General features: G+C 47.0%; 4 protein-coding genes across 7 annotated transcripts; 3 read left to right on the top strand and 1 right to left on the bottom strand.

Moving 5' to 3' along the window:
* The first annotated feature begins 10,321 nt into the window (after positions 1–10,321).
* Positions 10,322–41,500, top strand: LOC122384753 (calcium-binding protein E63-1-like). Of its 2 annotated transcripts, XM_043372463.1 has the most exons (9): positions 10,413–10,534; positions 17,257–17,525; positions 24,316–24,367; positions 24,569–24,715; positions 25,629–25,665; positions 35,555–35,675; positions 36,388–36,499; positions 36,893–37,107; positions 40,678–41,500. In XM_043372463.1, exons 2-8 carry the CDS (start codon positions 17,430–17,432, stop codon positions 36,913–36,915), a joined length of 588 nt encoding a protein of 195 aa, XP_043228398.1. In that variant the 5' UTR covers positions 10,413–10,534; positions 17,257–17,429; the 3' UTR covers positions 36,916–37,107; positions 40,678–41,500. The 2 variants fall into 2 exon arrangements, with proteins under 2 accessions (XP_043228399.1, XP_043228398.1); XM_043372464.1 differs by lacking the exons at positions 35,555–35,675; positions 36,388–36,499; positions 36,893–37,107; positions 40,678–41,500 and adding exons at positions 26,499–26,610; positions 27,004–27,218; positions 29,598–30,420 and having other exon boundaries at positions 10,322–10,534; positions 25,629–25,786.
* A 6,368-nt stretch (positions 41,501–47,868) lies between these two features.
* On the top strand, positions 47,869–86,935 carry LOC122384752 (sodium-independent sulfate anion transporter-like). 2 transcript variants are annotated; one of them, XM_043372461.1, is made up of 14 exons: positions 47,869–48,066; positions 63,255–63,346; positions 63,702–63,881; positions 70,668–70,863; positions 71,143–71,246; positions 72,800–72,916; positions 74,344–74,521; positions 75,667–75,831; positions 77,209–77,370; positions 80,611–80,751; positions 81,793–81,941; positions 82,518–82,691; positions 84,283–84,439; positions 84,683–86,935. In XM_043372461.1, exons 1-14 carry the CDS (start codon positions 48,000–48,002, stop codon positions 84,724–84,726), a joined length of 1,926 nt encoding a protein of 641 aa, XP_043228396.1. In that variant the 5' UTR covers positions 47,869–47,999; the 3' UTR covers positions 84,727–86,935. The 2 variants fall into 2 exon arrangements, with proteins under 2 accessions (XP_043228396.1, XP_043228397.1); XM_043372462.1 differs by lacking the exon at positions 47,869–48,066 and adding an exon at positions 55,627–55,724.
* Positions 86,887–101,212, bottom strand: LOC122384751 (sodium-independent sulfate anion transporter-like). Its single transcript, XM_043372460.1, has 14 exons — positions 100,872–101,212; positions 98,492–98,533; positions 96,635–96,814; positions 96,166–96,358; positions 95,924–96,027; positions 95,535–95,654; positions 94,986–95,166; positions 94,484–94,708; positions 93,946–94,110; positions 93,431–93,571; positions 93,036–93,184; positions 91,483–92,052; positions 87,724–87,886; positions 86,887–87,333 (listed from the first exon to the last, which is right to left on the bottom strand). Exons 2-14 carry the CDS (start codon positions 98,513–98,515, stop codon positions 87,227–87,229), a joined length of 2,322 nt encoding a protein of 773 aa, XP_043228395.1. The 5' UTR covers positions 98,516–98,533; positions 100,872–101,212; the 3' UTR covers positions 86,887–87,226.
* Positions 101,213–103,564: 2,352 nt separating this feature from the next.
* On the top strand, positions 103,565–113,423 carry LOC122384747 (zinc finger protein 184-like). 2 transcript variants are annotated; one of them, XM_043372453.1, is made up of 2 exons: positions 103,565–104,118; positions 109,525–113,423. In XM_043372453.1, the coding sequence occupies exon 2, from the start codon at positions 109,605–109,607 to the stop codon at positions 112,623–112,625; it is 3,021 nt and encodes a 1,006-aa protein (XP_043228388.1). In that variant the 5' UTR covers positions 103,565–104,118; positions 109,525–109,604; the 3' UTR covers positions 112,626–113,423. The 2 variants fall into 2 exon arrangements, with proteins under 2 accessions (XP_043228388.1, XP_043228387.1); XM_043372452.1 differs by lacking the exon at positions 103,565–104,118 and adding an exon at positions 107,646–107,993.
* The last annotated feature ends 1,595 nt before the right edge of the window (positions 113,424–115,018 follow it).

Genomic DNA, 115,018 nt, shown 5'->3' with positions numbered 1-115,018 from the left:
ATGTCAATAGCAGACTAACAGTTTTTTAATCATATATTCCGTTTTTTTTTTTCAAAATTTTGAAAAAATGGGATTTTTGCGGCATTATATCTAAAAATTCACTTTTAGTTTTGGGGGTCAAAACCAAAATTTTCAAAAATCCGTGATAGCAGTTTATAGCCCTGTTAATCTTACACATTTTTTATTTTGAACATTTTCCTCCATCTTAAAGGGAGATTATGACCTTTTTCCACAAAATCTGAGTTAGGACCATTTTCTGACAAAACACAACAAGTTATAATGTAAATTAAAACCATTTTGCTCAATTCGGCACCTTGCCGCAAATATCTCAACTTGAAGTCACGTTAGCGGGGAGCGCTGAAAATGACCGTTGAATAAGTACTTACATCACTTTTTGGTACTTGCATGTAATTTTGTAAAATGAGCGTATTCATTACATTTGATCTTCATCACATCTAGTTAGTTAATGGTCGTTTTTTTTCCGTCTTTTTTTTCAACTTCTAGCCATTTATTTGATCATTTGACCACCATTAACCACGCAAAACAAACGCACACAAACATTACATACAAAATTACAACATAATATGACACACATAGCTTAACAGCTTTACTAACAGACCTTTTAACAAAAAACACAAAACACAAAACCAAACAAAGCAAAAAAGAAAAGAAAAAAATAAGCAAACGAACCCAAATAAAAGTGACGACATACGTAAGCAGAGTTAATGGTCGTCTATAGTGCCTTCAAAAGATATTCATGGTTTGGGGGTGGTTTATGTCTAAATTTACGCAACTATTTTTCCTGTTCATCATCTGTCGCCATATGCTGCTATTTTAGTAGCAACGACTCAATTTTGAATCGGTCCCGCCGACTGCACAATAAAAGAAGATAGATACAACACTTTTGCGGCATCACTGAAAAACTTATGCAGTACTGTTATCAAAATTCTCATAACACCGTTCGACAAACCTGAAGTCTTTTTGAAATAAATATGCTTGTATTTTTCGCTTCAGGCTCTGAGGCCAAAATAATGAATTTCGTAGTCGCAATCGCAAGATTTGGCTGCGTTTCTGGCGCATGCCGTTCATTTGTGGCGCAAAATAATGTTGGAAACAAAGAAGAATAGGCACTATGTACCCCCGAATTAGAATCTAATTAATTCTAAACCGAATTAACTCTAATTCAAATTAGAATCCTTACAACCAAGCAACGACAAGGCGATAACATACCTAAACAAAAACCCAAGCGTCGCTGTTTGAAACAAAAGCGCCATATACTGCGACTTTTTTATAGAGAAGGACAACGCATTTCGGTGGGTGTTACAAGTACTGCAAGTACTGCTTCTTTTTTGCAAAAATAAAAACCTTTTTCACACGTTATGCGCCAGGCGCGGCCATAGCGCGGGACGCGACGCCAGCGCCGCCTATCGGCAACGCCAGAGAACTAAGGTCGGTGAGAGCACGGATTTTGATGGGTGATAGCGCAGTGTGAAAAAATAGGAAAGTTACATGAAAATGTCGCTATACTACGGTATAGTTCACCATCTGAGCGACATATTTATGTATTGTTATCCATGGCGGATAAAAATTGGACCCGGGATCTGGCCATGGAAGAAAAAAATGTTGGTCAGTGTAAGCACGGATTTTCGTGGTAATGAGCACAGTGTGAGAAAATAGGGAAGTTACATAAAAATGTCGCTATACTACGTTGTAGTTCGCTATCTGAGCAACATATCTATGTATTTGTTATCCATGACGGATAAAAATTGGAACTGGGATCTGGCCATGGAAGAGAAAAATGTTGGTCAGCGTAAGCACGGATTTTCGTGGAAATGAGCACAGTATGAAAAAATAGGGTAGTTACATAAAAATGTCGCTATACTACGCTGTAGATTACCATCTGAGCAACATATTTATGCATTTTTTATCCATAGCGGATAAAAATTGGACCTGGGATCTGGCCATGGAAGAAAAAAAAAATATTGGTCAGAATATGCACGGATTTTCGTGGAAACTAGCACAGTATGAAAAAATAGGCAGCTTACATAAAAAAGTCGCTATACTACGCTGTAGCTCACTAACTGAGCAACACATCTCTGCACTTTTTATCCATAGGAGAGAAAAATTCGACCCGGGATCGGGACATGGAAGAAAAAAATATTTGCACCACCAAATGAAATTAAGATACATCACTCCCGTTATATTTGTATTGAGTCTTTCATGAAACAATTTCGCTATACTACGGCAAACAGCATGACGTCTCGCATATATTGAGACATATTTTGACAATGCAATGTAGGTATAATACAATTTGGAATGTTCATAAACATTTTATCTTCTCCTGCCAAATCCCGGTGCCAATTCTCCCCGAATATTGGTAAAAAATACGTCAGGGTAAACGCATATTACTGAATTTAATTGCATTATATCGCATTTTTCAGTTTATCGTTAAGTCTCCACACAGGGACGTTTTCATCTGAAGTTTGGCCGCCGGAGCCACCGCGAGGCCTAGTTGCACGAGTAGCCGATAGTCGGCGCCACCGTCGCACTCGGCCGCAGCCAGTATACTGCCAAAAATGGAGCTATTATGATATCGCTCGTTGGTAACTAAGTGTGGCGTGCTTCATAAATGATCGCCGCATAGAGAAACAACCGTTTAATGAAGAAAATGACTTATATTTTACTCATAATAACAATCTGAACCCCAATGTCCGCTTCTATATGGAGTTTGGCGCATAACGATACGAAAATGTGCTAGGAAATTTTCATATTTTATAGAAACTACAGTAGAAATAGTATAGATGTCGAGTAATTTTTATTTAAGAAAAAAGAAAGCTCATTATCTCCCTTTAAAAACTGTAGGCGTGATAGCTTTCCCGCAAAACCTTTTTTGGGATCGAGAATGGCAGAACATGACGTCACAGACGTCATTTGTGGCCAACCTATCATAGACTCTGGAAAATGGTCACGAGGTGTAAAATTGATGCCCGGAGGGATCCTGAAAGCTTGGCGGCGATATCTGCTATACTTTAGGATATATCGACTGAGAAGGAGAGGGTTTCGCTCCGAGGATTGACCTCGTGGCGTCAGGCGCGCGACCGCGGCGGCCGGGGCGAGGCCGGGGGCTCTTTCGCTCACTGGACGGCGCGCCGAGCGGTCGCGACCAGCATCCCACCCCCACCCCGACTGCCACCTGTGTATACTGTATATAATGTATAGCGCGATGCTGTAAATGTACGTTATACCATGCTTTATGAAGACTGTATCTGTATATGGTATGAATGCAGTCCCAGCGGGTACGCTCGTCTGCGTACGTTTCAGCGATTTCAGCGTCATCTGTCATTTGCTGAAAATGAATTCCTGTTTGGTCCATCATTTTGGGAAGGTATTCGCCAAGGCAAGAGTGTTGTATCTTCTGGGCGGGTCACCTCACAAAGGCTGACTTTGTGACTGACCATTGTGTTGCCTGACTAATACAATCGCTGAACACGCGCCAGCCTTTTCCTCGGGAGCGAGACGGCGGATAAACAACATTACAGTCGTCTCCCGGGCTCAATGGTAAACGACTAAAACCTTGGACGACTACACATGAATCGGCACGCTGCCGGCTCACCCCGCCCGCTGGCTACGGGTGGCCTTGACCGTTCAATGCCGATTGGCCAACGGCCGAGGTCGTGCGCTGGTCAGCACGCAGAGAGGACGGGACGCGGTACTGCACATTGTGAGTGACCTCTGACCTTTCCCCGTCCCCTGACCGCGTGCCGTGCCTCGCCGGCCCAGAAGAAAGAAACCGGTTCTAGCCTCTACACAGGCTGCCACTCTAACCCTCCCCTCCCCACTTTACCATGTGCGGAGTATGTACACGCTCGCGAGTAACTCAGTAGGCGGAACTATGGTCAAGCGTGCCCATTTTTGGGAACGCATTTTCGTTCCCATGTTTGGGAACGATAAACCCAAATATGGGAACGCCATGTAGGCATTGTTTAAAACAAGAAGAAGAACCGTGAAATGACGTCCAAAAAATACAAAACGATCGTGAACCGCCTGATATTTGTCTCAATATTGTTGGGAAAGAGTTTGATATTGTAAGGCCCATCGTAGCTTCAAATCGTTCCTCTATTTCTAAAGCAGTCCACCGCCCGGGCCGCGTGCCCAAATTTGGGAACGCTCTCGTACACTGGCGCTGCAAGCGTTCCTTATTATAGGAACGGCGTACCCAAAATTGGGAACGATTTCACCGACGCCTTTCACGGGCTCTTTTTATTAACAAGCATCACGTCCAACGCCGCAGGTTATTGTTAACGCAACAATCATAAGATGACCTTTCCGGCAAGACCGCCGCATGTTTCGCCGGGTCTTATGCGCTCTTATTCCCGTCGATCCCGCAGCGGGCACGCCCCCCCCCCCCCCCCCCCTCTGCAGGATTACGTAATTCACAACGCTCAGCGATGTTCAACAAGGTCTTCCATGCCTATATACACCGTCCGCGCCGAGGGTGGAGGCATGTAAAACACCTGTCTGTTTAACACTGATAGTTGATGAGCACAAGTAAGTATCCAAAAATGGGAACGCTGAAATGTTTCACTCTCAAAACACCTAGTCCCAATATAAATCTACTTTTTTCCTTTCTTAATGGGTGTAAGTGGCAAAAAGCCTGGTAGGATGGGCACGAGAAATGATCAAAATCAGCATAAAAATTATAAATAAGCCACACAGGGCGACCTGCATAAAAGAAATTCCCCCAAAACGATCGTGCTTAAAAATACCGAAGGCAAAAACCACGCTCATGACGCTCCTTAACCCTCGCCCATGTAGGGGGGGGGTTGGTGCAACCCCCCCTGAGGTTTTTCGGAAATAGTGCAAAAACGGCGGCGCGCAGCGCCGCCAAATTTTGGGTACCTTATGGGGCAAACCTTGCGCATCTTTTGATAAAAAAAATTTGACCGGGTCATGTCAGGTCACGGAGTTATGACGTCACAAAGGGAACAGCCTCCGGCCGGATTTTCACAAACTGAGTGCCAACGCCCGAGGTTTCCTGCCGGTGGTACGGACATCGGTTGATGGATCGTGATGAAACTTCCCATGCATGTTGGGGCAAATATTGGCTATCATATGGTATAAGAAACTTGACCGGGTCAGGTCAGGTCACGGAGCTATGACGTCACAAGAGGAACAGCGTCCGGTACTATTTTTGAAAAGCGCCCGAACCACTATTTTGCTAATTCTTGTCACCTCAATGGGAATATGCAGCAATATTAGCTTCTATAGGGAGCAAATGGACCTTATAAATCCAAAAATACAATCAGATTTCAAAAATTTAAATTTTGATTTTTCGAATTTCTGCCGCCGACTGTGACCTTGCCGACTTCCGGCGCTCCCAACGCGCCATTTTTAGAGCTAGGGAAACGAAATACATACCAAACGATAGAGAATTGATCAAGGAACACGATAGTGAAGGTTTCAAGTCGATATCTCCCACCGTTTTGCCGCAATCGCCGCGGAAAGTTGAAAAAAGTCTATTTTTCCGAAAATTTGACCTTTGACCGGTCAAAAGTAGGTCAAATGTTGACCTAGGACCAAAAACTATACCACCAATCGCGAGATCTCGGCGAGAGCAATCCGTTGGTCTTTTCCGCTAAGCTCTACGACGCTCCGTTTTCAAACGCCAAGGGGGGGGGGGTCGCACCAACCCCCCCCCTGCATGGGCGAAGGTGGCAGATCGCCGTTTACGGGCGAGGGTTAAAAGCAACGCTTAACAGCTAGTTTCCAAATAAAATATGTCTTTCAGGGTTGATAAAATACAGCTGGATAATTTTCAACCGCTTAAACTGAGTTTACAACAGTAGTTCGGTAAATTCACTCACGTTCCACGCGGTCGTCCGCCCCGACACCAAAAGTCAACAATATTACCTCGGGACCGTCCGCGTCTTCGCTTGCATTTGTCAGCATCTGGTGTCGATAGTATGAAAGTTCATAACCAGGCGAAAATTATTATACTTAACTTCAAACTAAAAAATGCTTCATTTTCCTTAAAATTGCATGTTAAATGTCGTATAACCCATATTTTCAACATTTTGTCATTTTTAAAAAATCATTAAAAATATCATTCCACGGTCAATTTCCTTGTTCCACGGTCAGATTAAAGATAACTTTATGGAGATTTAGTAGATACTTCAATCAGCGTGCACTTTTTTGAGACGTGATGCACTTTTGAGTTTTAGTGGGCGAACGGCCGAAAAATTGCCTTCCGTTGTCATAAATGGGAACGCCCGTTCCCATATTTGGGAACTCCGTTCCCAAAAATGGGAACGTTCCTATATTTGGGTACTCATGACCATAGTTCCGCCTACTGAACTGGGCGGAGCAAATGGTCACCGATACAGAGGCGGAACTGGTTAGTGGTTGCCCTCCCGCTCGCCGAGCGACCTACCGTTAAAACCCGCGAGACCTGTACGAGAGGTAAGATTGCTCCCATATATACAAATTGAATGGTTTCATGCAATACTGCTAGCATTCGATTCCAATAATAAAGTGTCGATTCGGTTGTCAATTAATGGGAGAGTCATTTTCTTTCTTTCACAGGACATTGATTGAGGAGCGAAAATACATAACCCTCGCCGGACCTATTGGTTTTCTACATACGCGCCGGCCGAGCGGGGGGGGGGGCGGGTACGACCCCCTCGCCGTTTCGCCCCTGGTGGAGCTAGCGCGTCGCGGAAAAACGGGCGTGTGCGCCGTTACGAGACGCAGAGATTGGTACCGGATTTTAAGGTCCTAGGTCAACCGGTGACCTCTGAGGTCAGGTCAAGTGCCCCAAGGTACAGTTCAGTTTTTGGTGAATAACTTAGCAAAAAACGGCCGCAGAGCCGCGATTTTCAGCATCGTGTTCGCCTTACTCAGGCGCGTCGAATGATATACTTTTTGTTTGGGTCAGGTCAACTTAAGGTGTTGACCTCAGGTCAAGGTCAGGTCAGCACCCCCAGGTCACGAAGTTGGTCGATCATGTCGCATATCATTCGATTCGGCAGGTCTTCCTGAGTCCATTGGTGGCTTTCCCGACTCGCTAGCTCAATTTGATCAAGAGTTATTGACGAAAAACTAATATGACCTTGATGACGTCATAAATGACGTCACGCAAGGTCAACATTGCAAAAGTGACGCATGTAACCTTACAAGGAGTGCATCAAACCACGATTCTGTGTGCTTGAAATAGTTGGAGATCGTTCCCGGCGCCAGAATAGCAGTTTTCATTTTTCCCCATTGACTTATAATGGTGAGGTCACGAAAATGACCCGACCTCATATGACCTTCAGGACAAATCCGAGATATACAAGTTGTGAGACTCATAATGGATACTAGATCCTGCAAGTTTCATTTTCTGTGATATCTCTGGCAGTGAGGGCGTTGCGATGTTGCGAGTGCGACATCTGAAGACAGTGCAGAGGTTCCCTTATGACGTCATAGGTCAGTGACCTGACCTGACCCAAAAATGCGGTTGGTGTCAACAGATCCGGCTTGAAGCAAAGGTCAGCTATGCCAAGTTTCAGCTCTCTATCGCCAGCGTGTTCGGAGCTATCGTGAAAAAAAAATCATGTGGGGGGGGGGGTCAGCACCCGCCCCCCCCCCTCGGCCGGTGAGGGTTAATTTTAAACCCACCCTGAAACTTCATGACCCTTACTCTAATAACCTTTGACCTGTGACCTACTTTTCGAGGCCATGTTTGGCCGGAATTGCGATTCGGCGTATGTCGGCTTACATAAGCCGCGCGCGCGTTTGCAGTCTTTTCGTGGTTTCAAGCATTCAAACATGTCGCGATATGATGTTGCTCCCATGCATTAGGGTGGGTGTCAAGGTCACCTGAAGGTCAAGTCAGGTCATTAACCTTTGATGACCTCGGTTCACGTTTTCGAGTTTTACATGTTTCTAGGCTAGGAGCTGAATTTGAATTTAGCAACCATTTGAATTTTGAACATTAACGAAGTAGTTTAATGCCTTCATAACATATTAGGAAACTGTCAGAGGCGGTTAACACCTACTAAGAATACCCGACAAAACCCCTAGGCCCTACTGGTTGACCTGACTTGACCTGAACCGACCTGGCCTGACCTAAATGCATGAAGACATCATCTGTGATCAAAACTAACGTGATAATCGTGATCAGCACTCCGAAAACCTCCTAGTAGCCACACTTAACGACGCTCCAACGGGTCCCGATTTTCCCGACTTTTGGGTCATTGGCCTGACCTGGAAGGTCAACCGATGCTCTAGGACCTTAAAATTGGGTACCTATTATCAGCTTTCGCTCGTCATGGGCAACACATTCGTTTTTTTTTTTCGCGAAGCTCTAGCTCGATCAGGGGCGAAACGGCAAGGGGTTCGATTGACATTAAAGTGATGTCGCTCGGCTCAGAAAGAGCGAAAACGAATAGCTACCAAATTTCATCGAAAAATATTCACCGGTTTTCAGGATATAAGATTTTTACTTTTGTTTACTTTTTGGGATCTCCGCTGTTCCTAACGACTTAATTTGAAAATGCGGCACTTGTTGCGCGGCAAAGCAGCATATACCACCGCGTGCTACCAAACGTTTTAGTAAAAGATTTAAAATCGTTTTAACTGCGCTGACGTAACATATTCAGAGGGGGCATTACAATGCATTGAACCCTCTGAATCAAAGTGCTGCAACTTTGAAATTAGATATTTTCGATTAGAAGCATTTCTCGATGTTGTGACTGAGTGCTCAAACCGGTAAGTGCAGGCCAGGGACCCTATTTTGGCTATCTCAACTCAAAACTTATGTTAAAGTGGGATGGTCACTTTCAGGAATTACTGTTAACGCCAGACCCCTTGAGACCCTAATTTTTCGCGATTATTTTTAAATGCGTGGAAGAATTTCAACCAAGCTCAGGACATGGCCGTTTCAAGACCTGCCGAAGCTTTTACAATTTAGATATTTTGTCGCCATTTCAATATTTCAGGCACTTCTCTTGACTGGTAATGTTAAATTTCGAGCAAGATTTTCACCCGGTGTGTAGAGGCTATCACTGGCAGTCAGTCTGTGATACGTTATGACGTCAAAGCTAAGCCCTGCCTCTGTGGTCTTGGGCTGCGGCGGTTTCGGGCCGGCGCGCGGTCACTCGCGCTGTAGCGGGGAGCGGGGACGGTCGAGCGGTGCCGAAAGCCGGCGGAGTTGTGCGTAGCGTCTTGTCTGACAGTGCCCAAAGAGCGACATGATGACTGAGGAGCCATAAATGCTCAATGTGCATTGTTTGTACAATGCTGATAGGTTCGCTGATATTTGCTTTATTTTCATAAGCTGCAAATGACGGGCAGATGGCATATACCTGACATAACGTTAGGAAATATTCACCTGTATTTAAAGCCTATGGCGTTGCAGATAATGTGATACTGGGATGTCGGATGTCATTAAGTAGTTGCTGATTTGTACATCGCTATGCAACCTTCGAATAACGCAATAATTGTTAATTGCCTTCGCTTCACACCATAAGGCTAGCTCGTATTTCAAACATATATCCTACATCGAAAATCGTATTTGTTAGGAATCTTTAACGTTTGTTCGAAGCATGTGTGAGTAGTAGGTTTAGGAGTGATGGTTCTCTTGATCCTTTATACGAGAGTCAACAAGAGCTTAACATTTACTTGACCGTCTGCTGTAATTTGAATTGATACATGGCACGTGAAGCGTCAGCGAAATTCATATTTCATAGTCCTTTACAGATGGCAGGGGTGTCGTGTGTACAGAGGTCGCTGATGGGCACGGGTCAATGCCGCAGTCGTGGGCGGAGCCTAATGTCATATGACGTATGAAAGCCTCTATCCAGGATGGAAAAACAGTTAACATTACGAGTCAATGACAAGTGCCACAAATATTTAAATGACAACAAAACGTATTTGAAGAAAAGGTTTCGGCAGGTCTTGAAACAACTATTTCCTAAACCACGCATTTAAAAATAATCGCGAAAAATTAGGGTCTCAACGGGTCTGGCGTTAACAGTAGGAAAGTCGTATCCTCACTTTTAACAGATTGGACCCTGACACCGAGCTCAATTTTCCGTGTTGCCATCTGATCCGACAAAGGTGTCACCGGCCTCTCCCTTAGATGTTCCTGTGTCCAACCCATATAATGAACCCGAGATCAATTGCAGGATGACGACACGGGCGTCCTGGACCCCACCCAGTGGCACTTTGACCTTCCAAACCGAATTCCGGGCGTCTCGTGACATGTCGCCAGCCTTCCGTTTTGTCGTCTCTTGTTTCCTTAGCGTTGTGCCCCACCCAGTAGGCTATCGCGTCTGAAGCTTGCTCTTCAGTATATTCTGAGGCGCACTGACAGACCCCCCAGAGGAGGGGGGTTGGCAGCGGCGTGCGGCGGCGCGGCGCCGGAGGGGGCTCGCCCCCCCCCCCTCCCGGAGCGGAGGGGGAAGACAGTCGTGCCAGTGTGCTGCTGGCTAGCAGACCGACTGGCCGACGCTCGTCGGAGACGATACACAGAGCTCGGCAAAACGGGAGACAGGTTAGTAACGTGAACGTGGATACCGTGCGGCACGTCTGTTATCCTGTTTTTATTCTATTTCGGATAGCTTCTGTTTGGTGTCTTGTGCATACATTGTAACACATTTCTTGTGATGCATAATGCGGTCAGATTTTGAAGTTGACCTTATCAGAGCAACTTATGTAGTTCAATATATGCGTCTCAACGAGAGATATGCGAGACAGGTAAAATCAACGTAATGAAAGCGTGGTGACAAAAGTTATTAGAGAAAACGTTTCCTGCAAAAACGTCGAACTTAAACATTTTGCCCTATAGGGGATAAACTGTTAACCCTAGGGCAAACCTGAGAACAACGTTCAGAAAAAGATTTGAAAGAGCTATCGAATGCGGTTTTCTGTGGCGCTGTAGTTTCATTCGTTCCCGAGGTATTCGTCTATTTGTGAACAGTTGTCAAAATCGGGAACATTTTTCGTGATAATTTTACTATTCGACCTGTAGTGACCCAAGTGACGATCGAAAAATGATTTCCCACCAGGACGCAGGCCAACAAATGCTGTTGCTTTATACTGTTCGGTGGCATTTACCAATACCAATTGCCTACATTTTATTTAAAACAGTAAAAAATGAGCGGGATTTTCAACAGTATGAAGTGGCCCTTATGTACCACAACAAAATTACTCCAAAGCCGTACGGGCGCTAGCAAGCAGCCAGCAATGCCGCGTGACCGATAGACCACCTGTGTGGCTCCACCGGCACCAGAACCACAGCAAAGCTCGCCAGGAGAACTTGTCACATGACCTGGCTAGTGGAATGATTTCACTCTGCATGGCAGCAGTATAAGAAGTGAGGATGAGGAAACAACTTCGATTTCCACCTGGCCTGCAGCCCACGTCGACTGTTTCGTCTTACCCTGGCTTTGTCAGCCAAGTGGGAGAGCACTGCAACGAAGAGGATGCCTTGCCTGATCCTGCAGACGCGCACAGTCTACCGCTCTGCCATTTAGACTGACCTTGCAGAAACGACCATCTGAACGACCTGCAATCCGCGAAGGGAAAGGGGCAAAAGAGAAGTAACCATTTGTTGATGTTCTCAGTTCTGCATGACCGCCCGCAAAATGCTACCAAACAGATCAACAGCTCTACATAGTCGAGGCGGTCTAAACAAGTCTGGCCTGTTCAGTATTTCCCATTAGGAGGTTAAGGAAGCAAGGAACGTGGAGCCTGAAGACCTGTCTGGGTATTTGACATTTAACGTGACCTAGACTACAAATGCATTCTGCTTGCAAGAAAGCAAGCATTCTTTGAAAGATCTTTCCAGACATCTAGGAGCTGCTCACTTTCGTTCGGGGCAATATTTATTCTCCAGTGAGGTGCGAATTAACAGCACTCTGACGTCACTACATGACCTAGCAATTGTCTTGAGATTCTTTACAGTCGTATTTCATCACAGAATCTGCCTCATTTCCTATATTTCAGAAATACATTCAATATTATATCAGCAATATTACAGCATCGAGCCAATATGGGTCGATTCACAGACCTCTGCCTAATGGGGTCTGTGGTCCGACGAAACTTTACTGAATGAGCTTTCGTTATTCTTTTGATAAACTATTACCGGTTCAAATGTTTTGTAGCGTTTCCTCCTGAGACAATCGACGAGAATTGACCTGATCCTGAACTTGGCTCTGCATGAGACTTGCTTTCCAACGCTGATCAAGTTCCCTCGGCAGGTATCTCTAATACGTCTTATGAACCAATGATATCAATTAAAAACCTGCTTCCTGAGTCAACCGCTCTCAGTTACCCTTCCTCACGGTATCCATTCCCAGAGCAGCTGCTGAAAAGGTCGATTAGCTGGGATTTAAATAAAGATTAACGATGCTTGGCCGATCCCGTGAGCCTGTGATCTTTTGAACGGGCGCCACATTCGCCGCCGAGTGCGGCGCGGAGGGGTGCGGCGCCGGCCCGGCCAGTTCCTGTCAAGAAGGAAGCACTGCCGTGTAAACAGCCCCTGTCTATTCCTGGTGCCTCGGCCTCCGATGCACAGTTGGCCGCGGCCGAAAATACCGCCTACCCGCACTGCGCCGGCTATTATTAATACGACCACAAATGCATGACCTTGGGGAACATCGAAGCATCTCCGTTGTCAGAAATGTGAAGCAAATTATCGGTAGGCATAGGCAGGTCTGGCCAAGTCTCCACAAGAGTTACATTGTTTTGCGCAACAAGACAGAAATAAGCAGTGACTTAACTGTACAAATAGGCATTGGTAGTTTGTCGAAGCGCTGCCAGAGGCTTTTTGGTAGACAAGGAGTGGCGGTGGGCCAAGAAGCTGGAAGGTCTTGGCAGCGGGAGCAGTTCACGCCGCATGATCAGAGACAGCCCCGGAGGTGACGCCCTCCCCCTTCACCAGTGCTCTTGACGCGCCGAAACGCCGCTCAGCATGATCGGGGGGGGGGGGTGTCTTGATTTGAATTTTGAATATTGCAAATGTAATGGCACTGCGAAACCCTGGCCTGGCTAATGTGGATGGGTATATGAAAAGGTTACCGAGTTCTAGACTTAAGCGACCAAATGATGCATTGACGTGACTAGCAGTGACACAAACATAAGTTGCGTCCGAGTTAATTAATTCTGGTCATTCGTGCGGACACCAACGCTGGTTTCAGTCAAGCAGGGCTGCGGAGTCGGAGTCGGAGTCGGAGTCGGAGTCGGTCGGAGTCGACAGTTGTGACCGGAGTCGGAGTCGGAGTCGGAGTCGATTTTAGAAACCCGAGCCGGAGTCGGAGTCGGAGTCACCGAAAATCTGTCGACTCCGCAGCCCTGCTAGGTCTGCGGAGTCGGAGTCGGGAGTTGGAGTCGGTCGGAGTCGACAATTCTGCCCGGAGTCGGAGTCGGAGTCGGAGCTGGTTTTTGAAAGCCGGAGTCGGAGTCGGAGTCGGAGTCGCCGAAAATCCATCGACTCCGCAGCCCTGCAGTCAAGTGAATCGATCTCTGAGTCTGAGGTACTACAACATTTGACTCGTGACCGATTCGTGTCCTCTTACAACAATGGAGACACAAGCGCTGCTGGCAAGGCCCTAGCTGCAAGGTGCTGGTTTTAGGAGAGAACCTCAGCTTGAGCGCCTTCACCCTGAACAGAGTAGAGCACCTGAACATCACCCTAGGGAGAGCCAAACTCAACTACCATTTCCCTGCCACTGGAATCACAGTCCGATGTGCTCGCTAGAGAGTGGTGACCCTCTTTAGCTCATCTGACATCCCAGTTCTGGCCACATGTCCACGGGTGATCCAGAAGCTCCGATCAAGTGTCCAGGACAATCCAACCACCATGGACCGAAAGCCCAAAACGATCCAGCACACAAATAGAAGGCAATGTCCGTTGGCAAAGGTTCAATTACGATGTAAATACGAGACAGACGGCTTCCAAGAGCACTGGTCGTTACAATGGCGATAAAGGCCCATAAGATGCTTACTGGTTTCCATTTGTTATCTCCCGCCTATGTACGTACGTAACGTCACCATGGCGACGCTGAGCTCCTAACGAGCTGTTTGGGGGTATACTGAGTCATTATTGAGTCACATTCCGGCTAAATCATTATCGTGTGCGGTCATTATAACAAATGCTTTGCTATTACGCGTAATTTAAAAAGACGACACTGGACGATGTGTATGCCGTATGGCACCCTATTCGAAAATGTTTTGCAAGGTCTATGGTTCTGCTTTGGCAGGGGGGGGGTTGTTTTTATCCACCCCTCAGGTTTTTCGGGAATATCTCCGAAACCGCTGAAGCTACGATGCTGAAATTTTCTGACTTTTCCTAAAACTAAATTGGGCACATTCCCTGAAAATTTCAAGTTCATAACTATACCAGGGGCGGCTCCAGAGCACTGGGAATTGGGGGGTCCTATTCGTGAAGCGAGTCATTTGGGCGAAGATCACGACGCTGCACCAGTTTTACGAACAGTGAATGAAAGGTATCATGTGATAACATATACAGTTATTGTGCATCCTCTTTTGACACGTTTTTGCTATAATAGGCGGATCCAGGCGTCCAAAAAGGGGGTTATGTTTTACCTCCCAACATAGGTGCCCTGACACCGCCTATGCATGACCAATACAATTGTAGTCGTTCTCTCATAAGAAAATTGTAACATAACAAGACCATTACCACCCTTCTTAGAAACAGTACCAACAAAAACCTTATTTACTATACTTTTTGTGTACCCCCATCTCAATGATCTGTATCCGCCTATGATTTTTTGAAAATGCATATTTTTAGGATCCATGTGAATTCCTGGTTCATTCTCTAGCGATCGGCAAAAGTTGCGTTAAGATTGGTTCAGAAACCTGGCCGTGATAAACAGTCTAAAATGTATCTGCAATTTGCCCGTTTTTGCCCCCCTCTACCCCCCCTATTGACATTTTTAATTTTTATTTTTTAGAAATGTAGATCACGTTGAGCGAAATCGAATGCCGTTTGAATTTTGAAAATCGGTCCGTTAGATCTCGAGATATCAAGGGGGGGTCGTAAACAGCCCCCCCCCCTGCCACTAATAGGGGTAGCCAGGAGCCTGCCACTAATAGGGTTAAGCTCTTCAGTCTTCACCTTTCCTTCCGAATTATTCCATAGAGTTCAACATACCTATCTTGTCTTGCCCTCCATCATGGTAAGCACTCTTGTCCATAACTCCATCCACTAACAATCGTAAGTGGCAGCCCTGGCTCCCCTCCATCGGGAATCGACGATAGCTCATATATGTCCAAAAATCATTTTAAAAACTCCGTTTTTCGGCAACTTGAGCGTGATAATGTCTAGAATCAAAGTTACAGCTTAATGAATCCAGATAGCTGATGACTCTTGATGCGATTGTTTCAAATAATTCAACATATCTTTTTATGGAACACAGAGGAATCATGTAGGACAAAATTCAGCTTTGTAGAGATATTCTGCCATAGTCTCCCCAAACCCACGAATATTCACACCGTTCGCTGGTGGGCCGAGCTCCCACCGCTACCTCGCGCCGTGAAACACCGGTCTATTTTCGGACGACGGCCAGTCAACAAACTGCGTGCGCGCCGAGCTGCACGGTCAACAGCTGAGGATAGGTGCCGGTCGCGCTGCCAGAGCGCGTGACTGCCACCGTGAGCGTGCTGCCAAATCAGACGCCGTAGCCAAGTTTGCCGCTGGTGTCAGCGGCACAACAAACGCACCAGACACGCAACTTGTGAGGAGCCTGGCACGTGAGAGGGGCAGTGGTAGGGGTCAGGTTAGATGATGAACATTGGACCTGCGCACATGGTGACCTCTTCTTCGCGCAATGTTTCACTAATCATGTAGTCTATTGATATTCAGAAATTGTCATCTTATAGTGCGATGATCTAATGTTCTGCATGACTATACTGAACTATTTTATTTAGCCTCCAGGCTGGCAGCCAACTTTTAACCCGCTCCCCGATGGGGTCTGCCGAGCAACGCAGTCTGATGGGGGGGGGCATTTTGGCCCCCCCCCCCCTAAGATCTCGAGAACCACGCAACATAGCGACAAGCAGTAAACGGTGTTGGATAGCCCCAACGGGGAACTACCTTGTGACCCAATTTCATTGACCTCGGTCAAACCGATGACGTCACAGGTCAGGTCAAAGGTCTAATTTTCACCGTTTACAGGCATTTCAAGAAATGCGTTGTAAAATCGAGTAAAATGCATTTCATTGAAAATCATCGATGGGGAAATGTTCTTCAAACACATATTTTGCTATTTGAGGTCACTGATACCAGGTCAGGTCACAGAGGTCAGGTCACTGGGGGGTCACAATATGAAAGTGTCGTGTGATACATGTTTTATGGTCCATTTTACATGACAAATGCGATAATGTGGGTCAGGCAGACTTTTGGGCCGGCCAAGGTCACGTTTTGGTCAAGGTCAGGTCAAGGTCAGGTCAAGGTCAGGTCAAGGTCAGGTCAAGGTCAGGTCAAATTAGGTCAAATTTCAAAGTTGATATTTTTGCATAAAATGGCATCGATTCGATGCAGCTCGTCACGAGGAGTTCAATGGTGGTCTCCGTTTTGCGCTACGAGGTCTAGAATTGCTAAAAATTGAGTTCAAAAATTTGACGTCATCAATTTTTAACAGTTTTTTTTTTGCTATAACTTGGCCAAAAAAAGGTATCGATCTAAAATTTGCTATGTATATCGAAGAGCGCAGAGACTATCACATATATTCCGTTTTTTCGAAATTCGAAAAAAATGGAAATTTTTTGAGTTTTTCTAAAAAAATCAATTTCTTGATTTTGGGGGTTAAAATCCCAAAATTTCGAAAATCCGAGATAGCAGTTTTGTAGCGCCGTCTTTCCTCTATACAACCACATAAAGAACTTTAAAATTGCTTGTTAACTGTAGAATTGGTGAGCGTTTCAAGATGTCATGTTTTTTGCTCATTTTTACTCGAACATCACCTCAGTTTGACCTCAATAACTCCTGACCTGAGGTGACCTGTGACTTGAAATTTTGTGTGAAAGTGTCAAATTAATGCCCGGTAAGGTACTAAAAATTTGGCGGCGCGCAGCGCCGCCGTTTTCTCGCTATTTAAGAAAAACCACAGGGGGGGGGGGGCAAAATGGCCCCCATCAGGGCGCGGGTTAAGTAAACCCAAGCAAGGGAGGGAAAATGTTGCAATTCCTACCACTATGCGGTGACCATGGTCGGACTTTTTTATGCTTATTTAGACCCTTATTCTTCCACAGATGTTCCACTTCTGCTAGGCGACTACAGTGCAACCTACAGGCAACCACAGAAGTGATAGTTGCCAGTGGATGTCACTTCAGTTTTCCGCCTGAGGGGGCGTGCGGCGAAGTGCCAGGCCCTGACGGCCTTCCCTTGGAAGTGAGCCCAAGGGGCGTCTGCAGACACCACAATTATGTCCGGTAGAAGGGTAAAGAAGGCGTACTCTGGAGAAAAGAAAGATCGGTCGCAGCGGCCTCTCAACGTGGGACCCAACAAACACCGCAACAAGGTAAGCAGGCCCCGCAACTACCAGAATGAATTGGTTAGACTGCAAGGCAGACAACTATGGCAGTGCAAATTAATGTACAGGGACCGCGGATTCCGGGGGGCAGGGTGTGCAATTGCACACCCTGAAAATCCTGAGGGTGTGCAAACACCTATTTTTGCACACCCACAGTTCGTTGTGGGGGCCCATGCGGCCCTGGCGCTTGAGTGTCCCAAGCCGATTCACGAGGGCCCCAGCGCGAGCCTGATGGTCCCGCACCGGTGCCTGAAGGCGTGAACAGGCTCTAGTGTTATCTCAGGGGTTATCTCAGAACCCCACCCACGCCATTTTTAGTGCTTCCACCGGCTCTTGAGGGCCCAGGCCGATGCCCGAGGGCCCCAAGTCGATGTCTAAAGGTCCCACGCCGGTGTCTGAGTACCTACATGGCTAGCTCAGGGATCCACGCCAGTTTCTGAGGGCCCTAACCGGCTCTTGAGGGCCCCTGCCCCCTGCCCTCCTTAACCTCCTCTTGGGGCCGATGCCTAAGGGTCCCGCATCAGCACCTGAAAGCCCCCACAGTTATCTCAGGGCCCCACCCCAGTTTCTGAAGGCCCTCACCGGCTCTTGAGGGGCCCTAGACCGATATCCAAGGACCTCTGGCCAATGCCCGGGGCGCAGGCCGATGCCCGAGGGCTCCAAGCCGTTACCCGAGGGCCTTACACAGCTATCTCAGGGTATAATGCCACTTTCCGAGGGCCCTACACTGAAAACTTTTTTACCATTTCCTGAAGGGTAAACCCGCCATAGCATGGTAGCTTGACACACAGACGTTTTTTACCACCTTCCAGATGGTAAATTTTACTCTTTCATGAAGAGTAAACTCGCCAGGGAGGGGTAATATGACACACAGACGTTTTTTACCATCTTCTGAATGGTAAACTCTTTTGATTTACTCTTGTCTAGAGTGTAGCATTTTTTGGGTTACACTCTTTGAAAGGGTAAATCTTAAACGGAACCCTTTTCTAGGGAGTAGCGCATCATCTACTCTGTGCTTTACCCTCCTACAGAGAGTGTATTCTTCTGGCCTACCCTTTGTCACATGGTAATGTTTACTCTTTTCTTTAGTGTAAACCCCCCAGAGGATGGTAACAGACTCACAGACGCTTGCTTCAGAAGCTTCACGAAGCTTCTGTTAACCGGAGCTCACCAACTAAAAAAACATGCTTCAAGAGCAACAATGTATATTTGGCTTCCGTACAAACAATACGAGGGGCACACCAGCAATGAACATTGTGAGACTCTCCACTTATGCATACGAATTTATACGAAGCGTTCAGCAATGCACAAGCGGTAAATAAACACCACGATACGAGTACAACTTGAATGCACTTTGAATGTGAATACAAGACATTCAGCGCCCTCATATTGGATAAGGCACAGCGCACAATATTTGAAGAGAGCGACGGCGTTCCTGGGTGGTCGCCCGTATGCGTGAGATAATGAGACTGGATCACTACAGTGCAAGGCTTTTTCAAAGTCACCAACAAAATGCATAAACTTGTAGCATCACAACAAAATTAATGTACGTACTCACAACCTAGGCCACGTGGCCGTGCACGGGGTCCTGTTAACCAGGTCAAATCAACACCACTCAGCGGCATGCAATGCTCTAGCACATCGGTACTTACAATAAAATGTCCACAGAGGCTCTATAGGCGATGAACAACACGCAAGCACAATCACCGACGGCCACGCCGCGCGGCACCGACACTGCTCACATCCGCTCTCGGAGACCAACGGCCGAAAACTGACAGATGCGCGCGGCCTTCAAACCGCAAACGGCCGATCTCGTTTCTGATTGGCTGAGTGATTCCATTTCAAATATCATCTTCACGAGGGTAAACAAGATCCACGCATGAAACGACTATCTGTACACGAGTCACGATACCCAAAAGGAAAGAGTTTTCGTGCAGTGGCGGCGGAAGCAGGGGGGCAAGGGGGGCAGCTGCACCCTAAAGCTATGGAAAGGGGCGCCTCGAAAATCTGTAGAGGAGGCAGGAAGTTAAGAGGTGCGGCAGCCATAAAACTGAGCAGTGCGAGGTAGAGTTCTGCACGGCTGCAATTTTCCACAGCCTAGCCGCCCCGCAGCCGTGGCTCCACAGCCACAGCCGCCCACAGCCGTGGCAAACTGTGGGCAGCCAGCCGTCAGCCGGCCGTGGATACTTTCAATGAAATGCAACCAAATAGTATATAATAAGTTGTTTTTAGTTAAAACATATAGCCAAAAGCACATTGCCATGGGCTATAGATTCTCAAGCTCATGAAGCATCATAGGTTAAGTGGTTGTGTATCTGGCTTTAGGCCAAAGACCTGAAGACTGATGCGCAACGCATGCCTACACAAGCCCTTGCAAGGGGTTAAGATGGGTAGGTAGGTACCTTATACATCAACAGAAAACATTAACAACGAACCAGAATAGAAGCACTAGCAGTGTAGACATCTAATGCCAAATCCTGAAGCATGGTTGTGGGACAGAACAACAGACCCTGATGCTTTTCATTATCAATGTTAGGTATGGAAAATGAAACTGAAGTTGATGGACTGTCAAACAGTGATTGTCTAGTCAAAACTCTTGCTTCTTTCTTACCTTGCATATTTTCTGGGGTGTGATATGCCAGGCTTGAAGCAGCATTCTGAGCAAGTCTCAAACTAATTTGATATGCAAGGCATCAAAACACTAGTGAGCATCCAAGAAAGAAAAACATTCATCTATTTTGATTTTTTCCAAATAATGATCTCCGCTCAAATCCCCAAGGACGTGCGAGCCACAATTGCCTCTTTCAATCAAAAATTTTACTTAAGTTTTTAATGACGTGAATAGCAAAGAAGTGGCAATAAATTGTTTTTTGTCACTATTAACAGCCATAAGAATTATAATTTATAAATGATAATGCTATACAATTAAAAATTTGCTCTCAAACAAAGTATAGGTATTAAATTTTAACATTTTTAGAAGCAGACGTCATTTTATTAGTAAAGTCAACAGCTCGCGTAAGAAATATTGTGTTCAGAGTTTACACCGTCATGTGAATCACGTGTTCAGGGTTTTCACCATCATGTGAATTAGCCGTAAGTAAGGTTCATGCTCACTTATAATCTAATTCTATTGGCTTCGTTGATCAGCATTTTCTGTTAGCGGTCACTCAAACACCAGTTAGAACATAAAGCGCCAGTTTTATATTATGTAATTGGACTTGCCGAAAATCCAGAAATACATCTAAGAGTTATTTTAGATAATATTTTATGAAGCCTTTACCTGCCTTTACCTAGGCGTGATTTCTTTTTCTATTACCTGAAAGAATTATTGAACGCTCGTCTTCAATAGCTGTAAGGTGCTCTCCTAATGACCAGGTGAGATTGGTTTGAGAGGGATGTGACAATGCAACATGTTGCATTTTCTGAAACTGTCAAGCTCTTGATGATGAAGGAACAATTGGTACCTATAATTAGTATTCTGTACCAGAGAGCAAACTCCCCTACAGCAAATTGTAAAACCATTACAGGTTTTCAAAGGCTTCACCACTTTCAGTGTTGCTGGGCATCCTTTGCATGATTTTTACAGGCTAGACTGCTTATCCGAATGTAAGATTAAGGATTTAAAATTTTATATTTGAGTACTTAAGATTGAGCTTGAAATCTCACAGCCGTGGCCACAGCCGTAGCCGTGTTCTTGGAGATATTTGCAGCCGCCCCGGCCCACAGCCGTGGGGCTGCAGCCAGCCGCGGCTGCAGCCGGCCGGTGCAGACCTCTAGTGCGAGGCGACACCGCAACTGATAAAGGCACTTGTGACACGAAGAGGGTGGCAATGACGTGGGAAAAGTATCTTTTGATATGCTGAAGAGTGGAGGGCATCCTTATCTGAAACAAAGGCAGATGCTGCCGACCCTGTCGAATATAATCTTGCCAGGCGATAAAGGCTAGGAGGGCGCAGCTACTCGAGAAGCGCGCCATGCGGAAGAGGGGCGCCTGCATGCGAAAGAGGGGCGCCTGTGTGTGGGACGAAAAAGAAACATTTATGGAGACGTCTTTGAAGGCGATAGCCTCCGAACGCCAACACGAACATATGAGGGCTTATAGCGTTGCAGGCTCCATGCGACAAAAAGGGGCGCCTGATGGCCGATATGCGCAGGGGCGCGGGAACTACTTTCCGACTGGGGGGGGGGGGGGGGCACACCATAATAGAGATCAACCTAGGGTACCCCCAAATCTAGTTTTCTCACCGGTTTTAGGCCACTTATTTTTCACCCCTCGGCTTTTTCAACAAAAAAAGAAAACATTTGCAAAAAAAGTGTGGTATTCCGTCTCAAAGCTGTGGGGGCACCGCCCCCACGGCCCCAGAGTTGGGGGGGGGCAAGCTGCCCCCCTGCCCCCCCGGCTCCCGCGCCTATGGATATGCGAGAGGAAATTAGTTTGTGTAACATTTATCGGGGGCGGTTTGCCGTTTACAACATATGAATGTTAAGGGAGGTCCGAGATTGGGGCCTGTAAAATTGCACTGTCCGTATGGGCGGTTACACCCCTAGTGCTAGGGCGTATTTTGCGTTTTTTTTTTACTGGGGAGATGATTATGACCAGGAATAGCACTCTGCAAACTTCTATGGGCGCCTGTATAGGGGCGAAACTGATTTTCCAGTGCAGGGACGGCCATCGGCATGGTAAGGGGCGCCCAGCGGGAAGGGGCGCTTCAATATCGTTTGCACCCCTATCCTAGAATACCTTCCGCCGCCACTGTTTTCGTGATGTTCTGGATCGCGAGAGTAATATTGATATTTACATGGTAATAATACTCTTCGCTGGCGAATAAGTTCATATCAACCACGTACCGTTACTATGCACATAATGGTAGCAAAGAGTTACCCTTTCAATATACTCTTATCTTGCTGGTTTGATGAAAATGAATCCTCCAGGAGGTAGTAAAAAAGTTTTGAGTGTAACTGGCTCTTGAAGGCCCCAGGCCGATTCCTGAGATACCTGAGATCCTGAACCTGTTTGTCAGTGAGTGAGTATGTGAGTTTGTCCAAGCTTTTTTGGACCTGGAGTCAAAATGGGTGGACCGATCGGGACGAAAGTGGGACCGTTTGATTCGTCTCCGGCGAGGTAAACTTTTGGTGCTGGCCTCGGTTCGCTCGGTGCTTCGTGGCACATGCTATTCCGCTTCAAAGTTTCGGTGACACGAAATTTTTTGTCAAGGCTACAGGTCAACCAGAGGTCACGGGCAAAGCCATACTGGCGGGACACATCGTTAACACCTTGAACCAGTTTCCAGTGGGGTCACCGTCTGCTAGGGGTGCAGGCTGCACGTGCTGGGGGCGGAAAACCGTTTTGACGTGAGGTCCTCTGGCTCAAAGAAATTTTAAGCTATCAACCTCAAAATCGGTTCAATGGTAGTCCCAGGCAAGGCCTCCAAAATAATGCACATTTGGTTGAGCTAAACTCTGTGGTGCATGAGCTATGCACGTGCAAGCCGATTGCACCCCTTCGTACGTTGCCACGCCTGCAGGGTAAACGGCAGCTCTAACTGGTTCAAAACTTGCAGGTCATAAGAAGAATACATTTGATCACGACATTCCGGCGAGATAATATCCGAGGGGTGCAAGCTGCGCGTGCGGGGGGCGGATAACGGTTTTGACGAGGGATCCTCTGATCCCGGGAAACGTCGATCTAGCGACACAAAAGTCGGTACACTGATAGAACTAGACACACGCTACATGATGTCATGAAAATGACTGCACTTAGGTGCCTGGGGCATGAACTATGCACGTGCAGTTAATTCATATCTTACTGTAGGTAGATATCCACACCAATCTCGCGTGCTTTCAAGCATTTTTGGGATGTTTCGGTTGGTTTCAGGTTCCTGGTTCAGTCCAAGCTCAGTCTGGGTTTCGGTGGTTTTGCCCGGTGTGTGCCCTCAGCACCGTTCCTCCAATTCTGGCCCAAGGCAACGCAAGAGCGCTGCCGGCATCTAGTTCTATGTAGGTACATGAGGTATTCCAGAGGCCGTTATGGGACCTTCAAAGACCGTGTGCGGTGCGCCGGTGACCCTTAGAATTGCCGGCGTTGGGTCTCAGGAGCTGGCGTGCGGCCTTTATGGGGCCCCAAAGCCAGCGTGTGGACCGTAGAGCAATGGGGAAGCTAAGGGGGGCCGGAGGCCAGACCCCCATAGGTCATAGGGGCCAAATCGATGGACCCAAACATCCCGCCGGCCGTGTTTTATTTTTAAACTAATTCATGTAATCCATGATAAAAAGAAGTGTGCCAACATCAACTGTGCAAAAGGTCTCTCTGAGGCCCGTAGGGGCCCTTGAAGGTCACTGTAACCCTTTAGGGGCCTGCTTGGTAAAATCGGAGATCGATTTGGATCACGTTGCATGCATGCATGTGCATTTACTCTGCTCATGCATCTCCTGACCGTAAGATGCTCGCTCAGTCATCTTACGACCGTCAATTTTGAAGGTTTTCCCGCCCCGCTTCCTTAGAACCGGCTTATTCCGGAGCAGTGGCGGCGCTGACTTTTTGGAAGGGGCCCGGCGTGAGATGGGGGGCCCAGTCGCCACATCTTGCACACCCTACGAGAATTTGAATCCGCGGTCCCTGATTAATGTATAAAATATAGGTACTCTGTAAACTGTAGCCTGAGCTATATCGCTATATCATCCAGAATGAGTTTGGGTGATGACTCTAAAAACTGGTCGTTAAGTGTCACTCAATCGCAGCTTTTTGCGCCATAATTGATCAAAACATATTTTGTTGCAGGAAGCTGTCGATCGGGAACCGACGCCAGCTGTCAGCGAAAAGGAACTTGAAGGTATGTACATGCAACTTGAAGATCCAGCGGAAGGAGCTTTTATTTTCATTTTTACCAAAATAAGTACCTACCAGCCTACGTAGATCGAAGAGAAACTCATATTGTAGCTACGAGCTACATTTGTTACACTAGCTTCGACTTTTAGCTCGTATTTTGTAGCAAATGTTCTTTTGTTGACATCCCTTCCCCGAATCGCCTCAGAGCTGAAGATGGTCTTTCGGCTGACGGATAAGAACGGAGACGGCAGCATCACGTCCACCGAGCTGAAGGAGATGCTGCACACCAAGCTGAGCATTGACGTCGACGACTCCCTGCTCACGGACCTGATGAACTCAGCTGGCGAACAGGGTACGTGAGTAGCGGATAAGTCGAATGCAGTGAGGGTCGTGTGCTGGGGAAGGTACTTTTGTACGTTTGTAGTGTCCTTGGTACACATTTAACAGGCTCGCATACATGTGGCCGGGGTCTTGGCTCCTATTTATCCGTTGGGACGGGCCCAACTCATCTGTTACGATTATTGTCAGAATAGGGGCTTTATTTACTTTGGTTGCCAATGATCTGTCAGCGAGGGTTACGAGGTATGTAGCAGACCAATTTGAAGTCAATAAATGAGTGGTGCGTAGTAACTATTTTACAGACGGTAGTCAAAACGTTGTGCAAAGATAATTTTTTGGCCGACTCAATTGTTTTATTTCGAAGGTTAAATGCACCGCAAACGTAAAACAGCATCCAATAAAAAGTTTTTTTTTTTAAATAATATTAATACTTTTGCAGAAGAATGATTAAAAAAAGTAATATTTGTCTGCATCAGAATAGTAATTATTAAACCAGCTTAGGTGTTGCAGTTGCACCGAGTTGACAATCCTGCAGATCATCGGGCGGGTGTTGTGTTTACCTTGGACTGTTCACCTGAAGAGAGTGGTTTGATGTCGCTGAACCGTGTTGACCCTTCCACCCAGGACCAGCGCTGACTTGCGCTGACCTTTCGCTGACCCTCACTCAACCTCACTGACCTTCATTATCCAGCTCTTTCCCTCATGGCGCTCTGTGATCCATTGCTGACCCTCTTTGACTATCTGGTTCCTGATCCATTGACCCAAGCTTGACCCTCGCTGACCTCGCTGGCCCATCACTGACCCTCACTCACCCTCCAGAGCCTCACTGACACTCATTGACCCACAACGACCCACACTGACCCTCCGTGGCTCTCATTGACCCACAACGACCCACACTGACCCCCCCCCTCCCCGTTTCCCCACAGCCGAAGGTCTCATCAGTGAGCAGCAGTTCATCACGTGGTTCCTCAAGATGCAGACGCTCTCCCCCTCGGAAGGGGGTGACAAGAGTTCTGACATCTCCACAGACCTGAGCGCTGCCTTCCGACTGTTCGACAAAGACGGCAACGGGTTCATCACCATAGTAAGGGACTCGCGGAATGTTAAGCATTGTCATGACGTGGGGACCAAGCAGGGATATTAGTCGTCAGTACATAATTCGAGAAACGAGAGTCGCCACTTAGGGTCTGAGCACTGAGGATCAGTAAAAGGGACCTAGATTGCGACACTCCCTTCTCATTTGGCGACTTTTAAATTATTGATATGTATCAGTCAGGCTACCGCTAGAGGAATATAAGTTTCACACATTCGGTGCATGCATAGGCGCGGGAGCCGGGGGGGCAGTGGGGGCAGCTTGCCCCCCCAACTCTGGGGCCGTGGGGGCGGTGCCCCCACAGTTTTGAGACGGAATACCACACTTTTTTTTGCAAATGTTTTCTTTTTTTGTTGAAAAAGCCGAGGGGTGAAAAATAAGTGGCCTAAAACCGGTGAGAAAACTAGATTTGGGGGTACCCTAGGTTAATCTCTATTATGGTGTGCCCCCCCAGTCGGAAAGTAGTTCCCGCGCCCCTGGGTGCATGTGCATTGTGCAGGACTTATTTCTTATGTTCACCGGGTGTCCGGGTTTTGATTTTATTGTCTATTAGATTGTTCACGGTATTTACCTTTATGACAGACTACGATATCTTAATTACCAGTCGTTTTAAGATGTCAACAGAAACACTCATGTCCGATAGCTCGTCAGACACCTCACCATCTGGCGATTATATGATTTCATTTGTTTCCGTGCTGACCAGGATGAGCTAAGGCGAGCTATGGAGCTGATTGACGAGCCACTGACTGAGGCCGAGCTCCGCTCTCTCATTCGCATGGCTGACGCCGACAACAACGGCAAAATTGACTATGAAGGTAAGGACAGCCGCCTCAGTAGTCTTTAAGCACAGGCGAACCAATCACAAGTCGGGATATATTTGCACGCATGAGGTGACTCCTTGTTCTGTCTGCTTGACTTTATTGTTATCTTCGTCGAATGTACCTACGGTCAAATTGGGCATAAGTTACACTCAAATTAAAACCTTTCTTTAAAGATAATGCGGAGTGAGGCAGGACTGTTTTGAGTGACAATGTGGCTGCCTAAACAGAGAAAGAGGTATTAAACCTAAAGCATTGAACTATCAGCCAGCTTTGCCCGCCAGCGTTGTGGGAGGAAATACCTATCTGAATCTGGGGTTATCCGCAACGTTCATTCACCCTGCATGCACATGTACGCGGTTTTGATAACCTGTTCTGTTCTCATTACAGAGTTCTTGAAGATGCTGCTTTGATGACACGTCTGCAATCGCAGCCTGTTGCTTTTCTGTGTCTGAATATCGACGTTAACTCCCACAAGTGTATAGCGTTCTCATCCATCGTGTCTTCTGCGTCACCTAGCGGTGTAGCTTAGAAGCTGTGGTTACGATTCTGTCCGCCAGAGGCGCTGTCCTCGGGCTGAGGAACGGCGGCGGATCGTACCGAAGGCCACGGATCACCTAACGGATCGGCAACTCTCCCCGCTTCCCATTGTTATCGGTGTACCCGCGGAGCGGGCTGCCATCTAGCGGCGCGGATATCTTCACTAAGGAGGGGAGCCGGCCGCCCGCCGCAACCAGTGTTAAAAGGCACGGGGAAACGGGTGTGAACGCAACACCCGTCCGTCGTTTACATCCTCAGGATGTTCAGATCAAGTTCAAATCCTTCTCCTCCACGCAGCAACTCTCGATCCGGACTGGACAGGCAACTTTATCTCATGCGGGCTGCTCCCTTGAAGCGCACCACTGCTCCCTAGGGAGCACACCCGTAGCCGGGTGCAGAGAGTGCTTGGGGGGCTGGTCGTCCTGTCCATTGGGACGGGCTCAGCCCCGGTGACTCTCTAGGGTGCCTGTCCATACCAATGTTTCCCCCAATTCCTATAATCCTTCCGGCTCTGCAATGGTCTCAATGGACCGAAAGGGCCTAACCCAACAAAACAAAAACAATCAAAGGTTGTGAACGGATTAAATTACAGAGTCTCTCTAACAGCTGGAATGTTACCATAACATGGAAATGTTACATACTTTATTCCCTAATCAGCTGGAGCATGCATAATGATACAAATGTTTCTAGTCATGCTTGAGTTGTATGAGCAAGAAGCACGTCCTCGCAACTTTAACGTCGTTTTTGGCCGTACACGAAGCCACCTTTCCTCATCCGTCTGCCCATAGTACGAGTTCATCCTCTGTTCCTATCTCGATGGTCACAGGCTACCAGTTGGAGTAGATAACATCGGAGCAAATCCAACGAGCTGGCCATTAACGTGACTATAGGTGGATCTCGGCCCCTGTTTCACGATACGACCCTCCCCGCCGCTACAAGGTATTGACACTTAGCCGGTTTCCATTAAGACGTTGGCAACATTGTGAAGTTTGCTTACGTTTCCATAGGAACGGAGGCACCCATACCTGATGATGCTAGGTACTGGGTAACAGCGTGCTGCTAAACAGTGCTCGTATAGCTTTGGCCCCGAGGCTGGTTTAGCCACGTGTTACATCAGACATCTCAAAATATCTGTGGCTTAGAGCCAGGTCAGGTCATTTTGCACCCTATATATTGCCGCATACTCAATACTCTCTCTCTCTATATGCATAATAATATGTGTAATACCAATAATAATTCAATAAGAGCAAATTGAAAGGCGTCTCATTTGGTCTGGGCGGGTCATCCTTAACACCCTCAAACATCGGGTTACATGTATGTAAACAGTGGAATAAAAACGTTCACCAGCAGTTTTTTACTATAACTTTTGATAGAGACGTGCTAGAGCGATGAAAACACGTCAGATGTGTTCAGCTCGACGATACGGATCGACTGATATGCAGAATGACCCTTTCCGGTCAGGTCATGACCTTCACCTGACGTAAGATTTTCAAAATGACCTTTCAAGGTCAACCTATAGTTCATTCGACGCGTCTCGACGAGAGGAACACGATGCTGGCAAAAGTAATGTCGTGGCTCGTTTGAGTCAAAAGATATTACCGAAAAAAACGTTTTTCGTAAACACGGCTATTTTTGGAGATTTTGCTCTCTGGACGCTAAACCGTTGACCTGAGGTTAAATCTGTGAATAAAACTCAGAAGGACCTGTGAAAGAGCTATCGAATGCGCTTTTCCGCGCCTCTGTAGTTCTGTTGGTTCCCAAGTTATGCGTCGGATGTTTCGAAAATTGTTGAAATAGACAAAATTTGCCTTTAATGACCTCTGGTGACCCGACCTTTGATCTGACCTAAAAAAATGACCGAAGTATTTCCGCCATTATTTTTACGCCCTTTGGAATGCCGCTTACCCCGTGTGGCTACGTAGCCCAGAAGCCGAGTTAGGAGGGGGCGGGGGTTTCATACACCCTCGGCCCGGCGCGGTTGGTACCGTGTACCGGCCCGGCGTGGGTTTATACTTTATGCAAGTAGGATATTTGTGAAAGTTATAGATTTAATTTAATCGGCAGATGAATATTTATCAAAAATGTACTCATGAAATATATGTAAGAGATGACAGCGATCGGAAAATTACCAATTTAGCGATGGACGCTAGGTCGCCCACGTGGGTATGAAAACAACGATTTTCATGACAAAGGATACGATCTCAAATACTTAACCTGTCTCTAACGATTCTTGCCATTCTCATTTATACCATAGGTATCTTCTGAGCTAGCTGAGAAACCATGTTCCGCAGAAAAATCACTTAATTAGCTCCGACACGACGCCCTCAACACGCACGAGGCCGGCCGCTTCCTTAGTGAAGATAGTTCACCTAAATGCCCACCAGGTGGCAGGGGAGACAGATCGCGGGGGGGAGTTGCCGATCCGTTATGTGATCCGTGCGAAGGCCATAGACGTCGCCACGAGGGAAATTAGAGAGTCAATGAGCCAACATTCAATCTAACATCTACACAGCATGCTTGGCAATGAAAGTTTATTTGGGAGAAATGTAGGCAAAACCAAATGGTGGATGCGTACATATAGGAGAAAAATTGAAGATGGTTGTGTGTCAGCTACCTACAATTGCGAACATCGAGATTCGAGAGCTATTAGATAATGACATACACAATCATTTGTTAAGTCCTATAGATTCATCCGAATTAATTGTAACCGAAAGGTTATCAGTATAGGCACACTCACTTTGAATATTATACGCTAAATATTAGATTGTCATCAGGCCTGAATGCCTACAAAAATAAGCAATGCATTCGGTAATGTCATTCGAAAGCATGCACAATTTTTCCTGTCGTAGCTTAATCGGCATTAATCAGTTTCATCTCAGTTTTTATTTCTTCCTGGGGATCGGGTCCTTGAAGAAAATTCAGAAAATTATTCATCGTTTCTATGTCGAGCCCAACTCCTTCATCTGTTGCTCCGGACATCTTCATGAAAAGAGTGGGACACGTACTACCCTGAACGTCTGTTTTCACTGACCTATTTACCAAAGACTGGCAGCGTCTATGTGCTCTGTGGTCGTACCTTCACCGGGATGCGGTAACAGTAACCTCGACGGATTTTTATACGAGTTCCGTAGAAGTCGTTCGAGTGAATGATGTGGGGGTGTCATCGTTGCATTGGTCAGTCTTTTTTGTTCTGTGCTGCATTCTTGTCTCTGTGCTGCGTGACTCATACCTGAGATATGACTGATATAAACAACGGTGAATCGATGAGCATGGCGTTTTCTCCTCAGCGGTATCCGCAATCCGCATAGATCCATTGCAGATGTATGGTGCTCAGCAGCGGTTCAAACAGGTAGCCAGCCGGTTATACTTACTATAACTCTGTTTCGTTTCAAGTTTGCAGCCGAATTGCCCTGCTGAAAGCAGTGCGTGATTTCTGTACATACAGCTCTTACATTTTGAGGCGCAAATTCTTGAGCGGAGGAGCGATCCTCCAAAGAAATTGCGACTGCAAGCTTGATATGGAACATACTTATAGTAGGTAGCCTCAAAATCGAGGTTGCCAAAGAAAGATCGAAGCAGGGACGCAAATGCGATTCCCGATCGTAAGAAATGACCACAAGGGCTTATTTTTCGTGGGATATTTCACCATAGCTAACAAAAACAAAAACAAATGCATAATCACGAAGATCGTCAACATCAGATGAATGTATTTCTAACGGAAGCCGTTCAAAATTAAAAGTGTAAACAACTAGACAAACAAGTATGGGACGAAGAAGGCCGACATTTTCGATTGCCTCTTCAGACAGAATGATCTGTCTAGGTCACGATCGTCTGACACCTAGGCGTATGTAGGTCAGCTTCCGATAGAACCGTCTGTAGTCAAGCCCGCGATCGTGTGGTATCAAACGCAAATATGTCTCTTTTCACGTGTCTACCTCCGTTCTCACGGATTTGCGATTCCAATCTAGCGTCAACAACACTTGACCGAGTAAATGTGACAATACCGGCGTCGATAGAACACGACACTGATTTTTAAGTTAAATAGCTGTATCTCTTGGCTACCTGGTGTACCGATGGACCTATTTGAATTTCGACGAAACGCTTGTGCTCTCTGCTCAGACATGAAAGTTCGAGTACTTTGTTCCATTTTCATTGAAGATTGAAGATCCCGACCCAGACATTCGATGCGTGAAACACATGTTACACTTGACACGTATGACGTGTTAGGCATGATGCATATGAGGTGCAACACATGACACATTAACCCTCGCCCTGGCAGGGGGGGTCGATGCGACCCCCCCCCTAAGGTTTTTCAAAGATAGCGTAAAAACGGAGGCGCGCAGCGCCGCCAAATTTGGCACAGCTTATGGGGCAACCTTTTTACATATGACCTGAAAATTTCAGGTCCCGGTGACCTTGGGTCAGGTCACCAGGTCAGAAAAACCGGTACAAGGTCATGGTCAAATTTCAATTTTCTTTTTGCACCTGTCCAACTCACAGTTTTGGACTGATTTCCTTCAAACTTTCAGGATGTGCTAAGTTCACCGAGTTGTATAACATATAGTTCGTTTTTTGAGGTCACTGACCTGAGGTCAGTTAGAGGTCATTGCGTCGTAATATGTTAAGCCTATGGGAAAATACTAAATTCGGAAAATACTGGAGATATCCGCTTCGTTCTATCACTTTTGTGCTTTGAAACCACAGTACTTAACCCTATTCCTGGCGGGCTCCGCCGGGACAAGAAACTGGCGGGGGGGGGGCCGATTCGCCCCCCCCCCCCTGAGATCTCGAGAACGAAGCAAGATAGCGACAAACGGTAAACGGCATCGGATACGCACGGTCAAGATCTACAATTTTTACTCAGGTCATTTTCCGGTCAGGTCAAAGATGACGTCACAGGGGTCAAAAAAGTCAAAATGGCGGCGCTAGATATGGAGAGAGTTTTTCTCGAATAACTTTCGAATTAGTCAAGATAGGAACAAACTAAGGGCATCATCGTGATCCTCTCGTCAATCCGCATCGAATGATATATATGTGGACCTCGCAAGGTCAAGGTCAAAGGTTGACCTCAGGTCACGTGACCTCGAGGTCATCATGTATATCATTCGATGCGTCTTGACGAGCTGAACACAATGAGACCATCCACGCGTCTGTATCTTGTTCCTGTACGGAGTTATTGGCCAAAAACCTTTGGTGACCTTTGATGACGTCACATGACCTCACAGCTGCCCAACAGCAAAACAGACCTCAAGGTAGTGAAGGTTGATCGTATATGAAGTCATGTATGGTATATGGGGCCATTCCGACCCGTTTTAGTGGTAAAAACAGGGAGTTGATTTTTCCCCCATTGACTTATAATGGGGAGGTCGCGAAACTGACCTGACCTTAGGTCACAGATATCAAAATTCCGAGATATACAAATTGCACATACTGGTACCCTTACTAAAGCCTGAAGAGAAGAAATTGATCGGTCAAAAACTCTAGCTCTGGCGTGATTGCAAACTTTTCTGAGGTAGGGTCACCAAACCGCCTCTGGTGACCTGACCTGAGGTCAGATCAACTCAAAATTTTCAGGCATGTTGCGTAGAAGTCTTTTAGGAAAAGTCAGAAAATTTGAGCTTCCTAGCTCAACGCGTTTGGGAGAAATAACCAAAAAACCTCAGGGGGGGGGGGGGCTCCTGAGGCCCCCCCCCGCCAGGAATAGGGTTAACAGCAGGTCACTTGGTGCTTCTTTGTTTGGTGTACTTATCCATGGGTCAGGTCAAATGAGGTCAACTGAGGTCAAATGACGTTTTTGCCAATAACCTGGCACATAATGACGCTAGAGCTTAAAAAATGGTATCATTGTGTTCCTGGTGATCAGCCAAATCGAATGATATGCAATATGATGCAATTTGGTTAACTTTAACTTAATTCATTAATTTAATTTTACTTAAAATTTAAGAAAAACTTGAGTGTTTCTAGGTGCCATAGGAGCCAATCGCGAGGGGGGTCGCATCGACCCCCCTGCCAGGCCGTGTTATGAAAAATGCCCTGCCAGGGCGAGGGTTAAAGAATTACGCATGACACGTGTGACGTGCTACTTTTGACACGCACGACGTTTTACGCATGACACGTGTGACGTGTTACGTATGACACGTATGACGTGTTACGTATGACACGTATGACATGTTACGCATACAGAGTTTTGCATTTAGCGATGTCTTATTCGCCATCACTGTGTCGAGTTCTGCCTCATCGGAAGCAAATCAAATCGTATTCCGGCTCCGGCGCAGTGAGGGAAAGGAAGTGACTCTTCATGGCCCTGTCGCTCGTGAATAAATCAATATATGTTGACCTCGCAAGGTCAAGGTCAAAGGTTGACCTCAGGTCACGTGACCTCGAGGTCATCATGTATATCATTCGATGCGTCTTGACGAGCTGAACACAATGAGACCATCCACGCGTCTGTATCTTGTTCCTGTACGGAGTTATTGGCCAAAAACCTTTGGTGACCTTTGATGACGTCACATGACCTCACAGCTGCCCAACAGCAAAACAGACCTCAAGGTAGTGAAGGTTGATCGTATATGAAGTCATGTATGGTATATGGGGCCATTCCGACCCGTTTTAGTGGTAAAAACAGGGAGTTGATTTTTCCCCCATTGACTTATAATGGGGAGGTCGCGAAACTGACCTGACCTTAGGTCACCGATATCAAAATTCCGAGATATACAAATTGCACATACTGGTACCCTTACTAAAGCCTGAAGAGAAGAAATTGATCGGTCAAAAACTCTAGCTCTGGCGTGATTGCAAACTTTTCTGAGGTAGGGTCACCAAACCGCCTCTGGTGACCTGACCTGAGGTCAGATCAACTCAAAATTTTCAGGCATGTTGCGTAGAAGTCTTTTAGGAAAAGTCAGAAAATTTGAGCTTCCTAGCTCAACGCGTTTGGGAGAAATAACCAAAAAACCTCAGGGGGGGGGGCTCCTGAGGCCCCCCCCGCCAGGAATAGGGTTAACAGCAGGTCACTTGGTGCTTCTTTGTTTGGTGTACTTATCCATGGGTCAGGTCAAATGAGGTCAACTGAGGTCAAATGACGTTTTTGCCAATAACCTGGCACATAATGACGCTAGAGCTTAAAAAATGGTATCATTGTGTTCCTGGTGATCAGCCAAATCGAATGATATGCAATATGATGCAATTTGGTTAACTTTAACTTAATTCATTAATTTAATTTTACTTAAAATTTAAGAAAAACTTGAGTGTTTCTAGGTGCCATAGGAGCCAATCGCGAGGGGGGTCGCATCGACCCCCCTGCCAGGCCGTGTTATGAAAAATGCCCTGCCAGGGCGAGGGTTAAAGAATTACGCATGACACGTGTGACGTGCTACTTTTGACACGCACGACGTTTTACGCATGACACGTGTGACGTGTTACGTATGACACGTATGACGTGTTACGTATGACACGTATGACATGTTACGCATACAGAGTTTTGCATTTAGCGATGTCTTATTCGCCATCACTGTGTCGAGTTCTGCCTCATCGGAAGCAAATCAAATCGTATTCCGGCTCCGGCGCAGTGAGGGAAAGGAAGTGACTCTTCATGGCCCTGTCGCTCGTGAATAAATCACCATTCGTCAGCCGGCGCATTAGGAGACCGACCGGAGGAACCAAAAACACGACACACAGGAAGGAAATGTAAATAACTCGACTCAGGCGCCTCCCGGTCAAATAACCCAAAACTAAGCCAAATAGACCGCTAATTGAAACAGCATACTGCATTGGATCGACTGCATTGTTTCCAAATTACCAATAGTTAGTTTTCAAGCCGACCAGGAAAAAATTATATTGAAAATATACTCTACAGTTTTCAATCAATTTTATTCTAAACACAACCGATTTCACAGATAAACAACATTTCAACGAGACATGGATCAGAGTTAAATTTTCTACGAAACTGCGACCTTTGCATTTCCAGAACTAGGATCATTACAAATTCACCATGAGTGATCATGTAAACACTTCCGAATACATCAGAACTCATCTCCGGAAAAAATCAGGAAGTTACAAGGTCCTTTTCACGGGCCAGCCGAGTAGGTTCCGGCGGAATATGTTATAAACAGGTTCCTTCTGTATCTCATCAACAAACAACCATGTCGCGTACTTCCTCAAGGCACGCGTATGACAAAATCAACTAGAAAAAGAGGACGAAGAAAGGGCAGAGATTCTACACATCCAGTATTACGAGATATACAAATTTGACCTCGAAAGCAGCGAAAACGTCCGTAAGCGACCTTTCGCTGCTCACGGAGCTGTTCAGCCTCCAGTGTGCTGCATATGAGCGTTGTTAACCCCATGATTTCGTTTTTTTGTAAACATCGAACAGCACAATGGTTCCACAATGGTTCACGTGGTTCCTCAAGATGCAGACGCTCTCCCCCTCGGAAGGGGGTGACAAGAGTTCTGACATCTCCACAGACCTGAGCGCTGCCTTCCGACTGTTCGACAAAGACGGCAACGGGTTCATCACCATAGTAAGGGACTCGCGGAATGTTAAGCATTGTCATGACGTGGGGACCAAGCAGGGATATTAGTCGTCAGTACATAATTCGAGAAACGAGAGTCGCCACTTAGGGTCTGAGCACTGAGGATCAGTAAAAGGGACCTAGATTGCGACACTCCCTTCTCATTTGGCGACTTTTAAATTATTGATATGTATCAGTCAGGCTACCGCTAGAGGAATATAAGTTTCACACATTCGGTGCATGCATAGGCGCGGGAGCCGGGGGGGCAGTGGGGGCAGCTTGCCCCCCCAACTCTGGGGCCGTGGGGGCGGTGCCCCCACAGTTTTGAGACGGAATACCACACTTTTTTTTGCAAATGTTTTCTTTTTTTGTTGAAAAAGCCGAGGGGTGAAAAATAAGTGGCCTAAAACCGGTGAGAAAACTAGATTTGGGGGTACCCTAGGTTAATCTCTATTATGGTGTGCCCCCCCAGTCGGAAAGTAGTTCCCGCGCCCCTGGGTGCATGTGCATTGTGCAGGACTTATTTCTTATGTTCACCGGGTGTCCGGGTTTTGATTTTATTGTCTATTAGATTGTTCACGGTATTTACCTTTATGACAGACTACGATATCTTAATTACCAGTCGTTTTAAGATGTCAACAGAAACACTCATGTCCGATAGCTCGTCAGACACCTCACCATCTGGCGATTATATGATTTCATTTGTTTCCGTGCTGACCAGGATGAGCTAAGGCGAGCTATGGAGCTGATTGACGAGCCACTGACTGAGGCCGAGCTCCGCTCTCTCATTCGCATGGCTGACGCCGACAACAACGGCAAAATTGACTATGAAGGTAAGGACAGCCGCCTCAGTAGTCTTTAAGCACAGGCGAACCAATCACAAGTCGGGATATATTTGCACGCATGAGGTGACTCCTTGTTCTGTCTGCTTGACTTTATTGTTATCTTCGTCGAATGTACCTACGGTCAAATTGGGCATAAGTTACACTCAAATTAAAACCTTTCTTTAAAGATAATGCGGAGTGAGGCAGGACTGTTTTGAGTGACAATGTGGCTGCCTAAACAGAGAAAGAGGTATTAAACCTAAAGCATTGAACTATCAGCCAGCTTTGCCCGCCAGCGTTGTGGGAGGAAATACCTATCTGAATCTGGGGTTATCCGCAACGTTCATTCACCCTGCATGCACATGTACGCGGTTTTGATAACCTGTTCTGTTCTCATTACAGAGTTCTTGAAGATGCTGCTTTGATGACACGTCTGCAATCGCAGCCTGTTGCTTTTCTGTGTCTGAATATCGACGTTAACTCCCACAAGTGTATAGCGTTCTCATCCATCGTGTCTTCTGCGTCACCTAGCGGTGTAGCTTAGAAGCTGTGGTTACGATTCTGTCCGCCAGAGGCGCTGTCCTCGGGCTGAGGAACGGCGGCGGATCGTACCGAAGGCCACGGATCACCTAACGGATCGGCAACTCTCCCCGCTTCCCATTGTTATCGGTGTACCCGCGGAGCGGGCTGCCATCTAGCGGCGCGGATATCTTCACTAAGGAGGGGAGCCGGCCGCCCGCCGCAACCAGTGTTAACCCGCGCCCTGGTGTGGGTCTGAGCCACCTTCGCCCTGGTGGGGGGGGGGCCAAAATGACCCCCCCCCGTCTAACTCGAAAACGAAGAGGGCTAGGAAGACGCGGAAAAAAGCAAACGAAAGCCCATAACAAGTACGTTCGAAAGTATTTCGGTCATTTTTTCGCTAAGGTCAATATTGAGGTCGCTAGAGGTCATCATAGGTCAAATTTCAGTGTTTTCGGTGTTGCCGGACATATTCCGCTGTAGCTCGGAAACTAGAAGAGCTAGAGAGCCGCGGAAAAAAGCAATCGATAGCTCTTTTCAAGCTCTTTCGCCAAGGTTCGTCAGATTTGACCTCAGCTCAACGGTTTGGCCTACAGAGGTCATGCAAGGTCAACTTGGCAAATTTCGTTGAAAATGTTTTTAACTATAGCATGCATTCACGAGAAAATAGAGAAACGATTCATGCACCATCGTGCTTGGCTCGTCGAGACGCGTCGAATGATATATAGTTTGACCTCGAAAGGTCATTTTGAAAATTTGACCTCAGGTCAAGGTCATGACCTTACCGAAATAGGTCATGCTGCATATCATTCGATCCGCATTGACGAGACAAACACGATAAACGTCGAATGGAGTCTCTATCTCTATTCAATAACAAGTAAGTGCAGAAAAACCGCTGGTGACCTCTGGTGACCAGGGAGATGACCTAGCGTGACCTCAGCGAGGTCACAAGCAAATGGTTTCACATGGGCTGTGATTTGCTGACCCAAGACACTTCAATAACGAAATATAGGAACAATCACGCCCGATTTAGCTGAAAAACAACTACTTTTCGATTCTCCCATTGACTTATAATGGGGAGCAGCGATGACCTGACCTGACCTTAGGTCACATTTATAAAAAATCCGAGATAGCCATTTTGTAGAGCTGGGTGACATCTTCAAGTACTGTAAATTTTACATCGATCGGATAAAAGCTGTGCCTTTGAGAGAGCTTTGAACTTTTTTAGAGGTGGTGTCAGTTTTGGTGACCTTGTGACCTGACCTGACCTGACCCGAACCCCCCAAAAAAGGACATGATGTAAAAATGTTGAATAAACAGCTATACAAAGTTTCAGGGCGCTAACTCAAGTGGTTTCTGAGTTATCGCTGAAAAACCACAGGGGGGGGGCCAAAATGGCCCCCCCCCCCCACCAGGGCGAAGGTTAAAAGGCACGGGGAAACGGGTGTGAACGCAACACCCGTCCGTCGTTTACATCCTCAGGATGTTCAGATCAAGTTCAAATCCTTCTCCTCCACGCAGCAACTCTCGATCCGGACTGGACAGGCAACTTTATCTCATGCGGGCTGCTCCCTTGAAGCGCACCACTGCTCCCTAGGGAGCACACCCGTAGCCGGGTGCAGAGAGTGCTTGGGGGGCTGGTCGTCCTGTCCATTGGGACGGGCTCAGCCCCGGTGACTCTCTAGGGTGCCTGTCCATACCAATGTTTCCCCCAATTCCTATAATCCTTCCGGCTCTGCAATGGTCTCAATGGACCGAAAGGGCCTAACCCAACAAAACAAAAACAATCAAAGGTTGTGAACGGATTAAATTACAGAGTCTCTCTAACAGCTGGAATGTTACCATAACATGGAAATGTTACATACTTTATTCCCTAATCAGCTGGAGCATGCATAATGATACAAATGTTTCTAGTCATGCTTGAGTTGTATGAGCAAGAAGCACGTCCTCGCAACTTTAACGTCGTTTTTGGCCGTACACGAAGCCACCTTTCCTCATCCGTCTGCCCATAGTACGAGTTCATCCTCTGTTCCTATCTCGATGGTCACAGGCTACCAGTTGGAGTAGATAACATCGGAGCAAATCCAACGAGCTGGCCATTAACGTGACTATAGGTGGATCTCGGCCCCTGTTTCACGATACGACCCTCCCCGCCGCTACAAGGTATTGACACTTAGCCGGTTTCCATTAAGACGTTGGCAACATTGTGAAGTTTGCTTACGTTTCCATAGGAACGGAGGCACCCATACCTGATGATGCTAGGTACTGGGTAACAGCGTGCTGCTAAACAGTGCTCGTATAGCTTTGGCCCCGAGGCTGGTTTAGCCACGTGTTACATCAGACATCTCAAAATATCTGTGGCTTAGAGCCAGGTCAGGTCATTTTGCACCCTATATATTGCCGCATACTCAATACTCTCTCTCTCTATATGCATAATAATATGTGTAATACCAATAATAATTCAATAAGAGCAAATTGAAAGGCGTCTCATTTGGTCTGGGCGGGTCATCCTTAACACCCTCAAACATCGGGTTACATGTATGTAAACAGTGGAATAAAAACGTTCACCAGCAGTTTTTTACTATAACTTTTGATAGAGACGTGCTAGAGCGATGAAAACACGTCAGATGTGTTCAGCTCGACGATACGGATCGACTGATATGCAGAATGACCCTTTCCGGTCAGGTCATGACCTTCACCTGACGTAAGATTTTCAAAATGACCTTTCAAGGTCAACCTATAGTTCATTCGACGCGTCTCGACGAGAGGAACACGATGCTGGCAAAAGTAATGTCGTGGCTCGTTTGAGTCAAAAGATATTACCGAAAAAAACGTTTTTCGTAAACACGGCTATTTTTGGAGATTTTGCTCTCTGGACGCTAAACCGTTGACCTGAGGTTAAATCTGTGAATAAAACTCAGAAGGACCTGTGAAAGAGCTATCGAATGCGCTTTTCCGCGCCTCTGTAGTTCTGTTGGTTCCCAAGTTATGCGTCGGATGTTTCGAAAATTGTTGAAATAGACAAAATTTGCCTTTAATGACCTCTGGTGACCCGACCTTTGATCTGACCTAAAAAAATGACCGAAGTATTTCCGCCATTATTTTTACGCCCTTTGGAATGCCGCTTACCCCGTGTGGCTACGTAGCCCAGAAGCCGAGTTAGGAGGGGGCGGGGGTTTCATACACCCTCGGCCCGGCGCGGTTGGTACCGTGTACCGGCCCGGCGTGGGTTTATACTTTATGCAAGTAGGATATTTGTGAAAGTTATAGATTTAATTTAATCGGCAGATGAATATTTATCAAAAATGTACTCATGAAATATATGTAAGAGATGACAGCGATCGGAAAATTACCAATTTAGCGATGGACGCTAGGTCGCCCACGTGGGTATGAAAACAACGATTTTCATGACAAAGGATACGATCTCAAATACTTAACCTGTCTCTAACGATTCTTGCCATTCTCATTTATACCATAGGTATCTTCTGAGCTAGCTGAGAAACCATGTTCCGCAGAAAAATCACTTAATTAGCTCCGACACGACGCCCTCAACACGCACGAGGCCGGCCGCTTCCTTAGTGAAGATAGTTCACCTAAATGCCCACCAGGTGGCAGGGGAGACAGATCGCGGGGGGGAGTTGCCGATCCGTTATGTGATCCGTGCGAAGGCCATAGACGTCGCCACGAGGGAAATTAGAGAGTCAATGAGCCAACATTCAATCTAACATCTACACAGCATGCTTGGCAATGAAAGTTTATTTGGGAGAAATGTAGGCAAAACCAAATGGTGGATGCGTACATATAGGAGAAAAATTGAAGATGGTTGTGTGTCAGCTACCTACAATTGCGAACATCGAGATTCGAGAGCTATTAGATAATGACATACACAATCATTTGTTAAGTCCTATAGATTCATCCGAATTAATTGTAACCGAAAGGTTATCAGTATAGGCACACTCACTTTGAATATTATACGCTAAATATTAGATTGTCATCAGGCCTGAATGCCTACAAAAATAAGCAATGCATTCGGTAATGTCATTCGAAAGCATGCACAATTTTTCCTGTCGTAGCTTAATCGGCATTAATCAGTTTCATCTCAGTTTTTATTTCTTCCTGGGGATCGGGTCCTTGAAGAAAATTCAGAAAATTATTCATCGTTTCTATGTCGAGCCCAACTCCTTCATCTGTTGCTCCGGACATCTTCATGAAAAGAGTGGGACACGTACTACCCTGAACGTCTGTTTTCACTGACCTATTTACCAAAGACTGGCAGCGTCTATGTGCTCTGTGGTCGTACCTTCACCGGGATGCGGTAACAGTAACCTCGACGGATTTTTATACGAGTTCCGTAGAAGTCGTTCGAGTGAATGATGTGGGGGTGTCATCGTTGCATTGGTCAGTCTTTTTTGTTCTGTGCTGCATTCTTGTCTCTGTGCTGCGTGACTCATACCTGAGATATGACTGATATAAACAACGGTGAATCGATGAGCATGGCGTTTTCTCCTCAGCGGTATCCGCAATCCGCATAGATCCATTGCAGATGTATGGTGCTCAGCAGCGGTTCAAACAGGTAGCCAGCCGGTTATACTTACTATAACTCTGTTTCGTTTCAAGTTTGCAGCCGAATTGCCCTGCTGAAAGCAGTGCGTGATTTCTGTACATACAGCTCTTACATTTTGAGGCGCAAATTCTTGAGCGGAGGAGCGATCCTCCAAAGAAATTGCGACTGCAAGCTTGATATGGAACATACTTATAGTAGGTAGCCTCAAAATCGAGGTTGCCAAAGAAAGATCGAAGCAGGGACGCAAATGCGATTCCCGATCGTAAGAAATGACCACAAGGGCTTATTTTTCGTGGGATATTTCACCATAGCTAACAAAAACAAAAACAAATGCATAATCACGAAGATCGTCAACATCAGATGAATGTATTTCTAACGGAAGCCGTTCAAAATTAAAAGTGTAAACAACTAGACAAACAAGTATGGGACGAAGAAGGCCGACATTTTCGATTGCCTCTTCAGACAGAATGATCTGTCTAGGTCACGATCGTCTGACACCTAGGCGTATGTAGGTCAGCTTCCGATAGAACCGTCTGTAGTCAAGCCCGCGATCGTGTGGTATCAAACGCAAATATGTCTCTTTTCACGTGTCTACCTCCGTTCTCACGGATTTGCGATTCCAATCTAGCGTCAACAACACTTGACCGAGTAAATGTGACAATACCGGCGTCGATAGAACACGACACTGATTTTTAAGTTAAATAGCTGTATCTCTTGGCTACCTGGTGTACCGATGGACCTATTTGAATTTCGACGAAACGCTTGTGCTCTCTGCTCAGACATGAAAGTTCGAGTACTTTGTTCCATTTTCATTGAAGATTGAAGATCCCGACCCAGACATTCGATGCGTGAAACACATGTTACACTTGACACGTATGACGTGTTAGGCATGATGCATATGAGGTGCAACACATGACACATTAACCCTCGCCCTGGCAGGGGGGGTCGATGCGACCCCCCCCCCCTAAGGTTTTTCAAAGATAGCGTAAAAACGGAGGCGCGCAGCGCCGCCAAATTTGGCACAGCTTATGGGGCAACCTTTTTACATATGACCTGAAAATTTCAGGTCCCGGTGACCTTGGGTCAGGTCACCAGGTCAGAAAAACCGGTACAAGGTCATGGTCAAATTTCAATTTTCTTTTTGCACCTGTCCAACTCACAGTTTTGGACTGATTTCCTTCAAACTTTCAGGATGTGCTAAGTTCACCGAGTTGTATAACATATAGTTCGTTTTTTGAGGTCACTGACCTGAGGTCAGTTAGAGGTCATTGCGTCGTAATATGTTAAGCCTATGGGAAAATACTAAATTCGGAAAATACTGGAGATATCCGCTTCGTTCTATCACTTTTGTGCTTTGAAACCACAGTACTTAACCCTATTCCTGGCGGGCTCCGCCGGGACAAGAAACTGGCGGGGGGGGGCGATTCGCCCCCCCCCCTGAGATCTCGAGAACGAAGCAAGATAGCGACAAACGGTAAACGGCATCGGATACGCACGGTCAAGATCTACAATTTTTACTCAGGTCATTTTCCGGTCAGGTCAAAGATGACGTCACAGGGGTCAAAAAAGTCAAAATGGCGGCGCTAGATATGGAGAGAGTTTTTCTCGAATAACTTTCGAATTAGTCAAGATAGGAACAAACTAAGGGCATCATCGTGATCCTCTCGTCAATCCGCATCGAATGATATATATGTGGACCTCGCAAGGTCAAGGTCAAAGGTTGACCTCAGGTCACGTGACCTCGAGGTCATCATGTATATCATTCGATGCGTCTTGACGAGCTGAACACAATGAGACCATCCACGCGTCTGTATCTTGTTCCTGTACGGAGTTATTGGCCAAAAACCTTTGGTGACCTTTGATGACGTCACATGACCTCACAGCTGCCCAACAGCAAAACAGACCTCAAGGTAGTGAAGGTTGATCGTATATGAAGTCATGTATGGTATATGGGGCCATTCCGACCCGTTTTAGTGGTAAAAACAGGGAGTTGATTTTTCCCCCATTGACTTATAATGGGGAGGTCGCGAAACTGACCTGACCTTAGGTCACAGATATCAAAATTCCGAGATATACAAATTGCACATACTGGTACCCTTACTAAAGCCTGAAGAGAAGAAATTGATCGGTCAAAAACTCTAGCTCTGGCGTGATTGCAAACTTTTCTGAGGTAGGGTCACCAAACCGCCTCTGGTGACCTGACCTGAGGTCAGATCAACTCAAAATTTTCAGGCATGTTGCGTAGAAGTCTTTTAGGAAAAGTCAGAAAATTTGAGCTTCCTAGCTCAACGCGTTTGGGAGAAATAACCAAAAAACCTCAGGGGGGGGGGGCTCCTGAGGCCCCCCCCCGCCAGGAATAGGGTTAACAGCAGGTCACTTGGTGCTTCTTTGTTTGGTGTACTTATCCATGGGTCAGGTCAAATGAGGTCAACTGAGGTCAAATGACGTTTTTGCCAATAACCTGGCACATAATGACGCTAGAGCTTAAAAAATGGTATCATTGTGTTCCTGGTGATCAGCCAAATCGAATGATATGCAATATGATGCAATTTGGTTAACTTTAACTTAATTCATTAATTTAATTTTACTTAAAATTTAAGAAAAACTTGAGTGTTTCTAGGTGCCATAGGAGCCAATCGCGAGGGGGGTCGCATCGACCCCCCTGCCAGGCCGTGTTATGAAAAATGCCCTGCCAGGGCGAGGGTTAAAGAATTACGCATGACACGTGTGACGTGCTACTTTTGACACGCACGACGTTTTACGCATGACACGTGTGACGTGTTACGTATGACACGTATGACGTGTTACGTATGACACGTATGACATGTTACGCATACAGAGTTTTGCATTTAGCGATGTCTTATTCGCCATCACTGTGTCGAGTTCTGCCTCATCGGAAGCAAATCAAATCGTATTCCGGCTCCGGCGCAGTGAGGGAAAGGAAGTGACTCTTCATGGCCCTGTCGCTCGTGAATAAATCAATATATGTTGACCTCGCAAGGTCAAGGTCAAAGGTTGACCTCAGGTCACGTGACCTCGAGGTCATCATGTATATCATTCGATGCGTCTTGACGAGCTGAACACAATGAGACCATCCACGCGTCTGTATCTTGTTCCTGTACGGAGTTATTGGCCAAAAACCTTTGGTGACCTTTGATGACGTCACATGACCTCACAGCTGCCCAACAGCAAAACAGACCTCAAGGTAGTGAAGGTTGATCGTATATGAAGTCATGTATGGTATATGGGGCCATTCCGACCCGTTTTAGTGGTAAAAACAGGGAGTTGATTTTTCCCCCATTGACTTATAATGGGGAGGTCGCGAAACTGACCTGACCTTAGGTCACCGATATCAAAATTCCGAGATATACAAATTGCACATACTGGTACCCTTACTAAAGCCTGAAGAGAAGAAATTGATCGGTCAAAAACTCTAGCTCTGGCGTGATTGCAAACTTTTCTGAGGTAGGGTCACCAAACCGCCTCTGGTGACCTGACCTGAGGTCAGATCAACTCAAAATTTTCAGGCATGTTGCGTAGAAGTCTTTTAGGAAAAGTCAGAAAATTTGAGCTTCCTAGCTCAACGCGTTTGGGAGAAATAACCAAAAAACCTCAGGGGGGGGGGGGCTCCTGAGGCCCCCCCCGCCAGGAATAGGGTTAACAGCAGGTCACTTGGTGCTTCTTTGTTTGGTGTACTTATCCATGGGTCAGGTCAAATGAGGTCAACTGAGGTCAAATGACGTTTTTGCCAATAACCTGGCACATAATGACGCTAGAGCTTAAAAAATGGTATCATTGTGTTCCTGGTGATCAGCCAAATCGAATGATATGCAATATGATGCAATTTGGTTAACTTTAACTTAATTCATTAATTTAATTTTACTTAAAATTTAAGAAAAACTTGAGTGTTTCTAGGTGCCATAGGAGCCAATCGCGAGGGGGGTCGCATCGACCCCCCTGCCAGGCCGTGTTATGAAAAATGCCCTGCCAGGGCGAGGGTTAAAGAATTACGCATGACACGTGTGACGTGCTACTTTTGACACGCACGACGTTTTACGCATGACACGTGTGACGTGTTACGTATGACACGTATGACGTGTTACGTATGACACGTATGACATGTTACGCATACAGAGTTTTGCATTTAGCGATGTCTTATTCGCCATCACTGTGTCGAGTTCTGCCTCATCGGAAGCAAATCAAATCGTATTCCGGCTCCGGCGCAGTGAGGGAAAGGAAGTGACTCTTCATGGCCCTGTCGCTCGTGAATAAATCACCATTCGTCAGCCGGCGCATTAGGAGACCGACCGGAGGAACCAAAAACACGACACACAGGAAGGAAATGTAAATAACTCGACTCAGGCGCCTCCCGGTCAAATAACCCAAAACTAAGCCAAATAGACCGCTAATTGAAACAGCATACTGCATTGGATCGACTGCATTGTTTCCAAATTACCAATAGTTAGTTTTCAAGCCGACCAGGAAAAAATTATATTGAAAATATACTCTACAGTTTTCAATCAATTTTATTCTAAACACAACCGATTTCACAGATAAACAACATTTCAACGAGACATGGATCAGAGTTAAATTTTCTACGAAACTGCGACCTTTGCATTTCCAGAACTAGGATCATTACAAATTCACCATGAGTGATCATGTAAACACTTCCGAATACATCAGAACTCATCTCCGGAAAAAATCAGGAAGTTACAAGGTCCTTTTCACGGGCCAGCCGAGTAGGTTCCGGCGGAATATGTTATAAACAGGTTCCTTCTGTATCTCATCAACAAACAACCATGTCGCGTACTTCCTCAAGGCACGCGTATGACAAAATCAACTAGAAAAAGAGGACGAAGAAAGGGCAGAGATTCTACACATCCAGTATTACGAGATATACAAATTTGACCTCGAAAGCAGCGAAAACGTCCGTAAGCGACCTTTCGCTGCTCACGGAGCTGTTCAGCCTCCAGTGTGCTGCATATGAGCGTTGTTAACCCCATGATTTCGTTTTTTTGTAAACATCGAACAGCACAATAACCGTGTTTACATAGGGTTCCCTTAATCTTCCCCTATTTGTCTCTTAAATGTCCCTTGTAAAGGAATCCTCTGTCTCCTTTACCTCGCTTCACTACAAATATGGCGCAACTAAGTCATTCTAGAAGCAGTTTGCAATTTTTACTTACCTTTAGGGCTCTCCCAAATAGCTTCCAGACTAGACACTGAGATGAAAGTGATAGCACATGAAAGCTCAAAGCAAGAAAAATCAGAAAACTATCTGGCATTTAACATACTTTAAACGGCTGAGCTATTATTCAAGTAGGTGTAATCACATCCACGGCAATATCAGTACACCGCACCTGTCGAATTTCTGCCTTGACTTTCGGCCGTTAATGCGTTAATGCCACTTAAAAATCCTCAGTCGGCGCACGTGCGCTTGTCGAGTCGGGGACCACCAGTCGGACGATTCGGAATTGCCGGCCAATCAGCACGCCGCTTTTGTGATGTGGTAGTTTGAGAACCACTGGATATGGTAGCGTAGCAGCTTTTGGAAAGGCGCTACGCTACCAAATCTTCCCCTATTTGTCGCTTAAAGAGGGAATTGAAGGGCAGGATAAAAATACTTCAAAATATGAATTGTTGAATTTCGAGTATTAAATAAGCCCAATTTATATTGTTTACAGCATAAACGATGCTTTGTATGCTTCTAACAACAATAGCGCCCATAGCAACGTTACACGCGATCGCTATGATGCTTAAAATTCGATCTGAAAATAGGGGAGAAATAGGGGAAGATTAAGGGAACCCTATGTAAACACGGCTAATGTTGTTCAATTTCAAATGGATTTAGGTGCGTTAGAAATAAGTGTGTTAGATTAAGTAGTTTTTTTTTGCGTTTTACCCAATGTCATCCACACAAGCAATGTTGCAAATAAGTTATAGAAAGTTCACAATTTTTATCGGCATGTTGCGTCTGCTATAAGATAAAATTAAACAACAACATTAGCAAGCAAGTTTAATTCGTCAGTAACAACTTCATACCAGTTCAAGTCAGCCAGAAGCCGGTATGTGCAATGTGCATGGTGATGGTCTACCTGTCGTGTGAGGATCCAATAAATTCCGCCCTCTTCTCCCATCGTCTCCGGCCTCTCTCGGCAGCGCCGGTCAACAGGTACACGAGAGCGCCGTGTGTGTATGTGTGTGTGTCTGTGACGTCATCCGCCGTCGAGAGATGACGTCACCGGTCGGCTGCCGAGTGACCCCGAATAAAACCACGGCGGTGCGGCAGCGCGCCGGCAGTGACAGCAGAAGACGGCACGTGAAGCACAGGGTGGCAGGGAGATCAGAGACAGCAGCCAACAGGCAGAGACAGCAGCACACAGCAGAGAGACATCAGAGACAGCAGCAGACAGCAGCAGCGACACCATGCCGCCTCAGAATCTGGCCAGCGTTAGCAGCGACGGGATCCCGGCCGACATCGAGATTCCTAAATGTAAGTCAACCGCGAGACGCGAACGTGTGTCACCGTGACCCCTCCCCTGTGTCACATGTCAAGTGTTAGGCCGGTTACCGACGCTACGTCGGTTACCGGATGATCACGAGAGCATTCGGTGGTCTGCAATATGCATGCATCGTTGTCGTAACGCTCATACAGTCAGGTACTGCAGGCACCCATGTAAATTGATACTACTGCCTTTGAGTTAGTTGATATTGGGAAGCGTTGCCTGTCTTAACCCGCGCACCGACGGGGGTCTGCGCCAACTTAGTACCGACGGGGGGGGGCGGATGACCGCCCCCCCCTGAGATCTCGAGAACGAAGCAAGATAGCGACAAGCGGTAAACGGCATCGGATACGCACGGACAAGGTCTACAATTTTTACTAAGGTCATTTTCAGGTCAGGTCAAAGATGACGTCACAGGGGTCGAAAAAGTCAAAATGGCGGCGCTAGATATGGAGAGGGTTTTTCTCGAATAACTTTCGAAGTAGTCAAGATAGGAACAAACTAAGGGCATCATCGTGATCCTCTCGTCAATCCGCATCGAATGATATATATGTTGACCTCGAAAGGTCAAGGTCAAAGGTTGACCTCAGGTCACGTGACCTCGAGGTCATCATGTATATCATTCGATGCGTCTTGACGAGCTGAACACAATGAGACCATCCGCGCGGCTGTGTCTTGTTCCTGTAAGGAGTTATTGGCAAAAAACCTTTGGTGACCTTTGATGACGTCACATGACCTTACAGCTGCCCAACAGCAAAACAGACCTCAAGGTAGTGAAGGTTGATCGTATGTGAAGTCATGTATGGTATATGGGGCCATTCCGACCCGTTTTAGTGGTAAAAACAGGGAGTTGATTTTTCCCCCATTGACTTATAATGGGGAGGTCGCGAAATTGACCTGACCTTAGGTCACCGACATCAAAATTCCGAGATATACAAATTGTAGCTACTAATGACCTAATAACATCCTGCGACTTTCAAAGGCCTCCGACATCTACTGTAGCTCTGGCACGGTGACAAAGTTGCAAAAAAGTGACTTGAGGTTGGGTCATTCAAAGTGACCTGGTGACCTGACCTTAAAAGTTAGGAGGTTCAAACTTGCACACCATGTGTAAAATTGATGAGAGAATAGTCATACCAAATTTCGCGGCGCTACGCGCCGCGGTTTTCCCGCTATCCGCGAAAAACCTCAGGGGGGGGGCGGATATCCGCCCCCCCCCGTCGGTGCGCGGGTTAAAATGTGAATATAACATTGTTTTTCACAATAAAGTGCAAATGAAGATTAATCATGCAAGAAAGAAGCCTAAATTAAATCACCTTTGGACCTCTTACAGTAGATCAATTTGACGGAAAACAACATTTTCTCAATAACTCAAAGTCCATGCATCGGTCGCATGAGTTCAAGGTGGCCATTAACGCAGATAACAAAGGTTGTTAGTGCAATAAGCAGCAGATAACAGCAGCAGTTCAGCCGGTAAGGATGGTGGCCCGTCTTGCACCGCTGAGCCGTCTTACCCCACCTTCCTCTATGTCTGGGATAAGAGCTTCGGGTGTAGGTACCTACATTGGTTTTCTAGCGACCATAAAAGAAACATTGACATGGTATGATATTATATGATATGAAGTGATATGAAGCAATTGCATGGCTGAGTTCACCGTAGATATTTTTTCTGCCCTTTGAATAGAGGGCAGCTTTGCAATGTTATATTCACATTTATGGTCGCTTTCGCTAAAGAGATTTTCTCTGTCCTCTAAATACAGCGCACAATCATTGTAACAGGTTACAGCTGTTATCGGTGGTACGGAAGGCACATATCTGACTTCTTTTTCGTACTGGACCTCCCTTTTATGCACTCACTTTCAGCTGCCTTTATTATTGGTCAAATATGTGACCAAGTTGTCTGGTCATTTATTTCTGTCAGCTACCAAAGAGTGATGATTTTCTATTTCGTAAATTAATGCACGCAGCTTCAACCGGCATTGCTAAAAGAACAACGCGTATACATGTGCTTCATCTGGCAATCCTGAAAACGATTATATTCTTTTAACTTTGATGCATATTTGAGCAAGAACGCACATTTACCTTTCCGCATCAAATGCGAAATAGATGCGTATTGCGCAATCAAGGACCACGACTTTTTTGCGACGCACCTTCACCGATTTTGGCGTTGTATGTTTGATCAGATATACGCCTCCTCTTATCGTGTCAGATTTGTTTGTCAAGCCATTGACCTCAAAGTGTGGGCTGATTCAGTGACCCACATGACCTCTTTTCTGTCAAGCTACTCTTTTCTATTCTTGCATGTAATTTTCGGAGCAAACATACACGTTATTTTCGCAATCTAGTAATTGTGTTGTGCAAGTGTTTGTAGAACTAACGTAGTTAACACTTTTCACACAGGAATTTTCGTGCATTAGCCGTGATACGCCGGGGCAGCCCAAAAACGCGAACGACTTCAATAATCACGATCTCACCTTATGTGCGGCGAGTAAGCAACTTTTTACGTGACTCACGGATCACTATTGGTCATGAAGTGAGCAGTTGGGACATGTTTCGTGAAGTGGTCGCCGGCTTAGCGCGCCAGTTTTTGCTCCCTCGCTTCTCCCCTGCGTCGTGCTTTACTGCTGTCTCGATATCGGTAGCAAGCGCCAGGCAAGTTTTTCTACAGTTTGCTTCTCACGAATCGATGACACTTCGGGGTACTCAAAGATATGAGCTTTGGGCGTGGTGGAGTTAAGAATGTGTATAAGAACCAGCAGAAAACAAAAATACGCAGGAATAGTTAGCCCAAGGAGTGTTTAACTGAACAACCAACATCTCCATAGTGGCTGCTGTTCATGGAACCGATAAGAATATATTCGAAATTTTATTCTTTTAAATCTGTGAGCACATAACCAGCAGCAGGTACACTCGGGGGCAGATTGATGTTCCACAACTCTTTATCCACCGGGTTCCTATGGTTCAGCATTGGCAGCAGCCGCCTGGTACCGGTAGACTGTGCCGCTTCACTTACTTGTCAAGCGGCACAGCCTACCCACCCGTATGACACCGGTCTGGGTCGGTGGCTGGAAGGTGATGTGGGCCGCCTGTGACGTCAGCGCAGCGGCGAGGGCCGAGCCCGGAGGCATGGCTCGGGTCGGCGCGGCGCGGCGGCTGACGAGGGCTAGGGAGTGAGGTGGGGTGGGAGCACGGACATCGCGCGGCTGGGCGAGTGTAGCTAACTTTCGCCTTTCAAGGCGCCAATTATTCTACCTAATAATTGTGCTAAAGCAGTTGTTAAAATGTCCTATCCCCAAGACAGCGCCTATCATCATACTTGCAATGCACATTACGACACACTTAAGCGTGGCAATGGGACAGCCGATAGAACTCATGTCACTCGTGCATCGAGGTGCGGAGCTATATTTTGTATAACATATTAGTATTAAGGCCTTGATTGAGCAGATTGGTGTCTATTGTTTCGCACGGCAATCATCCAGAGACGTGGGAACTGGGGGTTATGAGTAGTGCCGCAGCCAACGCCCCAATTTAAAGCGATTATTACTGTTGCTCTAATATGTGGTCGCAGCCCCCAATAGCAAACCGTTGCAACTAGGAGCCAAGAAGTCGGCCACTCAGGGGGGTTCGAACCGGGCTTCTCCCACCGGCCTATTCACGACACGAGCGTTCATCCACTGAGCTACCGAGGATGGTCCTCGCCTGCACAAAACAAAATGACATTCACCCGCTGAACGCCAATGACAATATTGTGACATTTGATCGCGTTTGACCGCGGCAGGTGGTCGCTGGTTTCGGCAGCTCAGTGGATACACGCTAGCGTCGTAGGGTGACCGGTTGGAGAAACCCGGTTCGAACCGTCCCAGGTGCGTGACTTATTTGTTCCTAGATGGAACGGTTTGCTATTGGTGGCTGCGACCACACATTAGAGGAACAGTAAGAGTTGCTTAAAGTTGGGACGCCGCGCTATCCAAAAACCCCAGTTCCCACGTCTCTGGACGATTGCTGTGCGAAATAATAGACATCAATGAGCTCAATCAAGGCCTTAATACTTATCTGTTAAAAAAAAATGTAGCTCCGCACCTCGATGCACGTGTGATATAAATTCTATCGGCTGTCCCAATGCCACGTTTAAGTGTGTCGTAATGTGCATGGCAAGTATGATGATAGGCGCTGTCTTGGGGATAGGACATTTTAACAACTGCTTTAGCACAATTGTTAGGTAGAATAATTGGCGCCTTGAGACGCGAAAGCTAACTACACTCGCTCAGCCGCGCGATGGTCCGTGCTCCCACCCCACCTCACTCCCCAGCCCTCGCCAGCCGCCGCGCCGCGCCGACCCGAGCCATGCCTCCGGGCTCGGCCCTCGCCGCTGCGCTGACGTCACAGGCGGCCCACATCGCCTTCCAGCCACCGACCCAGACCGGTGGCATACGGTGTGGGTAGGCTGTGCCGCTTGACAAGTAAGTGAAGCGGCACAGTCTACCGGTACCAGGCGGCTGCTGCCAATGCTGAGCCATAGGAACCCGGTGGATAAAGAGTTGTGGAACATCAATCTGCCCCCGAGTGTACCTACCATCTACGTACACATAACACCCATGTCTAAAAACTAGAAACATCAAAACATGTTACAAAATCAGAGCTTTTGTTCTGGTTTCTATCACCATAATGATGATTTTCATCATTTCACCAGTAGTAGAACGAAAATGTTATCTGTTCCAATGGCAGCATTTTCAGCTCTAAGCTCTGCAGAAATTTGTTATGTAAGCTAGAAGACAAACAGAACAAGAATCTGGCAACAGTAAGCCATGGAACAAGTTCGACAGGTGACTGTTTGATTGAGAGATGGCTGAAGACACAGAATGGTGAAACTTAGGGATCTTGCGGGAGTTTCGTGTTGGTTCCACGAACGGCGGAAAGACGAGAGTCACGCGGTTCACTATTTCTTTTGTCTGTATCCGGGCTGCAATGGGCGCATTGCATGTGACTCTGCAACAGCAAAGTACAGGAAGTAAACACGTATTTGTGGCTGTGTGTTTGCTTCGTGGGATTTTATCTCGTATCGTTTCATTTAAATCTTATTCTGAAAGCCGAAAATGTTAAGCTTAAAGTTGTTTTAGTGGTAAACAATCTACTTCAAAAGTTTAACCCCTAAGATAAGATGCTTGCACTTACAGTCATTTAATGTATACCTTCACGATCATCATATAAAAATATAATACAGTTACGTTTAATACCCGGGTAAAATACTGATAACATCCGACCCATCCTAAATAGTTTGTCTATTTTCTCACGACTCCCAGTCTGTTTCGCAAAGTAAACTATCACGTTCAAGTGTCTCTTCAGACGTTACATGATCAATTCTCCGAAACTTCTAGCAGATAGCTTGGTCGCACCTTATATGAAAGTTGTCGCACCTGTTAGTGGGAGCTTATATCAGACCTGGACTAGGATTCGCCCGAAGCGAATGGCACACGAATGCACACATATAATATGCATCGCTTTGTGCATGTAGTAACGCTGGACTGTAATCGCCACGCCCCGCGTGGATTGTCCATGAAGGTAATACAATACAATACAATACAATAGTATACATGTTGCATAAGTGGGGAACGGAAGTGTGCGTTGTGGGTAAGACCCATGAGGTATGTGTTAGCAATTTATAACGTATATAATTGATGTTTTCGAGTAGGAGAAGAAAATACTAATGAGGAAAAATCAGCGTTAAAACATGTCTGATCTTCCAAAACAAAGAATACGCACCCTTTGAGCATACAAATATTGAATCATAGAATTGATACGTGCTTTCCAGATTCACTACTTCTGTGCGCCAGTACACCATGCGCTCTAAATGCCGCCAACATCTCTTTGTCGTAGACTTAGAAACTGTGTCCGTGGGTCGAAACACTTAATTGCGTTTATCTTTAATGACAAACCCTCACAAGTTCGCTTCAACATGTCAAGGATACCTTAGCCATCTTAACATTCGCCTAAATAAATATGACACGCACTCAAAATGCGTACGAGGGTCTCCTCGTGTGTAACCTTGTCGGAAGTTACAATGCGACATCTAACACCAGAAGCGTTCAGCAAATATTCCTGACCCAGAATCGTGTTCCCACAGTGATGTGGAAAATTCGGGAGTATGTCGAGAGTTTGTCAGTTTAGCTGGCACATCTTAACCCGCACCAAATGGTTGGCTGACATTGGGACAGGTCTTTTCAATTACCGCGGAAAAGTGCTGAATGTGCGCGACTTCATATGATTTTAGATGTATCATTGTCATTCGGTTACGAGTCTGAATTTCATTGTAATATTCCAAAATTGCGTACCCCTTATCACTTCCTAGTTGTAGCATGATGCATAATTTGCGCATTTACAGTATTTTACGAACAAATCCCGTTCAAGTTTCAACTAAAGGCTGCTAGCAAACACAATCATTACGTTGTCCTAATTTTCAATCATTGGGTATGTAAACAGAAATGCGTACAAATGCAGATGTACTGTCCTTTTAATCTAGGAAAACAGCACTATTCCTGCATTGAAAACCTGAATAAGCATCTTTGAGACCAATCACAGCTTCTCTTGACGCGTAGGAGTCACGAAATGCGCGGAATTTACCTCAACAGCCGCTATTTCCTGCTAAACAAGCGTGCATAATTTCATTTTACACGTGCGTCTGCTCAACCCAGACCACCAATAGCAGCCGCGCCTCGCTCCCCTCAGCATGCTGCTGGCATGCGAGCAACTGTCTGGACCGCTCTGGGCAAGGTCAGTTCAGTGCAGCCACCGGGGTGGGGTCCGCCGTCTGGCCCCGGGGGTATCCTGTTGACGTTCCCTCCCTCCCCTGTCGGTGACTACCCCACAGCGGCGCGCGAGACTCGCCCGATCTCAGGGACGTGTTCAGGGGCGTCTGAATAGCTCACGTCATCGTCTCGGGCTTACAAATACCGAAATTAACTGGATGGATCTGTTGCAGGTGTCCTGGGTCGATGATCGTGATAAGTATCAGGTGTTGGGAGGTCATCTAGCGCTTCCTGTAGTCGTATGATAAACTGTAATCACATCACTTTAGTTTGCCTCACAGGCTACCAGCATACCTGGCGAGATAATTATTTGTTGTTACGTAGTTACTTTTTGGACTTCTATTTCTATCGTTTCTTTTTGTGAAAATGCTACAAAAGCGACTCTCCTTACATCGTCGGGCACTCGACTAAAACGTAACTGCATCTGAGCTTGCAACAAACCTTCCTAAATGCAACTTAATGATCACATGACTACCTCTAGACCATTCCCTAAACAGTTCCATATCTACTAGGAAAACATGGAGCAACAACTTACCATTTGACGTGTGAAGAGTGTACACAAGTGCCACGAGAAGCCACGAAAGACGTCAATCCTAGGGTGACAAGTGTCATCGCTATCTGTATCTCATCTCAATGACCCGCGACCCCACCCTGACCTCTCAAGGCCCGAAGGCACTCCTTCGAGAGTTCCTTATCACCTCCCCCCCCCCTCTCTCGTGGCGACGCGGGAGGGACGTCTTGCCTCTGCGGAGGCTCATTTGACGAGCATTGTCGGCGCCCTGCTCACCGCGGAACGACGGTGCTGCCCGCGACCTGTTGAACCGTCATGGGGCTGCTCAAGGACTGTGAGTTGGGCCCGTGCAACTGGGGATTGGAAAGAGTGAGGAGAGTGAATGAGTCAATAGGTATTTCCCCTTGACACTTGAAATGTCGTATGGAGCTCTTTTGGTCCCATTACCTTATCACTTATGCAGGAGAGTATTTCAGCGCCAAATGCGGCACTAAACATTCCCTCATATTTCAAATGATTTGCTTGTTTGTTGTTTTGTTGTGCTTGAATGCAAGCTCTTCCGGCCTGGCAAAAGCAACTACAGAACTATAGGCTGACAGAATTGGGTGTAGACATTTAATTGTGCGGACCCCGACGCGACGGTGCGCCTCGGCGGCAAAGACCATCCCGGTGTGGAACGGAAGCGTCCAAATAGGACAGTCCGCCCTGCCGCTCAACTCGTCACCACAGATAACATGATTCATTCATGAGAATCTCTATCTCCGGTTATTCATTCAAGATCATCATTCAATCATTCAAGATAATGCATTGGATTATTCATGATCTTGCCCTACGCAACTTTTGTCCGGTAGAGTTGACAGTCAAACCGGGCAAGGAAGTATGAGCGGGGGTGCGGATTCCTGGGAAAAGTAGAACGAATGACGTTTCAAAAACCTCTAATACTCGAGAGCTCAGTGGGCTTCTAGGGCAATAAGCTTGGCTATTATGACACGGCTCAATGTCGATTAATCAGCTTAATCAACTTTGATTTCAGATAATCGACTATGACCTTAGTTAATCAGCTTTGTAAGGTCCTGGCGATATGTGCGCTATCTGAACTAAATACGGTGCCAGGCTTTTGTTTGAATGATACCCTGCTTAGTATCTAAAAAAGCTCAAAGGTGAAGAATGGGCTCGCATTTTGATCGAATAGGATAAGTAAAAGTTTGAGGCGCTAATCAAAATTTAACAGCAATTCGTATTCGTTTCGGGCTACACTGAGGTAAAAATGGTTAAAAACCAAACATTTCGGCTTTATTGAGTAGCCTTGTTCACTGGTTTTGTTCACAAAACCAGTGAACAACAACCAGTGAACAAGGCTACTCAATAACGCCGAAATATTTGGTTTTTAACACTGTTTTACCTCAGTGTAGCCCGAAACGAATACGAATTATTATCATTTACCTGAGGAGGATCAGAAATGACACTTCGTCAATACCCAATATTTAACCCTATTAGTGGCAGGCTCCTGGCTACCCCTATTAGTGGCAGGGGGGCTGTTTACGACCCCCCTTGATATCTCGAGATCTAACGGGCCGATTTTCAAAATTCAAACATTCGATTTCAAGGCATTCGATTTCGCTCAACGTGATCTACATTTCTAAAAGATAAAAATTAAAAAAATGTCAATAGGGGGGTAGAGGGGGGTAAAAACGGGCAAATTGCAGATACATTTTAGACTGTTTATCACGGCCAGGTTTCTGAACCAATCTTAACGCAACTTTTGCCGATCGATAGAGAATGAACCAGGAATTCACATGGATCCTAAAAATATGCATTTTCAAAAATCATAGGCGGATACAGATCATTGAGATTGGGGGTACACAAAAAGTATAGTAAATAATGTTTTTGTTGGTACTGTTTCTAAAAAGGGTGGTAATGGTCTTGTTATGTTACAATTTTCTTATGAGAGAACGACTACAATTGTATTGGTCATGCATAGGCGGTGTCAGGGCACCTATGTTGGGAGGTAAAACATAACCCCCCTTTTTGGACGCCTGGATCCGCCTATTATAGCAAAAACGTGTCAAAAGAGGATGCACAATAACTTTGTATATGTTTTCACATGATACCTTTCATTCACTGTTCGTAAAACTGGTGCATACAGGTATAATACATCAGCATCGTGATCTTCGCCCAAATGACTCGCTTCACGAATAGGATCCCCCAATTCCCAGTGCTCTGGAGCCGCTCCTGGTAAAGTTATGAACTTGAAATTTTCAGGGAATGTGCCCAATTTAGTTTTAGGAAAAGTCAGAAAATTTCAGCATCGTAACTTCAGCGGTTTCGGAGATATTCCCGAAAAACCTGAGGGGTGGATGAAAACAACCCCCTGCCACTAATAGGGTTAACTTCAGGCTGAAAGCGTTGCTGAGTCCGTTGTTTAAGCGCGGGTGGTTGGTTTCTAAACTGCATCTCGTTTACTTGTCTTGTTTATCCTTTAAAACACCAAAATTAAAACAATATGAATATCTAAGTAAACCAAAAAATTAAAACTCCATGTCCGTGCAACCTGAATCTACATCAAACGCTCGTCTCATTATCTCCAAATCATTGTTTAGCTCGTAGACAACAACAAAGGCTGGTATACATGCATATGTGTATGTTGCGAATGTCCTTGATCGGTAAAGCATATCAACGCACACTTGGTGCGCTCCTGTTGTTGGTCTGAACTGAATCATACACCGATTACTAAGTTGTTGGATTACCTGGCACTTCAGTGGTCATTTTTAGGATCTTTATCAGCCTTAGCATGTCTGAATGACATCTGAAGTGTCCTGCTAATATGTTTGCAATGGCTTACCTGCGTTGACACAGAGCAGTGCGAATTTAATCCGCGATGGTTGAAAGCTGAAGAGCTTGAGCTGTGTCTTGTCAAAACTTGGTGAATGTAGGATCAATCATGATTGATTTACCACATTGTGAGGATGAGTTTTGTTAGTTGACAAATACTTCATGAGGTATTGTCCTACCTGCTTTGAAAAAATTGGTCATCGTCCATAGGCAGATATACGGACTTCAACCATCAAATTATCGGAGATGTGTGAGCATCTCCTGACCAAAGAATCAGGGGAACATTCAAAACAATGTGAAATCAATCGTGATTGAGCAATTCGATCAGGCAGCAACGCTGCCAGGAGAGCTAAAAGTCGAGAGGTGGGTGCGGTCGATTATCGAGATCTCGGACCAACGCTGCGCGCTAATGGCTTTACACATTCCCGAAAACACTAAAATCACTGTCTAGTACAATAGATCTATTGTGTCTTAAACGAGCGTTGCATGTGACCACTTATTGAGAGAATACATCGAATCTTTAGTGATGAGTGTGCATCGATTCTGTCAAGATATCCAATTATACGATGAAGTGAGTAAATATGCCAGACTATAGAAGACAATGGGTGGCTTATTTTCCTTCATAAGGTAGGTCTATTTTATCGGGAATTTGACATCGATATCGGGTCTATTATCACCTCAAGTACCTCACTAACCGTGGGAATATAGGTACAAGTATATCAGGTTACACAACAGTATTTAGGTTTCGATTAGTGCTAAACAAATATATCAACCGTTACACAAACAGTACATCTACAAATCAAACAACATCAGCCTTGACAAGACGATTCTCAAATCAGCAGCAAAATTACCATGCATACCTAATATTGAACCAATGAAATGTGTTTGTGTTCAATGTGCCTTCAAAGTGACATTTCCAAAGATGTCTTTTCATATAGCTCTATATCACAAGATAAACAAAATCACAAATGACAACTTTGCTCTGCAATGTTGCAAGAAACCTTTGTGTCAAAGGCTCGTCCAAGAGCCGCAATAACTCGTATTACCGCACCAACACCACGCCTTCTGTCTGATCAGGCGACCGACATACTCGATCTGCCTTCTCCTCCTGTGGCCGTCAGAGCCACTAACGAACATCTCACGTTTACTCACCCCTGCACTCAGTGCCGACCTTCCGTGCCGCACGGTTCTACCATCGCGTCACGGTTAAATGGGCTGCTGGCACGATCACATGACCCCTGCAGCCCCCTGACCTGAGGCGATCTAAGGCAGCGTTCTTTGATCACCGGGAATCCCAAAGAAAACAGCATGGTCATCGAACAATCATCTAAGTCGTTAAAGGAAGGAGCAAGCATTACTGCAGGTGAAACAGCGGCAAACCAGTCCAGAACCATGCCTTCCTATCTGTTGCCATATTTTTAAATATACTTGTTTTAAATGAGACTTGAAACTTCACTTCCTAAATGCTGAACAAAAAAGGTCCTCGCATCGAACCTTGAACAATGCCATTTCTGACTGACTATAAGTCAGTCTGACTGATAGTGACTAGTGACTGACTATAGTGACTACTGCACCAGCTAGGCGCATCCCGTGAATTTCCACCCCGGTCGGTCCAACTGACCTCGCAAAGCATGCTCTCGGTGCAGCTCCGGTCAGCTCTGTGAGTTTGGCTCGGTGCCAAGCTTTCCTGACAGCTCCTCTCCTGGCGCCCGGCTACCTACCACAGGGTGGGTCTGCAGCGCGCCGGTTTTCCCTCCGCACCGCACTGAACGGTGCACAGCCAGCACCCAAACAGTGGTCTCATTTGATGAATGTGCGATGATTATGTCCGATGACAGAGCGGCTTGGCTTAAAACGTTCATGCTCGGTGCTGCTTAAAACGTGTTACAGGATCAAAATGAAACAAGCAATGCTCGTCTCGCTCTCATTAAAAAAGAAATCCTTGCAACTTTCAGTCGCCACTGACCATCCTGATTGGGTAGGGAAAGACATCATACTGGCAACAGTCTCTTATCTTGCATGCAATCAGCAATCGATATAGGAAGATATAATGTCTGGCCACATCTTATCCAGACAGTTTTTGCGGCATTGCAGCACAAAAAGTGAGCCACACACACCCGATAGTAATGGTGAACGCTGCAGAGTTTTGATTGCACTTGGCAACAATGGAGACCGCTGTTTGTTTTCTGCCGCCTTCTAGAGTGCTTAGCTTTCCTATATCGATCATCTATTGAGTGCCGCCGAGTGCAAGCACGTGAATGACGATCCCACGATTTTGAGACACCACACGTGGTGGCATCCCGATAGGGACACCATTGGCAGATAGGTGTTGTAATAGGTGAGCCACCACAAACGAATTCGAAGATACGGGCTCAAGAGTCAACACTGTCCGACGGCATCTCTCTTGAATTTTCTCCGTCCTCTCGTTTTGTCAGTTGTCTGTTTTGTAAATTATTCCCTCTGACGTAATGTCGGTTTACTTTACATGATATAACTTTCTGGTTGAGACTTTATCTCTCAGCCATCTCCCCTCTGTTCCCTGTGGCTTCAGCCAATCTCCCTCCATCCCTCCCGCAGCATCGGGAATCCCGTCCATTTGGCCCGTGCCACGCTCCCGGCCACAGTCAGTTCTCGGAATGCAAATAGCCAATCCGCTACCTGGTTTTACTGTCTGTCTGCTGGTGCGGAGCTGTGCGGTCGGCTCTGATTGGGCGGGAAGGTTCGGTCGGGTCGTTCGGTACGGTTGCTTCGGTTGGTTCGGTCGGTTCGGTTGATTTGGTTCGTTCGGTCGGACCATGCAGACCGGTAGATAGTAGGGTGGTCGGCTGATGCTATGATGCATACTGTGTGAGCCACTGATCGACAATGACGGAGCAACTACAGTCAAAGTGGCTGACAGTCATGACGGTATAAAGGGGGTGGAAGGACAGAGCCAATTCGTCACTGACGTCGCGTTAAGGGGGAGCTTACAGCAACGGCACGTTACTGTAGGCAGACGGAACGGAAGGGCGGGACAGCCGTTATCCAACACGGCGGACGGGGAAGAGAGGGTTTCAAAAGAGAAGACGCGGATGAAGACGGGAAAGAAGAGTTACCGGACATTCATTTGCGATAAATATTCCGTCAGGTTGACAGATGCCACGCTGCTCTGACGCCGCCCGTATGTCGGGAGGTGAGAAGACGGCTTCTCTGTTGACACAACAAACAATTGTCAGGAGAGAACAACGAAGTGAGAAGCATACTTGATGCAACAGGGGTCAACAGATCCTCAAAGCGGCGAAGATGTTGCATGATAATTTGCCGGATGGTATTTTGTTTCAGGAAGAAGAGCTGCCCATTCATCTTCCTTGTGGAATGACATCTCCTACTGTGAGGCAGGCCGAAGTAGCATTGCTCAACGCTGCCGTGGCTGTATCAGTATTTTGTCACACCTCAGGTGGGCCGGGTACCTGTCCGCTATCGCATCGCTCGGAAAGATAATCCACAAACCTTGCAAGCTGTTTAAGAGCGGCTCCGGCATCATCGGACATTCTTGGATCAAATTCCGTGAATGCCCTTCGTGTGGAAGGGCGCGAAGGGCAGCCCGCTTGCGGCAATCGTATACAACATAGAGGCCACAATTAGCCCACAAAAACAGCCGCAAAGCCACGCACTCCACTGGAAAATACCCGCTTGCAAATCGCTGATTCAGCGCCAGTCAAGCCTAGACTGCATGACGTCGGGGCCTGCAAGAATAATAGCATCTAAGCGGCCCACAGATCTCACCGCGTGAACGCGAAATGGACGTCTTAGAAGCGGGCTACCGGCACTTTCGCGGAACGGTGTGAGTGATTGGACGGCGCCGCGCGGCGTGGCCGGGGGCCGGGCAGCGGTCAGCGCAGTAGCTGGTCATCAGAGAGGTCGAGCCACGGCCAGATCGCGTGGCTGTGGTGCAGGGCAGCCCACCGCTGCCACCAGGTCACCTGCACAGCCAGCCGGCGAAAGTAGTGTCATTCACCTTGCCGGAGCGGAGCGCGCGGAGGTCTCGCGGATCATCCCAGCTCGCCCTCATTCGGGCTTTTTTTTTCCTTATAAGAGTTTCACTATGGTGGTTTGTTTTGTCAATTTTTATTTGACGCGTCAGTCAATATGCATACAATATTTCAACACCAAGAACGAATGAAGCTATTTTCCACTGGATTTGATTTCGTGAGTCGATCAGCGACAAGAAGTGCGCTTATTGTTTTTAGTAACGAGCGACGTACCAAATACTGAATGTGGAGATAAACTAGGCGGGAATTCACCGAGACCCGGCCCTAGTTGCCAATAAATTGGTTTCAGAATATATGCCGTCTACTTAAATGTGCAGGTTTTCTGAATACAAAAGTTTCAACCACTCTTCAATCTATCCACTAAAGCAACTTTTGCACCGAAGGACACAAATACCTTTTCATCTAGCAGGTCGGTCAATCGCTTACACCTGGCCCAACTATGTAGTCATTACGTCTACATGGGCGACATCTTCAGAATCGCCGTACAGAAACCCGTCACAACCATCCTGTTATGAGTTTTATCGTCTCGGCGAGGCCCGGCGTGCCTTTGTTCTTATAACACGCAGGATCTTGGGTCCGGGAAAGTTCCTCAGGGAACGTGTCGATGCATACCGATAAATACAACAATGACGCTATATGGAATAGCTAACCGTGCCAATGAGCGTCAACTTCTTTAATTTGGTATTCATATTGACACTTGGCACGAGCTGAAAGCAGCATGTAACGCAATAATATGGAAGTTCCAGCATTGACAACATTTATGCATTATGTTAAATAAAAAAATTGGCTGGGCTTGGCACTGGGCAGTGGGCACTGGGTACTGGGATGTGCCCAGTCTTGTATCGATACACCCATTTCATGAGAAAAGGCCTGATGCTAAATAATTCTCTCGAGGAAAATGCGCATATTTTCGCACGTGATCTCACGTTGCCAGGCGCGACCTGACGTCCTTTCACACAAGTCAAATGAAACGCGACTGATCTAACTCTGTTTGTCCGCAGTTCCCGTGACTCCGTACCAGGATGAGGAAGATAGCAGTTCGGCGGGAGATTCCAACATCTCAGACTTCCAGAAGATCAAACTCTGGGCATCGGTAAGTGGATCAACTGATCAAGGAGCGTACACTGCGCTATCTGTGCGCAATTGTGCGCAATAATTTCCCTGCTTAGTGCTTATCCACCTATTAATTCGATTAGAAGTAAGATGGGATTACCATTTACGTGAAAGTAAAACAAGTGCATCCTGCTCTTATTGAATTTGCAATGATTGAAATCAAATACGCACAATACGTGTACACGTTTTCATTTTCCCGTGTCAAATGTCGTTTTTATGTTACACTTCGACGAAAACATGCGTGGAAGGAATTTCTACCAATCTACACCACCCATCAGTATTGCGTTACACACAACACGCACGCATCTGATTCACACCTGATCGCCGTCCCACAGGCGCGTGCCAGTGATGTGTTCACCAAGGACACGCTCTACAGCACGCTACCGATTCTGAGCTGGGCACCGCGCTACAACCGTCAGGACCTGGTGGGGGATGTGATTGCTGGACTGACCGTCGGACTGACCGTGATACCGCAGGCCATCGCCTACGCCACCCTGGCTGGACTGCCACCCAACGTGAGTGCTCGGGAAGGGGGGAAGGAAGGGTAAGATTTGTCCAACACAGACTTGATATGATTTGCTTATTTTGATCCAGGGGTTTGTAAATTGAGGATGCTGAGGCTGTTCACACATGTCATATTTCATGGATGTCTGTCGAACCTCATAGTAGATAATTATTTGTTAATATTCTGTTATTTGTTGTTCATATTAGAATTAATATTCCTTCGTCTCAAGTAATTATATTATACATCATCTTACACCACCTCATGCACGACATAGTAAATTAGCACGAGGAGTCGAATTATCATGCCTCAGTGAATTAAATCCACTGACACATGCACAAGTGGACGTTAATCGTCGAAGTTTAGCGCCTGTCCTTCAATATTTCCCCAAACACGACGCCGGGAAGCACCAGAGCATAAAATCGTCTCCAGTCTCCGACCAGATAACGGTGGCGGAGCTGACCGCCGGTTCCCAGGCTCTCCGTCTGTGGCTTTTTATCGCTGTCTGAAGGACCACGCCCCTATCCGTGGTCGCTAAGCCTCCGGCGCTGTTTGACGCCCTTCTGCACCGTCTTTCGGTGTGGCTTCGCACTGTCTCTTGGAGCCCTTCCGCACCACTTTCGGCGTCTTTTCACAGTCTTTTGGCGCCCTTTCGTACGCTTTCGGGGCCTATTCACACCGTCTCTGAGCACCTCTTCCGCACTGTCTTTCGGCGCCCTTCCACCGTCTCTTAGCGCCCTTCCACCGTCTCTTAGCGCCCTTCCGAACCGTCTCCAGTCGCCCTTCCGGACCGCCTCACGGGGCCCGGAAGTACCCGAGTCTCCTCGGGTCGTGAGCCGAGCCCATCCGTCGCTCGGATGTATCCGTCGTCTGAACTCGACCCCTCATCTGTTACCGAACCCTCTCGGGCCGCCGGCCACCCGCTGACACCACGCAGAGTGTCGGTGGCAAGGTCGCACGCGCATGCGGGCCGCTTCCGCTCGGAGAATGAAAAGGTGGAGCAATGATGCTACCCTGAGCACAACCCACTCGCCCGTGGTGAGAACAGCACACAGTCACGCCCATCAACGCTGATAGTGTTCACAGGGCGGTGAATAGTAACGGCTGCTTGACGACTTCTTTGTGCTCTGCCGCCCGGCTAAGGCACGGCACTGCCATAATCGGACCGAGTTCAAGGTAGTTTTTGTGCGGACGCCCTGGAATTGGTGTGAGTCGCCCGACGACCACAGGCTGCATGCTGATGCATCAGTCAGTTGTGTGCGTGCTGGAAGGCGATGAGAACACTTGGGGGCGTTCCACGGCGCTCGCAATGTTTTGTTTTGGCCCCGAGGTGGCCGACTGGACGCATTGAATACCTCCACACAGGTGAAGGTGTGGCCTGTCAGTCACTGTGGCTGACCCGGCGCCTCTAACTGGCGACCCCCGACCGACAACTGCCGACAGAGCCCGTCGGGGGCAATGCGCGGTGACGTAGGCACGCTAGCGTGAAGACGCTATTGTGTGCACAATGGAACAGTTTCAGAATGCGCTCGACGTCACGATGACGCAACTGGAAGTCGTTTGACGTGGGTGGCTCGAGGTGTCGAAACAATATGCGCTCGAGTGGAGTAGTCAAGATATCAGTTTTATTTTTGGAAACAGTGATAATGGCCAACAACCAAACCATACGATACGAGGGCGACTTAGCCAGGCTTAAATTCTTAGAGGGGGCTTAACTATAGGATCAGGGCATATATTTTGTACACTTAAACAATGTTCTTATCTAAACTTGACATTGTTTGACTGACCGGGCACGGTGACCACGTAACTACGGACTTCTTAAAACCTTCTTGCGCACAGAAAAACAAAAATATCTGGTATCTATTTGCTGAACACTACACATAGTTCTAAATGATTCGATTGACCTAACTAGTATTGGTTGGAATAATATCTCATTGTGTTTGCTTTCGTTTTAGTTCAAAACAGCACTAGTTTTTCCGATTAGTGTGCTCCTAGCAACGCATAGGCAAATCCGCAATCATCTACCCGGTCCCCGCTGATGTGGCCATGCGACTGGGTTTGAGTGCATCGTAAAGGTTAAATCGTAAAGGTTACTTGCATAACGCAAATGAGGACGCTTAGCCTAGAAATTCATGGTCGCCCATTCATATGCTATATGCGGCCTCATCCATCCAAATTGTCACGGAGCTGTGTCCACGTCCAGTCCTAGGACACCTAACCTTCCCATCAGACAGACGTCGACCAGCTGGGGTCCAGACCGCTGCCTTCACAGCAGGAGAGGATATGACGGTTACCTAGGGGAGAGTGGGGCAAAGCGGCCACCCTAACGCTTCTCACGATGCCAACGCTTGATTTTTAAACTTGGAAAGATTCTTTCTATACCAATGTGATCCCTATTAAGTTGCCTTTTATTTTAACTGCGTTTTATTTCCAAAGGCGTTCACATATGAAAGATATTGACAAAACTTTAAACCTATGCATATTGGCCACTTTGCCCCATACCCTGGGGCAAAGCGGCCACCGGCGTCTTCTCAAGTCCCGATATGAGAAACAAAATAGTTGCCTCGTGTACGATTAGGGTATTTGATGATGACAAAGTCAAGCGAGGATGGATGTTTACTTTATCATCTTCCACCTGTAGATAAACAAAGAAAGGATTTTCATGAAAATAAACATTTAATTGCATTATTTGGTAACTCATGCAAATGAAAAGTGGCCAAGATGAATGCATGACGAAACATTTGAATATAAATAATGTTTTTATCCAGATGGAAGGAACTTATAGCCAATTGGGGGGTGGCCACTTTGCCCCGGCCACTTTGCCCCGCGCATACCGTCCGAGACAAAAATATTCCAGCTTAGCTATAAGTGGGGTAAAAAACATTAAAATTGGTAGAATACATGTACGATAACCATGCAATGCATGGACAAGAACGCTTATAAAAATTCCAAACGGTTATGGAATAACATAACATTTAAAAATTGTAAACATAGTTGGTAACCTGGCAAGAAATGTTTTTCCGTGTTTCACAGAACAATGGTGATGGGCCTGAAACCCCGGTCTGGCTCATTCGAACGACCGTGAAAAGAAGTATAATTGGAAACCATAAATTGGAACTGACGCCAGCTATGAAGGGCTAAAACGATGGGTGGCCGCTTTGCCCCGGGTGGCCGCTTTGCCCCACTCTCCCCTACATATGTATCCCTATATGAATATTCTGACCACTTGAATTAAATAATGACTGCATGCATACGTGATGTGCTAAGACATGGCAAACGCTTATGAAGAGGTTTGTTTGCAGCCTTATTTATGTTTGTCATGTGCAATGTGCATAAAGCTAAATTTGACAAACCTAAATATAGCCTCACAAAAACGTGATGCTATGGGAACTGAGAGCTAGGTTTGATGGCAACGACCGCTACCTTCATCTTTTCCTTGGAACTTTTGAAGGTGCTGGTTTTCGGCCAAATTAATTTGCGTTTCCAATTCAAGTATATCTCCGAAAGGCATATTCTGTTTGATAGTGTCTGCCGTCTTCAGTTCAGTTCGGTGGTGTTTGGGTAACTCTGCAGGTTTACCAAGTAAGAGGACGTCTCGTGTTTCGCTGCGTCCTTTCGATCCCCGGCATCCGGAAGCGCCGCGCACCTGCGTGACCCCGCGTCCACCCCCGCTGTGCAGAGCCGGGTTCACTCCTGTCCCGGCGTCGCGGTCGATCCATTTCCCGTCTCTCGGGGCTGTCTGGGTCATGGTCACCGGTCGAGCTGATAGGACCCCGGCCACCCGATCCTACCGCTAGGCGGAGATGGATGCGGTGCGGCGCGCACCGGGCAGTCACTCTCACTCTCACTCACTCACTCACGCGCACTCACACGCACTCACTCGCACACGCACGTATACACCCGCTCTCCACAGGGGTAAGCATCAGTTGTGTGCACAAACCACTCTCAATTCACTCAGGGTCGTCAGCGAAGCAGCACATCCCAATAGAGCCGGCTGGGTTCCCGTGTTTATAGGAAGCACCACCCCAGCAGGTTTACATGACGAGCAGAGAGCGCGTGGGCTAGCCATGAGTAGGCCAGCAGGGGTGAGACCCTCGCCGTGAGGATGAATGAGGAATTAGCCAGTCATAGGATGAGAAGGGCGGATGAGTGCTTGTCGGAAGGTCGTTCTCTTCAGAGCTGGCTCTGGCAGTAGGACACGGAGCCACTGGAGGTCAACAGAACTTTGGGACTGTTTGGAGGATGACGGAGGTCAACAGACGCTTTTGTGAGAGGCTCGGGGTCCGGTGGAGGTCAGCGCGACGATGCGGTCTGATGGGCGGAAATGGAACGAGCTGAAGCGAGAGGCATGGAGAGCAGAGTGACAAAACAGCTTGGTTCTCTTATGGGGACGATTGATAAATAACGGCACTGAAGTAAGTCATCAAATGGAGATGTTTTCAGAGTGCAGTGATGCATTTTTGACAAATAAAACGAAGGGAAGCTGTAATTTCTGATCATTTTTTGCCTCAATGTAAGGTTTCTGTTAACCCTCGCATGTGTAGGGGGGGGGGGTCGGATGGACCCCCCCCCATGGTTTTTCGCGAATAACTCGCGTAAAAAGCGGCCGATCGCGACGAAACTTTCAGTACCCTCGCATTTATCAATTTTACACCTACCCTGAAAATTTCATGACCCTGACCCAAATGACCTTTGACCTGTGACCTCTTTTCCGAGACCATGTTTGGCCGGAATCGCGATTTCGCGTATGTCGGCTCGCACTAGCCGCGTGTTTGCAAGCTTTTCGTGGTTTCAAACGTTCAAACATGTGATTTGATGTTACTCCAGTGTGTGTCAAGGTCACCTGAAGGTCAGGTCAGGTCATTGACCTTTGGTGACCTCGGGTGACCTCGGTTCACTTTTTCGAGTTTTACATGTTTCTGGGCTAGTTTTTGGAGCTGAATTCGAATTTAACAACCATTTGAACATTTACGAAGTAGTTTTGGTGACTTCGTAACATGTTACGAAGCTGTCAGAGGCGGTTGACACGTACTACGAATACCCGTCACGACGCCTACTGGTTGACCTGACCTGACCTGACCCGAGCTGGTCTAAATGCTTCAAGACATCATCTGTGATCAAAACTAACACGATATTCGTGATCAGCACCCCGAAAAACCCCTTAGCAGCCACACTTTACGACTTTCTAACAGGTCCCGATTTTCCCGACTTTGGGTCATTGACCTGACCTGGAAGGTCAACCAATGACCTAGGACCTTAAAATTGGGTATCATCGGCTTCCTCTCGTCACGGGCAACACGCTCGTTTTTTCCGCGAAGCTCTAGCTCGATCAGGGGCCAAACGGCAAGGGGGGGTCCAACCGACCCCCCCCCCCCCCCTACACATTAGAAGCTGGCAAACGCCGCACACATGCGAGGGTTAAATGTTTATTCCGCAAATATACGGCAAAAAGTCATCAAAAGATGCTGGAACAGTTCAAAAAGTTCAGAGGCGAGAGACTTCCTGCTGACCTGCGGGCTCCCGGCGGACCGCCGCGATTGACATCTCTGGCGTATTCCCGAGGGTGCGGGCGGTGGCTGGAAGGGTAGAGGCGGGGGAGGATAGAGGTCGACCAGCAGCGGCGGGGGAGGGTAGAGGTCGGCCAGCAGCGGGGAGGGGGAGGGGTAGAGGTCACAGAAGATCAGCCGGCCGTTAAATCGGCGTCGGCTCGACTCGGTGTGAAGGCCGAGCATGCAACGGCGCCGTGAAAACAGATTGGCCCGCCCCTGCACCGGCACACAGGGTCGGGCGGTAGACGGCACGGAGACACGACATGGAGACAATGCACGGAGACGGGGCACGGAGACAAGAGACATGACACGGAGACACGGTATGAAAATGACGGCCCAAGTGTCGTAGGCAGTTTTAGGCCTTTATGGACAAACGTCTCTTTCCACACAATCCTGTGACTTTTTTTTGCTAGGAAGAATTGTGACGGATTAACATCGTATACGGATATTCTCGACATCGAGACATAGCGTAGCAACACTATACGGAGACATGGCACAGATGCAAACTGTACGGAGACATGGCACAGATACAAGACACGGATATACGTCACGGAGATGCAACACACCAACACACTACACTGTGGAATGGCAATCGGCACGAATACGAGTACACAAGGAAACACCGCTCACCCTAAGAGACACGACACGAATACACAACACGGTAACCTGCCACGAATTCACAACACGGTGGCACGCTACGAATACACAACACGATGACACGGTGAAGCCCCACAGCACAGACACAGCCAGTGTTCGCTCACAAATGAGCAGTGTCCAGATTCAGGCTGTCCAACCCGCAGCACGCACGTCGCACATGAGAACACAAGCGAGAGAAATCGCAAACAGCGCCGGAGACTGAGCACTCGGACCGTGACCGTACAGACAGCCGACGTCCAGTCGAGTGTCAACAGAAGCTCACTCACAATACGCCCACTGGGAGAGAAGACAGGGTATTCAGGAGGCTCTTCAGGAGTCGCGTGGCACATTCCACGCAGGGGCGGGACGAGGTCAGCCTGAGGAGAGGACTGGGGAGTGGGGACGGGAAGATTTGGTGATGTTATGACATTGGAACAATGGCATAATTTGGTATGAATTGAGCATGTTTATTGTTTATGCTATATATTAATCGATATGTGCCCCGTGCGTGAATCCACTTCCACACGTTATCTTTGTATGAAACCGTACCCCGCAGTTCAGCCATTAGTTGGTTTTTGAAGTCTTGGCCTGCTGACCTCTCCCTCCCCTTCCAGTACGGCCTGTACAGCTCCTTCGTGGGCTGCTTCGTCTACTGCATCTTCGGCTCGTCACGTGCTGTGACGATCGGCCCCACCGCCATCATGGCGATGATGACGAGCGAGTACGGCGAGGGAGGTAACCCCGACATCGCCACCCTGCTGGCTTTCTTCACTGGCATCATCATCCTGTTCGCAGGCATCTTCCAGCTCGGTGAGATTTCGATGACAAGATGGAAAGTTCACACTTCATAGCATTTCGCTTAGTTTAGTACCTTATTTGGGTATTGCTTTACAGATATTTACGATTGCTTTGTTATGGATTCTTCAACTGATGTACGTTTAATTACTTTCTTTCACAGTATCAGTTATAAATGTTGATAAGTGATATCAAAGTTATTTTTAATCAAATGAACTATAAATTGAATTGCTTCTCAATATTTTATACCAGAACGTATAAACTTGTTGACATTGCCGTGTCTTCCCCGGCCAGGTTTTCTGATTGACTTCATGTCGGGCCCTGTGATCGCCGGCTTCACCTCGGCGGCCGCCATCACCATCACCGTCTCCCAGCTGAAGGGCATCTTCGGCATCCAGGTGGGTCGGCCATTCCAGCCCCAATGTATCCCAGAACTTGGTAACTCTTATCTACAATGTTTGGTAACAATCCTATCTCATTGCGGCATTGCCCATTGCGTTTTATTGGAGCAGCGAACTACGACTGGCTTATGAAGGGATGATATAGAATCTTTCAGAGAAGATTTGCTTAGTAAAGCCAAAGCGACCATTAGATAGTGAATCACTGTATTTTCTTTCCAGTAACAACCCATAAACAAAACCACCGCATTCGATAGCAACTGCTGGGATCTCGGATAACCGTTCCAGCTGTTGCATAAAAGCAAATTTCTCGTAACTGTCCAGTTTATTATGGAGAACTTCGATGCATAGTACGGCAAATACTGAGCAAAGAGAATAGATTATGAACCCCGCTTTATACTGATATGCATTTCGGTAGCCTCTGCATGATCCTGGAAACTAGGAAAGACTCTAATGCGGTATCAAAATCACAAAATCATAGTTATTTTTATATTTACGATGAAAATGAGGCCTGCTGGTGATCGAACACTGAACCGAGATGACCATACAAGCCGATCCATAAAATAACCGTAAATTACCGCAACAAATACGTCATGTGCCGCTTGCGATCCGAGGCAAGAGCCTGGCCTTCTGACGTCATTAGGGGCTGTTACGTCACCAGAGGGTTATCGGACCTAATCGGATTCATTTGATGGGAGTTTGAATGTTGTTTGCCTGGTATGTAGCGGCCGGTCAGCAGCAAACCTGCAGCGAACAGCTGGCTGAAGAAGTGTGCCATAGCAACTACATGGTTGGTTTTTGTTGGTATGCCAGCTGGAAATTGGTATGCTCATGGTTCAGTGTTATTTGATCATAAATGGCTTCTGTGACGAGCCGCAAGAGATGTACTCATAAATGAGTATGTACGAATAAATGAGTTTAAATGTAACATAGCAACAACAGTCAGCAGATTGACCATTTTAATGTGATAAGAAGAGCGTCATTTTAGTATTACCGACCTGAACAATGAACATGTTCTTAAAAACGCAACAAGTTGGATTGATGACCATTTGGACAGTCCAGTGTCCTCTGTCCATGACGCAAAGCGCGGATATTTGAAACATTCCATCGTCTTTAAAAGACTCGCGTCATGTGACTTCAAGCAAGAGCTGGGAGTGCATCGAACGGAATGCTACTTGAACTCTTGTGTAACATAATGTAACCTTTGACAACACCTATCGGACAATGGCAATGACTGACGGGTGCTATTTGTACGCACATATCATTTTGAGAGCTCTGATAATCGTCACATGATAGCACAACAATACCTTGTGTCAGTGAGTGAGTGGCCTTGAGGCTGCATTTGCGCGATCAGTTTATTGTTTAGCAAATATCTTAAATCAAAACACAGGAACAGACAGAGAAGTTGGTTCAAAGCTGGTGACACGTTGCAACTTTGCTCGCATTTTAAGTTACTTTGACAACATTTTGACGCATCAAACATACGCTTACGCATATTTACGTTTTGTACACGGCACTAATCGACACCAAATGTCTACCCGGCTTACCAACAGGTGGATGATGATTCGTTTATCGGCACCATCGAGGAACTCATCTCTAAGATCTCAGAGACCAACATCGCCGACCTGATCATGGGCATCATCTGCGTGGCCATACTCATCTGCATGAGGGTAAGTGATACGTTTTATGTTGTGTTTTTTTTTTTCAAAATCGTTCATGAAAGTACGGGCTATCCCACTCTCCTCTCTAAGCAAGTCACGTTGGCACACAATCCTGGCAGAATCATGACAATGCACACTATGACACAACTGACATAGTGACCTAGTGCATATTCCTGACACCCATCACTACCACGGCTATTCAACAGGCAACACACAATGCACTACACACCCAATACCAAACAAACAACACGCCACCGATGCTGCCGCCGATCACTTGTTCTGACGACCGCTCCTGATTCCCGCAACATGATTGGTCGGTGGTGTGTCTCGGCTACCGGTGAGGCGGTCAGCGGTCGGATCTGCTGGGTCACTCTCCCAACTTGGCGAGTTCACATAGCGGAAATGTCAGCTCACGAGATACATACCTCTTCCCACAGTGTATATGGGTAGCGGTATAAATACCTCTCTCTATATGCCTCTGCCGCTACCCAGAATACTAGGACAGCCGAGAAGAAACGAAGCGAAATATCGACCCTCATAAATGCTAGTGAATAAGCTATAGAACGGACCAAACCGCTTATTTCAGCAGCTAACGTTCGATCCTTTTTCACTCACGCATTTATTGTTAACGTTCACCGGATTCACATATTATAACGGCGATAAGCAATCATTTTGATCGAAGATGGTTATTAGAAACTCTTTTGTCGAAGGAACAGGTGTCGCGGTGTCAGTTTGCATACAATCCCCACCACCTCCATTATGCAATGTAGCGGGGACGGTAGCGATGATACCAGCTTGCAATGCTACCAGCTGACCGGGGGCTATTCCATCAGCTGGCAGTCAGCCATTCGATTCTCAGCCACCTCCCTACATCCTCCCTACATTTCTCCTGGAGCCGGTTACGGCTGACCGCCCGTCCCAGCCTGTTCTCACATCCCTCTATCTTTGTCTGAGTCATCCCCCATCTTCCCAGTCATCTGCAGTTAGATGCAGGCTCTCCGAGGTACCGTTCGGTCACGGTTATGTCTGAGCGTGGCCCGGTACATCCGCGTTATGTAACTGTTCGTACTCTGATAACGAGATTGTTTTGATAACAGTTAGCCACAGACAGATGCAACAGTGCTGTTAACGCAAAATAGTTGTTTCAGCTTGGCTCGACTTGAAGACTACAAAACTTGAATAATCAGTGTGATATCAGCTTAATTGATGTTCCCAAGATGCGCTAGTCAACAATTTAAAGATAATAAAAACGTGTTCATTTAGTGTATGATAAACTCACAAAAAGTCCTTACCGGCTATTGTTAATACATGGAATACGACGGACCAACTCACACTCGTACATTTGAGCGGAAGCTTTGTCAAAGCCGTCACTCCACTCTAAACATTTTAGCAAATTGCGCAGTATCCTCCTAACCCCTCGTCTGTCATGTCGCTAGGAGATGCGTCGGATCCCGATTGTGAAGGACGGACAGGAGCCGACGCGCGGCCGTCGCTTCCTGGCCACGTTCGTCAGGTTCAGCTCCATCGCCAGGAACGCCATCCTCGTCATGATCGCCGGCCTTCTGGTGGGAATCCTGAGCTCGTGCGGCATCGACGACCTCTTCACACCCACTCGTGAGTGTTACGATTAAGAGAGTTCACGAAAGTCACGGAGGGCTCACGAAGCTAGTCACAGAGGGAGAATGAGGCCTGGTCACGAAGCACAGTCCGAGGGGTTACCGAAGACACACGGGATTCAGCCACAGAGCATGGTGAAGCCAGGTTATGGAGCAGGTTACACCGCGGTCACGGAACACGTTTTGGAGGAGGGCGTAGCCCGGTCAAGGAGTACGTAACACACCGGTCACGGGAGAAGATTAGGGAGGGTGCAAGGAGCAAGATCTATCAGAAGGTGATGCACTTGCTAGGCGCTATTGGTGAGAATAATCGAATAGGAAAAATAATTGCAAGAGATAAAATCATTGTGTTTTGCGTCCAAGTGCGACCACGCTAGTGACATGATGCCGTTTTCAAACTGATTATAAGTTATCAAAGGTCCGGTCAACAAATCATGATTCAAACATCATATGACCTGCTCCCGGTTGGCGAGGGATGATATCACAGTAATTACATCCCCTTTCGACATACATGGCTAGTATTTAAAGTGATGTGACTGTCTAGCAGACAGGCAAATCGCATGAGTCAGCGATGAAAACGGAACTCCTGTTCAGCAGAACGCCGGATTAAGGCACGTGCCCGTTTAGTCCCCGCGCGTAATTCATGTTTGCTATGGGCTAAGGCTACTTTTAGAGCCGGCGTAATCGGATTGGGTCTGGCACGAACGTGATCGGAGTATCTGAAGAAATTAATCAAGCTTTTGGGAGTTAGGTGCATTCCACCGAAGGCTTACAAGAGAATGCTTGTAGGCAGGCTCACTAAATTAAACCGGGTAGTCGCTTCACGGCATAAAATTCTCATAACAGGTCTATTTGTGGATATTCGGCGCGATGTGGTGTTATAAGTCGATGACAAGGCAAACGACAATGCTGTAAGAAAGCCCGAACGACGCGGACGACCCTGCATAGATGCATGCGACCCCTGAACTTCTGCTTGTTAGGAGGGTGTCATACTCGTATGGTCCGATTTGCCGCTACTGAAGGCATCCATTGAGCAAATATAAAATATGCGAATATGCAAATATCCCCCGATCGTATACTGTGGACTGTGACTGACATGACTTAGCGTCAACTGACCGAATACCTCGCCCTGCGTCTTCTCAGAGAGCGTCGATGCCGGTCTGCCGACTCCCCGGCCGCCTCCGTTCTCCACCAATGCGACGGGCATCCCTCTCGACTTCAGCGACATGACCTCTGAGATCGGCGCCGGCTTCGCCATCGTCCCGCTACTGGCCGTTATTGAGAACGTGGCCATCGCCAAGGCTTTCTGTGAGTGGACGTAACGTGGTGATGGAGGCTGGGCTTGGTTACTCGTCTGTAAGGGAAAATGTCACTGATCTGTGTGAGACGAGGATCCAAAACTGTTGCCTCAAACCACAACTTTTATTGGCAGTGGCGATGATAATTAGCCCCCACCCCCTTGGAAACAGGCTATTTTTGAACAGTGATTTTGAGCATATTTAACCCTCGCCGGACCTATTGGTTTTCTACATACGCGCCGGCCGAGGGGGGGGGGGGCGGGTACGACCCCCCCTCGCCGTTTCGCCCCTGGTGGAGCTAGCGCGTCGCGGAAAAAACGAGCGTGTGCGCCGTTACGAGACGCAGAGATTGGTACCCGATTTTAAGGTCCTAGGTCAACCGGTGACCTCTGAGAGGTCAGGTCAAGTGCCCCAGGGTACGGTTCAGTTTTTGGTGAATAACTTCGCAAAAAACGGCCGCAGAGCGCCGATTTTGGCAGCATCGTGTTCGTCTCGCTCAGGCGCGTCGAATGATATACTTTTTGTCCGGGTCAGGTCAACTTGGGGTGTTGACCTCAGGTCAAGGTCAGGTCAGCACCCCCAGGTCACGAAGTTGGTCGAAAGAGGTCATGTCGCATATCATTCGATTCGGCAGGCCTTCCTGAGTCCATTGGTGCCTTTCCCGACTCGCTAGCTCAATTTGATCAAGAGTTATTAACGAAAAACTAATTTGACCTTGATGACGTCATAAATGACGTCACGCAAGGTCAACATTGCAAAAGTGACGCATCTAACCTTGCAAGGAGTGCATCAAATCACGATTCTGTGTGCTTGAGATAGTTGGAGATCGTTCCCGGCGCCAGAATAGCAGTTTGAATTTTTCCCCATTGACTTATAATGGTGAGGTCACGAAAATGACCTGACCTCATATGACCTTTAGGAAAAATCCGAGATATACAAGTTGTGGGACTCATAATGGATACTAGATCCTGCAAGTTTCATTTCCCTGTGACATCTCCTCTGGCAGTGAGGGCGTTGCGAAGTTGCGACATCTGAAGACCGTGCAGAGGTTCACTTATGACGTCATAGGTCAGTGACCTGACCTGACCCAAAAATGCGGTTGGTGTCAAAAGATCCGGCTTGGATCAAAGGTCAGGTATGCCAAGTTTCAGCTCTCTATCGCCAGCGTGTTCGGAGCTATCGCGAAAAAAACCTATGGGGGGGGGCGGCCCCCCCCCCCCCCTCGGCCGGCGAGGGTTAAATTAAAAGCGACAATAAACAGCGCTAAGCCGTCAGGGTAATCGCTTTATATAATGCTCTAGTATCCACTGCCCATTTCACCTAGCGAAGCAAACTATCGCACAATGCAGAGCAAACGTTAACCTCTGACGATCGGCCTCGTTTTCAGCCGAGGGTAAGCGTCTGGACACCACCCAGGAGATGATCGCTCTCGGCCTGAGTAACATCTGCGGATCATTCTTCTCGGCCATGCCAGTGACGGGATCGTTCAGCAGGACGGCCGTCAACTACAGCTCCGGAGTCAGGACGCCGTTTGGAGGAGTGTTCACAGGTCAGTGAAACAGGAAGGGAGACAGGAAGTTACAGATCAGGGACCTATAGCAGATATAGATAAATAGCAGACAGACAACTTTAGCTCAGGAGTCAGGACTCCGTTTGGGGGAGTTTTCATAGGTCAGTGAGGCAGGTAAGCAGGTGAGAAAGCAGTCGGACAGTGAGGCAAACAGGCAGGCAGAGATTCAGATCAGTTTGCTACCTCACTTGTCAGTTACAAAGACTTTACTTTTGCCTGGGAATTCGAACTGCGGCTTATCAAAAGGAATATGTCGCCTAATGTTAAGCAAATTCATTTAAATACCACACAAGAGAAATAACTACTGAAAAATCGGCAAAGCAAAATTGCTCGCACCAAAGGGCTCGATGTTTCAACTGTTAACCGTAACGGCAGGTCTTTCCACTGCGGATAATAATCTCAGTTGGTCGTACCCTATACCGACTTACCCAACTTTGATTGGACAATGGAGTGTTTATATGCCTCATGTGACACAAAGCTTTGGTCAATAGGCTTTTGATGTTCAATCTCAACATCTGGAATGGAATGTGAATTGAGTACCTGGGTATATCGTCAAAACAATATACTTAAGACCTTGGCCGGGCTGCTGCATCAAGGCGACAGCCAAACATCTGAACAATCTCAGCTGGCCTCTGGATCGTTTATCGTTTTACCGGAAGCTTTTGAGACCTGACTCACCTGAGTAGGTAATGACTAATGAGCAATGCTCGCGTACCCAGCTTGGCGTGCTGGAACTATTCCTCCGAGCTATTGCTTGGCGACAGGCTGCATTAAAATGTGACACGGTGCGTAAAAAGTGTCAGGCCATTGACAACGACCGCCATTTTCGTGGACTTCCCAACACTTTGTTGCCTCGTCGCGATCGGTCTATTTCGTTGTTGTTTGGTTGATTTATGTAGTACTAAAAAACTTTATTTTAGAAAAGCCCAACAATTTACGATGGATTTCAGTATTCTTCTTCACACCGGATCCCAGTTTATGAAGGGATTTGGCTGGATGCCTTCTTCCCATATAAGTATAAAACCAGATCAATGCCATTCCAAGAAAACAAATAACTCGTGGTCTTATTTAGAATTACATAGGTATGTAACCTCTCGTCATCCTTCACTTCGTCCTATGGTAAGACCACATACAAACCACATGCAACATGGTTTGTGGCAAGTACTACGAATAGTGAATACGCATCTGAGCGTTACACGACTTCCTACTACATAGTAATTTGGAAAACGCTCGTGTCAAACAACTGTGGTAAGCCCACGGCACCACTGTCTCCGGCCCAGCCGTGCGGACCAAATCGCCACACCTGTGACCGTATGATTCAGCGGTCACACGCGTGGAGTTATCGGTCACTGGACCGCACCACGTGCTGACCACAGATAACCTTGTGCTGCCCCGCACGCGACAAACCGTTCCGGTCAACACTGCCGGAAGTCGAGAGGCAACGCGACGCTGCCATTATGTTAAACACACTGCGTGAGCACTTGGGAACACATTGCCGGCATTGCTTCCGGGTAGTAAATCAGTCAGCTCGGGTAATACATGAATTAGACGAGATTTGTAGGCGTTATCAAGTCACCAAACTATGTGATTCTGCCAAGGTAACGGTAAACGACCCACTAACCTCGCCTAAGAATGCAGTAACAAGAAAACATAAATAATGAGATGAAATTTACCTAAGATATTAGCCATTACTTATCATTAGAGGTCATCACTCGAGGTCATCACTCGACTGAAACGGCTATGATTGACACTATAAACTTTCTTTCATCTGCAATGGAAAATGGTCATGTCTCCACTTTGATAGCAGCCGACACATCTCGTGCCTTTGATAGTATAGAACATGTAACACTGTTAGATAAATTAGGTTGGTACGGTGTAGACAAACATTGGTTCGAGGACTGGCTGAGGAACAGGACTCAGAGCATTCAGGGTAGCCGCGCCGGGACACTGCCAGTGACGCACGGTGTAATACAGGGCTCACTAATCGGCCCAAAGCTGTATTTACTATTTACTAACGATCTGACGGCTCATTTACCTTTTGGCAAGCAGGTGACATACGCAGATGACGTACAGTTTTTAGATTGCGACTCAGTTGAAAATTTAGCATGTCTCAAAGAGCGCGTTGAAGGCACACTTGATGTGGCACTTCTTTGGTTTACGCAAAACCGGCTTAAAGTAAATCCAAGCAAAACTGAACTTTTGATAGTCAAACCAAAGAAGAAGAACTGTACTTCCTTTAGCATAAGATTTGGCGATGCAGATCTAAGTCCTTCACCATTTGCAAAAATCCTCGGTTTATTTGTTGACTCTGAATTATCATGGGAAAAACAAGTATCTCAGGTTGTTCGCCGCTGTTTCTTCGTTCTCGTTGGTCTCTCTAAGATAAGACACAGGTTGCCCTTTGAAACAAAAAAGTTACTGATCGAGGCACTCGTGTTTCCCCATCTGCATTACTGCTTAACGGTATGGGGCAGCTGTTCTGTTACTCTCCGCCAGCGAGTGCAAAAGGCTATAAATTTTGGAGCCCGTATAGTTACTGGCTTGTCCCGGCGTGAGCACGTCACTCCCGCCCTGGAGTCGTTGGGGTGGCGGCGTCTTGACGGTATGTTAGAGGAGAGGGACGCGGCCATGCTGCGCAGGCTGATGTCGTCCGGGGCGCCTCCGGCGTTGGCCGATCTAGTGCGCAGTCGCTCTGAGGTGTCAGTCAGGGCCACTCGCGGTGTGTGCGCTGGTCAATTGAAGCTCCCTAGAGTAAGGACCGAGCGTGGAAAACGTACTTTTCCGTACAGAGCCGTGTCTGTTTGGAATGCTGGGTGCATGAATCGTCTGTGACTCGTGTACACGTTTGATGAGCGCTATTTTAGGACATATTTTTAGATAGTTTATGTGTTCGTCTTTTTTACAACTTGTATTGACGAGAGGGCAGAAAAGCCATGTTTTATGGAGCTCTTAATAAACCTGACTATGACTATGACTATGACTATGACTATGACATTAAGTGTAATCAAAGCACACTGCAAAACAATAGATTCATTTATTACTTGAATATGATTTATAATGGAACACCGGCACTTTTCTTAATTTCGCCTTATCGTACAACAGACATGCCCGAATCGTTGGTTTGAAATATTGTGTTTCGCATGCCAATCTTGACATGAAGGACCCTGTGTCTGATCCTTTTGCCAGGACCCGTGTCTGACCGTTTTGTCTTTCCCGCAGGACTTCTGGTGATCTGCGCTCTGCAGTTCCTGACACCCTACTTCAGCTACATTCCCAAGGCTGCCCTGTCTGCCATCATCATCGCCGCTGTCATCTACATGATTGAGCTCAGCGTGGCGCGGCCAATGTGGCGCAGCAGAAGTGAGTCAACGGGGAAGGGAATGGGGTAACACACGGTAGAAGTGAGTAAAGAGGGAAAGAGAAGGGATAATGCACAGCAGAAAAAAAAGTAAACAGGGAAAGGGTATAACATGACAGCAGTGAGTAAAGGGGAAGGAGAAAGGGCAAAACAGCAAATTTGCGCTGGAAGGGAAGAGCCGAGGGAACACACGATAAGAGCAAGGACGGTGACGAGGGAGGGAATAGCACGCAGCAACAGCGAGCATTTCCACCGGAGTGAAGAGATTGGCAATGTGAGGGTGAGAAAAACAATAAAGGTACTGAATAAATTGGTCTATAGGTAATAAGTTTCTTGCCTCCTAAACCAGTCAACTGGGTTCAATTCGTGGGCGACGCGCGGAGCCTCGTTGCTTCCTGGTCAGTTCCAAACAGCGTGAGAGTTCCGGTTAGCACTTGATCCGCGGGCTATGGCGTCCAAACCACAATTGACCAGCTAACAGCACCATTACGGTGCTGCGGGAAGGGAGCCAGGGGAGGGTTACACGCTAGGTATAACGAGCATATGCCGGGGGAAGGAGTAACACGCAGTACAGTCTGATAAAGGGCTTATACGCAGACCGGTAAGCGTACTAGTTATTCGACCGATGACGATGTGCAAGATTGGCACGTTTATGTCCGTGACACGACCTTGACAGTAAGAAAGTGATATAACACGAAACTAGCACGGCTCGAAATGAATGTTGGAATATTTAATGGCGCAAGGAGGTAGTAGCGATGGGTGCATAGCCCTTTAACTGATTTGTGTTCAGATAAATGGACTCGAGAGTAGTCGTGACCTTGCATGTATAGTGGTAACTAGTAGACATTAACATCTAGAAAATAGTATTTTCTTCTGTTTGCACGTTTTTTTCGATTCTTGGCAAAGGTTTTGAAGAAAACGTGATCATAATAGCTCGTCAATAATTGAAAATAATGAAGCTTTTCAAGCACTTAGCTATAAGAATGCCTGTTGCATTTCTTACACCACTCACCACCCCGCTGACAAACGGCTCCATTTCACAGAGGTGGACCTGCTGCCATTCCTGGCCACCTTCTTCACCGGCGTCTTCTGGGGCCTCGAGTACGGCATCGGCATCGGCACGGCCATCAGCCTGGGCATGATCCTCTTCAAGGCCGCCCGTCCCAAGGTCGTCATCCAGAGCCGGGTCGTGGTGAGTAGTGTCTTCAGAGTTCGGCGGCGAAACCGTGCCAATGCACTGCAGGTTTACCCCTAATGCAACCGATTAAATACTCGGAAGACTTATTTTAAAGTTGATCGTTATTAGCATTCAAGAGCTCGTTATGTAATAAAATTAAGAGTGGTTAGCTGTGGTGTTGCGACCAAGCAATCTTTTAATGTTACATATTTTAATCCAGCTCGTCATAACCAGGGCTGCGGAGTCGATGGATTTTCGGCGACTCCGACTCCGACTCCGACTCCGGCTTTCAAAAACCAGCTCCGACTCCGACTCCGACTCCGGGCAGAATTGTCGACTCCGACCGACTCCAACTCCCGACTCCGACTCCGCAGAAGTAGCAGGGCTGCGGAGTCGACAGATTTTCGGTGACTCCGACTCCGACTCCGGCTCGGGTTTCTAAAATCGACTCCGACTCCGACTCCGACTCCGGTCACAACTGTCGACTCCGACCGACTCCGACTCCGACTCCGACTCCGCAGCCCTGGTCATAACCAATGATTATCGTTCCGAATCTGGCACAAAATTTCTGACTTCTCCTTCTCTCCGCAGCCCAACACCTCCCAGGAGTACATCTACGTATACCCGGACTCTGGCCTGACCTACCCGGCCGCCGAGCACGTGCGAGCCGTGGTCACCGATGCTGCCATTCTGCACGGCCGAGGCACTGAGCCTGTGGTTGTCGACTGCAGTCACATCCGCTATTCGGACTTCACTTCGGCTGAGGTAGGTGGCGCTAGAGAATGTGTAGGAGTGTAGGTGGCGATAGTGTGGGTACCGGTGGAGGTGGATGCACGAATTTGCACGTTGCAGGTGGCTCAGGGTACAATGGCTGCACCTCTTGCGTAATTTGTTACCAAATATGAAATATAAATGCCTTAGAAGAGACAATAAAAATAAGAAATGGGAGATGAACGAAGACATGGGCAGTGGCCAGTGGGCACCTGCATATTTATACCTAAATTATAGGCCTAATAGGTATAAGCGACAGACAACTTGCACTGGCATGCGCCGAGATGACTGCAGGAGTAAAATGCATTTCGAGAGAAACTAAGGAGGAGGGGGATAAAACATATTTCCACAATCAGCATGCACATTTCTTCAGCTCTGTGTAGTAAGCTAATTGGGTACGTCACCGGTGAAGAGCCGGCATCCGTCTTCAGGTTACTTCGTCCTCCGTTCTTCAAATTTATGTTCCGTAAAGCCAATGCCATTTTCGTACCTCCCTCTGTGTCTTTCTTACACTGAAAGTTCCATGAATAGAGCTCGTAGTTGCAACTATGCACTGTCCACAAATCACTATCCTCCATCACTCAACGACACAGCAAACACGAACTCTCCTCTTCACTCACCAGTCGCTGCGCCCGACTGCCCGGCTGCCATGCCGGTTGCCAAAGCCCGAGGGCATAGTCTCGCTCTCGGCAGAAATTCGAGTGGCCACATGAGCCTCGCGCCATCTTGGCGGTCATTGGCTGAAACTCGACCCCCGGCTGTTGACACCCGATCGCCTCGAGCATGGACTTGTCTGACTGCTGGCGACCTGAGGGCTGTTCACGGGCCCTGTGTGCGGTCGGACCGCACACAGCCTCGAAGCTCCGCCCACTGCGTCCCTACGTCAGCCTTCCGTCACCGCACACAGCGATCGCTGTGGCCGGTCGGGACTGGCCACAGCGGACCGTCCACCGCACGCAGCCGTGACGTCAGAACCGCCTACCCATCCCCTACCCCCACGGCTGCTGGACGCACCGCACACACCGCACGCAGCAGCGTGCGGTGCCCGTGAACACCCCTCAGGGCCTGTAGTCGGAAGGGGGGGACGGCGGGGCAGAGCACGGGACAGGGAAAATCGTAACCGTCTTCCGTTTCAAGCATAGGCGACGGAACGGGGAGGGCACCGGGGCACCGTGCCCCCCTTTGATTTTGGCATTTTAACATTAGCTCTGTGGGCGTTGCATGGAAAGAATGGGACCAGAAGTCGGCAGTGTCCCCCCCCCCCACCCCCCTAATTGAGGGTGTTCCGCCGCTACTGGTTTCAACACTGATCTACTGTTGTTTTTTTTTTTTGTTATTGAACCAGCTCTTTTCCCAATCCAACCCCACCACTATGAGACAGTTTTATGACCCGAAACTCCTATTTCCAGAGTATGAACGAGCTGTTTGTCCCCGGACTATTCCCGCCCAGTCAGGTGTCTGACCCAGAACTCCTGTTCTCAGTGTATGACAAGCCGTTTGTCCAGGTGTCTGACCCGAAACTCCTGTTCTCAGTGTATGAACCAGCCGTTTGCCCAGGTGTCTGACTCACAACTCCCGTTCTCAGTGTATGAACCAGCTGGTGAAGGAGTTCCACGAGCGGGATCAGATGCTGGTGTTCGCTGCGATGAAGGGCAGTATTCTGCGCTGCTGGAACGGCGCTGGACACGGCGACGCGCGCGTTACCGTGGCAACCGTGGCGGACGCCGAGCGACTCGTCGCAGGTAAATATAACAGCGGCTGATAGATACGATACCGGCTAAATCGGTACATATAAATATACAATATGATAAGATTTTGTGTACAACGGGGGGGGGGGGGGCAGAAGGAACGCTTGCAACCAGCACCAGCATTCAGAAAGGAAGAATAATATCATCTCAAGTAGGTATAACGTTTGCAAAGAAGTCTATGTACATTGTCCGCACTACTTACCTTCTGTGTTGACCTGATGTTTATTCCTATTTCAGAGAGGACACAAGCGTCAACAGTGAAGGTGGAAGTAAGCTCATGAGCTGGGTGCCGATCGCCACTGGATCCATATCTGCTGACTAAATCAGCAGACAAGGTGCTCGCTGTCGGCAACTATGCAACATCAGCTGCACACTGATATAAAGCGCAATTCACACACTGTCTAGTGGTGCTACGCGGAGACTCAGAGCGAACGTGTGAGCGAATGAATGTGAAATGTTGTGAACCGCGCAACTCGACAGCATTTTCGTGCCAGATGTGTGCTTTGAACGGTTCAGTCAGAGAGTTCTAAGGCGCCTGAGTTGGCCTCGCCTGTCATGTGTTGTGTTCCTCCACGGGCGTCCTGTGGTTGCTTTTGGGAGTGGCGTGTATTTGAGGACGGTTTTATGAATGTTTTGTTGTGAAAACTACCAGCAGGATGCTAATGTCTGGTGGATTATGTAAAGTGTCGCCATCATGGCGCTGGCCATTTATAACGATAGGCCAGTTGGAAAGGCTTCGTTGGTCTGACAGTGTGTGTACCTATATTGTAACAATATTTTGAGATAGCCGAGATCAGGAAAGGTTAAGATAAGCGGGCGCGTAGCATTGTTTTCGTCTATGTAGTAATCAGGTTGTCAGTATTGATAATGTGGTCTAATCCTCACAGCCGATTCCAACTTCATGAGCAGATCTCAGGCTGTAATTATCGTAACTTTAATGCCCTAATTTTGTAACATTTTATTGGCAGAAGTGCGTTAAAATCCCATCAGTTTTCAATTAGGAACAGCATTGATGAGATTCTATTTCCATGTTCTTTTTTGCCCGAACAATGTCTTTAATAGGCTCGATCAATGTGTCGCGGCCACGCGCCGGCCTGTGCTCGACGGGACGCCGCGCCGCGCGGCGCCCGACTCTCCTCTGGTGGAGCGGACTGTAGACACTCCTTTCTGGGGCTAATCAGACCGGCGGGTCCACGGCATTTGGGTGAAATAAAACTCGTGCCACCCTATTCAACACAAGTAGGCGAAGGGCTTTAGGCAGATCGATCGGATATGAAGGTTGGCCACAATTCAGCAGCCAGGAGCCACGGCAATTCAGCGTGACACAGGTGAGAGATAGAAGTCACAATTCAAGCGACAAGGAGGCCCACAATTCAGCAGACCAGGAAGGGTAAAATGGGAAGGTTAAGTGAGTAGAGATAGAAGTCACAATTCAAGCGACAAGGAGGCCCACAATTCAGCAGACCAGGAAGGGTAAAATGGGAAGGTTTAAGTGAGTAGAGATAGAAGTCACAATTCAAGCGACAAGGAGGCCCACAATTCAGCAGACCAGGAAAGGTAGAGGAGTGAAGGTAAGGTAACTTGTGTAGAATGAAGAGTTGCGCACGCGCCGCACACGCCCGATTCTAACTCCGCCCGCTCACTGCTGCTCAAGCTGTGTCTCGTTGCTTCTGCACTTCCCGACACAGCACTGAAGAGGTATTTCTATATTGCGGTGTCCAACGAACGGTGCGACGGCTACGACAGGACAGAGGCACGTCCGCACGCTGCGGAGGCCAGAACAGAACAGGGCGAGAAACATGTTTACATCAGTTTAAATATGGCGAGAAATGGGGTCACGAAGAATAGCACAGATGAGGAGCTGAAAGAATCCGGAAACTAGGGAGAAGAAAAACATGACCACGGCGGTCCCAAAATAGCCGCACCTGGCCGGTCCGCGCGCCTACCTGGGACGGGGACGCCGGCGTGAACAATGCATTCCACGCCGGGGACGTCGAAAACAGGGGCCGGACTCGGCCCTCCCAAGCGGCGGCGGAAGGGTCAGGCGGACCGGGCCCGGTCAGGCCGGGCCCGGGTGGCCGGCGCGCTCGCGCCCGGCCGGTCCCGGCGGTCTGCCTCGCCGGCGACGGGCTACAGCCGGCGAATACACATGCATACATACATGCGGCGGTCACACAATGTTTGTATTTAATGTTGTTGAAGATAGAAAGTTCATCATATTTTGTAAATTGTACACATTTTACGAATCAATAATAGAAACACGATTTCGCTGCGGCATGAAGTGTTGCTGTGAGAGATTTATAATTCATCGTCATGCCATACTATCTTTTCTCTTATGGGCAGCAGTTGTAACAAGCCAGATATTTGCCCTATGTTTGACATAACTAATGATTCGTAGTTAGTGTGAATATGAACAACGTAGAAACCTTTAGAGCTCAAAATGAGTGCATTTGCATTGTATATTTATCGAATAAAAGAGGTTCGTTTTAACTCTTCTTTCTTCCGCATTATTTCATTATTTCTCACTCAGTGTGCTAGTACTGCTTTACTTAGTGGCTAAAAGGTGAAGCATTCGAAGATAGCTGGGCTGCGACTAGCAGCTTCAGGGTTATTCTGGCACCAGTAAGGTGTGAGCAATGATCATATGGAAACTCAGACACGACGGGTCACACGTTTGTTTACTAATCACTCACATACATACATGAGATAAAGTCATTTCTCACCCAATATGTGTTCACACAGCCCCACAAGAAACTGCGCACGCTCCTTCCCTAATGCTCCTCACGTTGGTCCAGGCGTCGCTGCGGCTCCATTTATGCCATTTGCGTCGGCACCATTTTGACCGGGTGTGGCTATGTCTTGTAGCTCCAACGAGACAGGTGAGACTCCTGAAAGGATCCCATAAAGAATAGGGCGATTAGCACAACTTGCGGACTTAGCAATGAGACCTTTAGTGAGTAGCTACAGCTGGTCATACTGCGAACTAATTGGGTTGTGACTTGTGAGTCTGTTAGTCTGGCAGCTAATTAGAATTTCACAAATCACAATCATGCATCATGCTATCTTCAGTACCAAAGCGTCCGTGCTACCGTTAGAAAGAAGCATACACATGCACAAAAAACAATGCCTCAAACCTTGGTCTAGAAATACCTACCTGCGTGAGATATCTTATCTACGTGTTAGGGCTCGGTATAATAGTTAAGGCATTTCGAGTTACGAATGATATCCAAAGTTTTGTGCAATAGTATCTTCCCGTCTCTACCGAGCTCGCTCCTCACCCCACTGGTCGATCAGCTGGGCGGCGGCAGCCTCTGATTGGCTGACCAGGAACGCCGCGGGGTCTGTACCGCTCCAGATGGCCAGTACTGACGGCTTTATTTCCAGAAGCACCAGCGGCCTGCCGCCGTCACGCTGAAGGGATTTGGCCGCCGCGGCCAGGCCCTGTGATACGGGAAGGAGGGAAGAGTAAGGCAGTAGGCACTGGGTCTTGTCAAGAAAATACATTTAAAGCATTAATAATTTTAGTTGACGGACCTCAGACTTATTTTAAGGTAATATTGACCTTCTGATTTATAATTTTATGTGCATTAACTTTGAAGCTTTCGAGAGAAAGCCAACTGGCAACTGCGGATGTTTTATTTATATTTCCCACCACTGAGCACTGAGTGAGGTGAGCAGTATTACACATCAGATTAAATGACGGACAGGTACCGTAAAGTGGGGCTATTTGAAACGGATTTTACGGTTTTTGGCCTCTCTCTTTAAGACGGTTCATATTTCTTATAGCATGTAAATTGCAAAAATGTAGTGCTCCGTAAGCTCTTTCATATAGGTGCATTTTGGTTCAGCTAGTAATAATGATTAAGGATATCTTTTTAGTTAAAGCCTGTCTCAAATAGCCCCATAGGGTGGGGCTATTTGAGACAGTTTTAGTTACGAAGAAATTGGAGAAAATCGGTCACGCTCGAGATAATTTTTTAAATGCCATGCGATTGGAAATTAAATTTTGATCATTCTGGCAAAAATTGTTTTTGCAGAGACAGTTATATTTCCTTTATATTCAATTTTTTCCTTTTTCGTAGGATGCTTCATTTCGGTAGGTTATAAAATTGCATCACTATATGCTAAGGCTATCATAATATGATGTTACCCTAAACTTTCAAATTTGCAGAATGATCATCAAGGACTATTTTAAAGTCAACAACAGTAAAATTTTGAAAGAAAGTTTTTGTATATAGCCCTGGTGGCGTGAAAACAGACATACTGAAAGTCGGTGGGGCTATTTGAGACAGGCTCGCTACCTACTATGGACGTCAAACCCCTTGAGACCCCACTTTTTTGCGATAATTTTTAAATGCGTCAACTCCCGTTGACAATATTCTGACAATGTGTGTTTCAGAACCTGCCGAAACTTTTATTACTAAGGTATTTTGACGCCAAACGATTATGAAAGGTACTTCTCATTCACTCGTAATGTTGAATTTTACGGAACGTATCTGCTGTTTGGGTAGAGGCTACGCCCTCATGGGGCGGAGCCACGTAATGACGTCAGCGCTAAGCTCCACCCTACCCCTCCGGCGCTCCTTTCCCGGCGACCGGTCACTCGCGACTCTCGCTCCGTTCAGGCTTGATGGTGGGCGGTAGCTGGTAGCGGTAGCGGGCGCTGGTAGATGACATTAAGAGCAGATGGCGCTGGTGGCGGGGCTCGAGTGTGGTCGAGCGCAAGCCTCTGCCCGGGCCTGAATTGACCTTAGCATTACGAGTGAATGAGAAGTACCTTTCATAATCGTTTGGCGTCAAAATACCTTAGTAATAAAAGTTTCGGCAGGTTCTGAAACACACATTGCCAGAATATTGTCAACGAGAGTTGCCGCATTTAAAAATTATCGCAAGAAAGTGGGGTCTCAAGGGGTTTGACGTCCATAGTAATGAAGCACACCGTAATGAATCAAACGAGCTAAAAGGTTTCCCAAAACATTTAAGTGAATGGTCTGCATGATTCCTTGTTCCATTGCACATCTTCATGCGAAGAAATAACAGAAAAATGTTAAGCGGTTTTGATTTTATGATGATTTTCCTCGATCGCTGCATGCTGTATCAATTGGCCGGTTACCCTACCACATCAAGCCTACTTGCATAGGCTCACCTAACAGTACGTTCATGTGTTGTGTAATCTTCAATGGTGTTTTCTGGTCAACCAAGGTAGACATGTGTTGATTGTCGACTAAGTCAGTGACTGATGAAGCACATTTTAAGCACATATTCATCAGAATAACTAGTTTGGTCACCAGATAAAGGGTCATTATGTTACACTACGAACATGTAAATATTGCTTGCTGCTAAAAGTACCTACCATGAACCCACTGCACGTTTATGACCACGACCGATTCATCGGTGTTGCTCATGTCGAACGTTCGATGCACTTCAAGTAGATGGTGGTAAGTCTTCTCGGGTGCAATCGCGTCACCATTATCAGTAGCTATTTGGCATATCGGTTGAGGTTTGACCCGGTGGGCATCATCGGGATTCTGAGACAATGGGTTACGCAATCGGCAGTAACGTTAATAATGTATAATATTTTCATGAAAAATATGCTTAGCCTATAAGTAAAACGGTAGTATCGATAGATGCAATGCTGAAGCTGTTAAAATTTCAACTATGTTAAGCGGCAGGTAGGGGTCCTTTTCGAGCAATTTAAATTGTGCGTTTCTCTGTATTTCCTATTTTACACCAAAGTTCTATCAAAACTTTTCGAAATTTTTCAAAAAGGTTATTCAGGTCATTCACTGTTCAATTCCACATCAGCCTAAGCAAAAAAGACGAAAAAATATCAAACGGTTTTCATTTTACAGCGATTTTACTAAACAACTACCTTACTGTCTCAAATAGCCCCACTGTCTCAAATAGCCCCACTTTACGGTATACAGACTTTTTAACACGCGCAGTGGAAGGGGGGGGCGGATTTCGCCCACCCCTCCTGTTTTTCGCCAATAACTAGCGCCGCAAGCATAACATCAATGTCAAATTTCGACTACCTGTCCAGAATTGAATTGCGGATCTTCTCGTGCAAGAAGTAAGAAAATCGGTTCATAACTTTTCTAATAATAGCGGTGTAAAGTCAAACATCCTGCCGCCGCGGCGGCGCGGCGGCGCGGCGGCCGGCGCTAGCCGTTACGCGCCGCCTGAATTGTAGACTGTGCCGGGGCGGGACGGTTCCGTCTTTACATCACGCTCCTTACCACTGATTACATTAGATTCGCGTCAAATTCGGTGAGAAGACTGAGAAATGTACAGGCAATCACATGGTCAAAGAATTTTGAAAATCGGCCGGTAACAACTTGAGTTATGAGTGTGTAAACACAAAATTGTGATTGCCGCGTTTCCCGCGTCGGCCGATCCCGCCTCAGCCGGCGACATCTTACCCTTAGCAGGCTTCTAACTGCCATATTTATTGTTGGATTATCTAGAAATTCACCATACATACTCACAAATGTTTGTTCTTTCGTATAGTGAAAGATTAAAGAAAATCGGCCGGTAACTTTTTCAGTTATCGGCGTGTAAACGCAAAAAAGTCGCTAATATGGCAGATTTGACCACATTTGACCTCATTTGACCTTGAAGATATTGACCTAGGGTCATGAAATTCACACACAACAGAGTTCCTCATGGCCTTCACCTACCCTCCAAATTTCGTCTTTCTAGCTCCAGTGGGAGCTGAGATCTTAGGGGGGGCGACATCCGCCCCCCCCCCTTCCACTGGGCGTAGTACTCGCAACCCTTCCACTGCGCGTGTTAAATTGATGGTTTTGCAAGTTTCAAGCCTAACACTCAGCCTTCATCAATTATAAAACGTAAGCAAAAATTAGGAGTATAATTACAAATTCAAAACTGAAAAGGTCAGATCATTTAAACTCGCATATCGTTTTTCAGAGCCCAAAAATGAAATTAAATCTTTGTAGCACTGCTTTTGGGGGGGGGGAAGACAGTCGACGTGTAATAACAAAAAGCAGCCCACGTCTGTGTAGCTGCAGTCTCACCTTTGCCGCGGTGAAGTCGGTGAAGCGAATGTTGCGACAGTTGAGCATCACGGGCAGCGGAGCATCCTCCCGATCAGTCGCCCCATAACCTTCTCCATTTCTACGATCCACCAATTCACAGAAGCTACTGTCCTTTTTAATCACAACGTCCTCAGAATTCAGGATGAGATGGTAAGCGTCACCACAAGAGCCGTTTGTTGAACGAAGCGCAGGAGTTTCATGATCATCAGGATGATTTTCTTCTGCTACATCATCGACAAACGGTATTGTCTCATGCACACCGTTTCCGGTAATACCCGATGAGCCTCCGTTACGAATGCTTGTTCTGCGGACATCATTTCCATTTCCGAGTTCATTGCGTCTTTCATCCTTCAGTTTGCCATTGCAGTCCTCAAGATGATCAGTGGAAGGTGCCGTACTCTGTCCATTGAGTGGTGCAGCTACTTCAGGACGTTTACCGGTCACTGACATAGCCCAGGCAGCCTCGTGGATCAGCTGTCTGACATGCTCCGCTGCCGGGTAGCTCAGGCCGCAGTCGGGTAAAACCAGAAGATACGGCCGCCCGCCAGGCTGAAAGGGAAGCACACTGCTCAAACCTTATTAACAATTTTAAGTTATTCGAGATAGTCTCTTGAAATGGAATCAGTTTTTTACAGTCTGCCAAATAGCTACGGCCCTTTGCTGAAGGCATGAATGTATACTGTATTATGCATAATGCATTGTATTTGCAGTAGTTATTTACCGCACTTCCATGACACTTGCCAGAAAGCACTTTTAACACCGATAAATGAAGTATCGAGCGCCTAAATATATGTTGTATGTACATACGGCACTACCCTAGCGGTATATCTAGCTGCCGACAGATGACACTACCGTCGAGCGCCTGAATGATGCTGCACCGCATGGCACTGGCAGTAGGTATTAGCGAGTTTAGCTGCCGACAGATGACACTAGCGTCGAGCGCCTGAAAGATGCTGCACCGCATGGCACTAGCAGCATTAGCGAATAGCGAGTCTAGCTGCCGACAGATGACACTAGCGTCGAGCGCCTGAAAAGTTAAAGATGCTGCACCGCATGGCACTGTGATATTAGTACGTCTATCTGCTGTTAGATGACACTACGGTACAGCGCCTGTATGATGCTGTACCGCATAGCACAATGATATTAGTATGTCTACCTGCCGATAGAGGACACTGCTGTACAGCGCCTGTAGGTATGCTGTTCCGCGCTACACTGAGCCATAGTTGTACGATTGGTAACATGAGCTGTCGGTAGATGGCACCAGCAGCGAGCGCTTAAACGTATGTTGTACCGCAAGACAACTGGCGGAATTAGTTTTTACATTTACATGCGTCACGTAGAGGAAACATGATAAATTGAAGTATATGATGTAAAAACTCCAAACGAGGAATGGATATCTACGTTTCCCGCTGCAGCTCTCAGTGTGATGTAAAGTCGCTTTTCGCTGTGCTGTAATTATTGTTAGTCTGTAGTCGGTAGTTTTCACTGAATCAGTACCTATTCTTATCATCGTGAGTTGGTAGTTTTCTTACCGTAAGTCGGTAGCTGAGTGTGACCTTCGGTCTCGCCGCTCGGTGCAGAAGCAGCAAAAGACTGACGCCGGTTCCCAGTAAAATGCCGTACTCCAGACGCCAGAACAGACCCGCCAGAAGGGTCACAAACAGCGGAATCAAGTCCAGCTCTGCGAAACATCAGGGCTAATTAGGACTAGTTCTGCGAAATGTTAGAGGCGAAATCGCTTAGCATTAGTGGGGCACAAGTGTCAAAATGACGGCACCACTCGGTTGCAAGCTCAAGTTTATGGGTCATCAGTCGTCAGAGTTGAATGTATGCAAGGTCGACACCAATGCTCGTACTCAGTACCAACACACTAACAAGTGACTTCGGCACAGAGTGCTAACTTTCATGTCAATCAAGAAGTACTTACTTCGGCATCGCCACAGGTCCAGCACTATCTTCCAGTCGACCATGAAGAAGACGGCACAGATGATGACGGCTGAGAGTGTGGCCGTTGGGATGTATCGGAAATACGGTGTGAGCGAGCCCAGAGTTATCATGACGAATATACCTGAATGGGCGGGAAGGACAGAAGGTGAGACCTCGACTGAGTGGAGACATGAAAGGGCGATAGAGAGTTTTTGACTGTCCTTGTCAAGCAATCGAGAGCTTGATAGCCCTTTCTAATGGCTGGCATTAGACAACCCCCTGAGTTCTGTGAGGATAACATCACATGACTGATGTGTGAAAAAAGTAATTAAGAATTCAATAAAGTTTCACAATCAATCTCGGTTTTCTTAAGCGATCTAATCGGGGAGACACAAAAACCATGTTTTCTAAAACCTTTCAAAATAATGTTTCGTACACGGGGAAACAAAATCCGCAAGCCCATCACTAGATTCGATCAACGGGCAAGACGCTGACACATTCCAAGCTCTCACTCACATGTGACCACTCCAGCGATGGGGGTGGCGGCGCCCGAGGCATGGTTCAGAGCAGTGCGGGAGAACGATCCGGTCACTGTGTAGGAGGAGAAGAGGGCTCCGAGCAGGTTACACACTCCGAGAGCAATCATCTCCTGCGAGTGGTCCTGGGGACGGTTGTGCGCGGCTGCGGGTGATAAGGGAAAATCAGAAAAGTATGGGTACCGGATGATTGACACTTGATAGTAATATGACACGATCTGAATTGTCTGATTCCGTCAGGAACTGATGTTTCCCGAAGTTGATATGTTAGATAAAATTGTAATGCCTTGGAAGGAGGAAGAGATTGAAAGAAGAGATAAAACAGACCTGGCAAGATGGAGAGTCCACAACCTAATCAAGCTGCCTCTATGTAGTGACAAGCGAAACACACTAACAACTTTCACCATGGATGTGCACATAATTCTCGACCTGCCTGACTACTCGTATACTGACTAATCTCTAGCCACTGATATATGTTATATCATCACCCTTGAGTTCGCCAGCCTCATGTCACCTACCGAATGCCTTGGCGATGGCCATGCACTCGATGGTGGCGACCAGAGGCACGACCACCAGTCCAAGGCCCAGCTCGGAGGCAAGTGCAGCCACCCCGGGCCACCTGGTTGGGTCAGCGACCACTGACGCGTTTCCAGCCGAGCCAGCCACCTCAGGAGAGGTGGTGTTGCTGGCGAGGCCGTAAAAAGGTGGCAGCTGTGGAGACGGGAAGCCAGCGGCGACAGTCTCTGGAAAAATCGACAAGTAGATGGTCTTAGATACACAGCACACAGGATTGGCAGTTCAATTGATGAATTATATTTCACGTTTTTTTTTTGCAGCAAATCATGTAGCAGATTAGGAGCACAAGCGTTAGGAAATTTAACCTTGACCGATACGAAACATGCTGTCACCTTCAGTGGTATTGGGAATCCGTGCATCGATCGTAAAGGCATATGGCGTCCGTAGCATGTGTCTGTGTTATTTCAGGAATTCGAAAAATGTCACAGCGGACACTAGTATCACCTGTGGTGCTGAAGGGATGCAGCTGGTGACTTTCTAACACCAGCACCAGCACACTGGTGACCAGCACCACTACACCGTTTCTGGCAATGCTTAGCATCCATAGAGAGCCGGAGAGAAGTCGAGAACGACGACTTGGCTTCATAGAGTGTTGGTCGTGTTGTGGACGACGCTGACCCAGCATCTGATGATTACAGACATCAGCATACAGACCCACGACGATTTATTAGTTATGCAATATTGAGGAGCTGGTAAAGAGACTTTCGACAACGGCTTGCATTTAGTTTCGATTATTGTCTTACAACCAGTGTTGTTTTAAAGGGCACCCAAAGTTTTATAAGATCGTGTCATGTGTGGTCTTAATTTTTAAATTAACTATCAGGTTTACCGCGAAACATATACGCTTCATTTATAAGGCCGTTGTCGATACGATCGCACTCTCTCTCTCTCTCTCTCTCTCTCTCTCTCTCTCTCTCTCTCTCTCTCTCTCTCTCTCTCTCTCTCTCTCTCTCTCTCTCTCTCTCTCTCTCTCTCTCTCTCTCTCTCTCTCACCCTGAGGCAGAGCAAAACGACGATGCATGACACACCAAGAAGAAGGTCCCACAGATTTGTACTTTTGATATGTATAAAGACGTGTTTTAACGTAGCCGTAATTGTTTTCCCTGACGATCCCTGAAAAGGAAAGTTATTGTTATGATAAAACATTTTCTCCTAACTTTACTATACACTTTCGGTACATTTTCGCGCGTGAAAAACTGAACATCCAAATAATTTAATGCATTGCGTGAATCGAAGAGTAAAAACTAACAACTCTTAAGCCATAACAATCGCATAGCTACGGTATTTTTCATGATTTTGTCTTGAACGGTTACGGTACATACCACTGCTCAAGGAGCTTTGCCATTTTGTAAGTGGGATTTGCTAGTCCTAACGCGTCTCACCTTGAGACCAAACAGGCCCTTGAGCTGTGTGGTACAAATGGTGATAGAGGCAGCTGAAACGAATCCCGAAACGACTGGCACGGAGAAAAAGTCCACAAGAAAACCTGAGGGAAAAGCATGTTATACCATCAGGTATCATCAAACGTCAGGGCATATGAAGCACTTACCTACATAACTAAGAGCCAGATATATTGCAGCCTCCGGTTCGTACCAAACAGGAGACATCCCAGTCCCGCCCATACCTAGCCGTAGACAGCCGGCGGCGGTGACAACAGCTCCAGTGGAGAAAGCCAGCAGGACGGCCCGCTGTTGGTCCCCTCCGGTAAACTCAGCAGTTAGCAGAGACATGACGGCCGTGGGACCCACACTAACCACGTCCGTGGTGCCCAGGGCAGCGTACCAGATCCCCGTCAGCAGACAGGCGTACAGACCGAACTGCAAAGGAGGGACGGCGGTTAGCAGAGAGGCATACAAGCCGAACTGGGAGGGGGGCAGCCACAAACAATTTCGTCATTTTGAGAAGCTCCTTCGCATAAACATCAAATATCAGAATAAGGATGTTTATTGTCTACTGCATCGAAGCGAGAGTGGGAAAAATAAAAAAGTCCATGGTAGATGGACCTGCTGTAAGTAAATACTGAGAAGTCATCGACTAAGTACCAAACTAAACCAAATTTCGTCACTCTTTTCCCGCTCCTTTTTTGTACTTACGTGCGGCGGCAGTCCGGCCAGTTGCCCGTAGGCTATGCCCTGCGGCACAGCCATCAGTGCCACAGTGACCCCAGCCAGTAGGTCCCTGATTAACAGCGATACAGAGTAGGCGGGTAGCCAGGAGACGATGGGGAGTCGCCGGCCGATGGACGCTCCGTGCGCACAGCGGGCGCCGACAGACTGCGGAGAGAGGAGAGGGAGCGAGGAAAAGAGAGGGAGGGAAGAAGAGAGAGGGAGGGAGGAAGAGAGACGGAGTGAAGAAGAGAGGGAGAAAGAGAAAAAGAGGCAGAGAGAAATCGAGAGGGATAAAGTGAGAGCGAGAAGGGAAGGGGGATGGCGGGAAAGAAGAGAGTAAGTGAAAGAGAGGGAAAAAAGAGAGGAGAGAGAGAGAGAGAGAGAGAGAGAGAGAGAGAGAGAGAGAGAGAGAGAGAGAGAGAGAGAGAGAGAGAGAGAGAGAGAGGAAGAAAGGGAGAGAGGGAGGGATAGTTACAAGCATGCTAGAGTCTGAGTCTATCTCTCATCTATTTAGCTTCGTTCGGTAAGCTTCTGTATTCCTGAGATCGACTGTTGCTCTGGCGTTACGCTATGCCAATATCGATCACTTATGCCGCCACGTGTCACTTTCCGCAGGACTCGACACTACTCGACGTATAAAGCCCAGTCTGCAGTGGGTCGGGTCGGTGGGGAGCACATGACTTAACCCTCGCCCGCACATGGGGGGGGGTTGCCAACACCCCCCCCCCCCCCCCCCCAGGTAGTCTTTCTGCTCTGCACTCAACATTTTTAGAGCTAGAGGGCTGATTTTTCGTATAGCTGCACCACTATAAAGCAGTGGAGCAGCTATTTTTTTATAACCTTTCTTGATGTCCACTGAAAATTTTAAGTTTCTGTGTTTTTTTGTTTCGGAGATATGACCTTGTTTTTCAGGTCATGTCATGACCCAAATGGCCAATTCTCAACATCTTGCGTTTGTCATGGGCCTTGTGAGCTTTTGGCACCTTGATTTCGGCCTTTTTTGCCAGTCTTCCCTCCCACCTATCATGGAACATGTTGTTCGACGATGTACAGGTGTCAAGGTCAGGGTCAAGGTCAACCTAGGTCATCTAAGATAATTGCGTTTTAGGCAAGCTGAATTTACTTTTTTTTTACTGCATTTTTGGTAAAAGCTTCTCAGATCATGATTTCATGTGATATGGACCCAAAAACAATCGGTGCACACATCAGTATACACACAGACACACACAGACATACAAACACATATAATTGACCTTGACCTAACTTGACCTGAAATGACCTCAGCAGCAAAAATCTGGTCGGGTAATGTGACAAAGAGGTTCTAGCTTGCTTGGCACCAGAAAACAGCATCGTCATCGGTATATGATAAGCAGCGCACTTGATATCCAACGGTGACCCAAAACAGCAACATTTTTTAGTTTGACCTGACCTGGAAGGTCAATGACTGACCTGAGAATGTAAAACTGGGTATCATTGGATTCGTCTCTTCCCAAAGAATATTTTTGGTCTTTACCGCTAAGCTCTATCTCCAACAGGAACGAAATGGCGCGGGGGGGGTGGCAACCCCCCCCCCCCCATGTGCGTTCTAGGATGGGAAAATGGCATGTGCGGGCGAGGGTTAATCGCCTCTCCGCACTATAACTAAATTTGTTTAAAAATAGATGTGCAGGAGGGAGCGAGAGCAGCAGCAAATGAGGCGAACTTGTTACATCAGTTAGCACTATCGAGTTCAAAGGGTCATACAGCCGATATTTTCGAATTAGCATCGTGCATGTAGTTTCAGCATCATTTAGTTTCAGAATGATTTAAGCATTAAAATGTTATACCTACTTCTTTGCTTACCTTGATCCATTTCTGCACGGACATTTGTCAATTGGAAGGCGCCTGGGGACATGGATTGGTTAGATATGTGTGAGACTCGTAAAAGCAAAATAAAAGTGCATGACGAACTACGAGCCAGAAATAAGCTACTCTTATGGAGCTTATGGAGCGGACATTTTTGGAAGGCGCTCTCGGTTTATGAAGTGTGTGTATGTGTTCGTTCGCCATACAGTGTGAAGTTTTAACAATGTGTGTCGTATTTATTGTTTTTATATGTCTGACTCCGTCTATTATTGGGTTTTCGGACCTGTTGATGGTATGCAATAAATACAAATACAATACAAATACTCTGCTATGAGGTGTTGCAGTCTTTTACCGTCACATTACGAAGGGCGATAATTTCGGGCGGTGAAAATTTTCGGACTGCTGTTAATTTTAGGATGGGCCTCTGTACCTTTTTTAACTTTTTGTGCTAAGAATGTAGTTTACTTCTTATGCATAGAAACTTTTTTCTGTCCTGTTTTGTGCTCTGGTTGGTGCATAAGTCGCTTCTCGATTGCAAGGATGTATCTTTCTGGTGACGCATTACAAGACACACTGCACAGTCATGCTCCAAGCATATTCTATCAGACCTAAAAGTCGTCAATGATGCATGCATGGCAACAAAAAATGTGCCCTCTTAGCACGGCATATTTCGATGGTTATGTGCCCCTTTTTGTTAAAACACTTTATGCGTTACGTACAGGGTGTCCCAGAATTACCCGGACATTTATTTTCTGGCTAAAAGTACGATTGCGCTCGATTCTAATGATATACAAGCATTATAATTTTATAAGATATCCCTTAGCTATCGAGCTTGGGGACTGTGTGCTTTTGGTGACCGGTAACGACTCGAGTCAAGTATTATCCAGAGTCAAGTAAGAGTAGTCCTTTTCCGTTTTCAGCTTAAGCCACTAATAGGCAACCATGGTGAATCAACTCCCGTTTTCAACTTCGTAAACGGACTTTCGGCATGGTTTTTGCTGGAGAGCTTCAGCAGCTCATCTGCAAGCAGTTAGGATTGAGCAAAGCGCCATTATATCAGCTAACGAAGCCAGAGAGAGCAAGAGATAAACCTGATTGACAAGCTTGGGCTCGGCCAAAAAGGGCCATGCACCAGTTGTCAAACGGGTGGTTGCTTGTCATGGACAACAAACGTCACTGATCTAGCTAAAAACTAGCTAAACGATAGATCAGGATTATCTAAAGAACATCAGTCTACTTTCCACCACTATCTTCGCAAAATTTTGGAATTTAGGGTCCCTCGCCTGAAAAATATGCGAAAACTACGGGAAAAGCAGCGAAGATCACTACAATTCATCCCAAAAATATAACATATACAACAAAAAAATTATATTGAAGCACACTTTGTGGTCTAACGAAGGTATTCTGTCATTTGAACCGCCCGAAAAAGGCGTGTGTGAACGTCAGATGGCTACAACGCCCCAACAGCAGAGACGGCCAGGCACCCGTCGAAAATCAAATTGTGAGACATTTTGAGCCACCGTGCACTCATTGGGCTTGATATGATGGCCCAAAGACAACCGTTAGCACAGAGTACTACTGCGGTAATATTCTACCAGTAAAAAAAACTGGATGCCGTAAACCAAATGGCCATGAACGGGTTTGTTTTGGAAACCAAATCTGTTGGAAGCCAAAGGTCCCGCCATGTTCAGACATGGAGCTTCTCCACTTCAGATGTAAAAAACGCGGCAAAAGTGGTGTAGGCAGCAATTTTTGTTTTGGGGGATAAAGCCTTATGACCCGGGAACACTTTGATGTTAAGTTTATCTTATATGATCGTATTATCCTCCGGCAACAGGTCAAAGAAAACAGGCCTTCACCCAGTTTCGGGAGAGCCGTAAAACAACTGAGACCAGCAATGGCTGGCATTTTCAATCATTGTCGGCTGATCTTGTAACAAGCGTATTGCATGTGCTATTTCACAGCCACCCTAGTTGACTATATAGGACGATAAAAAGAAAAAAGCGCAATCATGTTTGCCTTATTTTATACGCTAATTAACAATGTCCGGGTAATTCTGGGACACCCTGTACGTACATTTTAGTGTTCCTATGCAATTTCTTTACAACTACATAGCCAAAAGAAAACGTTGAATGCGGCAGCATTTCTTGAATCTCTGTACTGATAATCACTGTTTTTCGTGCAGAATGTCTGTGTGCGTATTCGCGCTTGTTTACGTTCGTGTGCGTGAGTTAAAACCACTATCACAAGAAGCGATCATGACGGTGAGCCGACATCTTATAGCCCCGACGCCAAGTTCCCGCAAATCATGAAATCCCCAACCAGAACTACATAAAAACAACATATACCACATGCGGAACGCCCTGAACTGACTTACCTGTGCATCTGTGTGCCACCAAATCTGGATCCTCACCGGAGACCTGTTGGCCTCTCTCCTCAGCGCTCACGTCGACACTCCTTTCCCAATCTCCACCGTCACTCGCCGCTGACCTCAGCAGAGCCGGGACCACAGATGTGCGGTCGACACCACTCGGCAGGACAGGTGCCCCTTCTATCGCCGACTGGGTCGGTGTGACAGGGTTGTCACCACCTCGTCACGGCACCCTCCTCGGCCGTGACGCAGCTGAGTGACGTGGGTGACGGGTTTGTGACAGGTGTGGGGTACGAACGACATCGCGAACCGCTCGGTACCTGGTGCGATGGAGTTTGTCAGATGTCAAACCTACTGAGTGTTGCTCATTCCGGTCAAGATGCAAATATGTTTAGAACGCAGTAGCGGTAGTGCAGAAAGTACTGAGACTGTTTTTAAAACAAGATTGTTATGTATCATTATTTTCATTCACTAGTGTCGAGAGAGAGAGAGAGAGAGAGAGAGAGAGAGAGAGAGAGAGAGAGAGAGAGAGAGAGAGAGAGAGAGAGAGAGAAAGAGAGAGAGAGAGAGAGAGAGAGAGAGAGAGAGAGAGAGAGAGAGAGAGAGAGAGAGAGAGAGAGAGAGAGAGAGAGAGAGAGAGAGAGAGAGAGAGAGAGAGAGAGAGAGCATACCTTCTATTAAGGACTTGGTAAATGAAGTGTATGCAGCTAGCGGGTAATGTGTCTCACCTTATAATAAAGACAATACGAAACTCATGGTCGGGAAACATAAAAAACTGCTTGTGACTGCAAAGAATTATCCTTCGTGGAAATAAGGCGCCTAGAACACCCTGTTTGAGAGAGATGTTAGCACATTAGCAATCACTTCTCATTCGTTCTCTACATACACTTCGTCCTTATTATTTTTATGTTTTTTGTGTCGAAAATAAGAAACTGTTATTTATCATAGTAAAACGGATGCTTGCAGCTTCTAAAATTGAAACAAATAAAGCTAAAAATGAAAACATCCGGCCTGACCTAAGAACTTAAGCAATGGCGTAATGTTCCTCTCTAAATATAAATTGTTATAGACAAAACACATAAATATTGTAAGATGGAGTGCGAATCTCCGGTTAATTTATCCCTTCCTTCTCTCGTCAATGACCAAAACATGTTAGACGATCATAACCGAATATTCTAGGCTGACGTGAGGTTCAGGTTTGCAGCCAAAACCATGAAATCGAAAATGACTCACATCTATGTAGGATGAGAGACAACAAGGCCATGTTACGTTAGCTGCACAAAGGTCAGTGTAGCCAATAACGTGACTATTCGCCACCCCACATCGTTTCTAAATAGTTCAGAGGCCAGAGAGCTACAAAGTTTCAATAGCCCTCCTCTCAATGCGTGTTATGCATTCTTTTTTAAACCGATCCAACAATAGCTAGAACGGACTTTTCTGTGGTCACTGCGAATTCAGCCGGCCACAGACTCCAGAGACACTTGTATTGACACTTGTATGACACTTATATTGCTCCACACATAACACAACTCGATACACTCAAAACCGCAACGCCAACGCAGCACTTGTGGCGACGCGGCACGGCCACACAGCAACGCCACTTCGTCCAGATTCCGGGGAGGGGCGAGCAGAGACATTCGCCCGGGTCAGGTCACGTGCCTCATCGTCTCAGGGCGTCCGGTATGGTCATCGGCCAATGAACGGCCGCCTAGAGCACGACAGGCCACAAGACCGCTCCACATGCTAAAATGGTATCTCATCGGTCATATAACTGGATTTATCTTTAGTTAATCCCGTAACGCTTCGGCATCGTATGCTCCATGCTCATGTGTTGGCTGTTTATCGGCCAGCCGTCTCTCTCTCCCTTATATCCCATTCACCTTCTAGGCGATCGTTTTAAGAGAGAGGAGACGGTCGACGAGGTAAGGAAATGAAGGTAAATAAAAACCAACGCAGATGGTTGGAGGGGGTGGGTGGAGGAAACGTGCTCAGCAGCATGGTCCGCTCCACTCGCCCGGGCCGCGTTGAGTGGACCTCAGCCGTCCCGCTCACGGCCGGCGCGCTGGTGACGTCACGAACCCTCCGGCGAGGTCAGGTCGGGTCACCGCTCGACAGTGCCGGCCGGCGCGGCTCTAGAGGCCAACCGCGGATACGCGTTCGAGCAAGGATGCGGCGTTACCATTAACTGACATTTGGAAATCAAGGTGGATCCCATCATTAACCTTATATCTTGCCTAGTGGTTTTAGTCTGCATGTTTTTGGATTCGACAAGGCACTCAGAAAGCCTCCAAGGAATTAAAGGAAGAGGAATGAAAGCTTCATATTTCACCGAAGCATGCAAGCACTGTGCGCAAAACGAGGACCGAATTATGAATAATTAAATAATACTACTCTTACTATTCCATTGAATAATACCTACTAATCAAAAGAAAAAAAGTATAAATCACATAATTTTATTAAATGCCTAGTATAGTACGAGTTTTGTATAGGTAACTGATATACCTTAATTACAGGGAACGTTTCCTCGACTTCCTTATTTTCATAATTATCATAACTTTTATCACCACTCATGGCATTGTGATTCGCAGTTCAGCGTTTCTTCTAAACTGGCATTTGCTAAAGGACCAAGAAGAAAGCAAACAACTGCACGCGGATAATGTGGAAAAATTAACTGAAAATCCAAAACGGAGCCAAAAAACATTTCGGATGCAAGGTCAGTAGCGTTAGGTTGTTATTTGTTGGTTATGTGCCCTATAGGTTATGAGGAAAATTTGATAGAGCGGGGTTTAGTTGGAATCTTTAGGCTGCACTTTAGAGTTATTGGTGAATGATGGCTAAGACAGGAAAAGCCAAAAAGAAAAGTTGTAAGGATAAAAACAAGACGGAGGATTCGGCAGAGAGAGAAAAACGCTTGCAGATCCGAAGAGAATGGGACAAACAATGTCGAAAGCTCGAAACCCCAGAGCAGAGAGAGCGACGGCTGCAGATGAAAAGAGATAGCAGGATCAGGTTGCGAGCAATGGAAACTCCTGAACAGCGCGCGATTCGATTAGAAAAGGCAAGGCTCTGGAGAAAGAAAGTACGCGAGAAGGAAACGCCGGAGCAAACAAGGGAGAGATTAAACAAACGGAGGAAGGGAAACACGATTGTTAAAGATCCTGATATCCCGGGGGATTTCATGTGGCCATGGCGTAAATTTGTTTTTGCTGACCAAATCACGAGGAAGATGGCCACGACCTCATCGTGTAAAGTGGTAAGTGTTTCACTCTGTGGGTAAGTCCAAACTCCATATCTATCATTAACTCTCGCGGGCCTGAGCTTCAGGGGTTGGATGAAACCCCTTGCCCCCTCCCCCCGGCGAATGTTTGCGATAACTACCGAACGCTTAGAGATAGGAAAGCGAAACTTTCAGTAACTTTCTCCCATCAATTTGACGACCTCTGAATTCTGAAACAAATTTGGATACCTATAGAGACCTATGCCGTCAGGTTGTACTGTACTGAACTGAATGTTGGCTGTACTTGATGATCATGGGCATGGCGGAACCAACGACATTGCGTCTATTTCACATCTAGCCCTAAAGAGCGATTCTACGAGCATAGCGTACTTACGTAGTTGATAACTATCGAGCCGATCCATACAGGTGCGACCGTTCGTTTCAAACTACTATCCAGTATCATCTGTTGTGCAGGACTGTGTGAATTGGTGGCCTAAATAAGCTCAATTTAACGTTTTTACCTGTTGCAGCCATTCTATAGGTAAATCGGTAACTGCTGCCTGATGAACGATGGAGAGGAAAGTGGCATCATAAGACCCGCCGTTTGCAATTTTATTAACGGAATTTGAGCTTGTGGTGACTTCAACTGACCTCGGTAGCCTTGAAATAGCTGAAAAATATCACAACAGTGTGTCTTTTAATCTAAAAAAGTAAATCTTTCGCCTAGACCGCGAAGATGAAAGTTGTACCATTTAATTTCTTGTACGCAAATTTGTCAGTCGTTTCGACTATGCGAAATTAACTCGAGTGACCCCAGTGACCTTGAATTGCTGCGAAAGGCACAAAGGGGAAGTTGAATTTTCAAGATCACCAAGGTCACCCGAAGCCACCATATTCGGAACGGGAGATGCATTCGTATACGGGGAATAGAATGGTAGGATGCGTTCCGTCCGGTGCAGTGGTTGCTGAGCAGTGAGCTACGTTATACGCAGGGTAACTTTTAAAGGGGGAAAGGGAGAATTTCCCCCCTTTCGAAAATTCAACACCCCTTTCAAATTGTGTCTGAACTGCTAGGGAGGGAAGGGGGAATTTCCTCTTTTCAAATTTATCTTTGAGTTCATTTTCGATCAATTCGCAATTCAGACTCTTAGTCATCTTTAATCAGATTCTAGTTATCAATGAACGTTGCTGGCGTTTATATAGTTTTCAATTTGCGGTTCAATCCAACCATTTTACGTTCAGTGCAGCGGGAGCTACTGTTTTCTCTTTATGAAGCATTCATGTTCATCTGCTTTGCATGCAGAGCAGGGCGCGAAAAAAAAAACTGTATCTCATCACGGCCAGGGACGTAGCCAAGGGGGGGGGGGGGTACGGAGGGCCGTGCCCCCTGAAGGCGAAAAAGCATAAAAACAACAGCTGCACCATATCCCCAAAAAATAGTGGGCCAAATCCGAGGAATTTTCCTTTTTGGAGAGGGAACGACACTAGAACGCGACCTGCCGCCCCTCCCTGAACAGAATCCTGGCTATGTGTCTGATTACGGCCGGCTTTCCCAATGGCATTTTGACTGATTCCTAGTGAGAACTAAAGTTTTCTGCTTCATTAGTTTTTGTTCGGATATCACTGCATGTATAACCCTTTGCAGTTTCCTTTCAATCGGTCTTGGCCTAGCAAAATAGTCACGCGTTAAACTATCTCTTTAGAAAGGCGCTACTTGATGTTTGGCCAGGGTATAGGTATAGGTCGACACTACTGATTGGCATTTGCAAGGGCTCACTCAAGTTGGGACCTCCCCCGCCCCTCACCGCAAGGTAGATGCGTATATTTTTTTAGCAAATTCATTTTTTGGCAATCTTACAAAATGAAGTGGCAGAAATCCGGGGAGAGAATAGGATTTGGGGGTAGGTAGGGTTCTGCAGGCCCCACTCTAACGAAAAGAAGAGCATTGCCCCCCTTTCAAATGCGCCTGGATCCGCCCTTGTCCCGAACTTTATCCTCCCTCTCAACTTTTCCTGTAAAATAACCCTGGTTATAGGTACGCACGATATGCCTGCAAAAGACAAGAACCTTGTCATGAAGTTTACTAAGGTCCAGAGACCAGAAGCACAAAAGTTGCCTCCTGAGCTCAAATATTCCAAACGAGAGATTTTTCGCATGTTTAGTCCTCGCCCGTATAAGGGGGGGGGGGGGGTCGAACGCAAGATTCCTTTACTACTCAGGTTGGTTCACTAGGGAAATAAAGGCGCCGTGGTGACGTCATCAGAGGAAATCCTTCACATTCAAATGAAGGGGTGATTTGATTTGCTGATTTTGGCTCGATATAGGCCTACTTTTTTAGTTTCAGTCCCATTTATCGTAATGAGGCCAATTCATTGTTACATTGGTACATCTTTTGATGACATATAAGCCTTGATTTTTTTCTCCAGCTCGCCCGAAAGATGATGAAATTTGCATGCATGCCTATGGGTGAAGGGAGATTCTGCCGCCGTGGTGACGTCACGGTAAAGGGATTCTGGAGCTCGTGAACGGGGGCTGGGTCGAACGGACACCCCGTCTCGGTTTTTCGCGAATAACTCGCGTAAAACTAGCGGCCGATTGCGACGAAAATTTCAGTACCCTCGTGTCAACCAATTTAACTCTTACCCTTAAAATTTCATGACCCTGACGCAAATGACCTTTGTCCTGTGCCCTACTTTTCGAGACCATGTTTGGCTGGAATCGCGATTCGGCGTATGTCGACTCGCATTAGCCGCGCGTTTGCAGTCGTTTCGTGGTTTCAAGCGTTCAAACATGTGATATGATGTTGGTCCGATGCATTAGAGTGGGTGTCAAGGTCACCTGAAGGTCAGGTCAGGTCATTGACTTTGATGACTTCGGTTCACTTTTTCGAGTTTTACATGTTTCTAGGCTAGTTTTTGGAGCTGAATTCGAATTAATCAGCCATATGAACATTTACGAAGTAGTTTTGGTGCCTTCTTAACATGTTACGAAGCTGTCAGAGGCGGTTGACGCCTACTACAAATACTCGGCACTCGGCAGGACCTCTACTGGTTGACCTGACCTGGCCTGACCCGACCTGGCTTAAATGCATGAAGACATTATCTGGGATAAAAATAACATGATATTCGTGATCAGCATAAAAACCTTAACGCCGCGTTCTAACGGGTCCCGATTCTCCCGACTTTTGGGTCATTGACCTGACGGTGAACCAATGACCTAGGACCTTAAAATTGGGTATCATCGGCTTCTTATCGTCACGGGCAGCACGCTGTTTTTCCGGCTCCGCGAAGCTCTAGCTCGATCAGGGGCGAAACGGCAAGGGGTCCAAGTCCAACGGATCCCTCCCCCCCCCCTTATACGTTCGCGGCTGTAAAAAAAAAAAAAAAAAAAAAAACACCAATACGGGCGAGGGTTAAAGTCCGACAGTATTATTTTCTCCTAAACAAATATATAGTTCTTAATAGTTCCTGATATTTAGGATGACGGGTTTACATACATGGCTCCTCTCCTTGGATGACGGCTTACATTGACGGACTTGGGATGACTGCAGAACTCATGGCAGTGGAATAGTGTTCGTCATTGCCCTTTCCCACTTTTTTACGTTCTTAGTGCGCGTTAAATCCCTACTTTGCTAAAATTAGTTAACATGTATGTTTGATTTCCAATACTGAATGATAAACGCTGGCTTTCAAAGAAATTCATGCAAGTTTGCATTAGCTTCATAAAAGCAGTGAAATAATCCTGCTTTAGTCCGCAAATCGCATAGTGCTCGTCTCAATTGCGCCACATATGGCGACCCTTTGATCCTGCATTTTCATATCAATATTGTGTGTGTTTGGGATTGTGTATAATTTTGATGAATATTTTTCATGAAAAAGTGGCTCCTCTTCAAAAAAAAAAACACTTGAAAGGTATGGTTTTATGATTACTTTGGTGATCGGACCTTTTTTATATACCAATACCCCGAAGACCTGCACCTTGACTCTGTTCACTGTGCTAAGTCAAAGTAAATAATTATTGAGAAATGAAGTTTCTTAATGATCTATTTTCAGTTTATTTCCTTCCTCCTCACTTTTTTATCTCCATTTCTTGCAGACAATGACAATACAAATACAATACAATTGAAGCCAGATGTTTCAGATAAAGTGTTTTCTTTATCTTTCTTTATGGTGCCAAATTATGTTTTTCCTGTATATTGATATTCTTCGCAATGCCACCTGTTTGCCTGGCTACACCCCTACAATTTGTTTTTGCATGCATTTTGCAAGTTTGCATGTTTTGCTTGATAGTATCGTTGATATGAAGAAATAATGATATGACATTTTTGTAATATGTTTTTATACTAACTTTAAGTAAACACATAGGTAACATGCTATGCATATGAAAGTTTATTAATTGCCTATAACTTATAGAACAAAATTACGCAAAACATAAACTCTAAAAAACACATGCTGAAAACATAGTGTAACCAGTCCTAACCTAAAAAATATTGATAAAGGTAAAATAAGTAAAATTATTTGTACCAATGTTAAAGCTATATTTATAATTCTTAAACTGTTAAACATAGCAGAGATGCAGAACACAGCACTGAAAACAGCAGAGAAAATGTAGCATCTCTGTCTGCTATGTTTTCAGTGTGTTTGAAATATAATAAGTGCATTTGAGACGTATATTTATATTTTAACTTGTAATCCTATTCTGACGAAGGTTGCTTGAAACCGAAACGTCAATAAAAGTATGTGCATTTAGTTATTTGTTGGCGACCATCGATGACCTCATAACAAAAATATGTCCCTAAATAATCAGGTAGGGGTTGTGGTAGGGTAGGGGTAGTGGTAGTGGTAGTGGTAGTGGTAGTGGTGGAGGCAAAAGTAGTTAGAAGTGTGGGCCATTCTGAACCTATGTGACAGGAGGTGACCCATGTGGCCTGGCCTAACCCAATGTGACTGAGGCTGACCCCATTAAGCCGTTTTGACCCCGTGTCACCCAAATTTCATCCAACAAAGCCCTCAGGACAATTTTTTCAAAATTTTCCTCTGCATGTTTTCCTCTATACACCAGTTGGCTGGGAGGCAGCTTGTTAGAGGCTTAAGGTCAAATTGGATACCATATAATTGTTTTATTTGGAGGTAGCTCATTGCAAATCCCAGTTCATTCAATATCTTTTTACAGGCCAAGTATAATGAAAGCAAAGCTCTCATTTCATTTTTAGCTAGTTTCATTTCTGAGTTAGGTGCATGACATGAATTATTGACTGTGCATGACAGAATTATTACAAGCATTACAAGCATTATTTCCACAAGCACCATGAGAATTATACGCATGATTTAGTGATAACTTATGAAGTGTTATTTTAAAGTAACAATGCAGATTAATTTAATATCATTGTCCATGCAGGTCATTAGTTTAATCCACATTTTTATAACACCTTTTCTTTTTCAGTCTTCTGACGACGGTTGTGCGACTGCATCTCCACCTGACGGGGTTCCCTGCATCGAGATACTGGAGACGACGCGGATAGAATGGATCCCCTGTCTGTGAGTGACGCGTCCGGCGTGCCGCCTGCCACCGGCGCTCCAGCTGCCGTCCAGGTGGTGGCTCCTCCGCCGGCCACGGTGACCGCCGTAAGAAACCCTCTGCGCCTGGTGAGGCCGCCCAAGGTGACGGGGCGGCTGATCCGTCCGCAGGTGGTGTCGGTGGTCAGTGCCGGCGGCAGGACCCAGACCCGCGCCCTGCCCGTGGTGAAGATACCAGTGGGCGCCATGTCGGCTGTGACGTCGTCCATGTTTGTGATCAAACCACGGCAGCCGAGCCCCGAACAGAAACAGGCTGAGGTCGTCGCCACGCAGCCTGTGCCCGTGTATGAGACATCGGCCACGGTGCTGCAGACACCTGAATCAGAGGAGATATGTCAATCGACCGTAATAAAGGAGATGGTGCCACACTCGTTGCATCAAGCTCACAATCAACCTGCTTACCAGGAGCAGACACTGCAGACTCTCCATGAACTTCAGCCCCCACCGTCTCAAGTTTCTGACATTTGTGTACAGCCGGTGTCGCAAGAAATTCAACTGCAGCAGCAATCATCGGACGCAATTCAGCTTCAACCGCTGCCCGTGGAGACAAAATGTCGTGACCCCCTTGGAAACGTCACCCAGGAGCCACGAATTGTCCAAGGCAGTGAAGTATCGTACACCTTGGTTACGGACAAAGTTTTGCACGGCGACGAATCGCGGAATGCTGCGGAGCACATGCCGTTTGACCAAATAGACACTGTTCCTGAGGTTGACGAGAACTGCGAGTCTCCTGTTAACGACGGCGACAACACGGTAGCTGCGGTTGCGAAGGTCGAAGACGACGATGAAGATGACATGCCGCTAGCTGCTCGCAAAAGGAAGTCTGCCAGCCGAGGCAGGGGACGTAAGCGCCCGCGTTCTTCGTCTGTGTCCGCCGCATCACCCCCTGCATCACCCGCTGCACACCCTCCACCAGCGTTCTCCTGCACCGACTGCAACGAGAGCTTCGCTGACCGGCTAGCGCTAGCTGCGCACGAGCGTCGCCATGGGGACCAGACGTTTACATGTAGCGAGTGTCAGCAAACGTTCACCCAGTCATTGGCGCTTCGGCGCCACAAGCTGCGTCACGGCCAGCCCCATAGGGCGAGGGCAGCAGGCCGACGTCAAACCAAAACGCCCAGCCGGTACCTGGATTCTGTTTGGGCGGAGGTCGGTATTCGGCGTAGGGGCGGCGGCGTTCGAAAGGAAGAGATGGTTACGTGCGGGGTGTGTGACAAGGAAATGGTGCCTGAAGAGGCTGCTAACCACCTCAGGCCGCCGGCCTCCGGAGAGTATTTCCTCTGTGAACAGTGCGGAAAAACGTTCGGCCAGAAGTGTCAGCTGAGTCGCCATGGGTGTCGCCTTCCGGGAACTGGCCGAATGACTGGGAAGGGTAACAAGCAGAAGGGTTCGCGTGTGCCAGCCGATGCTGTGGTGCCGAAGGTTGAAGAGCCTGATGCCGAATCCCAGCATGATGCTGATGACTACTCCGACGGGGACGCGAATGAGGGAGCTGACAGTGTCGCGGCGGCCGATGACGATGGCGACGCCGATGATCCGGCTGCCGCTGACGCTACGTCCGCGACAGATACTGGTGATGGTCAACTGACCTGCGATGTTTGTCAGATAAACTTTGTCAGCCAGCGAAACCTTAACCGCCATCGTGCTCAGCACGAGAGCGGCACGCGATATTCTTGCGAGGTGTGCGAACAGTCTTACGCCCGTCTCGATGATCTGACGCGTCACACACGCTCAGTCCACAACCAAAAGCGTCAGTTTCGCTGTCCAGGATGCATGCGGCGATTCACACAGAAACGTATCGTGGAGTATCACATGCGCACGCATGAATCGTCGCGGAGACGTGGACGTACGGTAAAGAAGGGCAACCGTCTGAAGAAAGAGAACGGTGAACTTGAGGACATCAAGGATTCACCTGGACCAGGACCGGTGAAGTACACGTGTGAAGAGTGTGGCGCGGGATTCGACACCCGTCGGCGCTTCATCCGACATCAGCAGATGCGTCATGATGCCGAGGCTCCGCGTTACGAGTGCGAGGTGTGCTCCGCCACATACACCCGCATAGATGAGCTTACGCGTCACTCGATCCAAATTCACCACCAGAAGAAGACGGTACCTTGTCCCCGGTGTACTCGACTGTTTACTCAGCAGCGTATCGTCGACTATCACGTCCGCGGCCACGACACGAAGCGGGTGTACAACAGGGTACCGCGGCCGTACCGGTGCGAAACGTGCCAGCGCAGCTTCAGTACCGAGGCGCTACTCGTGCGGCACAATTGTCGCGACAAGACGAGCACCCAGCGCTGCGTTTGTGACATCTGTGGTCGAGGCGTCAGTTGCCCGCAAGCTCTGCGCAGACACCGTCTCCAGCACCTTGAAGAGAGGCCGGCAAAGTGTGACACATGCGGGGCTGCTTTCATCGACGATGTAGCGCTGTCGAAGCACGTGCTGACCCACTCTGATGAGAAACCCTTCCTCTGTGACCACTGCGGGAAGGGGTTCCGTTTCAAGGACTATTTGGTTCGACACACTCGGTTTCACACGGGAGAAAGACCGTATCCGTGCAGTGCATGTGATAAGCGCTTTGCTACAAGCGATACACTGCACCGTCACTTCTTGATCCACACGGGCGAAAAGCCGTACGTGTGCGAGTTGTGTGGTCGTCCATTCCGGCAGGCGCAGCAGCTGAAGACCCACATGAAGATACATAACAGATACTCACCGTCCTTCACTACTCAGCAGGGCAGTAGTCAACGCAGTCGCAGCTTCGCCAACGCCAAGCCAGCTGCTTCGGCGCCTACTCAACTACGGCTGACTGAATTGACCAACGCCAGCGGTGCGCCTGAAGTGCCCGCCACCGGCGCTGCGCTTCTGGTGGCGGACGAGGGTGGCCAGCTGCGTCTTGTCGAGGAGGGACACGCCGATGTGACCCTGCAGGAGATACACACCTTTGAGACGCAGGTGTTGTGATTAGAATGCCCAACAGGCCGAACAGTCAGTGACCGCGAGACATGATTCGCTGAGCGCCTGCGCCGTGCCTTTGGATGGAGGATGACTTTTACTGTGGAGTGGTAGCAGTAAGTGGTGAAAAAGACCGACTTCTGTTTTAATTAAAGGGATTGTCAAAACGACAATCCCTCGTTTTGTCTTTGTTTGACTTGCCATTGGTTTTGGCTGATCCAGTCTCCATGAAACTGACTGCGTGTTTTTTGGTAGGCTTAGTTTTGAATGGTGTGTTTAGTTGGGCTAGCGTCTGTATGTATTGTACATACAACCAGTATGTAAGTACAACTCTGTCGATAGTGAATGTACCGAACTGTTCGCTACATGCTGCACTTGTAGTTTGTGTCCAGCGCATCCATTTTGCGCTTCATAATTTATTAATTTAGCGCAAACCGTTGAAATTGCTGTGTTGCCTGTTTCCGGTTTGGCTAGTAGTGACAGCAACTCACTCGTTTGGGATAGGCATGCATACTTTCTTCATGTCGTAGCATCATTCTAGCTTTGCTTCCTGTTCTGTCATCCCTTGATAATAGTTTCATATGTATATGACCAGTTAGTTTTGTTGTACAGGCTCGTGTAAATCCTAAGGGCATGGCATGGATTGTCAACGACCGTTGAATTTGCACCTCGGGTTTGATTGTGTGGGGCGGGCATTAGTCGTGTAAGTGTTCGTGCTGCCAGCTGTCGATTCTCTCGAGTGTTCCGTTAACATGGCAGGTGCTGCAGCAACGCTAGTTACCACATGAAATATAACGGTTTTTGAAACTGTGCTTGTGGAAAGGCAGAAGTGAGAGAATGACCGACTTTTCGACCGTGCGACTGTGCATTTTTATCTTTATCTTTTAGCTGCGTAGATATAAAGATGATGGTTTTGTCTGACGTCAGTTTCGTCTAACTAGCTATCTAACGTTATTGCGTCAGCTGCGTAGGGACGTCACCCTGATATTCGGTATGTCCGTGCATTATTCTCTTAGGTCGGCCCCGACCTGATCTCAGCATTCCCTGCACCGGTTACCCAAAACCTTACCGCTGGGATAAATTGAACCGTGAACACCACCCACTCTCCTCTGTGGGAATTTAGTGCCAGGACGTTTTCCACTGATAGAAAATTCCTGAATGAGATATAAAGCGGTCTGAGACAATAGTTAGGGAATTTCTCTCCTTGCCCGTCTAGTGAGGTGCGGCGATCTTAGGAGGATCTACTCCTGTTGACGTAGCCGATTTTCTGGCAAGTGAGCGACCAATTTCATTGATGGCCAAATCGTGTTTCATTAAATACTTCAAACGTTTCTTCCAGCATGTGTAACGGCGCCTATAGACGACGAGTTCGGGTGATATGGGCGATCCACCACCGCAGAGCCCGCGGTGTGGATATCTCATTCTCTTCTCATAACCAACCGAAGGTTTGTTGTCAATAGTTAACCCGCGCCCTGATGGGGGGGGGCATTTTGGCCCCCCCTGTGGTTTTATTTAAATAGCGAGAAAACGGCGGCGCGCAGCGCCGCCAAATTTTGGGTACCTTACCGGGCATCAATTTAACACCTTCACACAAAATTTCAAATCACAGGTCACCTCAGGTCAGGAGTTATTGAGGTCAAACTGAGGTCATGTTCGAGCAAAAATGAGCAAAAAACATGACATCTTGAAACGCTCACCAATTCTACAGTTAACAAGCAATTTTAAAGTTCTTTATGTGGTTGTGTAGAGAAAAGACGGCGCTACAAAACTGCTATCTCGGATTTTCGAAATTTTGGGATTTTGACCCCCAAAAATAAAAAAAAAATGATTTTTTTAGAAAAACTCAAAAAATTCGAATTTCGAAAAACCGGAATATATGTGATAGTCCCTACGCTCTTCGATATACATACCAAATTTTAGATCGATACCTCTTTTTTTGGCCAAGTTATAGCAAAAAAACTTAAAAATTGATGACGTCAAATTTTTGAACTCAATTTTTAGCAATTCTAGACCTGGTAGCGCAAAACGGAGACCACCATTGAACTCCCCGTGACGAGCTGCATCGAATCGATACCCATTTTATGCAAAAATATCAACTTTGAAATTTGACCTAATTTGACCTGACCTTGACCTGACCTTGACCTGACCTTGACCAAAACGTGACCTAAGCCGGCCCTGAAGTCTGTCTGACCCACATAATCGCATTTGTCATGTAAAATGGACCATAAAACATGTATCACGCGACACTTTCATATTGTGACCCCCCCCCCCCCCCCCCCCAGTGACCTGACCTCTGTTACCTGACCTGGTATCAGTGACCTCAAATAGCAAAATATGTGTTTGAAGAACATTTCTCCACCGATGATTTTCAATGAAATGCATTTTACTCGATTTTACAACGC

The sequence above is a fragment of the Amphibalanus amphitrite genome, unplaced genomic scaffold (assembly GCF_019059575.1).
Source record: "Amphibalanus amphitrite isolate SeventyFive unplaced genomic scaffold, NRLGWU_Aamphi_draft 000197F_arrow, whole genome shotgun sequence".
NCBI classification, from domain to species: Eukaryota; Metazoa; Arthropoda; class Thecostraca; order Balanomorpha; family Balanidae; genus Amphibalanus; species Amphibalanus amphitrite.
This window is presented reverse-complemented; position numbering and strand designations above follow the sequence as displayed.

Excerpts from the sequence above, each read along its gene's own strand:
- LOC122384753 (XM_043372463.1), top strand. The coding sequence starts at position 17,430 with ATGTCCGGTAGAAGGGTAAAGAAGGCGTACTCTGGAGAAAAGAAAGAT. Across the intron at positions 24,716-25,628 it reads GAACTCAGCTGGCGAACAGG|CCGAAGGTCTCATCAGTGAG; the intron begins GTACGTGAGTAG and ends GTTTCCCCACAG. Across the intron at positions 35,676-36,387 it reads GCAACGGGTTCATCACCATA|GATGAGCTAAGGCGAGCTAT; the intron begins GTAAGGGACTCG and ends CGTGCTGACCAG.
- LOC122384752 (XM_043372461.1), top strand. The coding sequence starts at position 48,000 with ATGCCGCCTCAGAATCTGGCCAGCGTTAGCAGCGACGGGATCCCGGCC. Across the intron at positions 82,692-84,282 it reads CGGACTTCACTTCGGCTGAG|TGTATGAACCAGCTGGTGAA; the intron begins GTAGGTGGCGCT and ends TCCCGTTCTCAG. Across the intron at positions 84,440-84,682 it reads CGCCGAGCGACTCGTCGCAG|AGAGGACACAAGCGTCAACA; the intron begins GTAAATATAACA and ends TTCCTATTTCAG.
- LOC122384751 (XM_043372460.1), bottom strand. The coding sequence starts at position 98,515 with ATGTCCGTGCAGAAATGGATCAAG. Across the intron at positions 94,709-94,985 it reads GCATCCCTTCAGCACCACAG|AGACTGTCGCCGCTGGCTTC; the intron begins GTGATACTAGTG and ends CGATTTTTCCAG. Across the intron at positions 93,572-93,945 it reads CATCGCTGGAGTGGTCACAT|GTATATTCGTCATGATAACT; the intron begins GTGAGTGAGAGC and ends CCGCCCATTCAG.
- LOC122384747 (XM_043372453.1), top strand. The coding sequence starts at position 109,605 with ATGGATCCCCTGTCTGTGAGTGACGCGTCCGGCGTGCCGCCTGCCACC.